The 144,179-nt window shown below is 47.0% G+C and overlaps 2 protein-coding genes across 5 annotated transcripts; both read left to right on the plus strand.

Moving 5' to 3' along the window:
- The first annotated feature begins 9,327 nt into the window (after positions 1-9,327).
- LOC122921021 (zinc finger protein ZFPM1-like) lies at positions 9,328-94,692 on the plus strand. 4 transcript variants are annotated; one of them, XM_044270896.1, is made up of 11 exons: positions 9,328-9,953; positions 58,529-58,669; positions 58,975-59,085; positions 61,519-61,620; positions 77,902-78,041; positions 84,599-84,698; positions 84,776-84,985; positions 85,319-85,543; positions 88,240-88,335; positions 89,161-89,310; positions 91,099-94,692. In XM_044270896.1, the coding sequence occupies exons 1-11, from the start codon at positions 9,914-9,916 to the stop codon at positions 93,339-93,341; spliced, it is 3,558 nt and encodes a 1,185-aa protein (XP_044126831.1). In that variant the 5' UTR covers positions 9,328-9,913; the 3' UTR covers positions 93,342-94,692. The 4 variants fall into 4 exon arrangements, with proteins under 4 accessions (XP_044126831.1, XP_044126830.1, XP_044126832.1 ...); XM_044270895.1 differs by having other exon boundaries at positions 91,096-94,691; XM_044270897.1 differs by lacking the exon at positions 9,328-9,953 and adding an exon at positions 21,228-21,271 and having other exon boundaries at positions 91,096-94,692.
- A 6,155-nt stretch (positions 94,693-100,847) lies between these two features.
- On the plus strand, positions 100,848-106,313 carry LOC122920622. The gene is made up of 2 exons (XM_044270271.1): positions 100,848-102,853; positions 105,982-106,313. Exons 1-2 carry the CDS (start codon positions 101,479-101,481, stop codon positions 105,984-105,986), a joined length of 1,380 nt encoding a protein of 459 aa, XP_044126206.1. The 5' UTR covers positions 100,848-101,478; the 3' UTR covers positions 105,987-106,313.
- The last annotated feature ends 37,866 nt before the right edge of the window (positions 106,314-144,179 follow it).

Below are 144,179 nucleotides of genomic sequence, written 5' to 3' on the forward strand. Positions count from 1 at the left end.
CAGCTCTTCGTTATGCTCAAATTTACTTTTTCCAGCCTCTTATTGCTACTTGTCCCAACTTTTTGGGGATTTGTTGACACCGTGAAAATTTGAATCAACGTATTTTTCCTTTAAAATGATACATTTACTCGGATTAAACGTTTGATCCGTCATCTACGTTCTATTACAGATAAAATATTGACATTTGCCATCTCCACATCATTGCATTCAGTTTTTATTCACAATTTGTTTAGTGTCCCAACTTTTTTGGAATCCGGTTTGTATTTTGCCGATATTCCGATAACTTATTGGGAACACAGATCGTGCTGCTGACAGCGCTCTCCGTGTTCCCTCAGCAGCACAGGGGAGAAGGAAGCAGTGTCTCCCTCCTCCCCCCTCCCCGTGCTGCTGCTGCCGCTGCCGCCAATGAGAGGAGGGAGTACAAGAGAAGGGGAGGGGCTGTGGCCACTGCGCCACCAATGAAGAGAAATCTCTCATTCATTCAAATTGAACAGGAGGCGGGAGCTGCAGAATCACATAGCCGGCTCCCGACCTCTATGAGCAATAGCTGCGATCCGCGGTAGTTAACCCCTCAGGTGCCGCGGATCGAAGCTACCGCTCATACATGTCGGGAGCCGGCTATGTTATTCTGTAGCCAGCTCCCGCCTCCTGTATATGAATAAATGAGAAATTTATGTTCATTGGTGGCGCAGTGCGCCCCCCCAAGCCCCCCACATTAAAAACATTGGTGGCGCAGTGCGCCCCCCACATTAAAAACATTGGTGGCGCAGTGCGCCCCCCCACCCAAGCCCCGCCCCAGTATTAATCATTGGTGGCAGTGGCCACATGATCCCTGCTCCTCCGATCGGAGCCCCAGCAGTGTAATCCTGGAGCTCCGATCGGTTACCATGGCAGCCAGGATGCTATTGAAGCCCTGGCTGCCATGGTAAGCACCATGCTGCTGTGTGCACAGAGCACAGAGCAGCAGGGACAGTGTGAGCTCCTATTCACCCTGATAGAGATCTATCAGGGTGAATAGGACAAGGGTTCTAGTCCCTAAGGGGGCTAAAAGTTAGTAAAACAAAAAAAAGTTAAAAAAATAAAACATCAAAATATAAAGTATAAAAGAAAAGGAAATATTTACAAAAAAAACTACACATTAACAATAAACATAAATTTTTAGCAGATTTGTGTAGGAATTTACCAGTTATTTTTTTCAACAATGAAAATTCCCAGAATATCGGTATAAATTATCGGCTATCAGCCTGAAAGTTCACAAATTATCGGTATCGGCCCTTAAAAATCAATATCGGTCGATCCCTAAAGGGTAGGGCCTTATTATAGTTTTTGGGACCCTTTCCTGTATATTCTTCTCTGGGCAGCAGGTATGTATGGTGGTGGTAGGTGCCAACTGGGGCGTTCAGCTTTTCGCACAGGTTTGCACTGCAGTTAAATGAACCTTTATCCTTGTCGATGTCTCCTCCACTAATGTGAAATTAATGTATTTTTATTATGCTTCTTTCCGTCTATGCCATAGAAAGCTGAAGTCATTTTCAGCTCGACAACCAACAATAAAACTAATCTTTCTAGTTATTTCTTCATCATATCTGAAGCGTTCAGTGCGTGGCGCTCGTGATTGGCGGACACTTCCCTTTGATGTGGAATTATAATACTTGCACAGAAAAGTCAAATAGTGCCCTGTGCAATTTAGAAACTCGTGTATTGCCAGAGGGAAAGAAGAAAAATTCCAGTGCTTTTTATCCGTTGGTTGTAAAAGTCCATAAAAGCATTAATGCTGCTGAGGGCTGGCAGGAGCGACGCTGGCTTGTGGACCATTGGTATGTAAAATCGGGGACAAAGCTGCTCATCTGTGCCCTGAATGGGAGACAGTACGAGTCTATGGCATCCGTTTTCTTTTTAATCTTACTTTTGAAAGCATTTGTAAAAAACCGTCAGAGGATAAAAAAATCTGGTATTAGCATATAGCATAGCACTATGTATATACACTGAACAGCCATAACATTAAAACTACCTGATATTGCCAAACCCCCTGTAACTCCCCAAGACCTCAGAGGTGTCCTGTGGGATCTGGTACAAGACATTAGCAGTGGATCCTTTGCGGTGCCTCCATGGATCAGACTTAGGACTCACGCACACAAACATATTTTTTTGGTCTGCATCCGATCTGCAAAATGCAGAACGCACATGGCCTGTAACCGTGTTTTTCACACTGCAAAACAGGCTATGATCAAGTGCATGCGCCCTTAGGGGACATTCACACGACCGTATACATTTTGCAGTCCGCAAACTGCAGATCCGCAAAATATGGATGTGGTCCATGAACTGTACATCCCGCACTTTTTACGGGCACCATTGAAAAAATGCCTATTCTTGTCAGCAAAACAGGCAAGAATGTGCTATAATTTGCAGATGTGGAAAGCACACAGATGACATCCATGTACTGTCCACATTTTTTGCGGCCCCGTAGAAATGAATGGGTCTGCGTGCTATCTGCAAAAATTGCGGACCAAATATATAGATGTGTAAAAGCTTTTCTAGCAGATTGAGATCCAAAAGATCAACTTCAAGAGCTGACCATTCACTTGCATCCTAATATACCTAACCCTTGGAAAGGTGCCTTTGCCGCAAGATCATCAGCAGACTTGGACTGGGGCCACGGGGTACAGGTAAATCCCCCAGTGGGCCCCTGAGCAAGGTGGGGCCCTTGTCTCCCCCCTGCACAAGTGGCACATAACACAGTACTGCTCTCTATAGTGTACTGCGCCTCGACCAGCCTATGTTCATATAAAACACCTGATTATTACAGAACCTCCCCGGAGTATTACCCTAGACACGTTCATGTGGCTGAGACGAGGACAGCCAGTGTCGCCCTTTCCCAGAGACCCCATAATCGGTCATCTTGTAGCATCTTGCCAGTATTGAGCGAAGCGAGCTGAAGTTGTTTTGTTCAAAACTTTGGATTATTACTGTACAGAGATTCGTCTCCATACAGTATTAGAATGTATGGGCTCCGATGAGCTGAAGTAAGTTATTCACAGTGTATAATGTGCTACCCCGGGGCCTGTTGCAGACCATTTCTGGTCCAGTTGACCATTGGGAGACACAAAGTCCAGTCAGCTATGGAGGTTTTGTAACCAACTGTTGTAAAAACATCCCCCCCCCCATAAATGAACTGTCAGTGTCGGTGATGTGCGGCGGGCAGGCCGAACCTTTCCTCTCTGCGCCTGTTACGTTCCACTGGTTTCCGGCAGCTCTTCTCTGCCCTACCGAGCTGACTGCATGTTATTTCTGGATGCCGCCATATTCTCTGTTTTATATTTATGTCCCTTTACACAAAATATACTGGAAGGTCCTGCTGTGTGCATTGTGGGTGTTGTAGGGATTTCCATATGCTCTATGAAATGTGCCATTTGCGTCATTACAGTGTGTGTGGACTGTAATGGACTATGTTGGGATTGTGTGGTCAATACTGATTTTTCTAGTATTTCATTGCAGTACTGTTCTTTGAGCTGCTGGTGTCGCTGTTGCTCTTGATGTCTGTAGGGAGTTTGCGTTGTGAATGCCATTTTATATTGTAGGGCATCTGGGCATGTGTAGCTTTTTAAGTAACTTCCATTGATTGTTACAGTGACTGTGCTGTCTGACTTGAAGGGTCATCTGAGATTAGTTTTTAAAAAGTCTGTTTTTCCCCGCTCCAGGGGCTGTGTCTGGTATTGCTGCTCAGCCCCATTTGAGTGAATACCAGAACCAGCCTAAGGCCATATGCACTCGACCGTGGTGTGTTTTGCGGTCTACAAATCGCGGATCCGCAAAACACGGATGGCGTCCGTGCGCATTCTGCAATTTGTGGAATGGCACGGACAGCCTTTTAATATAAATGCCTAATCTTGTCCGCAAAGCGAGGACAAGAATAGGACATGTTATATTTTTTTAGCAGGGCCAAGGAACAGAGCAACGGATGCAGAAAGCACACGGACTGCTGTCCGCATCTTTTGCGGCCCCATTGAAGTGAATGGGTCCGCATCCGAGCGGCAAAAACTGCCGCTCGGATGCAGACCAATACAACGGTCGTGTGCATGAGGCCTATGGACGAGAGTGTTTCTGGGGGGAAAAAGCAGGTCCTTTCTTCTAATAAAGGGATGCTCAACCTGCAGCTTTCCAGCTGTTGCAAAACTACAACTCCCAGCATGCCCTAATAGCTGTAGGCTGTCCATGAGTTGTAGTTTTGTAACAGCTAGAGGGCTGCAGGTTGGGCATGCCTGTGTCTTATGCAATGTCATGTCTACAGTATGGGGAATATACATTGGTGTAAAAAGCTGTGCTGGAACACCATTAAAAAACGCCGAGACATACCTCATTCACACGTCTGTGATGAAATCCATGATAAGATGATCAGTGATGCATCCGTAAAGATGTCCATGAAGGTTCTGTGTTTGGTCCGTGTATCCGTTTTTTTTCTCTCTGTCATCTGTGTTTCACGAACACTGTACTGCTGAAAATTAATTTTCATTGCATCTCCTCCTAATGGTCCGAGAAACACTGATGAAACTCGGATGGCATCCCTGTTGTATCTGTATTTTTCACAGACCCATAGACTATGAAGGGCTCTATTGACAAACACAGACAAAATAGAGCATGCTTCTGTGCTAAAACCACGAACCGTGCGAAAACATGGATGTGTGAATACAGAGTACACGTCCGTGAAACGCTGATAAGTAAGGCAACGCATTACACATGCAAGTTTTTTTTTTAAGCCCCCTCACCCTAAAAAAAAAAAAACTATGGAGATCTGTGGGAGAAAATGCCACACAGTAAGGCAATGCACCAGACCCAGAGCAATGTCCTAGAAATGGTCCGTGAAAAGCACTGACAGAACACGGATGCTGTCTGCATTGTGTCAGTGGTTTTCACATCCCCATAGACTTCATTCGGTGTGTTTGGTGCATATTAAGGACCAAACTAGTGCATGTCTTTTAGTTTTTTCCACTGATCCACAGTACGTGTCTGTGGAGAACACATAGGGCACACATCTGTGATTCACTGACATGTGAAATGGAGCTGATAGAAAGAGCAACTCTAAGGCCCCTTTCACACGGGCGAGTATTGCACGCGGGTGCGATGCGTGAGTTGAATGCATCGCACCCGCACTGAATCTGGACCCATTCATTTCTATGGGGCTGTTCACATGAGCGGTGATTTTCACACATCACTTATGCATTGCGTAAAAATCGCAGCATGTTCTATATTCTGCGTTTTTCACGTAACGCAGGTCACATAGAACTGAATGGGGTTGCGTGAAAATCGCAAGCATCTGCAAGCAAGTGCGGATGCGGTGCGATTTTCACGCATGGTTTCTAGGTGACAGTCTATTCACTGTATTATTTTCCCTTATAAGGCCTCTTTCACACTACAGTTTTTTGCGTTCCGTATACGGTCCGTTTTTTGCTTTCCGTATACGGTCCGTATACGGAACCATTCATTTCAATGGTTCCGCAAAAAAACGGAATGTGTTCCGTATGCATTCCGTTTCCGTATTTCCGTTTTTCCGTTCCGTTGAAAAGATAGAACATGTCCTATATTTGGCCGAGAATCACAGTCCGTGGCTCCATTCAAGTCAATGGGGCCGCAAAAAAAACGGAACACATACGGAAATGCATCCGTATGTCTTCCGTATCCGTTCCGTTTTTTGCGGAACCATCAATTGAAAATGTTATGCCCAGCCCAATTTTTAATATGAAATTACTGTATACTGTATTTGCCATACGGAAAAACGGAACGGAACAACGGAACGGAAACGGAACCACAACGGAAGCAAAAAACGGAACAACGGATCCGTGAAAAACGGAACGCAAAACACTGAATGCAACATACTGTAGTGTGAGAGAGGCCTAACATGGTTATAAGGGAAAATAATAGCATTCTAAATACAGAATGCAAAGTATAATAGTGCTGGAGGGGTTAAAAAATAAAATAAAAATTAACTCGCCTTCTCCTCTTGATCGCGTAGTTCCCGGTCTCTTCTTTACTTCTTTAATGATGAGCTGTGGGCTAAAGGACCTGTGGTGACGTCAGATCACATGCTCCATCACCACGGTGATGGACCATGTAATTGGAGCATGTGATCTGACGTCACCACAGGTCCTTTAGCCCACAGCTCATCATTAAAGAAGAGATCGGGAACTACGCGATCAAGAGGAGAAGGTGAGTTAATTTTCTTATATTTTTTTTAACCCCTCCAGCACTATTGTACTATGCAGTCTGTATTCAGAATGCTATTATTTTCCCTTATAACCATGTTATAAGGGAAAATAATAAAATCTTCAGAACATCAATCCCAAACCCGAACTTCTGTGAAGAATTTCGGGTTTGGGTACCAAACATGCGCGATTTTTCTCACGCGAGTGCAAAACGCATTACAATGTTTTGCACTCGCGCGTGTTCCCGCAACGCACCCGGGCCAAAAATATGACGCCCGTGTGAAAGAGGCCTAAGGGCTCATGCACACAAATGTATTTTCTTTCCATGTCCATTACGGTTTTTTTGCGGACCGTATACGGAACCATTCATTTCAATGAGTCTGAAAAAAAAGTTCCTCCATGTGCATTCCGTTTCTGTATGTCCATATTTCCGTTCCGCAAAAAAACTGTCCTATTATTGTCTGCATTACGGACAAAGATAGTACTGTTCTATTAGGGGCCAGCTGTTCCGTTCTGCAAAATACAGTATGCACACGGACGTCATCCGTATTTTTTGTGGACCACAAAATAAATATGGTCGTGTGCATGAGGCCTAACATTGGAGGATTTGGTGAGACCATTGATAGCATGGTCACCGTATAATACATTTGCCCTGCAGTAATTGTATGGGAAATGTATGACCGTCTGTAGCTTCCCCTGATGATTGCTTGGGTTTGAACTGCCAAACCAGATGGATGCTTGCTCTCATGAGACACCCTCTTAAGGCGCATTCACACAGTCAGTATTCGATCAGTGATTTCCATGTGTGATTGTGATAAAAAACAGTAGTTGAGGCTCCACAGAGATCAGGCATAATGGAAAGATCTGCACCGCTTCTGTGTTTTTGACCTGCACCTGGTTTTGGCTCACAGTAAGGGCTCTTGCACACGACAGTGTTTTTTCACTGTCAGTGATTTGGCTTCAGTGGTCCGTGGCCGATTTTGCTTCAGTTGTGTTTCCTTGTGTCTTCCTTTTTTTTTTTCTGACAGGGGACAAAAAGGAAGGTTAATGAAAAGTGTAATTTTATTGCACCAAGGTCTTGTAGAAAAAAACGGACGCGGACACGGATGACATACCAGTTGTGCATCCGTTTTTTTTTACGGTCCCATTGACTTGAACAGGTCCGTCCTCAGTTTTCCACTGACAAGAATAGGACAGGTTATATTTTTTTGACAGACTGGAATCACGGACTCGGAGAAAAAACGGAGGACTAACAGTTTATTTTCACAGCTCCATAGAAATGAATGGGACCTCCGCTAAACTGTGAAAAATGACGGAACGGACACTGATGCACACAACGGTCATGTGCATGAGGCCTAAGGGCTCTTGCACACGACCGTATGCCCTCCGAGACATATGGTCCATATGTCCCGGAGCGACATACATCGTGCGGGAGCGTACAGCATCATAGGTTACTATGATGCTGTGCGCATTCGGCCGCCCACGGACTATTGTCCCGCACTCATGATCTTATGACTGCAGGACAATAGCCCCGCGGGCGGCCTGATGCGCACGATGTATACCGCTCCGGGACATATGGCCTGCTCACGGACCGTTTGTCTAGGAGGGCATACAGTCGTGTGCATGAGCCCTTTTTCAGTATTTTGTGGGCCGTTTCTTCCGGATCCGTTTTTCATTTTTTTTTTCAGTAGTGTTTCGGGTTCTATTCCGTTTTTCCGTATGGCATATACAGTATACAGTAATTACATAGAAAAAAATTGGGCTGGGCATAAAATTTTCAATAGATGGTTCTGTAAAAACAGAACAGATACGGAACGCAGAAAACGGCCCGTAAACGGAAGAAAAAAAAACTGTCGTGTGCATGAGGCCTAAGGCTACTTTCACACCAGTATTTTTGCTGGATCCGTCATGGATCAGCAAAAACGCATCCATCACGATAATACAACCTTCTGCATCCATTATGAACGGATCCGTTTGTATTATCTTAAATATAGCCAAGATGGATCCGATTGTGTCAGAGAAAACGGATCCGTCCCCGTTGACTTACATTGTGGGTCATGCCGAATCCATCTTGCTCCACACTACATCGCAGACAGAAAAACGCTGCTTGCTGCCGTATGCGGACGCAACCAAATTGAACGGAATGCATTCTGGTGACTCCTTCCAGTTCCGTTTTGTCCCCATTGACAATGAATGGGGACAAAACGGAAGCGTTTTCCCCGCTATTGATCATATGACGGATCTCAATAGTGGAAAGGGTAAGCGCAAGTGTGAAAATAGCCTTAGACGCTTGTTCACCAACAGACAGTATCACATGAGGCCGACATGATAGGCTTAGATACAGTATAGAATATAGGATTAGATACAGCGTCAGCCATCAAACTGAATTGTGTGTCAGTGCAACCCCAAAATCGCTCAACGAAGCCGTTTTGGATTTTTCTGGGGTTGCACTGCAATCCAATGGTGCAGTCATAATAGCCTTGTATCCCTACTCCGTGGGCAGTATCATACATAAGATTAGATACAGTGGCAATAGGCTTGGATACACCTGCTTAGCAGACTATAGGCTTTAATACCAAGGCTCATGGTAAGACACATGCAGAATGATAGTTTTTAGTTTTTCCAATAGCCTGTAATGGGTGTGTGCAGCAGATAGGATCTCTGCTGCTGTATTCATCTGATCTCAGAGACTAATGAATCAGCCCCATACCAGATCACACACCAGTGCAGCAGTGCTCTGTGACTTGTGCAGGTCTAGGACAGGGCCTGACCTCAGAGCCTGATCTTACTTTTATGTTTATTTAGTCTATTTCTATTTGTTTTTATTCTGCCCCTTTTTGTAACGTTTTTAATCAATGTCCCTAATTAACAGCCGGAGTGTGAACATCCAGCCTGACAACACCAGCTTCGTTACTCTCCCAACACTCCTGTCCAAACTGTAAGGAGCGCTCGTGTAGGAGGATTGTCCACAGCACGCCTCCATAGCTCGTTTAGGCTAATATGAAAGTCCTCTATACTACTGCATTGTGCGTGCGTCATGACGTCGCAGGTTGGGCGGTGACATCTGGTGTGTGTACCAGTGGGAGGGTTTGCCTGCACCGCCTTCCTGACTGTGGCCACGCCCCGTTCAGAATGTTGCGGCCGCTTTGATACATTTTAGCGTTCCATTGAGAAAAAGTAGTGATCCCGGCGCGTCTTCTCCGGGGGAGGCTGAGAGCGGATCCGCCTGCTGCTGCCGCAGCGGTATCCTTCCGGCACCTGTTCTACAGCACCAGAACCCTGCCGATCGCTTGTCACTCTCCGTGCATAGCCCAGGACTGGACTTCTCTATATGACACCCGAATTGGGTCCAGGAGAGCCACCGCAGATTACACACCTGCAGGCGTTCCGCATGACACACAGGAGACGGGAGAGTTTGTGAGCTGGTGAGGGCACCTTGTTCTATGGACCCATGCCACAGGCTGGAGACGGTGAAATAACCCTGGTGAATGGGATCCCCTGGGCACTGACATGAGAGGCGGCACTGCCTGCTGACCATACCTTAATTCCTGGCAAATGCTCCTGCAATAAACTGTAGGAGGGGAACTTAGGGCACCTACCACCCCTGGCAGAAGAGCCCAGAACCCTTCCCCTAGCCTGAAGCTCCGTCTGCTGCCCAAGCAAAGGACTGAAGTGGGCATGAGGACTGTCTGACCCTCCCTGCCCATCCCAGAGAGATGTCCAGGCGAAAACAGAGTAATCCCAGGCAGATCAAACGTGAGTACAGTGCTGCTGACAGAAGCCTCAGGCTCTCCATTTCCTTGTATTGGTACCACCTACATGTGCCTATAAGTGGAAGCTTGTCCTGTGTATTAGCATCGCCCAGACTGACCGTGGGGAACTGGGCTCCCATAGAAGGCAGCTTGGTGCGTATAGACTTCACATCCCAGAGCATACAGGTTTGAGATCATACACATAAAGCAGTAGGGGCTTCTCCTTGCACTTGTGACTTGGGGGTGTCTTATAAAGTCAGGTAAGGACCCAACCTTGTGGGTGTTAGGTACTTGCTATCGATGAATTCTGATTGCCTGCCGTTTATCACATTGCAGGTATCTTGATTTTACGGTCTAGTTCTGATTGAGGGACTACAGCTCCCAGCTGGCCTGAAGGCTGCCATTGGCGTGTTTTACCTCTGCCAAGATTTGCCCCCTCCTCGGCAGATGCTTTTCAGTGGCTCAGTCTTCATGTTGTCCAGTAGTCTTGTCGCTGTAGCAGAAGGCGATGATGACCCCTGATTTACTGAGCGCTCAGTAAGTTGTCCACAGTACAGTGTGTCTACAAAGCACAACATGCGGTGGGCCACAGACTGCACATCACTTGCTTTTAGCGTCCCAGCTGCCTCTTATCCTTCTCTTTGGCCGGCTATTTATAACGTTTTCTCTCTGTTGGGCACAGTACACACTGCCTGACACGCTGATAAATATACTCTGATTATCACTTGTCAACACCAAGCGCCAATAAAAGGTGAGCCGTTTATAGCAGAGGTCTGCGAGTGTAATTTGTATTTGTGCAGTCTGTGTACCTAAGGTAAGCTGGCAGTGAGGCCTTCACACAATGGCACAAAGTTTATTTGGTGCCTGTTTAAACTATTGGTGGCTGTAGTGTATAGAGGCCGCCCAGATTTGTGCCCAGAGGGCAGTCTGTGAACCCTCCAGAGCCGTCTGTGGGAGATTTTGTAGTCTGTCATCTGCTTATAGTCATGTGTGCAGCTTCGTCATGTGGGCCATTAATAAGGCCATTTCATCACCCTGGGAATTCAGGCAGCTTGGAAATGTGGTGAGTCTCCTAAAGCTGTGCAGTGGCACGGTGCCCGCAGTCCAGTAACCTGATGTCATTCCTTATTATTAAATATTCAAAGGGCCCATATTCTTATTCATTATTAGTAACATTGAGATTGGAAAAGCTGCAGGATCCTATTGCTTCTCTATAGTGCCAGCATATTCCACAGTGCAGTGGACATCTGCTCATCACATCAGCCCCTGTTCCCCAGAGCTGACACTCTACTTCTCCTTTCGTTCCATGCTCTGTGACCTGAAGTTACAGATTTCCTCAGTGTGATAAAATCCCAGGTATCTGTGACTTCAGAGGATCTTTTGCCTGAATTTGACCTTTTCTCAACCATCATTATGTGCTTGTCACTAAAATGTCTGCTTTTGGTTAGGGTTTTGCTTTAAATTTTGTTGGTCTGCGACTGAATACAAGTCAAGTATTGTACAATAACATGCATATCCACCAGTCTCCATAGTGCTATGTGCTGGGGGGAACAATTTCCAAGTGAAAAGTCATTGCCATCCTTTCGGGCATCAGCCAGTGCATGCCCATGTAATAGGCAGATAGGGGTATTCCCATGAAGGATTGTTATGGCCTATGGCTTGGGTTGACCTCTGGGAAACACATTGGCTGTATTGCTGAATCATGGCTGTACTGTGAAAGAGCTGCAGCATCTGATTCCCACTTAGTGATGCCATATCCCAGCAATGTGCCATCCTTTACTATATTGGGAAAAGCTCATTTAATATTCTTTCTCTATGCTTGCATATAGTAATTGTCACCAGAGTAGGCTGCATCTAGTGCTATTGTGCTGTAGTGTCCTGTCTATAAGACCACACAACCCAGGAAAGTTTGGCACCAATTAAAAATATCTACCTGACGCCTGGAATGTCTGCGGGTTCAGGTACACATTAAATTGCATATCAGGAAGTTATGGACCTGATGGGACAACCCCCTGTAATATTGCCGCTCCGCCGGCGGTCCAGCTATGGGTGCTACATGTCCCCTGCAGAAAAATGAGCGTAGAAATAATTTGATGCTTATTCCTACACCTGCATTGGGTAAGAGAAGAGGCTCTTCCCTCCAGGGTGGCTGGCCTAATGTGACGACCCCTTCTTGACTCCACAGTTGGCAGGTACGTTGTGTAGATGGCTGCCTAGTGAACATGGCTTTCCATTTCTCAGTTGGCACAAGCTTGTGATTGTCCATTCAAAAACACGTTAGACAGATTTGCTAATCCTGTGTAATACTTAGACAGTGTAAACTTAAAGGGGCTGTCCAGCTTCTACCACAGTTTGTAAACTTCCATTCAAGGTCAGTTCCACCGCAGCAGCCAATCATTAGCCTCGGTGACGTGTCCCCAAGAGACACATCACTGTTAGGTCCCCTGCAGCTTGGGGACTGAGGCCAATGATTGGTTTACACACTGGGAATTCGAAAGAACAGGGCGGTGGAGAGCAGGTAAGTGACATTTGTATGTTCTGTGTTTTCTGGGACGTGGATAAAATTAAAGTAAAAGCTGGACACCCCTTTAAACCTAGTCTAAGGACTCTTGCACATGAACGTGTGCACCCTCTGGCCGTGCTGCGGGCCGCAATGCACGAACACCCACCGTGGGGCAGCTGCCGCGATCCAGCTGTTTCGCAAAAAGATAGGACATGTTCTATCTTTTTGCGGGACGATACCCCCACGGAAGCACTCTGTAGGGTTCCGTTCCGGATTTGCGCACCCATTTAAAGTGAATGGGTCCGCATCCATTATGCGGAATGCACACGGAACAGTGCCCGTGTATTGCGGTCCGAAATATGGCCACGGAGCGCACACGTTCGTGTGCAATAAGCCTAAAGATGCGTTAAAGGGAACCTGTCACCTCTACTATGCTACCCTCTCTGAGCGTTTCTAAATGTTCATTGTGTTACCCTAAACATATAAATTGCACTTTTAATTTAATTTGCAGACAAATTCAATATTATTATGCATTTTTGTACTTCCCGCCTTTTATGCAAATTAACAAGTCATATCTTGTGTGACCAGAGAAGTCATATTTTCAAGCTCTGACTCATCTCAGGTTAATTTGCATATGTATCAAATCAATATTTTTTATTTATTTTTTTACACAATAAAAGCACACAGAGCTATGGGGACTGGGTATTGCGGATGTGCTAGTGGCCATCCAGCAGCCCATGTCCTCTTCTCTATACCCTAAATCCCGGTGACAGGTTCCCTTTAAATGTATCAGTGTCTCGTGCTGTATGATGAACTTGTAGCGTCCTGCTAGATGTTAAGACATTTTGTGTAAATTTACACCCCCTATTAGTTGGCTTACTTGCTGCCCAAATGTTTTCACTCTTCAGGCCGTGCCCCTGCCCCTCCCCACTAAATCAAATTTTTGAGTTATTTAAACCCTCTGAATATGGCCTTTGTGTTTCATTTTCCACTGTGGCAAATTTGCTGCATCTCCCAAGCAAGGCCACAGAAAAGATTGGAGGAGGGCTTCACCATGACCCACTAATTAGGCTGGGAGATATTGGCAAAAATAAAATAATTTCAATTATTTTCCATTTAAGGGCCCCCCTTGTGTTTTTTTGTTTTGTTTTTTTCTTTCTACGTACTGTATACTAATGCTATGAGGGTACGGCCACCAACCTGTTTGTGTGCAATAGGTGGAGGGTATTGGTACAGTGGAGAGGAGGGGAAAGGCCCTTCTAGGGCCAGGACATTCTCATGCAGACCTTCATTCATGATTCAAGTCGCTGGAATCGAAGACGATTCCCTTTCTGCCACCACTCTCCCATACCACAAGTGCCAACATGAGTTAGCAGGACTGGAGCTGGGATCTGCCAGCTGTTGCAGCAGATCCTGGAATTAGGCCCTTCTTTTTCTCATGGAGGATGTGCTTTCCAAAGTCTGGCGCCATCTACAGAGAAGGAGAACATTGGCAGCTATCCTTTCATTCGCCGTACTCGTCCCCTGTGACCCCAGTGAGCAGCCAGAGGGAAAAAATTATATGACAATATTTAAAAAATAAAAACATTGTTGGGGACTAAAAGGGTTAATTTTGATTAATTGCCCAGCCCTAGCTGTAATCCAGTGGGGCTTTGGTTGAGTGTCCCACACATGGGGCTGAGATTAGTCATTTAATCGGTATGGGATAAATAATACAGTCCTGGGTTTTGGGTGATGTATCAGATCAAGTGAAGATCAGTCCCACTGGATTATTTAAATTTATTTTATTACATTTTTTAACACCTGCAAACATTTTAGTGATAATTCATGGTTTATGTATATTAGTTTATTGCTTGTTTTATATTTTCTAAAGAAACTTAGTGAAATAAATAATCCAGTGGCGCATGATCTCCACTTGGTCCCATAGATCTAAGCTGTAGAATACTACACTAGTAATGTGGTCTGGTTGCACACCAGGAGACAGCACCACATGGCTGATGCACACAATGTCACCACTGTTAGTGACACGATCGACCACTGAAGTGATTGTTGGTCCATGGGAGTAGCGATAAGTGCGACCTGCACGATCTCGGGTACCGTATTACAAAATGGTAGTCTTACTGATAATCATTTTTGGAATGCTCAGGTTTGAGTTCAGAATAAGATAATAATCGTTTGTGACCATATAGCCAAGGCAGATTTATGTACAAGTCTTGAATAAGGCTGCGTCTGTGATGAAATGTGTAATAGGATGGCCAGTGATTCATCCATGACGATTTCCGCGAAGGTCCGTGTATGGTCCCTGTGTCCATTTTTGCTCTCCATGTGTCATCCATGTTACAATTACATTGTCCAGCTTAAAATAAAATTTCAGAGCATCTCCTATGACTGGTCCGTGAAACATAGATGGTGTCCATCTTGGGTCCATGTTTTTCATGGACCAATAAGCTATAATGGGTGTGATGGATCCATAAACACAGATGAAAGAGAGCATGCTTCTGTGCTAAAACCACTGACTGTGCTAAACACTAATGTGGGGGGGAAAACACAATAAAATGAATATGTGGAGAAGACGGACAGCACACGCCCGTGGATCGGTGACGTGTGGATAAGGGCTTGTTCACACAACCATGATTGGAACAGCCAGGGAGAGGGAGACGCCCATTGGGAAACCCTCATCTCCTCCTCCCTGTACTGATTAGCATACTGAGCTGGAAAAATACAGGGGGCACAGTGTAGGAGCGATATTTTTAAAAATCTGGTTAGGGTGGCAGCATCAGGTATTTATCTCGATTAATAAAAAAACATGAACGGTCCTCTTTAAACTGAATAGATTGTCTTTGCAAAGAATATAGGCTACACTGATATTAATTTTACAAGATCACGCTGAACGCAAACACTGCGATAAGATGCCCAGGTTATACCAGCATGGTCCATATCACTATATACAAGATGATGTATGACTTATACCAGCTGTACATATATTATTATATACAGGAGATGCCCAGGTTATACCAGCTGTACATATATCATTATATACAGAAGATACCCAGGTTATACCAGCATGGTCCAAACCACTATATACAAGAAGATGTATAACCTATACGAGCTGTACATATATAATAATATACAGGAGATACCCAGGTTATACCAGCATGCTCCATATCACTATATACAAAAGATATATAACCTATACGAGCTAGACATATATAATTATATACAGGAGATACCCAGGTTATACCGGCATGCTCCATATCACTATATACAAGAAGATGTAATACTTCTACTAGCTGTACATAAACGCAACACTTTTGGTTTTCCTCCCATTTTGCCTGAGCTGAACTCAAAGATCAGAAACATTTTCTACAGACACAGAAGACCCGTTACTCTCAAATATTGTTCACAAATCTGTCTGGATCTGTGTCAGTGAGCACTTCTCCTTTGCCCAGATAATCCATCCCACCTCACAGGTGTGGCATATCAAGGTGCTGATTAGACAGCATGAATATTGCACAGGTGTGCCTTAGACTGCCCACAATGAAAGACCACTCTGAAATGTGCAGTTTGATCACACAGCACAATGCCACAGATGTCACAACGTTTGAGGGAGCGTGCCATTGGCATGCTGACTGCGGGTATATATACCAGAGCTGTTGCCCGTGCAATAAAAGTTCATTTATCTATCATAAGACGTCTCCAAAGGAGTTTCAGAGAATTTGGCAGAACATCCAACCGGCCTCACAACCGCCGATCAGGTGTAACCACACCAGCCCAGGACCTCCACATCCAGCATGGTCACCTCCATGATCGTCTGAGACCAGCCACCCGGACAGCTGCAGCAACAATCGGTCTGCATAACCAAAGGAACCGTCTCAGGGAAGCTCCTCTGCATGCTGGTCGTCCTCATCGGGGTCTGGACCTGACTGCAGTTCGTCGTCGTCACCGACTTGAGTGGACGAATGCTCACATTCGATGGTGTCTGGCACGTTGGAGAGGCGTTCTGTTCACGGATGAGTCCCGGTTTTCACTGTACATGACAGACGGCAGACAGCGTGTGTGGCGTCGTGTGGGTGAGCGGTTTGCTGATGTCAACATGGTGGATCGAGTGGCCCATGGTGGCTATGGGGTTATGGTATGGGCAGGCGTATGTTATGGACAACGAACACAGGTGCATTTTATTGATGGCATTTTGAATGCACAGAGATAACGTGACGAGATCCTGAGGCCCATTGTTGTGCCATTCATCCACGACCATCGCCTTATGTTGCAGCAGGATAATGCACGGCCCCATATTGCAAGGATCTGTACACAATTCCTGGAAGCTGAAAACATCCCAGTTCTTGCATGGCAGCATCCTCACCGGACAGGTCACACATTGAGCATGTGTGGGATGCTCTGGATCGGCGTAAAACTGTGCACATTTCAGAGTGGGCTTTTATTGTGGGCAGTCTAAGGCACACCTGTGCAATATTCATGCTGTCTAATCAGCACCTTGACATGCCACACCTGTGAGGTGGGATGGATTATCTCGGCAAAGGAGAAGTGCTCCCTAACACAGATTTCGACAGATTTGTGAACAATATTTGAGAGTAATGGGTCTTCTGTGTCTGTAGAAACCGTTTCTGATCTTTGAGTTCAGCTCATGCAAAATGGGAGGAAAACCGGAAGTGTTGCGTTTATTTTTGTTCAGTGTATATATAGGAGATACCCGGGTTATATCAGCATGGTCCATATCACTATATACAAGAAGATGTATAACTTATTAGGCTACATGCACGCAACTTCGTCATGTTTTGCGCTCCGCAATAAACTGATGTCAGGTGTGTGTGTGTGCCGCCCATTATAGAAAAGCCTATTCATGTCCGCAAACCAGACAAGAATAGGACATGTTCTATTATATATTTGTTGTACTTTGCTGGGCCATGGATGCTGACAGCACTTTGAGTGCTGTCCGCTTCTTTTGCGGGCCCGTTGAAATGAAACGGTTGTGTGCATGAGGCCTTCTCCGCAGTAAATTGGCGATGAAACAACCTCAGGCTTTTCCCGTTTACATTAGCTTTTTTTTTTTGGACTCTCCTCCAAGAGGATGAAGCGGGCGGCGGGAATATTGCATATACATACGGTCACATGTAACCTTATCTCCCCAGTCCAGATACATGGCGTTGATGGAGGCGGCCTGGACGCGGGGAGCTCATTACTCTGCTTGCCTTTATGCAGATTCTAGTGATGGGGGGAAGGGCTGATGTGAAAGGTGAGAAGCTACTTGTGCATCTTCTGAGGCCCCAGCTCCCACCCTGATGCTGGGCAGGATAAGAGCCAGGGCTGCGATCGGCAGGCAGATAAGCTTGAAATATCCTATTATGCAGTCACATCCTGATAGAATCAGTGTGTCGGGACAGGCCTGACTGCGAGATCTTATCTCCTGTGACTCTCACATTCATTGTATTAAAGGGATCACGTGTGTTTCAAAGTATTTCTTCAGAGATCTCGCAGCTGCTGCGATCTTATCTCCCTCTCAGCAGATATTACTTTGCAGCCAGCAGACATATAGGGCTTTCTTTTCCTGATGATGATTCTGAACATAGATAACGAGAAAATGCAAGATGAACTGGACTCTCGTTGTGGGAGCAGATGGTGGATTGGAAGTAGATTGCGGGCTGCAATAATAATTTTATGCTGCTAATCTTTTTGTGATAAGGGGGGTGGTGTCAGCCGTGTGATGTGTGTAGATGGCTGGGTGGTGGGGGTGACCTGCTTCTCCCAGAACTTTCTGACAGCCTTCCATGGGCATCTGTACCTTGTTTGCTCTGCAGAGATCCAGGCTGCAGATAAGGAGCTGATTTGAGGATGACAGAAATAACTGCCTGATAAAACTGCTTTATCTGACGGGGGAAGTAATTGCAAGCCTGAAGTTCTATCTACCTGTCTGGGTTTTTCCAGAAGCGATTATTAAATTGATAATAAATCTGAGTCTCTCCCTCTCTTTCCTCCCATTTTTCTCTCCCTTTCACTTCCCCAATCTCTTATCCCATTTCCCACTTCTACTTCCTCTGCACCTTTATTTTTTCTTCACACTCCTCCATTCATTTTCTCCCGAGCAGACTACTACTAGTGGTCGACAACATGTAAATAATCCATGTTGACCTAACCACTAGTTGTCAAGGAACTTTTTATGCAAGCGGGGAGAGGGTTAATGCGCCTCCCACGCGTTTTGTCTCACCAGATCTGCCAGGGAGGCGAGCAGCCACGCCGTCTGCCATTTCTGCTTCTCAAAGACTCAGCTGCTGAAATACAATACTGATCTTCAACTTGATAACCGTACGGTTCTTATGATGAGATACAAAGCAGGTACGGTGCAGCCAGGCTGGAGTCCCTCGGCAGGTACCATCTGCCGGATAAGGACTAGTCATGTACCCAGGTGGTATCAGGACTTGACCCCCCCGTAATGTAGAAAGCCATAATGCAGTTTTCAATGACTTTATTTTTCAGCCTGTTCGTCTTGATGTCCTTGGCATCCTAATCCGCTGTGTTTGCTCATAAAACACCCTCCTATGAGGTCTACTAATGTCCGATGGGAAACATGGCCATCACAGGGGTTCACATGGACGGTCCATCATTCTGGTCATGATGCCTTTGTCATTGGTTCTGATCTAACTGATGGAATCAGGGGGCACCTGTACTTCACAATGATGTATGATGAAGTTCTTACATCTGATTAACGTCTCACACCGGGACTTCTCTTTTGAAACTCAGAATTTAGAAGAATTTTATCAACTGGTTAAAGAAGACCTCTCCCCGCTCCTGACACGCCTGTTTTAATAGCTCCATGCATTCCCCAAGTAATACCATCTCTGGAACATCCATATGACTGTATGTTCTGCCATTTCTTTAATATTTCTATTAGAAGTTATGAATGAATTGCTAGCTGTCTGCAGTAAGGGTCCAGAGGGGTGTTACCAGTTGGGGGTATGTCACTGCACAGTCTGATAATGGCAACACTGATTGGGTAGAGTCAGTCTGTGCAGGTACACCCCCAACTGGTTACCGGCCAAAATGTGAGACAACTCAGGTTTGCGTAAAAGGATTTGAGCAAGTTGAAATCCAGCATGTCTGAGCTTTCTCTCCACGGAAATTAGCCCATACTCATTAGATGGTTGGTTGATCCTAGATCAATGGGTGCATTGGACCAACATGCATGTGATGTGTAGGATCTAGGGATGATCAAATCGATGTCTCATTATCTAAGAGTTCTTGACCTGTGAGGAGTTGTCCCTGCATGCTCCCATCTGCCTCTTGATGAGTGAGCGCAGAGGCTCCACTTTGGGAACAGCTACTGCTCATGGAAATGTACTTGCGCATGTGCAGTCACTGTGTCCCTCCAGTAGCAGAAGAACAATTAGTTCTGCACTTGTGAGGAGATGTACAGGCAAGTGAGCGCTTCTTGACCTGCCTGTGCATCTCCTCACAAGTGCAGAACTAACGAGAACAATCCGTTTCTTCACCCCTTTCACAAAGATGTGACGAGGACAAGTCTCCTTTCTTGTGAGCCTATGAGGAACCAACTCGCTATCTGCATCAGTATCTACACCCTGTCCTGAATAGTTGGGGATTGTGAGCATTGATGGACCTGACAGAAATCAGAAGGGAATAGATTGTTCTCCGTACTGCAGCCTAAGGTCATCCTTCAGCAGTCACTATAATTCAGCCTCGTGTCGGTCCTTGTACGTTCTCTTGAGAATCTTGTATCGTCTAGCTCTATGTGTGAAGAGTTTTCTGTGTCTGGGTAGGTGAACGCTGTGATGTCACTTCCTATGAACGCACAGTGGCATGGTCCTCATCCTGTGGTGCCACCACTCTTGTCTGTGGGGGCCGGTTTTGGCCGCTGTCCGCCCGGCACAGGAGGTAGCGGGGCTCCGTTTCCATGTCCTTTGTTCTTATTGTTGTCAGTTAGATGCAGCAGATAAGAGCTGGGAACTGATCAGACCGGAGATTGCAGCCCAGGACCTTTTCTGTACTAAGAATGGGTTTGTGCTTTTTAATGTTATCCCTTTCAGAGCAGGACTCTGTGTAAATGGATTACAGTTGTGAGGAAGCCAGAGGTCAAGCTGCACTTGACTATATCTGATATGCTCAGACCTATGTGGATATGTAGTTCCTGTAGGTTGGACTTGAGCTGATGACCCGACGCTGCAGGGCAGCTATAGTAGTCACTAGACCTTAATGGAAAGCACCCATAGAGAGAATGTGTACAGGTGCTTAGTGGCTCTAGGAGAGCGGGCCCCAGAGAAATCTCCCTTCCTCGCATGGAGAGGCGTGATGTCACTGTGGCTGTCGCATGGAGAGGCGTGATGTCACTGTGGCTGTCGCATGGAGAGGCGTGATGTCACTGTGGCTGTCACATGGAGAGGCGTGATGTCACTGTGGCTGTCACATGGAGAGGGGTTATGTTGCCTCCTGTATATGAGAACACTCCTAATATTCTATACATGTGAATACCAGGCTATGGAGGCTCCTACATGCTCCATAGTAATGTGGGCCCTGCACCATCGGAGCTTGCAGTCTAACGACTGAAACAATGCTGCGTGTGGATATCTGATCAGGGTTTTATATCTTCCTGCTTCCTTTCTTCTCATTGTGCAGCGTGTGTACAGATCTTGGCGGCTGATAGTGATATACGTGTCCCTGCACCTGCATGCTCCTGCCCTCATGTACAAGCCAGGGGTTAGGGCAGTCTTGATCCATGAACTCGTTTAGCTGCTGCCCAGCGGCCACATAGGACCCTCCGATACCTTGAAATTGGCGCACTGAAAAAATGTCAGGTATGACTATCCTACAGGTACGAGTGTGTCTGTATGAGCTTTCCTGTCACGTCTGTTCTGAAGAGTTGCCGTTCATTGCATATGTCTTGTTCACACAGACACGTTCCCGTAGGTTGGACCGTTAGCGCCGAGCCCGAGGGTGTACATACCAGGACTCAGTGTGTAGGAGCCAGTTAGACCAATCTAGGGGCCAACATGATGTTTTCATAGACTACAACTCGGTGGGGATCACTTACTACAATCGTCTCGGCTGTTATTTCCTTAAAAACATTTTCTCTCGGGTCCTTTTTGCGACTAGTACGGGTGTTTTTAGAGTTCCCTCACCACATGGGAGTGGCAGGCCGACACATTTACAGATTTTTACTACTCCAGGTGCACATACTGCCGGAGGAGTGCTTTACTTATGATCGTCAGAAATTGGGTGAATCCTCCGACAGAGGGAAATCAAAGACCACCACCCAAAGCTGAGCTTTTTTAGATGCACGAGAGGCGCTCTTTGTCCAGCCATGCCATAGGGGCAGCATATGCAGCTCTTAGGATTTCCATCTCCTCGTGGATTGTGCATACTGTGGGCTCTATACTACAATAAGGCTTCTTTCAAATGTCTGTGACAAGGCGGTTCATTCCTGATGAATACGTTGTTTGGGCCATGTGTCCGCTTTTTGCCTTCCTTATGTCACTGCTAGGCTGAAAATTGTTTTTTATAGCATCTCCTAGCAATTGCAATGCATCCATGTTGTAGGCTTGGTTTTCATGACTAGACTGTGTGTGTGAAAGATCTGTACTCGTGGGCCATAATAGGGCATTCTTCCATAGTATCACCAACGACCCACCGTCCATGGAAAACCACTGATGTCTGAACGCACATGTTAGGCTTCTTTCACACTGGCGTTTTGGCTTTCCGTTTTGTGAGGTCCGTTCAGGGCTCAGCGGCCCAAAACGGATCAGTTTTGCCCTAATGCATTCTGATTGGAAAAGGATCCGCTCAAAATGCATCAGTTTACCTCCGATCCGTCTCCATTCTGCTCTGGAGGCTGCTTGCACCATTTATGTGTCCGTCTGACGAAACTGAGCCAAACGGATCCGTTCTGACACACAATGTAAGTCAATGGGGACGGATCCGTTTTCTATGACACAATCTGGTACAATAGAAAACGGATCCGTCCCCCATTGACTTCAATGGTGTTCAAGACTGATCCGTCTTGGCTGTGTTAAAGATAATACAAACGGATCCGTTCTGAACGGATGCAGACGGTTGTAATATCTGGATGCGAGTGTGACAGTAGCTGGTGAGTAGGTGTGTGCTGTCTGTGGAGGCCATGATTCACTGAAGTGAGGAGGAGACCGCGCAGAGGGTCCTCGTGAGGGTCCTTTCTCTCCATTGAGGACATAGGCTGATGTAAATTCACACAAGGACTATTGACTCCCGTTACTTGATGTCAGAACTGTCGCCCCTTGGTTGATATTGGGGTTACTCCTCCATAAAGCCCACTCCTGTATAGAACCTGTTCTTCCCTCGTGTTACACAGGCTGTGATGGACCAGAACCCCTGGATCCCTGGGGGCTCCTGAGATGAACTGTGGCTTTCATGTTCCTTTTACTGTGACCCCGCCAGTTGGTTTTGTAAAGTTCAAGTTAACCCTAAAAAGCCGAAGTTTAAACAAAGGAGAAGAGGAAGCTGAAGTCGGGTCTGCCCGGGGGCCGCTCGGCCTGTTTTTCCTCTCTGCTCAGGCTCTTGACTAGATGTGAATTTCAGATAAGTTCCATGGTCTGATCTGCTCCCTGATAAAGATCTCCCCGGCAGATAAAGGCCCTTATCTCCAGCAAGCAGACTGGAGAGGGATTCAGCAATAATAACAATCAGTGAATAGAAGCAAAGACACCAGGGCTCCGCTCTGCCGGTCACTGCCTGGCCATGATTAATGCCATCCTCTGGCTTATCAGCGGGGGAGGTGATTGATGGGGGTGGGGGCTGTGCCCTACTTTGCATACATGTGTATATGTGCATCATATGTCTTTGTAGCTTCCTTATCCCATTACTCTGGTGGAGGGGAGACAATGGTACCTACCTAGATTCCTCATACAGATAGCTGCTCGGCTTCTTGGTTGGGCCCTTGCCTTGGTGTAGAGCAGGAGTGGTGGTCCCTAGAGCTGAATTTTGGCTTTTCCTGCTTTTGACCACTATGAACGTCGTTTCGTGGTTGTTTTTAAAGTGCACTAAACAAATGTGAAAGAAATTGCCCAAATCTCTGTCTAGTGGTGAGTGATGAACATGTGTATGGATCTTAACATGCAGACGGGTAGATCGTGTGCTAACGTATGAAAAAAGAGTAAGTGCGGCTTCCGAAAAATGTGCCAGCCTTTATTATTTAGTGCAAATTAAAACCCATGAATAAGGGTCATCACTGCTAGACCTGAAATGCGTAGACATTGTGTTCATACTGGATTTTAATTTGCACTAAATAATAAAGGCTATCCCATTTTTCGGAAGCTGGACTTACTCTTTTTTCGTTTTGGATTCGTGTGCTCTGTTCCCAGCACCGTCCGTGCTTCGGTTTGTGACTTAATATAGGTGAGCTTAGCTGCTATTTCTCTTTTGCATGTGCTATTATTTGTTTGAGGAGAAAATATGTCCTTGATGTGCCAAGGTATTTTGCATAGTGATGGTCGGATCCCTCGTAAGTTATTGTGAATGTGTACAGGCCGTTTTGGGCCTTGTTCACGTTTTTCATGTTTTACATCTGCAAAGGTCCAAGTTCAGGATGTGTTCTCAGTGTTTGATCCATGAAATATTATATATACACTCACCTAAATAATTATTAGGAACACCATACTAATACGGTGTTGGACCCCCTTTTCCCCTCAGAACTGCCTTTTATTCTACGTGGCATTGATTCCACAAGGTGCTGATAGCATCTTTAGAAATGTTGGCCCATATTGATAGGATAGCATCTTGCAGTTGATGGAGATTTGAGGGATGCACATCCAGGGCACGAAGCTCCCGTTCCACCACATCCCAAAGATGCTCTATTGGGTTGAGATCTGGTGACTATGGGGCCATTTTAGTCCAGTGAACTCATTGTCATGTTCAAGAAACCAATTTGAAATGATTGGAGCTTTGTGACATGGTGCATTATCCTGCTGGAAGTAGCCATCAGAGGATGGGTACATGGTGGTCATGAAGGGATGGACATGGTCAGAAACAATGCTCAGGTAGCCCGTGGCATTTAAACGATGGCCAATTGGCACTAAGGGGCCTAAAGTGTGCCCAGAAAACATCCCCCACACCATTACACCACCACCACCACCAGCCTGCACAGTGGTAACAAGGCATGATGGATACATGTTCTCATTCTGTTTACGCCAAATTCGGACTCTACCATTTGAATGTCTCAACAGAAATCGAGACTCATCAGACCAGGCAACATTTTTCCAGTCTTCAACAGTCCAATTTTGATGAGCTTGTGCAAATTGTAGCCTCTTTTTCCTATTTGTAGTGGAGATGAGTGGTACCCGGTGGGGTCTTCTGCTGTTGTAGCCCATCCGCCTCAAGGTTGTGCGTGTTGTGGCTTCACAAATGCTTTGCTGCAGACCTCGGTTGTAACGAGTGGTTATTTCAGCCAACGTTGCTCTTCTATCAGCTTGAATCAGTCGGCCCATTCTCCTCTGACCTCCGGCATCCACAAGGCATCTTCGCCCACAGGACGGCCGCATACTGGAGGTTCTTCCCTTTTCACACCATTCTTTGAAAACCCTAGAAATGGTTGTGCGTGAAAATCCCAGTAACTGAGCAGATTGTGAAATACTCAGACCGGCCCGTCTGGCACCAACAACCATGCCACGCTCAAAATTGCTTAAATCGCCTTTCTTTCCCATTCTGACATTCAGTTTGGAGTTCAGGAGATTGTCTTGACCAGGACCACAACCCGACATGCATCGAAGCAACTGCCATGTGATTGGTTGACTAGAGAATCGCATTAAATGAGAAATAGAACGGGTGTTCCTAATAATTCTTTAGGTGAGTGTATATTACACACCAATGTTTTCTCAGTTGTCTATTCAATGGCCCAGTAAATCACGGCTGTGCTTAGTGCAGCTGCTCAGCCCCATTCAATTGAATAGGACTGATGGGGCAGCACGTAGGCCACATGACCAATGTACAGGGACATCGCCGGCCTAGGAAGAGGCCCAAGCGCTCTTGAGGTGATCAGCAGAGGTCCTGGGAGTCGAATCCCCACCATCTTTTATATTTATGACTTATGCTGAAGATCGGTCACCAGTATCATATTCATATTCCCTTTTAATGTGTCCGTATTCAGTCCAGGTGCCTTTGATTGTATAAAATGGACAGAACCCAGAATTTGCTGTCTGGGTCTGTTGTGCTGACCAGCCGGTCCATATTACGGCACCTCTGTATGCTGCTGATAGTGACGTGTGTTTTACAGACTCGGCCTCCCCTAGAAGCATTTCCAGAGCAAAATGCAGAGCCCTAGGGAGACCCTTTATGGCGGCACCATTCAGACGCCATCCACATCACCTTTCTGTTCACGTAAGGCTGTCGCCGCCATCGCCTGTACCTTTAGGGAGAGAATCTCTTCATCCTCACTGGATCCTGGTAGCTTTGCCATGTAATCTGTACACAGCCACTTCCTCAGTCTTGGGACCGGGTTTGGCTTAAGATGCACAAGGGACTGGAAGCAAAGCTAGCTCGGCGTTCTCAGATTATCACCAATGTGAAGCACACTTCCTGCCAGAGACGTTTGGGATCAGAATTGGGAGCAGTTAGATGACATTAGCAGACGTCCTGAGCTCTCTGGCCCAGGTACATGGGGATGTCTGTTAATGCGTTTACTGTTCAGCTGCAAAGAGGGAAATATTCTGAGAAGCTTGTGTTCCCGACCCCGCGCAGAGCACCAGATGGAAGCACAACCCTGCCGTTCTCTCCTGTCCAGTCAAACCTACTGAATTATTCATCATTCCAGCAGTTGTTCAGAAGAGCAATGCATGTAAAATGCATAAAATGGGCAAAATTGCAACCTTGTATTCCTTCTTATAGGAAGTGATCAGCTACTTGTGAACTGTTGGGGCCATTTATCAAACTGGTGTAAAGTAGAACTGGCTTAGTTGCCCATCAGATTCCTCCTTTCATTTTTGACAGCTCCTTTGGAAAATGAAAGGTGGAATCTGATTGGTTGCTTTTGGTAACTAAGCAAGTTCTACTTTACACCAGTTTGATAAATGACCCCCAAGTGTTTAATTTCAAGCAGACTAAACGTATCGCACATTTAGGCCTCTTGCACACGAATGTGTGCTGCAGTCCGCAAATTGTGCTTCGCATGCACGGGCACCAACCATGCGGATCACAACCTCGCGATCTGTCCGTTCCACAAAAAGATAGGACAAGTTCTATTGTTTTGTGGAACGGAAGCACAGAATGGAACCCCACGAAAGCATGGAACGGTGGTTCCGTTCTGCACCGCATCTCCAGATTTGCGGAACCATTCAAGTGAATGGGTCTGCATCCATGATGCGGAATGCACATGGCCGGTGTCCCGTGTATTGCAGGCCGTAATATGGCCACAGGGGACACACACTCGCACTATGCCTGTAGTCTCTTGACAAGTCTCCCTGGGCATTTAGGTTACACAGGTGGCGACTTCTCTTGTGGTTGTCGGTGACTTGAGACTTTGGTCCGCAGTCGTTTATCTGCTCAATTTGCTTGACTGAATGCAAGTGTCACTGGAGCACCCCAAAGTCATATCAATAGCGAACCGTTCACCGAGGAAATTGGCATGTTTAGCGTGTGTCTGCACTACATGACTATAGCGCGATACTGCAGAATATGTCAGCTACGCCAGATATATACTATACTGTGTGGTGGTGATTTCTAATGTCGTCATTGCATATTTACAGTACTGTGTGGCATTATGCTGGTGTCACGTGCGTATACACACTGCTATGGAATATGTTGGCGCCATATATGCAGTACTGTTGAATATGTCGTCACCAGATATATACTATACAAAACTGTGATCGCCATATAAATGTGACGTGAATTCTGATATCATGTAATCTGCTGTCGCCCTATGTCACCTTCAGAGCTGTAAGTAATTTCCTGATCTGGCCATACAAAGGCAATGCTGCAGAACATGTTGGTGCTATATACATATTTAGTGCGAGCGCGTTGTGGAATACGGAGATATTTACTAAGTTAAATCTGCCAAAATACTGCTGCACGCACCTTGTACCAAACGTTTTTTTGCACATCACTAGACGGTTTTCACAAATATCTAATAAATGAGGAGCCTTAAAATGTGTCAAAATTCACTAAGATTTTGGTGCAAATATTGGTCTAATGTAAGCCAACCCGGAGGCGTCACAAGAAGATGTCTAACTTATGCGCCTGTCCCGTGGTTATGGACGCGGCACATCTTCTGCCTGGTCTAGTTAGAAGCTAGATCGAAATTTAAGTAATAATACGCCCCCCTTGTTGCCGATAATCTATATCGCCCTCCGCTGTGAAACTCTTTTGCCCCAGCGGCTTCCCGCTGGCAGCGTGTAGGGTTAACGTGCTGTATCAACGCAAATGGCAATAAGTAATCTCCTTGATTTTCTAAATACACTGGATGCTTATTCACTCTCGCGGTCGTCTCGCAGCCTTGTGTCCCTCTGGCTCGAATCAGTCTCCCTGATAAAGCAGAAAGTTGAACCGGCCCCATTACTGAGCTGTGATGGTTGCATCGATAAGGCCTTGATAATGGCGGAGATAGGCAGGCCTCGGCAGCCAATCTCTCTGCTGTTCCTCCTATTAACATTCCCCACCAGCGCTCGGCCTGGGAGCTGCCTATCTGCTCCGTTTCCACTCCTCCACCAGATAAGGCTGGAAACACTGACTTCATAGCTCACTGATTAAAGTGTCTGGCTTTCTTGATAATACACAGATAAATTATGTTTTTCAAAGAGAGGTAAGGAAAGGGAGTGAAATAAAATAAAAAGGACATTTTTTTTCCATTTTGCCTGATATAGTGTAAGAATCCGCCCTCCCCTCCCCCACTATAACCCCCTGCACTGAAAATGCTGATTCTAATACGCTGAATGCACCATTGATAGACCCCCCCCCCCCCCCAGCTCATTATTTATATGGCACCAGGATTTTTGCCGTATAGAGAAAATATTTGCTCCTTTTGGCCCCTGCACCAAAAGAGCTTACACTCTAATCAGCTGAGTAAATGGAAGTGCTGAATGATGTAATCGTCCCTCCGCTTTCCAGGAGCTGATTTGTCCCCTTTTTCTGGAAAGCTGGGTGGCAATATGGCCCCCAGTACAAGTTGTGGACCAATGCTGATCAGAAAGTACAAGACAGAAGGGGAAGAATCGTAAATGTTTGGGCACAATTTCTGCATGTCTCATCTGATGATAGATGGGTGATACTCTTATTAGGATTCTGCCAGGAAACCGTAATCGCCAGCTGTGCCTCAGCCCTTGTCATGATGGATGGCTGACTCCTCTCCGTGTTTCTTGCTTTCCCTCCATCTTCATTTGCCTTGCGAGCCATGTCAGCTGAGCAAGCCCTTTCGATTTTTAACTCCTTTCTTTTAAACCATTTGCATAATGTCGCACCTCCACATAACGCTGCACTGGGCACCGACTCCCCATGAAGACGGTCGTAGACGTCAAGATTAGAATTGGTGATCTGAAGTTCTACGTTAAGGGATTTTCCAGGCTTCTGATATTGATAGGTCATTAATATCCGATCAGTGGACGCCCAACACCCCGCACCCCCAATGATCAGTTGTTCCCTGGAGGCCCTGGCACTGGAGCTAGCACATTGAATGAATCGGTAGCACAGCGCTGCTCAAACTGCAGTGGCCATGCCGGGTTACTGCAGCTGAAGCTAAAGTGAATGGCAGCTGTGCTTCCTTTTCCATTCAAATTGCTAGGTCCAGCGCTGGAAGCTGCAGGAAATAGATGATTGTGGGGGTACCAGATGTGCAGAGGACAGGGGTTTTCCAAGACCTAAATACTGATGACCTATCCCAGGAATCGGCAACCTTTGTCACCCCAGCTGCTGTAAAACTACAACTCCCAGCATGCACACTTACTCTGCTGTTCTTTTAACTCCCATAGAAGTATAAGAAGTATTCTGGGAGTTGTAGTTTCAGAACAGCTGGAGTGCCAGAGGTTGCTGATCCCTGCACTATCCTCTGGTTAGGTCATCAGTATCTGATCGGTAGGTGTCTGACACCCGGGTAGCACTGGGAGAAGGCCACGCTGCTCACAGTAGTGCCACTGCCTTCTCAATCAGCCGAGTGGGGGTCCCAGGTGTCAGACCCCCACCAATCAGATACTGATCACTAGTGTTGAGTGAAGCGAGCTTCAGATGCTTCATCCGAAGTCACTTCATTCAAAACTTCGGAATAATACTGTACAGAGATGCATCTCCATACAGTATTAGAATGTACGGGCTCCGACGAGCCAAAGTCGTGCATGACTTCGTTGAATAACTTTGGTAGTTGATTTTAAAGCTGAAAACCACTTTAAAACGTAAAACTGAACTCTGCTTAAGTTCCGACTGGTACCTCAGAACCGAAGCCAAGTTCGGTTTCAAGTTTTAAAGTGTTTTTCCACCTTAAAAATCAACTACCGAAGTTATTCAACGAAGTCATGCACGACTTCAGCTCGTCGGAGCCCATACATTCTAATACTGTACGGAGACTAATCTCTGAACAGTATTTTTCCGACTTCAGATGAAGCAACCAAAGCTCACTTCGCTCAACACTAGTGATGACCTATCCAGAAGACCGGTCATGATTATTTGAGTTCTGACCAGTGGGAATGACTGTTTTACATCCTTTGAGAGCTCATTCATGAAGTGCTGGCCATTGCACAACCTGTAGGTGTTTTCACCCAGCCATAGGGCGTCCGAGATTGCAGGCAGAATGTTTTAATTTTTTTTCTCAGTGTTGTCCGCTGCAGGAGCCAATGCGGATGGCTCGCCCTCTGCAGGAGCCAATGCGGATGGCTCGCCCTCTGCAGGAGCCAATGCGGATGGCTCGCCCTCTGCAGGAGCCAATGCGGATGGCTCGCCCTCTGCAGGAGCCAATGCGGATGGCTCGCCCTCTGCAGGAGCCAATGCGGATGGCTCGCCCTCTGCAGGAGCCAATGCGGATGGCTCGCCCTCTGCAGGAGCCAATGCGGATGGCTCGCCCTCTGCAGGAGCCAATGCGGATGCTCACCTTGGCTGTGACAACCTTTGCTGTGCAGCGGGCAAGGTTCAGCAGTGTCGTGGTGTTCTATGGCCACGGCAACTTGTGAGTCATACTGCAACCCCATTCATTCAATGCCACATGTCAATCATTGGTCACGTGATGGATGTCACAGCCAAAACCTCTGTGTTGTCCTATACATCTTCAATAGCTTGATCAGCCCACCACTATCCCTCCTGCACTCGGTCAATATTGTTGGTGTTGGCCGAGCTCCTCCAGCCACGGCTTATGTCCTGGACGACACAAGGACTGGGCGTTGAAATTCACTGCTTCCGATGCTTTTCTGTCCCAACATCATCCCCTACACAATGGTTTAATGTGTGGGACCTCTAGGGTCAAACGTCGTGAACATTATATGCCATGGACCAACCCGATCAGATTCCCGAGAGGGAGATGATGTAATGGGGTTTTACACCAGAATTGTAGAGAAAATCTGACTTTATTCCATTTCAATTGAATAAACTGCTGACCTCATTACTTTACATAGATAACAAAATGTTGATTTTCTTGAGGGTCACGTAAAGCGATGTGCCTTATCTTGGGATAACTCGGAATAGCGGACAGATAGCTCTGGGGCCAGGGTGCTGACACTTCACACTGAATCACCAGAATAACTTGTGACGTCTCCTAGCCCAGATTTAAAAACCTTCTTGTTTACCAGAAATAATGCTCTGCTCAGTCACGCTACCCCTCATGTGGGAAAGCCACGTTTTTCTAAGCTCAGTTGATAATCCGTGGAAAACTGCATTGCAGAGATAAATGTCACTAGATTTACATATATCAGGAGTGGATTTAGTCGGCTATTTGATGACCAGATGGGGATGGTTGCTCCTGTGTGATCTAATCTGGCCATAGGTGTGAAGGCAGCACTGCGGGTGCAGTAGTAGTGCCGGACATGCCGCCGGAAGCATCCAGTAGCCGCTGCGTCTCTCTGTTCACATCACAAGGCTCAGACTATAGCTAAACAGGGTCATACGTCACCCGTGGGCCACAGTATAAAAAAAATATGCTGCACGGTGACCTACTCTGTAAGAATACACACTCTGCTGCACTTTCCTATACAGTTAATCAAAAGCCATGTCAACATAGTGACCCAATGAAGGTGAAAAGGGCCTTCTTGGAACAGGGGCCTATGGGTGTGTTTGGCCCAGAGCTTTTCAAACATTGAATGCGTTCACGAGACATGATATGACCATCTGGGGGCTACTCCGACATGAGGTAGGTCATTAGGAGCCACCCCTGGTTTTGGCTCAGTCACTGACTATAGGAGGGGCAGTTCTTGGTGTAAATAAAGACACAAGCCCCCTTATTGTTACTTTGTGACACCTGTAAAACACCGTTTTCGCGCTTCCTTTGGGGCTGTCACAGACCGGTGTAGAAAGCTGGTCTTGGATAAATGAGCCCCACGGACAAAGACTTTGTGTTCTCTATCCCTTCAGGTCCTTTTAATGAGCCCGTTCATGGGCTGTGGAATCGGGCAATGCGCGGTCTTCTCACCCAGTCCCGACAAACTCTTGCCGATTAAACCTCAGGGTAGATGACGTCGTCTTTCCCGTCTCTCCTTTTTCTGTGTCATGTCTTATGGTTTCCCGGGGAACTGCGACCCCCACAGTGTGGCAGAACTTGCTGGGTCTTGTAGTCTCCAAGCTCCTGAAGATGTAGATCTCTCTGAGCCCGGCTGCAGATGACTGATATTCTATCATGTAAGACAGGCTAAACGCAGATGCAGATTGGCTGCGCTCTCAGGACTCTCGCTGCTCGATAAATCCTGTTCCACGCAATTCCGCCGTGTGGCGTGATAATATCTCTCAGGAGCTAATGTTACCCTCTCCATGAATATAATTCATTGTGCCGTATCTGTGCCTTGCCTAACCTCAGCACCAGGGCCAAACGGTCTCCATGTAAATAATACATGTAAATCTGTACACGTGGATGTTTATGTGAGAGACGGGGGGACCTTTTAGCCAGGAAGCCATCTTTACTCTGACCTGAGCCAAGTGCACGCAGTTCAGCGCCTGACCTTGTTTCCAGAATAACCGCCTGTAATGGAGATAGCGCGACATAGGTTTAATAGCTTGTTTTTAACCTTATCCCTGCCGATCTGAAATGGGGGGGAAACAGTGAAAGTGCTTAAAACAAGATCACTGACCACTAAGCATCATCGTCCTGTTGTTGTACTAGACTCGCTGAACACTATACCCCTAACTAAACCACTACATGCTGTAGAACACTACAACCCCCAGCGTGGCCCAACCATTGCACCTAATCGAGATACTACAGCCCCCAACAGAGGACAACCACTGTACATGATCATAAAGCAATTCTATTGTACCCGGATATGGTAACGGACACGACCATTGTACACTATCATAATACAATTTTTTTGCACTTGGTCATAGATCACTACTCCCCCCAACATGATCGTAATGCAGTTTATACTCTTCATGTAGAATGCTATGCCTCTATAAAGGCTTTCGGAAAGTTTCCAGAGTTCCCCCTTAAAGCAAATGCCCCCCTTGATGAAGCTTTATTTCATTGGATCAGCCAATTCTTTGCTAATTCTGATGTGACTAATGGGGGGCACTCATACATGAATTTATACTCTATGCGTAGAAAGGCCCCCCTCCATATTGAGCCGACCACTGTCCATGATGCAGTACTCTGTAACGCTCAATATGGCCTTCATGGTGCTGAATTGGCTAGTAGGGGCAGCCAATTCTATTCTGTATAGGGTCCCATAGACTTTGAATGGAGCAATAAAGCGCATGGTCGACTGCCGCTCAGACGCCCCCTGCTGCAGTCTGTGGAGCCCCCGTATAAATAGTAACGGACCGGCACTCGCTCCTGGTCTCTTTTGAAATGCTTGTTTGTTGCCACATATTTGTGACACGTTTCGGCACAATCTGTGCCTCCTGTCTGACAGCCGGTTCAGACCTGAGTGTTTTACAGCGCGTCCCTACGCGCTGTAAAACACTCAACAGGCAAGAACCAATGCTTCCCTATGGGAATGGTTCTCACCTGAGCGTTTTACAGCGCGTACAATCGCGCTGTAAAACGCCCGACGCCCCAAGAAGTACAGGAGCTTCTTTGGGGCGTCTTGTCGCGCGTTCCCGTACATAGACTTCAGCGGGAACACGCGACAATGGGCGTTCGCTTGTCTCTGTATGCGCGATTGCAAACGCCCGTACAATCGTGCATACAGAGCGTATGCTCAGGTCTGAACCCAGCCTGAAGAAACCAGGAGTGAGTGGCGGTCCATCACTGTTCCCAGCCGTGGACAGGTGATGTATGTGCGTTGTGGGACAGTCCCTTTACATGGACAAGAAGAGGTGATGCCTAGAACGCATTACCCATCTCTTCTGTTTACTGTATGACTAAGGCCTCATGCACACAAACGTATTTTGTTTCCGTGTCCGTTCCATTTTTTTTTTTTGCGGATAGGATTCATTTAAATGGGTCCACAAAAAATGTGGACAGCATTCGTATGTCCGTTCCGTAGCCCGCAAAAAAAATATAACTTGTCCTATTCTTGTCCGTTTTAGGTCTCTTTCACACGACCATATGGCTTTTTTCAGTGTTTTGCGGTCCCTTTTTCACGGATCCATTGTTGCGTTTCCGTTTCTGTTCCATTTTTCTTTTCCGTATGGCATATACAGTAATTACATTGGTCTGGGCATTACGTTTTCAATAGATGGTTCTGCGAAAATGGAACTGATACGGAAGACATACGGATGCATTTCTGTATGTGTTCAGTTTTTTTTGGGACCCATCAACTTGAATGGAGCCATGGAACATGATTTGCGGACAATAATTGAACATGTTCTATTCTTCAATAAAATTTGTTACAGACTTTTTTTTTTTTTTTACAGAACCATTGGAATAAGGCAAAAAACGGCCCGTAAACAGAAAAAAAACCTGCCGTGTGAAAGAGGCCTTAGGCATTGGTACAATGGCTCTTCAAAAAAACAAAACATGGATGTCATCCATGTTTTTTTTTTTTGCGGATCCGCAATTTGTGTACCGCAAAACACATACGGTCGTGTGCATGTAGCCTAACCCCTATCGTCTTCCATCAGCAGAGCAGCCTGGGAGATGCAGCTGGTGATGTGGCACTTTATTAACCCCGTCCATGCTAAAGTCTTCCAGAGTCACAGGACACAATCAGGGGAAGTGTGGTAACTTGTTATTATCTCGCAGCATTACAATTAATCTTCCACTTATCACAGGGCGATCATTCCATGTTATTTGCACCTCGGTATCAGAAGCAGAGTAAAGTTCAGCTGTAAGGCTTTGGTCCAGTCCTGATGGGGCTCCTCGCGAGGGGAGGGGGGATCGAAGGGGAAGGGAAGATAAAAAGCCGAGATAAGCACGGGGGCTGTTTGGTGTAGGAGTTCTATCAATGTTATCTATCTGCCTGTTCTCACTCTTCCAGTACTGCTGTTGTTTTTACCTTATCTCGCTCCACCAAAATGCCAGGAACAGAGAATAGCCACTCTGATAATTCATGGAGCCCATGATAAAATGTTAACAATAAATTAAGAAATATGCAGCTGCTTTCTCTCCCCGCTCTTTGTTCTCCTCAGCTCGTGTGCGTTAATAATTGCCACATAAAAATCCTCCATACATCCTGCCTTCCATTTCTACCTATTTAGCTTGTGCTACAATCTCGCGTCTGCAGTGGGGTCATTTTATAGGTTTTAATTTAAAGGTTCCTGCGGAGGGAGGATTGGCTGTAAGGCTAGGACCTGCCCAGCGCCAGGACGCGCCACTCTGATCCGGTGCCATTTGAGTTACGTGGCTCCTTGTTTTTTGGAGTCTCATTTTGGTGGCAGTAGGAAAAGACAAGCAGCTGTCCTGGTCCCTGTTCACTTGCGGTGTGACGGTCATCCGTGACGCCAAAGGTCTGTCGCTGTGGGGCAGCTAATACTGTCCTAAGGTTTAGATTATGCAGTCAAAAAATGTGCCAAATGTATCATGCTGGATGATGAATCTGAGCACCATGGCTGTCTAGTCCATTTAGTAGGCGGCTTACTTTTTGCCAGAATGTTGTCAGTCCTCTCACCTCAGCAAACAGCATTTATCATGGTAGAGGAAGTTACTAATGGATTGTGATGCTCCATATTGCTTCCTTTGCTGGCTTGGTTCATTTTTCTATATCATTATACACTGCTTGTTTCCATGGTTACGACCACCCTACAATCCAGCAGCAATGGTCGTCCTTCTACACTATAGGAAAAGGCACCAGCCTATGTGCGCTCCCACAGTATTGGCCGCTAGAGGCGCTATTTCCTATAGTGTGCAGGCACGACCAACGCTGATGGATTTCAGGGTCGTAACCATGGAAACGCGCAGTGTATAATGTGATGGAAAAATTAATCCAGCCAGCGAAGGAGCCAATATGGACAATCACAATACATTAGTAAGTGGTTGTAATAACACGGTCAACATGAAAAATTACTCTTACTAAAGTGAGAGGACCCCTTTAAACCAGGTCTCCTTTCCGCTAAGATACACCCTCTTGTCAGGCAAGGCAAAGAAAGTGTTTCAGGCGCTTCATAAAAGTGTTGTACAGCCGGCGCGCCAGAACTCTGGGGCATTGATGGTAGTAAATCTGCCCCATTGTGTAAATATGCTGAAGGCCAATTGTGTGCCCCTTGGGGTCTTTCATTAGTGCAAACCCTATCTGCACCCCAATAGGAACAGCATGTGGGGAGCTGGTGAATATGAATCTTTCATTAGGTTCAACACTATGGGGCGTAATCCTGGAAACCCCCTTTAAAGAGGTTAACTCATCTCAGACGTTGATGATATAGCACTAGGATATGCCATCAGTGTCCGATAGTTGTAGGTCCCACCTTTTGGGGCACACTCCTGTCTCCAGAACTGTGCCCGCAAAGTGAACGCAGAGCAGGCATGAAGCCAACCTCTGTTCAACTGCTACAGGAGTTCCCAAAATGACGCTTATTGTCAGAACTACTATAGCAATGAACGGAGTACGCGCTGCAATCACTCGCCCTTGTACCGTTCCGCTGTTTGTCGGCAGCACATTCCACTTTACACAAGGAGATGTGTTGCCGACAATTGAGGATTGTTGGAGCAGCAGAAAGATCTAATCGCCTGAAAAACGAGCATCAGCAGCAGCTTTACATGGGCCAATTATCAGGAGGGAGTCTCTAACAAATGTTCCTTCCCTATAATTGCCCCATGTAAAAGGGCCCTAAGGCTGACCATGCACACAGGATCTGATCTGACAGCTGTCCGCATCCGTCTCCCTCGTACACCTGCACACCAGGCGCAGCCCAATGTGTTGTGAAAGGAGAGAGAGCTGCTGCCCGACTCCTCTTCCCGACAACAGAAGGATTGGGCTGTTCATGAGGTCCCTCCACATCTGCCATCGGGAGAGCGTGGCACATTAGATGGTCGGCTGACCAAGCACAAGGGAAAGTACTGCAGCAAAAACTGCAGTTGTAACTCCAGTCTGTCCCACATCTGAGGGTTTGTTACAATTTTATCCTGTCGAGGCAATCCCTTTGTCAACCAAATAGACTGGTCTGTAGGCTAATACGTTATTCCCGCTCCCCCATTACACTGATTTTCATAGGAACACTCATTCCAGATAACGGACCTGTATAATTGCACCAGCGATCAGCCGATTAAGAAGTAAATGCTGTTTGTTGACTGATGCAAGATGCTCGATTAAATCATTCAATAATTATGAACAATTGAACTGAATGGTGGAGGAATGATCGCTGCAACAATTGTTACTTCCCCATATATTTTGCATCAGCAGTCTATAGGCTGATGCAAACAAGCGCTAGTCAACGGGTTTCTTGTTGATCAGCACTCATCCCGTCTGAAGATTGGCTTAAGGTCACTGCTAGATATGGCAGACAATTGTCGGAAGGGAAGCGTTCCTTCCTGAGAATCGCCTGCTCGTCGGTGGAGGAGACACATTTACAAGCAGTGATCTCCTCCACAGTATAGGGAGCAATGATCACTAATGCCATTGTGTGTCCTCATACAGAAGTGGTCCTTCCTGACAATCGCCTGCTCGTCGGTGGAGGAGACACATTTACATGCAGCGATCTCCTCCACAGTATGGGGAGCAGTGATCACTCACTAATGCCATCACTCGTCCCCATACTGGAGCATTATTTGCTGGCAGTAGGATTGTTTTGAACTTTCGATACCAAATCGATACTTTTATGCCAGTATCGATTCAGTATCAGGATGTTCATTTTTTTCGATACTAACTAGACCCTCCTCTCATGGCGCTCGGTGCGTGCGCAGATAGTTGAGAAGGAGGGAGGGAGTCCCTCCTATGACGCGGCCACGCTGAGCCCAATGAAGTAAGTGGGCTCTGAAGCTGCCCGCACCACTGCCAATGAATGTGCAGCTATTAATTAAAGCAGGAGGAGGGAATGGGGAGGGAATACACTGCTGCACCGTCTGAGCAAGTGAGCTCAGCGAACGGCAACCTCCTCCTGAGTGTCCTCCCCAGAGTCAAGCAGCCGGCATAGCAGGTGCCTGGCCACTGTGCCACCAATGATAATTAAGGAGGCGGGTGCCGGCGTATCAGTATCGAAACCAAATCAAAATGTTGGTATCGAAACAACCCTAGCTGGCAGCAGGGGCTGTTTAGATGGCTGTTTCACTCATTCATTGGGTAATATGTGGCCCCTTCAATTCACTTCAGTGGGGCTGTGCACATGAGCGGTGATTTTCACGCATCACTTGTGCCTTGCGTGAAAATCACAGCATGCTCTATATTGTGTTTTCATGCAACGCAGGCCCCATAGAAATGAATAGGAATGCATGAAAATTGCAAGCAAGTGCGGATGCAATGCGATTTTCACGCATGGTTGCTAAGGAGACGATGTTAGTAAATTGATTAAAGTCAATTTACTGTATTTTCTCTAATAACATGGTTATAAAGGAAAATAATAGCATTCTTAATACAGAATGCTTACTAGAATATGGCATGAGGGGTTAAAAAACAAAACAAAAAAAACTCCCCTCATCCAGTTGTTTGCGCAGCCGGCATCGTCTTCTTTCTTCTTCTTTCAAGATCTGACGTAATCGCGGTCACCACGTGATCCTTCTATCTTCATTCAGCAGGACCTGCGCTGACGTCACCACGTGGTGAGCGCGATTACGTCATCAAAGGTCCTTTGGCAGGTCCTGGAAGAAGAAGATGCCGGCTGCGCAAACAAGTGGATGGGGTGAGTTAATTTTTTAATTTTTAACCCCTCATGTCACATTTTACTAAGAATTCTGTATTAAGAATGCTATTATTTTCCCTTTTTATAACAATTTTATAAGGGAAAATAATAAAATCTACAGAATATAGAACCCAAACCCGGACTTTAGTGAAGAAGTTCGGGTCTGGGTACCATAATCGGTTTTTTCTCACGCGCGTGCAAAACGCATTGCAAAAAACTGAGCTGCGCAATCGCAGTCAAAACTGACTGAAATTGCGTACGCACTCGCATGATTTTCCCTGATTGCAGACGCAATGCATCCGGACCTAATCTGGATACGCTCGTCTGCAAGGGGCCTAAGGGCGCCTTCACACGCGGCAGATTTAGTGACAGATAAATTCTGCTACTGAAAATCCGTCCTATTCACCTTAACGAGGCTTGCAGAAATCCTTGTGCCTGCCGCCTCGTTCAAATGACTGGAACTGATTTTCAGTCGCAGAATTTTCTGATGCAAAATCTGACGCGTGTGAAGGCGTCCTAAAGGGACCTTTTAGTTTTATACAGGTTTTCAGGCTCTGGAAGCAAACAATATATCAATTCAAATATAGCAAGCAAAGATCTTGAAAATAAGCAACTGAAACCTAAAGTCTATTAGATGGTCGCTGTACAATCCACTTTATTTTAAGGATGGCCACGTTTTCTATAAAATCTTGGTAATATTGTGGGCGACACCTGTTTTTCAAGCAGTAGCTAATGTTTTATCAAGGTAATTTTAATTCCTGTTTTGCGCTTTATCTTCGCCACCTCTGCCCCATAAATCTGTCAGTGCTGTGCGAGGAGCGGCTGGAGGTTCTTCTTTTCCCTGCTCTCGCTCGTCTCTTCCTCACCCCCCAGCCTTGCCCTGGAGGACGTGGGCTCACTATTAGTATTAGTAATTGTGTGCCGTGAAGTGTAACAATCTGCTGTAATCTATCAGACTTTTATCTGCTTTATCAGAGAGCTGAGAATGGCCGGGCCTGGAGATGGCGCCATGCTGCGGAGCTGATAAAGTTTCAGAGTTCAGGCAGTGATGAATGTTGAGTGAGTCCACGCCAGTTACATGGGATAGAGACTTGGCAAGGAGAGCATTTTCGTCTGAAACCAATCTCCCAGATATCATTGGAGCTGTTTTTTCTCAGGCTCCCTCTCTCTGCGTCCTACCTCTGTCTCTCTATCTTCCCCCCTCGGTGTCTCCCTCCTTTTTCTTTATCTTTCCCCCCCCCCCCCCCCACATTATCTTCCTGCTCCGTCAGCGTGTCTCTTTTCTTATTGTTTTGCGCTGTCTCTTCTCTGTCTTGCAGTGAATGCTCCTCTCTTTTTTTCTCTTTACTGTCCATTCATGGGTTTGGTATTTGGGGAGATGGGGACGAGTGGTGGTGGATTCAGGTCATTAAATTAAATCATATAAAACTTCTCTAGGATGCCAGTTGGGTGGCGTGTGCGCAGGATTTACCAGTCCCAGCAAGGGTACAGTAACAGAGCTTTGGAGGAGGTTTTCAGGCAGATTTGCCCGCAGGATTTTCTGCCAGAAGTGGATCCACCTGGAAAAAGAAATCTAAATCCTTCCTTTTATATTTCAAATTCCTTTTTTTAATCAAGTTCTGACTTTGGCAAAAATGCTGCAGGCAGATCTGCCTCCAAAAACCTCGGTGTGACCGTACCCTTAGTGTTCCATATTGGCAGAGGCCATGGTCGGCCATATGGTGTAGTAGCCTTTAGGGTGATGATGCCATTTGAAGTTGAAAGACCTTGGCCTTTGTCAGCTCATCTAGCCTGGTAACCTGAGGCTCTCCAGGTATTGTGCACCACAACTCCCAACATGCCCTGACAGCCAAAAACCAACTCTTCCACTTTCCAGGTTCGCAAGAAACGCTTTAACATGCTAGAAAATCATGCCAATATACTGAACCACATAACCTGTGAAAGTTCACAATATTTCTGGTAATTCAGCACCCTAAGGCCTAGTTCACACATCAGTTATTTCCATCGGTTAGTGGGAGCCTAAACCAGGTGCTGGTCAAAAACGCAGAACAGGAGCCGATCTTTCCATTACACCGGATCTCTGGGGGCTTCACTACTGGATATGGCTCGCAATAAGGACGGGTTCGCATTAGCGTTAGAAATTCCCTTATACTGTTCCGTTATAACGGAATTTTAGGACGGAATGCACAATGGAAGCCTTTAAGAGTCATTCCGTTTTGCTCGGTGCTAATGCATTTCTGTGGGCACAAATACCGTTTCCGTTTTGTACCGTCACATGCCGTATGTCCAGCTTCTCTAACCCCTGTAAGTGGCTCCCATTCTGGTGCACCCTAACAGCTCTCCGGTCAATAATGATGGGGGTTATCCTCCAGTAGATAACAATAATACAAGTATGACGATGTGTGCGGCAGGGCTACGGCCCTTGAAGACTCGCCCGGCTGCCCGATACTTTTTCATTGAATCCATCATGGGATTATTTTTGACTGTAATTCTTAATCTCTTACGTAGATTTAAAATACACTTTCTGACCCGTTGCACACGTCTGTCCCCTCCACACGTGTGAACGCCACCACCTGCCTCGGCTGGGACATCCATCTCTCCATCACGTGTCCTTCTGAAGCAGAAAGGTGCGTCGTTACACAACCCCCCCCCCCCCCCCCCCCCCCCCCCATTTTCTTTTTTTTCCCCATCTGCCATTTACTATTTTAATCTCTAAAATTATTAATGACAAGAGGGCAGCGGAGTCTCCATAGCAACTGATAGAAAAGGTCAGCAGGAGTTTATCTTATCTGGGTAGAAAAGGGTTACTAATTAGAGGCAGTGCTCAGCGTAGGACAAGGCCAGCCATGCTATCAGCCGTGCAGCAGATGCACAATGCAATCCATCTCAAGGGGCTGCCTGGACTCCTCCAAAGTGGGGGGTACGAGCCGAGGCATTGGGGAGGCCATCCTGCTCCACTATATCAGATGGCATTGTACATTTCTCATTACTGCCAGCCATGGGCCGAGTGAAGCTGTAGATGCCTTGTAATAATTTCTACTAAACCTGACCTGTAAGAAAGTGCAAATAAAATGAGCCCCCAAAATAAAGTATGTTATGGTACCCTAAAATATGTACAGAAATGACTGCAGTACCTGATATCGGCGCTGATTATGGGGGTGTCGGACCCCGCCTCTGGCCCCCACAGGGTTGTTGCCCATTTCTTTCCTTGGGTGAGGAGTCTTAATTCTACAGTGACGCACCCTATTATTGCTGTATAAATAGACCTCTGTCCAGGGATCAGGTGGGTGACAACAGGTCGTGATGCCCCTTCAAGGCCCAGGAGATAAATGGCTGATATATTTTCTGATCAGTAGAGCGGTGAGCGCTTTTTATCAGGGATTTTGTCCCATTCCTTGGGAGTCTTTGGCCCTTGTAGAGCCGTTACCTCCCCGAGGTGTTGAAGAACTGAAGGTCTTTCTTCTTTGGGAACATCATTGACATCAGTTAATTACCGTCAGGTGTGCAGAGGATGGCGGAGATCGCCCGGAGGAGCTGAGATCATCGCCGCTAAGAGCTTCCCTTTTATAACTTTCTCTGAACGGATAACTTTTGAGAACAATACGTGTTTTATGCAGCGCGTCCCGATGCACCCCCCACCCTTTCCCAGCAGCTCATGGGCTTATAAACATTCACATGGTAGTATTATATATTGGTTGTCCAGCAGATCAGATGGCCACAGGTCCTACAAGGGGCGATGGTTCCAAGCACAGGTTTTATTTCTGCTTGCTTCAGTAAGTGCGACCTATGGGTTACATTTTTGGTAAGGTTTACTCATGTGAAGGGGAGTATGGTGACATTCGTGAGCTGGCCACCAGCATGTGTTTGGGGGCCTCCCGACTCTCCCTCAATGGAAGAGAAGGGTCCAACATGCCCAATCCTCTTGTGACTGGCAGTGGCTTTCTCCCCTGTTCCCTTCACACTTGCATGCCCTTCCTTCTGTATTTCACATTCCTTTTGAATCCTCTCCTGGTTTTGCTGCAGACTTGCGGTATGTCCACACACGGCAAGAACTTTGCAGATTTGCTTGCGGCAAATTTCCAGGGTTTTACAGTATGTACCAGCAATGTGGAGGACATTTAAAAAAATCTTGACATGCTGAAAAAAATAAAAAATAAAATAAATGAATTGGTTGTAAATCTGCAGCATGACATTTTATGATCCAGATTTCACCCTTTACAATGCAGAAAAATCTGCAGTGGAAATTCCACCCCCTGTGACTACTCCACAGAGGCCATACACTTTGTACGGATTCCCCGTTTTTGGTGGGGTGCACCAACTATGTATGGCAGATGTCTGAGGAAAGAAGGATCGTGCTGACCATTTGTCCTCGGGGAGTTACCTGGGAGCAGTTCATACCCCACATGCACAACAGACCTCCGTGTCCATGTGTATTGGGGGGTGGAAGGAGTTCAGAGAAATGGCTGCCAGACGAATCGGTGTATAGACGACCGCCATCTAAGCTATGTACCCTTATATGTACCAGATGATTTTAATGATCGGCAACATTTTCCAAGCAGTTGGTGACAAGTGACGTATATTTGCCCCAATCTGTCTAGGATAACTCTATTTTTCACTGTCCGTCTTAAAGGGCCATACCCTGAAATATACTACGACGTGGTAAATTGTTCCGACCCTTTCTTGGAAGATATCTCTGGAAATGCTGCAATCACAACTTCTCTAAAGGAATTATTCACTGCTGATAATACCATTTTTATTCTTCTCAGAATGGTGTCCCTATGGTCATCAGATTGCAGGGTTTCCTACTGCTGAGCCCTCCTGTGAAGACGTGTAAAATGTGGGGGATTCCGGCAGCAAGTCTTTAATTTCCCAGCAGCGCCATTGCATCGGATAATTCCTATCGGAGACTAGGGAGCAGTAGTGAAGAGGCGACCCATCGAGGAGATCTGTCCGTGTTCTTCGGGATCCGGTGCTTGCACACCATGGCATGAAGGCAGACGTAGAGCTAATGGTTATGGATCTGTACACATTGCTACAGGCTCGGATCAGGATAAGCCCGGCCATTGCTCTTGTAAGACCATTAATTCTGCAGCCGTGCAGAGGACATAAAAGAAAGTTGCAGCAGCCTGTTTGTTTTAAGTGGCGTTAAGGTGGAAGTGATCTTTTATAGCCGCAGTAATGCCATGTTTATTCTGCAGGAGAGGAAAGCCTCATAACTCACACCCTTGTGCCAGGCGGCCTGCGTGTCTGCTGGAGATTATGTCCCAGTCGTGGTCTCTCTGCAGATAACAACTAAACCTAGAGCTCTCACTTTATGAGCCAGTAACCAGATCTCTTGGGAGATAAGGCGAAGGAAGTCGGGGAGACGTGGCTATTACCAGGCTTGTGGCCCCGGCAAGGAAATAAATCTGAGGATATAGCTATAGGCAGCTCTTGTGGATGATTAACCCCCTTTCAGGGGGTTTGGAGTAATGTAAAAAGCTTAATCTGGTCAGAACAAAAAGTTCTGCAACTTTCTAATGTACTCCTGGTGAGATTTATCATGAGGGACCTTTTTGAAGTCATTTTGCAGGCATCTGCGTTTCTGTAATTGGCGCCAAATTCATCAAGTGTCACAATGTATGACAATTTTGGTCCATCTGTAGGTCTTTAACACTTTGGTCTTGAGATGTTGCTCCACCTTCTATACTACTCCTTTACTGGAGGAAGACAGTTTTGATAAATCCAGCTTAAAGTTATGACCACATGGCACGGTCATGTTGCGGCTGCGCTGCGGTTGAGTACCACACGGGCGTCCGAGATGCAGTGGGCCTTATACGGAAGAGGGCCTCCTTGTTTAGTCGGTCAGCATTTTTAATCTGCAGTCTATAGGGCTCTGTATCTTCTCAGCAGGCTGACCATGTCCACCTCTGAAAATGAGAGCGAGGGGTGCAAGAATGCTAAATGTTGTACACATTTTAAGCAAGTAAGGCTTTAACACTGGTGTTTCTGGGTCCGCCTGTGAGATCCGTTTCAGGGCTCTCACAAGCGGCCCAAAATGGATCAGTTTAGCCCCAATGCATTCTGAATGGATAAGGATCCGTTCAGAATACATCAGTTTGCCTCCGTTCAGCCTCCATTCCGCTCTGGATGCAGACACTAAAACGCTGCAAGCAGGTTTTTGATGTCCGCCTGACGATGCGGAGCCAAACGGATCTGTCCTGACTTACAATGTAAGTCAATGGGGACTGATCCGTTTTCACTGGCACAATATGGTGCAATTGAAAACGGATCTGCCTCCCATTGACTTTCAGTGTAAGTCAAAACTGATCCGTTTGCATTATCATGGTATCATGGTTTGTTCATGGTAATGCAAATGGATCCGTTCTGAACAGATACAAGCGTTTGCATTATAGGTGCGGATCCGTCTGTGCAGATACAAGACGGATCCGCACCTAACGCAGGTGTGAAAGTAGCCTTAGGCCTAGCTCACATGTCCGTTTATTTGATCAGTTATTTAGCCAAAACCAGGTGCGGGTCAAACCACCGAACAGGTACAAATCTTCCCATTATACCTGATCTCTGTGTTGGCTCAAAATAACTGATGAATAACTTGTGTGTGAACTGAGCCTAAGAGTCCCAGAGCCCTATTCAGAATTCTTGGTAAATTCCCTCCTTTGTGTTTCAATCTCTCAACTTGTTTGTTCAAGATCTCTGCATCATGTCATTGAATGAGAACGTATTTGTTTACATTTACAAACCCATCCTGACCTAATACTTCTCACAGCTGTACCCATAACGGGACAAGAGACGGTTGTGCAGCATGGTTTGTGTTACTGACAGTGGGACGGGAACGATCTAAAGTATTAATAAGACACTCATCCTTTTCTGTGTTGTGTACGTTCCATAATTACTTTGCTAAAAGTAGAAGGAGGTAAAAATCTGTCCTACCGCACATGACTGTATTTTTGGCCTGTGTCTGATCCATATATTTTTGCAGATTGCATACAGACACACAGCACACTGTACTCTCCGCATCCTTTGTAGCCGCAATGAAATGAATAGGTCCACATACGATCCGCAAAAAATGTGGAATAACTGGAGACCAAAACTATGGTCATGTGCGTGAAGCCTAAGGCCCCTTGCAGACGAGCGTGTCCGAATTAGGCCTGGATGCGTTGCGTCTGCGACCAGGTGAAATTGTGCGCGCAGGTACGCAATTGCAGTCAGTTTTGACTGCGATTGCGTTTCAATGTTGACTTTTTATTGCGTGGGTGCAATGCATTTTGCACGCGCGTGATAAAAAACTGACTGTGGTACCCAGACCCGAACCCGGACTTCTTCACTGAAGTTCGGGTTTGGGTTCAGTGTTGTGTAGATTTTATTATTTTCCCTTTATAACATGGTTATAAAGGAAAATAATAGCATTCTTAATAGAGAATGCTTACTAAAATGTGGCTTTAAGGGTTAAAAGAATAAAAAATATGTAACTCCCCTCATCCTGTTGTTCGCGCAGCCGACAGTCTTCTTTCAGGACCTGCCAAAGGACCTTTTGACATAATCGCGCTCACCGCGTGGTGACGTCACCGAAGGTCCTTTTCCAGCCAGGTCCTGCAAGAAGAAGAAGAAGAAGAAAGAAGACGAGCCCGGCTGCGCGATCAAGCGGATGAGGTAAGTTACATTTTTTTATTTATTTTTCAACCCCACAATGGACCTTTTACTCAGCATTCTGAATTAAAGAATGCTTTTAATTTCCATTATAGCCATGTTATAATGGAAAATAATAAAGTAAATGGGGTCCCGGGTAACTCATCCCTCGTCTCCTTGCATTGCATCCGCACTTGCTTGCTTCATTTCTATGGGGCCTGCATTGCGTGCAAAACGCAGAATATAGAACGTGCTGTGATTTTCACGCAATGCACAAGTGATGCCTGAAAATCATCGCTCATCTGAACAGCCCCATTGAAGTGAATAGGTCCAGATGGGCTGGGTTTGAAAACCCCATTCGTATGAGGTGGAAAAAGTCTACATGAAAACCAAACGTGCTGCAAACTTTCTAATCTGTCGCGGGCTCCTTCTGCAGATTTTCACTGTGGATTTTACCCTTTTAAAAGTATAAATCAGCTGCAGATCCACAGCAAACGGCTGATAGTTTACATTGGTTGCATGCAGATTCACTTTCAAAATTATTCCACACGTCTGAAGCTAGCGTTAGAGTATATTCACATAGACCAGATTTCTTGCAGATCCTGTTCAGATGAATACAGTCGCAACGATTTCTGAAGCAGATCTGCCATTTGTGAATATTCCCTGAAAGGAACAGTCCTGTCATACATTATGCTTGATGGAGGGCCTGACGTGGAGCTGCATGACACGGAGATTCAAAGAACACCAAGGCTCTGTCATATACCGTCCCTAAATAATGTGTCATAGAGAATATATGCACTCATTGTCAAAAAGTAACCCAGATGGAAATGTCCGCGTCATGGCAGGGCTTCCAACTGGCATTTTTCTGCAGGATAATGGACCCCCACATACAGGGTTTCCCAGGAACGTCTCCTCCAGATTACAACACTTTGTATCCGGGCTGGAGGCGGCATCCCGCCTTGTATCCGGGCTGGAGGCGGCATCCCGCCTTGTATCCGGGCTGGAGGCGGCATCCCGCCTTGTATCCGGGCTGGAGGCGGCATCCCGCCTTGTATCCGGGCTGGAGGCGGCATCCCGCCTTGTATCCGGGCTGGAGGCGGCATCCCGCCTTGTATCCGGGCTGGAGGCGGCATCCCGCCTTGTATCCGGGCTGGAGGCGGCATCCCGCCTTGTATCCGGGCTGGAGGCGGCATCCCGCCTTGTATCCGGGCTGGAGGCGGCATCCCGCCTTGTATCCGGGCTGGAGGCGGCATCCCGCCTTGTATCCGGGCTGGAGGCGGCATCCCGCCTTGTATCCGGGCTGGAGGCGGCATCGCGCCTTGTATCCGGGCTGGAGGCGGCATCGCGCCTTGTATCCGGGCTGGAGGCGGCATCGCGCCTTGTATCCGGGCTGGAGGCGGCATCGCGCCTTGTATCCGGGCTGGAGGCGGCATCGCGCCTTGTATCCGGGCTGGAGGCGGCATCGCGCCTTGTATCCGGGCTGGAGGCGGCATCGCGCCTTGTATCCGGGCTGGAGGCGGCATCGCGCCTTGTATCCGGGCTGGAGGCGGCATCGCGCCTTGTATCCGGGCTGGAGGCGGCATCGCGCCTTGTATCCGGGCTGGAGGCGGCATCGCGCCTTGTATCCGGGCTGGAGGTGCCCGTCAGGTTCCTAGAGCCTCCTTTTCCCCCATACACTTCTCCTTTCTACTAATATTGTAATCCCCTCCATTTATCATTCCAGCTTCTTCTCGTTTGTGTGGGATTTTTTGTTGTCTGAGTATATTTGGTGCACAGGTTAGGGATGCGGCCACTAGAGCTTACATTCTATAATGAAAATGTTTTTTTTTTTTTTTATTGTCTCACCAGGGAATTCTGGGCCAATTATCAGTAACTGCCTCTATAGTGACCGGATCATGTTTCCTAAGCAGTGGGGCCGACGAGTATTGGTTAGAAAGGATGGCATTACCATCGCTCAGCGTGTGTGCTGTGTACATGTACTATAGGGTGTGTGTATATACTGTGTATATGTACTATACAGTGTGTGTATTTATACAGTTGCAAGAAAAAGTATGTGAACCCTTTGGAATGATATGGATTTCTGCACAAATTGGTCATAAAATGTGATCTGATCTTCATCTAAGTCACAACAATAGACAATCACAGTCTGCTTAACCTAATAACACACAAAGAGTTAAATGTTATCATGTTTTTATTGAACACACCATGTAAGCATTCACAGTGCAGGTGGGAAGTATGTGAACCCCTGGACTAATGACATCTCCAAGAGCTAATTGGAGTGAGGTGTCGGCCAACTGCAGTCCAATCAATGAGATGAGATTGGAGGGGTTGGTTACAGCTGCCCTATAAGAAACACACACCAGTTCTGGGTTTGCTTTTCCCAAGAAGCATTGCCTGATGTGAATGATGCCTCGCACAAAAGAGCTCTCAGAAGACCTACGATTAAGAATTGTGGACTTGCATAAAGCTGGAAAGGGTTATAATAGTATCTCCAAAAGCCTTGCTGTTCATCAGTCCACGGTAAGACAAATTGTCAAACGAATCCGTCCTAACACAAAATGTAAGTCAATGGGGACGGATCCGTCTTGGCTATGTTACAGATAATACAAATGGATCCGTTCTGAACCAATGCAGACGGTTGTATTATCCGAACGGATCCAGCCATGACGGATCCGCACCAAACGCGAGTGTGAAAGTAGCCTAAATTGTAAAGTGATTGATAAGCATCAGGCCCTTGTTTTACAAGAAGTGGAGTTTTAAGCTCCCAGGGGTTTGATAGGAAGCATCTGCTGGATCCTGGCTCTCCTCAGTCTAATGTGAAGATGAATTCAGGGTCATGGCCTACGGAGGGCGAGGACCGGCCGTTATCTGCTCATATCCAGTCATTTTATTGGGGTGGGGGGGGGCGAGACTTGCTGCCCCTTCATTCCTAAGAGTTCACTAATCTACGGACTCCTCAGGGTCAGTCTTTGACGCAAATCTCTGAATAATGTATTTTTAGGGTTTAAATGTTCTTTACATCAGATGGGTCTTTTCTTGTCCTGCAAAAAAATTCTACGCTTTTCAAACCTGAAGCTGAAGACTGTTATGTTAGGGCACTTTCACACTTGCGTTAAACTTTTCCGGCGCTGAGTTCGGTCCTAGGGGCTCAATACTGGAAAGAACTGATCAGGCTTATCCCCATGGAATCTGAATGGAGAGCGATCCGATCAGAATGCATCAGGACGTCTTCAGTTCAGTCACTGTACAGTTTTTGGATGGAGAAAATACCGCAGCATGCGGGTCCGGCATTATTTTCTATTGAAATGAGTTAATGCCGGATCCGGCCCCAAGTGTTCTGGAAAAACTGATCCGGTTTTGCGGTCTGCGCATGCGCAGACCTTTAAAAATGTGAAAAAGATAAATACTGGATCAGTTTTTCCGGATGACAACCGGAGAGATGGATGCGGTATTGCAATGCATTTGCGAGATGGATCCGGATCCGTCTACAAATGGTATCCCTTTACATACAGACTGCTGGAATCGAACAACACAAGTGTGCCTTATTAAAATGTTATGTAGTCGCTGAAATATTCAATAAAATGTATAGCGCCACCTGCTGCTTGCTCTTTTCCTTATTCCATCTCAGTAGGTGAAGGTGGATGCACATTCTACATATCTACAGTTACCGGGAGCTGCAGCAGAAAGGACATGCCCCCTGTACTGTGGTAGGGCTATACATGCAGCAGTAAAGACACAATGCCTGAGCATTGAGAGAGAGCTCCAAAAGAGGACACACCCCCCTGAGCTGTGAAAAGGAAATGGCTGCAGCACAAAAGACCCCCCCCCCCCGCCTCTCCTGTGATAGGGAGAGAACTGCAATAGAAAGGACCCCCCCCCACCCTCTTGATAGGGAGGGAACTGCATAGAAAGGACACGCCCCCCTGAGCTGTGAGAGGGCTGCAGCAGAAAGGATGCACTCCCTGAGCTGTGAAGGGGAGGGAATTGCAATAGAAAGGACACGCCCCCTGAGCTGTGAGAGGGCTGCAGCAGAAAGGATGCACTCCCTGAGCTGTGAAGGGGAGGGAATTGCAATAGAAAGGACACACACCCTGAGCTGTGAGAGGGCTGCAGCACAAAGGACCCCCCCCCCCCCCCCCCCCTGTGATAGGGGGGGGAAACTGCAATGGAGAGGACACCCCCCCCCCCCCCCCCACCCTCGTGAGGGGGGAATGCTGCAGCAGAAAATCCCTAAACTGCCAGCTTGATATAAATCTAGCTGAGCAATGTGTGGGGAGATCTGGATCCATGTGAGGAGCAGGGCTGCTTCCAATTTTTTTAGAAATAATTTGTCATGTACTATTTTTATGGACAAAAAGTACTGTAGATCTGTGAACTGAACCCTGTGGCTCACTGGCTGCTTATAGACTACAACTCCCAGCTGCTTATAACAGTATGTGGTTTTCACTTCCTGCCGAGAGTTGTAGTGACAACAACTAAAGATCAAGTAGACTTTGGAAACATAAAAAAATGATGTATTTGGTGATAATTGGGAGTTTTTCCAGTGTAACTGGTTATCCCTTGTTGTAAGCGCCACCACTGGTTCTACGGCAGATTATCTCCGCTGTGCTAGATGGAGGGCAGGAAATGCTGAGTGCACTGGGAATATCTTCCTCCACTCTTCCTTCCTCATCTGATGCTGTACTATCTGTCTTTCTGATGAGCTCCAGATTTGGCCTTTTACATGTTGTCCTTTTGTCCTGGCTGTGACTCGTCAAGGTGATTGTTCGTTCACCTACAGTTTACGTCTGGTCGGCAGCACGCCCCGTGTACACGAGCAGATGTCCTACCGAGAAACCGCAGGCAAGCTCCTTCATTATGATAGGCGGACATGTTTACACGGGGCGATGATCAGGAACGAGCGTTTGTAAGAATGATTGGCCGATCCTCGTCTGCCCATGTTTAAGGACCTTTATTATATCATGCGTGCAAAACACATCAAAAGTCGAAGTCGGCCATTTTTGTCTTTATATTGAGGCCACAAACAATCATTTATCAACTGAGAGGGCGCTTTGTATCATTAGATTATAACGTTTTTTCTGCTGTTTCTGATATTACCTGCTGTATATATAAATGCAGACAGAATATTTTTTAAATTTTCTTTTTTTTTTTTTTTATAATTTCGGAAATGAACAACGAAAGAGAGACTGCGATCTATTCAACTGTGGTAAATTCATTAACTATCGCTGTGTTTCTTCTGCAACCTGGAGATTTGGAGATAAGAATAAAATGTTTGTTTCTCAGAAATTCACACATTCAGATTGTTTGCTATTGCTCCTCGTTTCCACGCTTCACATGGCAACCAATCAGAATTCAGCTTACATGTTCTAAACTACCTCAAGACAAATGAAAGGTGAAAACGTGGATGGGGGCAAAGGAGCAGGGCCTCCAGCAGCCAGACAGATTCACTATAGCTGCAAATGTATAACATACCCTACAAATGTGAGCTGTCATTTTACAAGGGACACGTCCATTTTGCCTAGGTGATTTTTTTTTTTGTTTTTGTTTGTTTTTGTTGTTGTCCCACAAGCCATGTTCTAAATTTTTTAAATCATCACCTGGATCGGAATTTTTTGGCATGTAATTAATTTATTCAATACAGTGTATCTGTGTGGCGCCACCTGTTGTCCGTTCTTTTCCATATCTCTCCATCCACTGCAGTAACATCCTCCAATCTTTAACCTATTTAGAGGCCTTTGGTTTAATGAGTCAGTGGCCTCCTCTGTGAGGAGTGGAATACCTGATGCACAGGTTGACCTCTTGCTGCATGGCCCACCAGCGCACGGTGGATAAGGCTTTGCAGATGGAGTCATTCAGGTCCATTGTCTGGAAAGTTATTTCTTGAAGATCCTAAGGTTGTCTTCCAGTAGCTGGTGTCATTTTGGAGACAAATAAGGAAGTGAGCTGGTTCTGCCTGGGAGGATATAACTGTGACGGCCCCACCCCTGAGCAAGAAGTGGCACAACTGTGGTTCCCTTTGTCACTCCACACAAGAGGAAGACGGATCTTGCATTTTAATGTGGTGCCTGCCCTAAAGCATCATGGTCCTGAATTTAGAATGTGATTGTGCAGCCAATTCTACGGCTCTTTCTAGTAGACCAGAATTGTAAGTGCAGCGTTGGTTAGTGACCTCCCTGTGCACTTACCTCCTGCAGGACTCCCAAGGGTTAAGTGGCAGTTGTATGTGTGCGGCACAGGAGGGCTCCAGTAGACCGCTGTGTGGAAGGTAGGGGACAGTGCTATCCTTCTCCCATGATCTCCAGGCTGGTGGGAAAGTTTGGATATGTTACTATTTTCTGTTATCGTTTTTCCTTATCGGCCTGCTCTTGTCTGCATGCCTGAGTTCTGATACGGCGTGGTCTTTCACTTGCCAGCCTGAAATTCTTTCTCTTTAAACCACTTTTTTTTTTTTTTTCTTTTTTTAATTTAGTGGATGAACGAGGAGCATTTCAGAAACGGTTTATTATTTCACTGTTGAAAGAAGCTAATGCGGCCTTTAATTTGAGTGACAATCACTTGGAATCCTTTTCTCCTTTGAACCGTAGCTTCCCCCCGATCCTTTGTTCCGATCGTCTCCACTACCCTGCCCTAACCTCCTACCACTCAGTCCCGATAAATAACAAAATCCCGCCAAGATTATCGGTTTTAACCCGTCAACAACCAACCCACTGGGTGACAATCATGGTGGCCTCCACCACTCTTGACGGGTCTGTTTTAGTAAATATTTGTATTCCATATTAAATAACCATGCTGGCGAATCTTTTGAATCTTTTCATATAGCTGTGGTATGCCATTCCTCTATTATTCCCATCTGAAGTTTATGAATGAATTGCCAACTGGATGTTACCAGTAAGGGGGTGTCGCTGCACAGTCTGAGGGCTCATGCACACAAGCGTGCCGTGTTTAGCACTACGCAAATTGCAGATCTGCAAAACACGGGTGCTGCATGATAGAAATGCATATTCTTGATCTTTTTTTGCAGTGCCACAGAACAGAGCAATGGATGCAGATTGAAGTGAATGCAGCGTGGATCTGGTCCCAAACAACATTAATGTGCATGAGCCCCGACTCTGGCCGCACTGATTGGATAGTGGCACATTGTGCAGGAAAACACCCCCTAACAAAAAGTTGTCAATTCATTCATAAACTTCTAGGAGGAATAATGGAGTAATGGCACAACAAAGAGTTATATATAATAGATGCTCCAGAATAGTCCTTGAATGTGGAAATCCATTATTTATTACAGGTCTTCTTTAAACAAAGGTCACCCACCCAACTTTCTAGGAGTCCTAGACACAAACATATCTGCCCCGCTGTCAATGCCAGGCGTTCATCCCAGTCAGGAGGTTAGGAAAGCTGGGCAATAAGATTTGCACCCACCAGCTACTGTGAAACTGCAGATACCAGAGCGTGCTGGGAATTACAGTTCACAGTAGCCGGTGAGATGCAGGGCGCTCACCATCGCTCCCCGGCCTGCAGTGCTGTCCGATGGCGATGGGATTTAGGGATAAATTGGATCTCAATCCAGTGAATGAGCAGCAGAAAGCTGAAAGTGCTTGGAATTACCAGCCTGACGAGAGGATCATTTGAGCTGATCAGATGACTGGTGTCAGTCTTAATGTGTCTATTGACTCAGTGTCCTGCCTATAATAATCCTTTAATCCAGCATCTGATAGTTCAGCTCTTCTGGTGCAATAGTCACACTGCAGGACTTTATTGCTTCTGCTGCATCCCAAAAAAAAAAAGAAATCATAACCTTCACGTGATTCCAGCCTCCTATGCTCCAGATGGGGCGTCACTATCTGATCAGTGGAGTCTGACACCCGCACCCCTCCAATCAGACTTCACAGCGCCATCCACAGTGCTATGGACAGAGCTGGTTACTGCAGCGCTGCTCCCATCAAAGCCTGGTATTGCAAAATGACATCCTGTGGTGCAACAAATGGAACAATTTATTGCTTACACTAGTTAGGAATTGTGTATTGGACATTAGCTACAACTGGAGACAATAATTCTGGCTCAGGATCATCATTCACAGTCCAGGATGACGCGAGGGGCGATGTGATTTTCTCCTTTCTCTTTATTTTACTTTATAGAAATTCAAGTTTTCTCAAATATTCCATGAGACTTTGATCCATAGTTCTATATTTTCCTGTTGAATGCATGAAAATATGGGTGTATTTTTGGACCTCATCCAATCCAGATACATTCTGTTCTGCAAAATGCGGTAGGCACGCGGTCAGTGTTTTGTGGATGCATAATTTTTGGCCCTCAAAAACGTGTATGAGCCGTATGGAAATAATTCCTGCACTATAATGTGAATATCAGGAGTTTACAGAGTTAATTGGGTTTTGTCAGTCAGTCATCATTCTGGGGATGCCATCACTACAGAAGCCTGTGGAGGGGGAACATATTTTCCCCTCCCTTAATATAATATAATAATAGCAGGGGGATTTTGTGTAATGGTTTGAGCCGCCCCCCCCCCCCCCCCTATATTTCAGTGGCCGGCCGAGTAATTCCATTTTTAAAGCATGAAAAAGGACGCTGATGAAATTCCACTATCAGCGACAAACCAATATGCAAAATATCTCTCAGCAAATCAAATGGCTATTATGTGCTCATTCCCTTCCCAGCGCATTTGCTTAATGAAGAATAGACAGATCAGTCTGTCGGAGGATGCCTGCGAGAGGTGATAAGTGCCAGATATCCCAGTGAAGTGAACATGCAGGCATTTCTCCCCCCAACCAATCCTAGCACTGGCAACTTGCTTCACATTGGCAGCCGTGATGGCTTTTAGCCCAGTTTTTGCATATTGAGAATGGGCACAAAGAGTGGCCGATGGCTCGGGCAACTACAACCTGATAATATCTAAGGGGGGGGGGGGGGGGGGCTTGTTTTCCTTTGTTTTACTTTAAAGGATTACAAAATAGAAGAGTTGGGCGCTATGATCCCAAATTAGGTCTTTGGGCATTTCCAGGGGCATGACTGCAGTAGGCACATTACCCCAATCTGTTTATGCTGTCATAGGGATACTGAATTGCTACGCAAAAGCTGCCAATAATCTCATTATAAGCAAATTCTCTGTCATTGGACCTAAAAATCTTTTTGAACATCACATATACCTCCTCCTGACCAAAATCCGGCATTAAACCATTGTGGTACTTGGACTACACCCATATGTGCTCCATCTTGGTCAGTGCATTCTCTAACAGGGTGCCCTAGGGCAGGGATGGTGAACCCTTTACAGACTGAGTGCCCAAACTGCAACCCAAAACCCACTTATTTGTCGCAAAGTCCCAACACGGCAATTTAACCTTTAGTACTACAGTCCAATATAGTCTATCTTCCATGTACTTTATCATTTAGCTATAATAGCCTGACTGCGTTCAATGCGCTGCCTGTGTCATATATATACTGCGCCCTGCGCTGATGAATGGCAGGAAAAGTCTAAAGCATCTTGGTGCACCATAGACTATCTGCGGGTGCCCACAGATAGGTCTCTGAGTGCCGCCTCTGGCACCAGTGCTATAGGTTCGCCACCACTGCCCTAGGGTGTTTAAAAGCTTGGTCAACTCCATGCCATGGTTAGGGAATGGCCAACAGGTGTCTGTGCGGGGGCAGCATTCGATCAGATAGTGAGCTCTTTGGGACATTGATAGTATTGCTCTTTGCTTGGTCTCACACTGGGCTGCAGTATTTTGTCTTAGAACATTAAGACAACAGCAGGCAGCATGAAAAGGGAACGGGATGAAATTTGGGTCAGATATCAACATTTTCCCTTTTAAATTATTATTATTTTTTTTCACGTCTGCCAGAGGACTAAATTCATTGCATTGATCTTGGGCCTGAACGGCAGGCGTTTGATCTCAGATCCTTATCGGGAGAGAATTTAAAGTTTGCTCAAAAGATCCTTTGTTCCCTAACCAGGGCTCTTCCATTAGCCTCTGAGGGCACTTTTCATGCACGCTGTCTCATGGGCAGGAATCTAGATTGGGTGCGAAAATATTGCTTTTATAAAATGTTAATTAACCCATCCTTGGCAGCATAAAGCCTTTCTTTTACATATAGCGTTAAGACTGGCCATGCATGCCGGATTGGGCGTCTTGTTGGACAGTATATGAACAGGTGATGACTGCATTTCGGTTGGAGGTTTTGTGATATCAAGATTTTAGAAAATGTTTGTGTAGCCAACCTTGTCCTTTCCTGCCATCACAGTGGCCTCTATGGCATAGCTGGAGAAACTCCTAAAGTGTAGAGCGGACCGTGTGGCCCATAGATTTGTAGAATAGTGGCAGGTTGCAGCTCTACCCCATGCTCCTAGTCATAAATTTACTTATTGTAATCCTCTCTTGTCAAAGGTCTGCGGTTCTAAAATGGCTGGTTCCGACCCATGGAAATCTGTTTAATTCTTCCAAATTATTAGTAAACCCATAGGCCTACATGTGCTTACCTGCCATACCTTATATACCGTATCTTGTGGTACTGTTGCTATAAGTATCCATCATTGAACGCTGGTATATGATCCCTTGGTCTTAGTACTGGGATGCGCAGAGTTAATATCGCGCCGTAAAGAATTCCTCTTAATTCATGGCCTCTGCCGCTCGCAGTTCCATTCTATCCTCTCCACCAAAGACCGATGCCTCCTCACTGCCTGGCAAGAAAAGGCAGGCCACGTGACCAGGCAGCCAGGGGTTAATTTTATCAGACACCCAGGAGCCGTGCAGCCGTGAACGAAGAAATTAGCTTAACGACGTTACATTTACAAGAGGAGAAAAGCGATTTGTTAGCTGCTGATTGTTTCTCAGCATTATCAGTGCAGACTTTAATTGTGCTGGAACTGAAATTAGCAGAATTAGAAAAATTGCCTGTGCAGGGTCTGGCAGTGGCTTTCTCCACGCTCATTGTTGTGCGCTATGTATAGATTATGGAGCCTTTGTTCTCTCTGCGTAAATATACATGCCTGCAGTCAGGGAGCCTCTGAGAGCGGCTTCAACTTCCAATCGCCATGTGCGGCTCTCTCCAAGGAGAATCTGGGTCATAATTTAGGCTTTGACATTACTGAAGGCCAGGAGATCATTGTCGTGGAATGGAGATTGTTCCTTGTGGAACCGACAGCCCATAGAATACAAAAGATTAAGCAAATGCTAAATGTGACACTTGATCCATGTTTCACAATGACGTGCATAATGAAAAGTAATTTACAAGCAGGGCAAATCAGTCTGCTTATGTCCAGGCCTTGAAGCCTGCCTGCTGTTTGCTTTCAGAGTAGTTTCATTATTTCATATCATATTACCAATGTCTTGTATGAAGAAATCCTCATAACCAGTGTGTCTTGTGTCATAGGCTCCTCATTGTATGTGTCTCTTGTTCCGTAACATCCTCATAGCTGGTGCCTGGTACCGTGGCATCTTCATAGCGGGTGTCTGGTACCGTGGCATCTTCATAGCTGCTGCCTGGTACCGTGGCATCTTCATAGCTGCTGCCTGGTACCGTGGCATCTTCATAGCTGCTGCCTGGTACCGTGGCATCTTCATAGCTGGTGTCTGGTACCGTGGCATCCTCATAGCTGGTGTCTGGTACCGTGGCATCTTCATAGCTGCTGCCTGGTACCGTGGCATCTTCATAGCTGCTGCCTGGTACCGTGGCATCCTCATAGCTGGTGCCTGGTACCGTGGCATCTTCATAGCTGCTGCCTGGTACCGTGGCTTCTTCATAGCTGCTGCCTGGTACCGTGGCATCCTCATAGCTGGTGCCTGGCATCCTCATGGTGCCTGGTACCCTGGCATCCTCATAGCTGGTGCCTGGTACCCTGGCATCCTCATAGCTGGTACCCTGGCATCCTCATAGCTGGTGCCTGGTACCCTGGCATCCTCATAGCTGGTGCCTGGCATCCTCATAGCTGGTGCCTGGCATCCTCATAGCTGGTGCCTGGTACCCTGGCATCCTCATAGCTGGTGCCTGGTACCCTGGCATCCTCATAGCTGGTGTCATGACAGGTTATTTTGTACAAGTGTGACTTGTCTGGTTTCCAGCTATAGGGATATAACCTGGCTTTATTAATATGCTGTGCAAACTGATCATGCTTAATTATATTTTTTTTAAAGGTTCTCTTGGCGACATGGAAGAGACAGATGAAAACTTACCAGCAGAGTTTGCCCTTTCTGAAAAAAATGGAACCAATTCAGACCCAGAAGAATCAGCGGACTGCAGTTCTTCCAGTGCATCGAACAGCGACTGCGCAGAAGGTGAGTCCCAGTATGTTGTATGTGCACCTGTTTCACTGTTATGTTATTTCCCTAATATTCCCAGTCTTGTAATGTATATTTTATGTATTATATTTTGCTTATCAATTTATCATAGTTATTAACATGTTGCACCACTTCCCCCTTAATGAAGGGCCATGGCTCTGTAGCTGACACCCTATCATATCTTTTGCCATATTTGTGGTTGACTCTACAGAGAACCTTAGTAAAGACTATATTACAATTGCCAATCTAGAAGCCCCTTGTTTCCTTTGCCCCCGTCATGACCTATTTATCTTTACTACTAGGAGAGCAATGCAGCCCGGTGCCGCAGTCATTGGACCAAGAGCTGGAAGAACCAGACCCAGTGCCGAACGTGTGTGAGCTGGCTGAGGAATCTTCCCCCTCAGGTGTCCCAGGTAACTTAAGTAGCTTGCACGCTGGAGATTTTCCATTTGTGTACAGAATTTTTGCACAAGCCATATTTGCCCAGACCGGGGCTGTATTGACACATAACTAGTCTCTTAATGATGAGATACCTTGACTGTGACCTGCTGAAATGTGTCATCCTCTATGGATGGCTCCTTTCTGTTTGCCTTACACAGGCACATGTGGTTAATAGAAGGACCCCCTCTATTAGGGCACAAACCCACTACAAGCAGAGCCTCTCCCATTGAATCAGTAGGCACTGCGTGGTGCTTGAGTCGCATCGGCTCCTGTAATGTAATGCCAGGGTGATCCAGCAATCGGCTCATCAGCTAGGGGTCTCGCAATCCAGACACTCCTCCGACTAGAGCAGTAGATTATTGGGGTATGTCTGGGAAGGTCCTCATTCATCCAGGTCATGGTGTATTCTTGTAGACGTTTCACTGGTCATCCCACTGGCTTTCTCAGAATTCTCCAGTCCAGTTGTTCTGACTGATTACTACTGATTGATTATTTTAGGTTGTCACTATGGAGAATAGAGGGGATTCAGGGAGGGAAACATTTGCCTGTTCCTATCCCGGGAAAATATCTCTGATCTCCTCCTGTGTAACCCGGAGTCGCAGTGAGTTCACCTGACAGTATCACTGATTTCGATGGATAAGGGACGCACCCAGGTAGCTCCACATCACACAGGCTCTGTCCAATTCAGTGAAACTCTCACAGTGACTTGGCAGGTGCTGATAACCAGATAATGGACCATAACCCTTTCCTCTGCTACTGAGCATTGCACTGACTTGCATATTGAGGACACTACAGATACAGCATTGCTGTTCATTGATGATCAGTGAAGAATGACACTCCGTCTAATGATTGAGCTTTATTTGCCCTTCAGGGACAAGCTGATTGGCTTAGGCCAAAGAACAGCAACCTCCGGCACTCAGCTGTCGTTAAACTACAATTCCCACTTGCTCACCTGTTTCCCAGAACCACCATAGAAGTTAATAGAGCATGCTAGGAGTTGTAGTTCCAGGATCAGCTGGAGTCTGTCATTGCTGACCCCTTCCTAGGCAGTGTAATGGCTGCCCTTAGTAGTTGTCACCATGGTCGGCTCACACTGTAACTTCATGGACATTCTGGTGGTAAACTGGAACACCCAGCATCCAGCTGGCCACTATCTGATGGGAGTCTAGTAAAAACGTAACCCCCATAATGAGCATTTTGTAACATCCAGTAAAAATGCAGCCCTATTTCCTTCAATGCAGCACATCCTGATATAATAACAGGAATTTTAGATGATAGGGCACCGGACTAACAGCACGTCGCCTGAGGTCCCATGGAACGGATCATGGCTGACATACCTGCCGTCTATGAGTGCACTGCAAAGAGTGAGAAATGATCTCCATCAGCGGAAAAAGCCGCTGCTTCCCGTGTTGGGGTGCGGTCTTAATGCCCATCGATCTGATGGTAATCGTGCTCCCGGGCAGCTATTAATAATTCTGACGTCAGCTTTTATGGGCATTATCGATCTCAACTGTTGTGGTTATCATTGCAGGACAATATGCAAACATGCACTTTGTGCAGTAATCAGCAGGACTGTCATATGCAGATAGGCTTATCACGCCATCTTTAACTGCTGTTAATGGGGAGAAATATTATCAGCACAGTTGCTAGGAATAGGGCGAGTGAAAAGCCCAGGCCTTGCTTCCTGTTAACCTCCGAGCTGCCATGGAGCTTGATGGGAAGGTTGGAAGCCGATGAGCAGATTGTGATGGTGATGCCTAGGGTTGCGTTCACATTGGTGGTTTTTTGTGGTCTCCATTTAAGCAGGGAAAAGCTTCTGCCAAAAACATTAAATAAAAGCTGGGTTGGATGCCCGACGGCGATATCGGCCTCCAGTACGCTATAATGGCATCAAATTTGTCCTGAAAAGCTATTGATCAGCTCATGCCGGATACTTTTAAGGCCTCATGCACAAGACCGTATGTATTTTGCGGTCTGCAAAAAACGGATCCCCACAAAATACAGATGACAGTCCGTGTACATTCCGTATTTTGCGGAACAGAACAGCTGACAGATGGCCCCTAAAAGTCCATTACTATCCTTGTCCGTAATACAGACAATAATAGGACATGTTCTATTATTTTTTATTTTTTGCGGAACGGAAATACAGAATGCACACAAAGTAACTTCAGGTTTTTTTTTGTGGACCTATTGAAATGAATGGTTCTGTATACGGTCCGAAAAAGAAGGGACATGGAAAGAAAATGTAATCTGTGGTCCACTCCAGTTGTTGGTCAGAACCCTATATAGAGTTTTAGTCCTTGAAAAGGACTATATATTATATATATAATTATAATGGTAACCTTAACCTGGCAAGGATGGATCTGTCCATGCTTCAGTTTTTGTTTTTTCTTTTCTGGGTGCAGTGGTCCAGTCTCCAGCGTGTGAAGACAGCCCGACTTACAAAGCCCCGGAGTCCCCATCCAGTATGGAAAACATGGAGGAGCCCCTGAGGTGGAACGGTCCAGGTATGTGTCACCGTGGTTCCTGTTAATAAAGGATCTGGTCATGGTACACTGTTGCGAAAATTCAGCAGTTAAATGGTGAAGAATTTAAATACAAAGTCTATTAGTAATTCACTCTCCAGTAACTAAGGATTACAGAGATGGAGTTCCCCTTTAACTACTCTGTGGTCAAGATCACTCCGCCAAGACATATGGCCTCACTCACCCTTTTTTGAGATGCATGCACTGAAGTGACCGTGCGGGGATTCTGGTAGCGGAACTGTCCGTGGAGTGACGGAGCTGCCCTGGAATGCTCTGGAATTCTGCAAGATAACATAAACAGGAAGTGGAGTGTCAGATAGGAAATAGGTGGCACGTACGCAGGCAGATGAAGCCCTGAGACTCGGACCATAGGTGCGACTGGATGGGATTGTAAGGTTCTCAGCTGCCATGTATCATGGTGTTTCTGGGTGAGGGCATCTTCACAGACGTTTCTACAACTCAAAGTCAGTTCTGCTCATTTGAATGAGGCCTTGCAGAAATCCATGTGCTCTCTGCCAAAAAAAAACTAAACATTCAGATGAACGGAGCCGATTGTTCTTTTTTTTAATTTTTTATTTTTTTTTTTCAGATAATTTTTATTAATGATTTTCCATTTATACAAAATAAACCTGGAATATCAGCAGCGGATACAATGGGTACAAGTAATCTATTTGGACCTGTAGAAATGTATCTAGACATTTTCCAGAAGTAATAGTACAAGTTACATGTCAAGGCCCATTCATCCATATTTTATTATTAGCAGTAACTACCCCACCCTTAAACCATCCCCCCACCCCGGCGATGAAACGGGCACAGCAACCACAATAAAGGTATATTGTATTGGAACACCAACGTCCATGTTACCGATCCACCTCCACGCCAGGTCTACACACCTATTCTCCATTTTACATGAGGAAGTCCTACATCTACACCGAACTCTACGGAGCTGATTTTCAGTCCCATTTCTGCAGTGTCCGTAAGTTGCACCAACCATTCTTACACCCCCACACTGATCGTATAATCTATTATTCGATATATTAGTTTCTGTATGACGACCTGTATCTCTCACAATTAGAACTCTTCTTTCCCAGGCTTCTGAATGGCAATGACATTGGTCAATGCGCTAACAGTACACCCCCTTTCAGGAGGCTGGGAGATGGCCCCCCATGGTTACTTTACAGACCATACTGATATTCCGAAATGAAGAATTCCTGTGGAACTCCAGAGGACTTTCTCTATTATAAGGGGAGGGGGGTCTCGGTGCATATAATATATGTACATTCAGTGGTTAGGGTTTGGATTGTTACCTGACGTGTCACACCACGCAGCACCCCTCTGCACCCAACCGATGACTAAACTGACGCATGCAAAGTTCACGAGATTAGCTAATCGCCTGCCTTGATTAATTGCTGATGAGAGATGCTGTGTGGTAGATTTCCACTGGCACTTTCGGTGTTAAAGCATCCAGTTCAGATACTGGAACATATCACAGGACTACACACCCAGGTAAACACATCTTGTGATAGTTACCTGCAGGAAGGAGCATTCATTACGAATCAGGACCCCACATTATTGATGCCCGGCTCACCTGCTGTGATTGGCCCCGGAGAGTCACGCACTGAAATCATTCAAAGCGAGGGCCCCATCATTTGCAGTGCACAGGGTGAAATCCACAGCAGATCTTTCCTCTGCAGTTTCCACCTCTTGCCAACAGACCTATAGTTGGTATCCCACTCCGGACCATGGCAAGTTAGGGTTAATCTTCACAGGTCAAATACCATTCTAAAACACGGATTGTGTTTGTGTGATGAGGCCGATGTGCAGCTTCTGGCTCTGCTTTGGTTACGGGCAGTCTGTGGGCATGAGCTGTGCCAGGTAGCAGCCAAGAAATTCTTAGTTAAATGTCTGTTGAAAAACCGTAGCATAGAAACAGTGCGCTGATCGGAGCCTGGGCCATAGAGGACATTATATATTTCTGATGTACACTGGGGCGCATGATGGGAGTGCCAGTTCAGGTTTACTTTTGTAATCTACAGCTTGAATGGAAACCATCTTTGAGCACAGGGTTACTTCTTAAGGGGGCACCAAATCTGCAGCATACTGTTCTCTTGTATCTGCCATTTCTAGCTGTATGACAGGCGGATACGGTCTGCTGTTCTCCCCATCATTTCCCGCTGTGGAGAGGATGACTGGAGGGGCTGTGAATATGACCCATGAACGCAATCTATTGTTCTCTGGTATCAGCCATTTGGGCAGTGGAAATGCGGCCTGTATGCGAAGAAGTCCATACAGAACCCATTATTTTCCAGTCACTCTGTATATACTGGGGCTCCTCCCAATGTGGTGCCCCCTAGCCCTCCTGTGCCATCTGCATTCCTCCGCTGCCCGTTAAACCTGTTTATTTTTTCCCCATTTTAATGTATTTGTTCCATGTAAGCGATCTTTCGCTATCGTGTGCCTTCCGGTAATTGGAGTGTTATTAATTTCTGTGTGGTTGGGAGTAGATGCAGCGCCTGCGATGAAATGGTGATAGGGGACTTCGCTCACACATACCCGACTGATAGGCTTTCTATCTGCTCCTGTGCAGACTGAGCACTTATCAGGGACAGCACTGGTGAACAGACCAGAGAAGGAAATGGAGGAGACGCACTGTAATTCTTTATTATATCGCCCACATCCACTGCACATCTACAGAGGAGCAGAATTACATTCAGTGCCAAAACCACGGAACATGGTCCTCCCATTTCTGCCCTCCGCACCGTGTGGTGCCACAACACTTTATTTCCATGGAAGTCGTATTCTGTAGGTACCATTGTGAATGGAATGTCTTTGTGGTGACCAGGACCCAGAGTGTTGCTGCTCCTCCATCTACCGAGGTTCTGGGTCATAGACGCTGCAGTAATAAAGCGAATATGGTCGATAAAGAAAAGACCGTACTGTGCATGCACAAGTGATGTTCTGGTTATTTAACACTACTCCCTTAGTTCATGGCTATGATCAGTGACTCCGTAGGTCAGCATACCATACTGCAAACGGCTTCTGATTCATGAGCCTTGATTTCTGCACCCACATGCTTTACAATGCAGTTGTGCTCTATTAATGCACAGCTAGGATTAGTAACTCCAGTTTTGCTAAATTATCTTTGTATGACAGGTAGTCTGAGAGCCGCCTCCTGTTTCATCCGATGCGGAGGCCACTGCGTTCCCTCTTCACAGTATGGGTCCTTTTCGTGTTCACACAGTGCGATTTATTATTTGGACATGCACGGTACTCCTGTTTGGTTCACCCCCCCCCCCTGTTGCTGAGGTCCTGCACCCCCTCCCTCCCCAGATGCTATAGGCCAGTGATGGCAGTCAGTGCAGATTAGTTTACAGAAAGCCCCTTTGCAGCTCTGTTAGCCGCCTGCCCCCTCCTTTGTCTGCCCGGCGTTTCTGCTTCGCATTGAGGCTCTGGTGAATAATTTAGGCTCAGATTGCTATCTCGGTCCCATAGTATTCTCCATCTCTGGAGCAGCCATGGGATCCCTGCTGTTTGCATTGCACAGCTTGTAAAACATGACCGGGAGCTCACACGACGTCTACTTAGGTGACATTTGTGGAGAGGAAGCCATTCGATACCAGCGTCCATTCCAAAAACAGCTCTGAGGCACTTCATGTTAATGGTTGATGGATACAGGAGCTGCTACACCTCGCAGTAAATACCTCTTACATACATTATAGGAACCTGAAACTGTATAGCTATGGACAACCCAACTCGTCCAGGCTCCAGAATGGCAAATCTAACACATGGCAGCTATGCTTTCCTTCCGCTGTGTTCAGGAGTCAGCTGACAACGTCTATAGGAGCAGTAACGTGGCCGTAATGGTTGTCTCACTTTTCACGGTAACAGATAAAGGGCAAGCAGTCTGGGCTAGGCTTTCCACCACTCTTTGGTTTGCTGCCCTAGTGCTGCATCTGCTTGACCCAGGTCCAAATGTGCTTGTTGTCACCTAGCATTGGGGACACTTCCCAGCTTGGAGCCTAAATGGTTGAAGAGATGACTTTTGTTTCCAGTCAGCAATGGTAGACGTCCACCCAGTTCCCTTTGCGCTTGTTACCATTAAGCCTCTGTTTCTATCAGCGATCTGACAGACATGACTAATACAGCCCAGAACAGGCTGGCAGTGCCAATGTCTTAACCAGCTCCAAGAATGAAGATGTTGTTCCCCAGTCCGTCTTTGGGAGGAAATAAAACATACAGGGGCGTAGGTGTGCGCCATCAGCCAAAACTAACCCTGGCCCCTGAGCCTGACTGCTCCCTTGTTACTGGGCACTGGCATCGGGGCATTCAGTCAGCGGGTGAACAGGGGGCATGTGTTCATATTTAGTTGGCTTGGTGCAGGGAGCGGAGGACGTCATAGACTGGATCTAGTAAGGATGGAGTGCTCTCCACGCCACCCAAATACATGACCTTAATCAGAGGAGAGGATTGTGACCTCGGTATAAAAAGCTCCTGTGTATTACACCATAGGCATTTGTAGGAGCTGCTGTGTAATACGTTCAAACACCAGGAGCATGACCCCCTGCACTTGACCTCAGTACATGGCAGATGGATAGAGCAGCATAGGGAATCCATTGGTCTAATACAGGGACCTGCAAAATGGCAGCATGCCCAGAAAGACATGTATTGCAGACCACTGGAATAATACAGAATGGGGATGAGTCCAGTAGAGGCCCATGTACACAGGTCAGTGATCAGCATTATCTGGCTGAGGGGTACAGTCATTGTGGGTAGCAGTTCTGTCCATGTGAAGCTCTATGGGTATGGCCACGTGTGGCATAAATCAAGTGGGTTTTCTGCATTGGAATTGTGTCTGGAAAATCTGCAGCATTTACAGTGGAGATTTCAGAAATCTCATCCGCACGCTGCAGATTGACTTGCACTGCAGGTTTTTAATGTCAATTTATACTCCAGGCTTTACCCGCAGCTTTCATCCTTGGAAATACAAAGGTGGGAAGCAGCAGACCCACTGCCATTCCTGCATCAGCGACACTGCAAAAGCCAAACCATTTCAGACAGTGGGAGATTTGGTCCAGATCTACACCCTATAGGCGCAGTCAGCCACATTAATGATCATTTAGTGATTCCTCCCTATAAGTGGAGCTGAACAGGTGCTGATGGACATATTGTTATGGCAGCGAATCTGCCTTTGTAAATGGGCCCTTGTGATACTGTGCTGATATCAGCAATATATCATTGGGAATTGTCTGCTGTAGGCGCTTTGCTCTGGACCAGTAATGCCCTCGCTCTGTCTTCCACTTCTCCCTGCAATATTATTAGGACCCCAGCAATAGAAACACAGTAACTGCACAGAGAATTATTGCAAAACTACAACTCCCAGCATGCCCTGGCCCCCTTTTTTGCAATGGCTAGAGAACTTCAGGTTAGAGACCCCAGTTCTCCTCTTCTTGGAGCATTTAGTCTTCTCATTTATTGAGTAGATAAAAAACATAAAGTGCATGTAGTTTTTTTTACATTTGGTTTAATTTAAATTTTTTAATAATGTTGAAAAGAACGGTTATAAATGGGGGGGGGGGACTCTGAAAAAGGATGTGTTGTCAGTGAGCGGGGGGCACGAGGACTCCTTTCTGATCTGCCCCCACAATGTCTGTGAAGGTGTTCTCTGCTCTGATGAAGGCCTTGATCTACCAGCACCTCCAGGGTTAATTTTATAATGTCACTTTCAGCAAGACAAGTTGAGGCTGGGAATTAAAAAAGAAATTTAAAAAAAACGTAACTGAATTTTTATCTTCAGAATGACCTTGTTTGCTGGAGGGGTTTGACTGCTTAAAATTCTGATATGCAAATAACTGATAGCTATAATCTATAATCCTCAACTAGTTCACATTTACAGACGGAGGGCTGGTTAATTTGCTTTTACAAATTGATGAGTAAACGGTTCCCTGAAAACTCCAACCCTTAACCCCGGAGCCGCAGACACAGGCGCGCTCATGGGGATTCACAGCGCAGGCTCCACGCCGTGTACGTCACTGCTTGCCACACAGCCCCTAAATCTCTGATCCCTCCTTGCCTGTAAAGTCTGTCAGCTTTTATCGGAGTCTAAGAAAGCTGAGTGACAACCAATATGAACACAATCACACCCAGCTTTCCCAGTATGGATAAAGGTAAGCGGCATAACTAGGGAGATTAGACACGTAGGGTCCCGCTGCAATCCACTTCCTGCTCCCGTTCTCAACATGGCGGGAGAGGGCGGGGAATACCACTCAGCCAATCACTGCTGGAGGCAATCGGGTTTCTTGTAGGAATAACAGAGGAACAGCACAGTGCAGAATTCGGAGAAAAGATGCTCCAGGATATTAAAAAATTGATTGAAACAAATGTCAGGAGAGGTGAGGGCTCCTTTAGGCCATTATTACGTATTGAGATGGACCGGTTTGGATGGTGCCCCCATTGTTTCCATATAGATATGCTTTCCTCATATCAGTTCTTCTTCCTCCGCTGTGGATACATTTCCTCTTTCCCTGCATTTAATGAGGACTTCCACTTTTCAATGTTGCTTTAATTAAATCCATTTTAACACCGTGTCTTGTCCCTTTTTATGGGATTTACGTTATTTTGCTTGGAAGCATAAAAATTAAAACTTCATTACTGCACACGGGGCAGAGATGTTATCAGGACCGGTCTCCATTGGCAAGGAAGGACGAATTGCAGAAGATTACTCGGCCATGTTTGTGCTCTCGGTATGTGATGCCAGAGCGCCAGGATTAGCGCTTTACCTCTTAGGCTTCCATTAAATTTATTGAATCGTTTTACTCATAGTTCATAGAGTTTATCCTTGAGCATTCCAAGTTTCCTGATGACTTGTAGTTAACCGTTCCCTGCAGCAACCCATTAGTCTCCTGCAGGTTGGACCACACCCTAGATTTTAATGTCGGAGCGGTCTGGTTCTGTTGGCCGTCACCCTGAGGAGGCGGACGTAGTTATATTACGCCTGATAAAGTAACTGCAGATTCAGAAAACAGGACAGTTTCCGTTATTTTCTTCTTAAAGGGCTGTTTCAAATGTTTCATCCTAAGGTGAGCATACACCTTCCGCTGCTGTCGGCTGAGCGTGTAGGTGTTCAGAGAAGAGGCCGGAGACACCTTTGGCAGTGGCTTCTCTCCAGTTGGTTACTTGATAATCTCTTTCTCGTTCTGTTCCTTGTAGTTTATAATCCTCCTTACTTTGCTGTTTTTGCCTGTCACCATGCTTCACACTGCAGCTCTTCTTGTCACTTTTACATCAGTGTGATCCTCTTCTTAGGCTGGGTTCACACCTGAGCGTTTTACAGCGCGTTCCATTGCGCTGTAAAACGCTCAACAGGCAAAAACCAATGTTTCTCTATGGGCATGGTTCTCACCTGAGCGTTTTACAGCACGTACGAACACTCTGTAAAACGCCCTACGCCCAAGAAGTACAGGAGCTTCTTTGGGGCGTATTGTCGTGCGTTCCCGCCCATAGACTTCAGCAGGAACGCGCCTAAATGGGCGTTTGCTTGTTTCCGCCCATTAAAAACGCCTGTAAAAAGCGCTTATCGAATACGCTCAGGTGTGAACCCAGCCTCAGCTTCGAGGTGCATTTCGGAGTTTCTCGGGCTCCAATAGACAATGCAGCTGGGCTGCAGCCAATGATCATCCCCTTTAAGGTGTTATTTTCAGATATACTGATGCCTAGTTACCAATTAGATTATATAGTATATAGTGGGCACTCAATACCTGCAGCTACATATAGGGTACAACACATTTATTCAATAACATTATACAATATTCATATATAACTCAATAAAATTATAGAAAGATGGCAATTAATATACTCCATAAAAGTTCATATCCTGTGTTGAATGTTCATGAATCAAAAATCCATATGCTGTGTTAAAAATTTGCCACATCAATTGGCAATATAAAACAGTATTAAATTATTATGCAGTTCATTTAATCTCAATATTCAATGTGCTGTATACCAAACTGTTGGTACGGATATACGGGGTAGTATTAATAGTTCAAGGGATGATAGAATGCAGTGTGTTGATGGTACTTACTGCTGTTGGTCCAACACAGGATATGAACTTTTATGAGTATATTAATTGCCATCTTTCTATAATTTTATTGAGTTATATATGAATATTGTATAATGTTATTGAATAAATGTGTTGTACCCTATATGTAGCTGCAGGTATTGAGTGCCCACTATATACTATATAATCATTTTATCTCTCTTGTGTGGTTGGGGTGAACCGCATTTAGTGTGAGCACCTGTTCATGATATCAGGAGGGGTAAGCTACTATATACAGTGGGGGAAATAATTATTTGACCCCTCACTGATTTTGTAAGTTTGTCCAATGACAAAGAAATGAAAAGTCTCAGAACAGTATCATTTCAATGGTAGGTTTATTGTAACAGTGGCAGATAGCACATCAAAAGGAAAATCGAAAAAATAACTTTAAATAAAAGATAGCAACTGATTTGCATTTCATTGAGTGAAATAAGTATTTGAACCCCTACCAACCATTAAGAGTTCTGGCTCCCACAGAGTGGTTAGACACTTCTACTCAATTAGTCACCCTCATTAAGGACACCTGTCTTAACTAGTCACCTGTATAAAAGACACCTGTCCACAGAATCAATCAAGCAGACTCCAAACTCTCCAACATGGGAAAGACCAAAGAGCTGTCCAAGGATGTCAGAGACAAAATTGTAGACCTGCACAAGGCTGGAATGGGCTACAAAACCATTAGCAAGAAGCTGGGAGAGAAGGTGACAACTGTTGGTGCGATTGTTCGAAAATGGAAGGAGCACAAAATGACCATCAATCGACCTCGCTCTGGGGCTCCACGCAAGATCTCACCTCGTGGGGTGTCAATGGTTCTGAGAAAGGTGAAAAAGCATCCTAGAACTACACGGGAGGAGTTAGTTAATGACCTCAAATTAGCAGGGACCACAGTCACCAAGAAAACCATTGGAAACACATTACACCGCAATGGATTAAAATCCTGCAGGGCTCGCAATGTCCCCCTGCTCAGGAAGGCACATGTGCAGGCCCGTCTGAAGTTTGCCAATGAACACCTGAATGATTCAGAGAGTGACTGGGAGAAGGTGCTGTGGTCTGATGAGACCAAAATAGAGCTCTTTGGCATTAACTCAACTCGCTGTGTTTGGAGGAAGAAAAATGCTGCCTATGACCCCCAAAACACCATCCCCACCGTCAAGCATGGGGGTGGAAACATTTTGCTTTGGGGGTGTTTTTCTGCTAAGGGCACAGGACAACTTATTCGCATAAACGGGAAAATGGACGGAGCCATGTATCGTGAAATCCTGAGCGACAACCTCCTTCCCTCTGCCAGGAAACTGAAAATGGGTCGTGGATGGGTGTTCCAGCACGACAATGACCCAAAACATACAGCAAAGGCAACAAAGGAGTGGCTCAAGAAGAAGCACATTAAGGTCATGGAGTGGCCTAGTCAGTCTCCGGACCTTAATCCAATCGAAAACCTATGGAGGGAGCTCAAGCTCAGAGTTGCACAGAGACAGCCTCGAAACCTTAGGGATTTAGAGATGATCTGCAAAGAGGAGTGGACCAACATTCCTCCTAAAATGTGCGCAAACTTGGTCATCAATTACAAGAAACGTTTGACCTCTGTGCTTGCAAACAAGGGTTTTTCCACCAAGTATTAAGTCTTTTTTTGTTAGAGGGTTCAAATACTTATTTCACTCAATGAAATGCAAATCAGTTGCTATCTTTTATTTAAAGTTATTTTTTCGATTTTCCTTTTGATGTGCTATCTGCCACTGTTACAATAAACCTACCATTGAAATGATACTGTTCTGAGACTTTTCATTTCTTTGTCATTGGACAAACTTACAAAATCAGTGAGGGGTCAAATAATTATTTCCCCCACTGTATATACGATTTTAGTTACCAATTTGGGCTGTTGGGGGCGGCCATGCTGCTCTTGTTAAGACCTCCTGTTGGTCCGTTCATCAGCCTGTGGATGTACATTCAATGCGAGCACGTAAAGCTGGGCAGCGCTACTCTACAGGGACATGGAATCACCTTCTTTGTTTTGTCTGAGGCCTTGAGCTAGGTCATCGTGTCCCCCCAAACCTGTGCAGATTAAAGATCCCCCCCCCCCATCTCAGTTACATCATGATCCTCTGAAGAATCCTTCCCTCTCTCCTCGGAACGCACAGCCTCCTTCTGTCATGTGCGAAAAGTCCTTTGTGTTTTACTTTAATTTCAAAGCATTTTCATTAAAATGTGATGAAAACCGGTTTCAGTTAATTTTATCTCCCCCAGTGCTCCTGCCTCCCTAATCTCCAAACGCCTGGAGTTTGGGTAAAAACCTCAAGGTCTCGCTATCTGTGGGACCAGAACTCCACACCACGGAGGCACAGTATGTTCTGATGGACATGGGAGGGAAGAGATGCCGCTGATAAAGTCACTTTTTTGGTATGTGTGGGTGGGGAGAATAATTTAAGTTATTTGCTCTTTATCGGACAGAGCTTGCTTTGACGGCAGATAGAAGTATTTGTTTTAGATTAACACTCCATACCCCAAAAAAGAGACAGGAATACGCTTCTAGGGAGATGATTGTCTGGGGGCTCTATTAAAATAAGTAACTGGGTTCTCCAAGACCTTGAGGCTGCCAGCATATTCTCTTCAGCTATGTTAGTTCTGTCTCTGGGAAAGCTGGGTGCAGACCAGTATGGCCGCCATTCCTGTTCCCACAAACTCCTGAGTGACATAGTTATGCAAGGATACCTGCATCAGTGCATATGAGTCGCCATTTAAAAGTCCCTTAGTGGAGCAGAAATGACATCTATGTGGATCCTATAGAATAGAGAGCTGGAAATTAGCACAGAAATGAATTTGACCCGTATGTCAGATTATTGAGTCATGCTGCGGACTAGCACTGGACATAGCTGGGCACAAGTCATGGCGTGACTGAGAATCCGTAAGGGAGGGTATGGATGGACCCCAGACACATTCAGTTATATTTGTGCATTACTGAAGGATCATCCACCATTGGTCGCTGTAGTGTGTCGGGCATTGTGACAGCTTGTGTCTTCTGTATTCGCAGCTTCCCAGCAAAATATTTAATAGCCTTTTAATTGCAGCTGCAGGGACCTCCAGAGGTCCCAAGAAGATGCGTGCCTCAGCTGCCTTGGACCTGCGGCAGCCTCTGTGACTCTCTAGTATTCCTCCTATATGTTACTTTATAGCTTTAGTAGGTCTTTTAGATGGTAACATGGATACATTGTATCCATTTGCTTTGTTTGATTCCCGGGAGTGCTGCATACTCTCCTGAATATGACCAAGTCCCCTGTTGTAGCTGATGTCTCCCCTACAGGCACTTGACCAAGGGCAATATGCCCAGCACCTCTGCAGACAGCCGCCTCTGACAATCTGAAGTCCCATTTTTCACAGTCATCCTCTGGCTATCAGCAGCTGGGGTGACATCAGAGATGTGGTTCCCCCTTTCCGGCACAGGATATCAGGACTGCTCATCATATCTGGCACGGAGCTAATCGCTCTGCACTTGCTTCCTTCTCCCGCCACGGTTTCCTGGGAATAGAGGCTCTGCTATCCTTAGAAGGCCGGGGCCCCCCAACCATGTACTCTGCCTCCTGCACCAACAAGCAGGGGCAGGAGGTGTTCTGCCATAGCAGTGGAGGTGTGCATGAAGGAGCCTAAAAGGAGAAAAATAACACTTTAAATGATGGGACAGCGATTGCCAATGGCAATTTAAAGGAGAAGCATTTTATGGAAAGTTTCCAGTATGTTTGATAAAGATCCTAGAAGGAGAAGAATCGCCAGAAGACATCCTATTAGCCTGTAACTAGAGATGAGCGAACTTGTGTTTTAAGTTCGGCGTCTAAAGTTCGGGGTCAGGTTAGCGGAGAATCCCGATATGGTTCCGGATATGGATTCCGACTTCCGTTGTGGTCCGTGGTAGCGGAATCAATAATCGGCCATTATTGATTCCGCTCCCACGGACCACAACGGAAGTCGGAATCAATATCCGGATCCATATCGGGATTCTCCGCTAACCTGACCCTGAACTTTAGACGCCGAACTTAAAACACAAGTTCGCTCATCTCTACCTGTAACCAATGCATACAGAGGCACAGAGTGTTTCAGGAGCACTCGTGAGATCCTTAATGGTATGCTGACCTCATCCTGTTATAACAACTAAACCTCACATTACTTTCTGCATGTTCTGCCTGCTCTTTGTCCCTCCCCCCACGTAATCCGGTTGTCCTATCTGTGCCGCGTTTCTCGTGGTGCGGAGATCTCTGAGCTATTAGTGGAGGTCACAGTTCAGCGCTGATAAACTTTTCAGTTTGTGCTGTGTCAAAAAAAAAATCAATAAATGTGAATTGTGATTCCCAAGCTTTGTGATCACAGCTGAAGGGGGGATGACGCCAAACACAAGACCCTCCAGGGGGCTCATTGTGATGCCTCCAAGCTCTTGGCCTAAGTGATCTCATCGTCGCCACCCTGGGGCAGAGATCATGGAGGAGAATCTCATGAACTGATCTGGTCACAAAAGCGATACCCCTAACATGAAGGTTTCTGCATCTGTGAGCTTTGACATAGTAGGGCCACATTCACACATTTTGGACCTGACATTCACAAGGGTTTCCAGCCTGTAATGTCCGCTTGCCATGTATCCCACCCACCCACAGCAGATCATCTATTAAGAGCTGGACTGAAGACGTGTGGGGACAGCAGTCATTCTTCTTTACCCCATAGTGAGAGGTTTTCTTGTGGATCTAGCCAATCCCATTCATTGCTTGTGCCGTATTACACAAGGTGCTATCCTTCCTTACGATCTATAGAGGGGCAACTACTGGGACACCAGTCCATGTGCCCCCCCACTAGCACATCCATTGTGAAGAAGAGCTTGTGCACTGTGGCTCTATACGGCTATCTACATACCATCCAGAAAGCTGTATTGGGGTACAACCCATCCACTTAGTGGCCGGGGACTGGGGGTCCGAGTGGTGATAAATACTAATAGAGACACGTCCAGGAATCGGGGGGGGGGGGGGGTAGCCTTTCCAGCCGCTGAGATCCTGCTCCTTTACCTGGCGCCGCCCCAGCTCAGCAACCCCTTCTTCCTTCATGCTCCATCTGTCTCTCGGGAAGTGTAATTGGGCTGCTAGCCCTCTGCCTGCCTCCATTGTCCCCCTCTACCTGGCAGTTAATTACCTGATAGGGAACACCATCATAACTACTCCAGAGCGAGCGCCACCGAATACAACCCTCCTGGGAATCTCCTGCGCCTTTACCTCTTGGGAATTAACCATTAATCTGCTGGACTCAAAAGCAGGTTCAATCTGTCCCTCTCTAGGATTCATTCAGATATCCGACTTTACAAAAAGTGCTGCAGAAAAGACGCAATGTGGCGGTCAGCACTGCATAATAGGTTATATCTGTTTAAAATGTCGGCAAAAGGATCCTGTAGCAAAGTCCACTGTAGTGCTCATTCACATTAGTGATATTCGCAAGTAGAACGGACAGCATCCGGACTCCACACTGACTGGTTATAGTCGACGGGCCGATTCACATGTGAGATTTTTAGAGAAAATGGCCTGTGCATGGACGCTGTCCGTGTGTGGTCTCATCCGGAACATGGACGAGCTTAACATCATTCTTCTGAATCCAGCCTTAAAGGGGGTTCTCCACCTTTATCATGTTTTTTTTACAGAATCCCCCCACTTCTTCAGGTGTTGGGTCTCCCTGTGTCGGTATACATTTTGACATGGGTCACCTGACCTGCAGCAGCTAATCACGGGGTCCTGTGCCACAGTCGCCGCAGAGGACAGTGATTGGCTGCAGCAGTCACATGGCCAGTGTCAAAACGGATGTCAACACTGGGAGACGTGGAACCTGAAGAGCTGAGGGGGCAGCAATGTCGCTGGAACCCAGTGGTGGAGACCAGGTAGGTATGATCACCACCGTGGGTTTGGCCATGACGTGAGATCTATAAAACACGTAGGGGGTGATTTATCAAACTAGTGTAAAGTAGAACCGGCTTAGTTGCCCATAGCAACCAATCAGATTCCACCTTTCATTTTCCAAAGGAGCTGTAAAACATGAAAGGTGGAATCTGGTTGCTGCAGAATTCTGCTACACAATGGGCATGCCGCAGATCTGAAAAGTGCACATCCTTCAACTTGGTTGGGAAAACGTTACCTCTAATTACAGCATTACCATTAGTAATGATAAAGTATATGCCATAGAGTCCATTCTACCTACCTACGGTGTGCTTCAGGGGCTGTCATACACCTTTAACAAGTACCCCCTCTACTGGCAGGAGTGAACGCTGCAGCCTGCTTGTTACTTGGTTTCATGTCAATACTGACATCCATGTCTTACACGTTAATCCCATTGTCTTATTAATGCAGGACGCGATCGGTGCGCCTCAGCCTCCTAATCGATCGGCGCGTCTTGTAGCCTTCAGTCTCCAGCGCTAAGCACAGTGTCAGCATTACATAAAGTGACCTTCCGCCTCTCCCAGGAAACCCGCTAATAGTGTGACTCTCTTATTATTTCATTTCAGTGACTTATCAGTAACAAACAGCCCCAGTTACCTGCAACATTTACCTAATGATCCCAGTGATAGGAAATAGTCTGATAATACGCAGACCAGCTGGCTGGCGCTGGCCAATCAGATGCTCGACTGCGATGGGAGATTAGATTACGGGGGACTGTATTTGTCGTGGTTCGGAGTCACCGAGAACCAACACTATTGATACAGAGATAGGATTCAGAGTGGACTTTGCCTCCTGTGATAATCGGGGGAAAAAAGATTATTTTTAACCACTAGCTCACTGAGCGCTCTTAATATTAATGACTGCAAGAGCGGCGTTTATCTTTCCAAGCTCAAAGCAAAATAGCCGCGAAGAGAGAGGAGGTGCGGGGGTCGCCTGCGGGAGCACGGGGCGACCTGGAGTCTCAAGGTAGTTGTCCAGCTGGGACATTGTCACGGAAATCTCTGTTACAGCATATTTTGCACTGATGCCGTGACCGAGCGCCGCCTTAATGGGAGACGATGCGGACAGGTGACGTACGCTGTTCTAGCTGCTATATGGAGACCACATATCTGCCTTAGGATATTGCACTAAAACATTTAGCTTTAATCTGTTTCCAGGAAAGCTGTGTCACCACCGATATGGCCACGTTAATGTCTCCCACAGGTCTTCAGTCTGGGAAAGCTGAGCGACGGCCTCTGGGTGCGATGCTGATTGTCACCCAGCTTTCCCACAGACAGGTTATTAAGGCACGGGGGCTCAGTGGTTAGCCTCTTGGAGTTTTAAGTTCTCTCTGGGGTTGCTTGGGCTTCCTGAGGTCTCTTCCCACGCCCCAAAAACCTACAGCTAAGTTAATCTGGAATTTAGATTGGGGTCAAGGAGGTCCCGAAAATGTAAGTGCTATATAGATGAATAAAATATAAAATTGTTAGATTTTTTTTTTTATATTTTTTATCTTCTTTTGGTTCACCTGGTCACTTGTTTGGATTTTTCCAGTGATTGCGGCATAATCTAATACTACAGTGTTATTTCTGTGGCCTCCTATAGGTGGAGCTGTTTTTACTACCAGGTGGTTTCAAATATGCCGCCTTGTTTTCTCTACAGAGCCGCAGTTTTCTACAGAAGAGCTGACAATCCAGCCTGAGGTTTCTGCACCTGGGATGCCTGGGAACCCAACTGCTGCGGTTGCTACTGTGCCGCGGCCCTGTTTGTTAGCGTGTCCTCCAGCTTGCTCGGCCGCCTTATCAGCGGCTCTGTGTATTTTCCTTGGTGGGGTTTGATATAGAGAAGATAGATGGATGTTTTGACATGGAAAGTGTCAGGCCAGGAACCTTATCAGTTGGACATGAGCCCCCGACCTCGTTGCTCTCATGTTAACCTTATGTTAACAAAGGATTCACATTACTATTGCAATGGAACATATAACAATCACCCCCACCCAATCTGGTTGTTAAAGGGGCACACACTGTTCCTGGTCATTACTGTGCATGTATTTCCTTGTATTATATTTGTATGATATTGGTATGGAGCAGTTGTCCCTTCAGCACTGTGCTAGCATACAGGTGACTGCTACAGCCAGGGCCCAGGACTTCCAGAAGAAGTTTATATGGGTATGACCGATCCTAGGATGTAGTACAGGATTGTGTCTGGTACCAGCCCAGTCACCTGTGTCTCGTCTCTCCACAGAGGAGTTGGTTTTGGAGATCCCATCACCTGACGGAGTCAGTCTGGTTCGAGCAGAGAGCAATATCCTTAAGGGCTTTTCTTGGGGGCCGTACAGAGGAAGCTTCAGCGGTGCCGCATCTTCTCCAGACCGGACAGACATGGTAAGACATGGCGAGGTGAGACAGGAGTGGGTAACGGGGAGCGCACACTGGTCAGAGAGCGAGGAATCTATGAGAATGGGAGATGTGTCTGATTGGCAGAACCCATGTCTCCCCATGCACATCCGCCACTCAATTCAACTCTATTGGAATGCCAGAGGTAGCAGAGTACAGGCGCTTTGCTATCTCTGCCAGTCCCATACTGTTTAATGGAGCGCCGGGCATACGTGTGTGTGTGCTGATCCATTCAGAGGAACACAGGCCCCTGTTCTAGTGTTTGGTGGGTGCCCAACCGCTCAGACCTCGTCATCAGATACTTATCCCCTATCTTGTGGATGGGGGCGATAGGTTGTTGTCATGGGACAACCCCTTTAAAAAAGGACCTTTCACTAGTCCTGACATTACAGAATTAGTACCTGGCCGTGTAGGGCATGACCAACAGATGTCCCTACAGTCATTTTTCATTTTTTTTCAGATCGGCTGCTCCGTTGGGGCACTGTGCCCCTCGTTCTTTTTTTCTGCCCTGTATGCTAATTAATAGCATCAGTACAGGGAGGAGGAGACGGCCGTGTTCCTGAAGAGGCGTCTCCCTGGCTGTGAGCTGCCCGATCGCAGTGGAGAGCGTCGCAGCCGGGAAGAAGAAGACGCCCCTTCAGAAACACGGCCGTCACCTCCTCCCTGTACTGATGCTGTTAATTAGCGTACAGGGAGGCAAAAGAGAACGAGGGGCACAGCGCCCCAACGGAGCAGCCGATCTGAAAAAAAAATTGCGCAGGGACATCTGTTGGTCATGCCCTACACGGCCAGGTACTAATTCTGTAATGTCAGGACTAGTGAAAGGTCCTCTTTAAGGCCTGTCACCTTCTGTCTGGGGGGATACATTACTTATTTGGGACCTTGCTTCTCACTGGGAACCTCAACTACCGTAGTTGTACAGCTCCAGTATTACCGCAATGGCCGTAGGTGGCTGATTCCTCCAGACCCCCTCTTTACAGATGAGGGTAAATGTGCTGCCAGTGGGGAGAAGGAATAAACCCCATCCAAACACCTCCGATGGCAACTTATCAACTAAGGACAGACATGTTGAAATCTAACATTCCCAATCCTTCTTTCCTCTGAAAGTCTGCTGTCGGGGGAGAGTCGGGACCCCCCATACACCTTGGTTGGTCAGCCACTCCCACCGAGACAGTCACCTTAAGAAGTGTAAGAAATCCGAGCAGTCTTTACGGCACATTTTATAGGCCCCGTCCTGTGCCTCTGTTTGGCAGTTTCTAGGGCACTTCATGGATTTGGTCCCATTAGTGTTGGCCGCCTGTTTAGCAATCTCCCTCCCTCACCCTCCGGTGTCATGTGGACATATGCAGCACCAGAGGGGACGCTGAATGTATCCAGCTGGCGCCAGAACATCCACAATGTCCCAATTAAGAACGAAATGTTTCTTTCAGTTGTCATGGGGCAGGATATCTCCAGATATAAATTATTAGAGGGGCAAAGAGGTTAAAACCTGAATCTCTGCTTATGGGGTGAAATAAGCGAAATAAAACACAAAATCTGAGCTTCGCTATCTTCCACAAAGAGGGGGGAGAAAGGGAGGGGGCGTTATCTCCTCCGCTTTAAGGTTAAAGCTCGAAATTTTAGACGAGAGCAAGCTGGGTTTGTGATAGCGATTGAGTCGTTATCTGCTGAGAATGAAATCCTTCATTAACCCCTTATCTCCCCTGTTCGGGGTGTTATGATCTTGTGGCGCCACCAGTCGAGACATAAGACAGCCAAGTGATTGATTCCTCCCAGATAATGTCCTGCTTTCCCGATGCTTCATTATTGTCTAAATATTTTCCCTGATGTTTTCGACGTTGGCCCCAGCCCTTATCGGGTGTCTTGATGGTTTGCAGCTCATCATTTTCCCCCCTAGTCCCTGGTATCAGTGCAGCCCTAGGAGAGGCAGGATGGAGAAGGTCCATCCTTAACACTTGAAGTATCTTTCAACTTCCTCCTCTGCTTCTCTCTCCTTCCTGGCAGAAAACCATTCTCTCTAATTGTCGCACATCCTCTGAGGAGATAGCCCTGCTCTGTAAGAAATTCACAGGTTGCCAGGCTGCACATTAACCCTCTCTGTACAGGAGCTTAGAGGGATGTCATTGTACAGAAAACCCACTTTAAATGTAGAGAAATACTAACTGCACGTTCTGCACACAAAACTTTCCTTTTCTTGGTCATTACAAGCACAGCCCCTCGCTGCTCGAGAAATCTGATTGATGAACAAATCGATTCGCTTATCTCTAATCCATATATAAAACCGGAGAAATGGCGGAATCTGCAGCTCAGGGGTTTCTCGGTACAGTATCCTCGGCTCCACCTATCTCCCTCTAGAAATCGTGTTTTTCCACAATATTCACTGTATTAATCTGCTTTAGAGCTCGAATCGGCAGATCTGCCACAGGGGCACGTTTCCATGTTGTGTGCCAGTCATGGAGCCCCAGAAATCACATGAGGCACTCGCTTCATATTTCTATAGCATGGAATTATTATTAGAAATAAATCAGAGTGGGCCCATAACAAAAAATCTAAATAGTGCTGATACAAGCGCCCCATCTTCCTGGGAGGGCCTGGCACTTGTTGCCCCCTCCGGCATTGCTGCAGTTTTGGAGAGCGGAGCATAAATTAACAAGCTGCAGATTTCATATCCGCGCTGGAGGTCAGTACAAAAAACGCAGCGTTAAAATCTCATCCACTTTGCTAATTTTGTACATAGTCATATAGATGTGCATCCCACCTCTGGGACCTGCTGCAGACAGCAGTCGCACACGCTTTGCCACTCTCCGTTTATTTCTATGGATGTTCCCCAAATAGCCGAGCTCGCACGCCCCCACATGCACGGTGTGCTCTCCTACACTTTCAGGGGCCTGTTTTAAGGAAAGGTGCGGATATCCAAGGTGGGACCTGCACTTATCTGGCTTTGATGGCAGATCCTAGCGATGACACAACCCCTCTAAGGCTACTTTCACACCTGCGTTCAGGTTTCCGCTCGTGAGCTCCGTTGGAAGGGGCTCACAAGCGTCCCTGAACGCAGCCGTCTGGCCCTAATGCATTCTCAGTGAAGGCGGATCCACTGAGAATGCATCCGCCTGCCAGCGCTCAGCCTCCGCTCCGCTCAGTGAGCGGACACCTGAACGCTGCAAGCAGCGTTCGGGTGTCCGCCTGGCCGTGCGGAGGCGTGCGGATCCGTGCGGATCCGTCCAGACTTATAATGGAAGTCAATGGGGACGGATCCGCTTGAAGATGACACCATATGGCTCAATCTTCAAGCGGATCCGTCCCCCAATGACTTTCAATGTAAAGTCTGAACGGATCCGCTGAGGCTACTTTCACACTTCATTTTTTTTTCTAAGTTCTAATGCAGACGGATCCGTTCTGAACGGAGCCACCGTCTGCATTAATATGAGCGGATGCATTCAGAACGGATCCGATCGAACGCTAGTGTGAAAGTAGCCTTAGCTGGACTGGCTGCAGTGGGGGATTTCAGCACACCAGCCTTTGACTGCACTAATCTAATGAGCTGTTGGATGGGGCTCACAGAGGTTATGAGCCTGCAGTGACTACAAGCTGCAGAACTTCACCTATTTAGTGTGTTGTTAATTATTCAGCCTAGTGTAAGTAAATAGGCTGCGTCCCCCTCCTCCAATTCACCCAGTGCAGCGTTCCTGGCAACGGTGCCAGACTTTAGAAGCCCCTTCCCTGGATAAGCCGTGCAGCGGATGCAGTCTAGATAGAGTTTCTGATGCTATCGGGCAGAGTTCAGAGCAGAGACACTGACCTCTTTGTTTCAGAAGAAAACAACACATCTTGTCACAGACATTTGGGAGGGGGGGGGTTAAAGATACAGCTTCCCCGTACTGTACTCCTGCATACCCTGCAAGTCTTTTTCCACCCCTTCAAGGTTCCTGTAACGATCGATTTGTGTAATGTGGACACGTGGTTTTGTGTTACAAAACATACTGCAAAAATCTGTCCATATTGTCACACAGGACATTAGAGGCCACGTGGCTTAGGCTGGGTATTTGAGGGCCAATGAGCACGTTCGGCACATGTGTCAGCAGCGTTCCCCATTATACTCCAAAAAGTGAAGTAAAAACACGATGTGAACAGAGCCTTGAAGGCCATCTGTCACCACGTGTCCAAATAAAACTGGCTCACCTTTGAGATGTGCGCTGGTCAGCCGAAGGCCACAGTCTTGGTCCCATCTTCCTTGGTGCCCACACTGCCAAGAAAGCTGCAGTTTTTTGTATATGCAAATGAGCCCCATAGGAGCAACAAGGGTGGTGCCGTTGCTCCCAGAGCCTCCCACTTACTGCCCTCCATTCAGCGTCCCCACCGCTAAGGCTGACAGGACAGGCACTTGGACCTGACTTCTCGTGGGAGCGCGTTCAGTACATGCCCTGTAACGGGTTGGAGAATGTCCATCTGCATCCCTTCACTGCCCATGTGCTGCACGCGCTCCTGCAAGACTTCAGGGCCAGGTGTGAATATGTTTTCACTACAGGCCTATCAGACTGAATGCAGTGGGGACGCTGCATGCGAGGCAGTGAGCGGGAGCCTCTGGGTGCAATGGCACCACCCTTGTTGCTCCTAGGGGCTCATTTGCATATTATAAAACTGCAGTTTTATTGGCAGTGAGAATGAGAAAGATGGGACCAAGACTGTGGCGTTCGGCTGACCAGCGCACATCTCAACGGTCAGCCAGTTTTATTTGGACGTATGTGGTGACAGATGCCTTTTAGTGGACCTTTCCATCATGTCCTATAAAAATGTGTCCCACATGTATCACGTGTGTATCTATGGTCACATTAAGTTACTCTGAGCTTTCCAGTGGCGGCCACAGTGTAAGACATAGTCGGCTGCACTGGTCCATGGCCATAGTGGCGCAGTAATGGTGGATACGTGTTCTCTGGTAGAATGAATGCTGTGGACAGATATGTGCAGATACAAGTCTCATCTCCCTGCGTTCTTTGCCCGTTCTTCCTAATTGCTTGTGTCATCGCGGGAGCTGTACTTTCTAATGCATTTTGAGCGGCACCAGGGGAAGGTGAAAGAGGCAGGCCGCTCGTGTTTGACAATGAGGGCTTTTCTGCATCATCAGCAGTGCCCGGCTCTTTATCGTTCTGGGAACACGCAGCCCATCACAGTGATAAGCCAGAGCTGACTAGCACCAGCGCTCTGTTCGAGGGTCTTAGAAATATTGGAAGGAATAATTAGATTTCATATCGTTACTGACGCAGCCATCTGAGGATCAGGCAGATTAATTTCTCTTTCTCTGCGCTCATTAATATTCATTAGAGACATGGAAGGACTCGGTCCTGAGCAGAGTGGAATCTACGGGAAGCCGCAGGGCTCACAGTATTGCCAGCTTCTGCAGTGCTGAAATGTTTAAGATCCAAATGGATTCATGGCGTTTATCCCTTAGGACTCTTACTACGTGAATCCTTATCCTAACCCTAAGGGCAATTATTACCTGCACTATTGATGGACCCCTATCTGCTCTGTGGCAGGTTTAGTATCATTATTTTCCTGGGAATTTGATTTGAAGTAGATTCTACATTGTCCCTTTCTTTGTAATTTTCCAGATGTTTGCAGCTGGTCACTGTAGTGCAGGGCATTAGGGCCCCTTTGAACACACTGATAATGGTGATCGTGGCAACATGGTGCAGAGCATGTGAAAAACATCTCGGAACCACTGAGCGCATTAAGTCCCTGCCAAAGTGAAGCGCGGTGACATTTCTCATAATAACACTCCAATCGTCAGATAAGTCAGAGCAAAGTATAGCACTCCAGACAGCTAGATCTGCAACCAAAGGCCGAGATCGCCACCTGCTTGTCGCTGGCTGCAATGGCATTTAAAGGGCTGTGGTTTCTGACTGCATCTTGGGATTCACAACCTGCAGCCCCCAACCATCCGGACACAGACATACTTGATGGCTGCTCACATGTTCTTATGTCAGAGCAGAAGTAAGGGTGTGTAAGTACCAGTGGTCCATTGGGTGGTTAGGCAGAGAATGGGGTCACTGGAGCCTTGTTTTGCACTCCAAAAAGGATCAGATGAGGTCGAAAGGCGACAGTCTATACATGTAGCTGTCTCCATTGCAGTTGTGAAGTTGTAGCTTCTGTATTACACATTGGAGAGAGCCGCATGCACGGCCTCTTCACTGGATTGCGGAGAAGGGGACCCCAATTCTCCTGCTAGATGGACACCACACCTATCGGGTATTAACCCCTTGAAGTTTTATCGCAGCCTTTTTTCGCAGCGGTTCAGTCCGATGGTGCGGTCCTGCTCTGTTTGGACCCGTTACCCTCCACAGATGTCCCAGCAGCACATGGCTTTGCAGACGAGACAATAGTAGATCTTTTTGGAGTAGTGATTTGTCCTCTCATGGACTCCCAGAAGCACAAAGTACGTCAGGACAGGAATTTAGGGGTCATTTCTGTATAAAACTGCTACCATTAACCCTTAATAATCTTTGTGTAATGTAGAATGTTGTAACAGCTTTTCTCATGTCTCTTTCTAGAATGGCTCCCTGTCTCTGGAAGTGGATAGTGACTGCTGGCTGAAGAATCTGACTCTCGTCACTTGTGAGCTGGAAGCCAACTCTGTTATATATCGGAAAGGTGAGAACCTGATGTAACAATGTGTTCGAGTCAAGCAGTAATGGAGGTGCTAACCTAAGGTCTGTCCCCGTGTCCAGGTGACCAGATCTGGTGCAAGACCTCACAAGACCTTCAACAAGGGGATATCCTTAAAGCCTTCCTTATGGCTGAACCCCAGGCCATCCCCAACTTCAAAATAAAAGAGGAGCCCTGCGAACCCTCCCAGGAGACCCCCATCCACACAGAATTTCCACTGCTCCCCCAACAAGCCGGCATGGCTTCAATACTGGCTACAGCAGTTGTGAACAGTAAGTGATGTGTTTGCCGCACAGCTGACAGAGTTCAGGAGCAAAATGTTTGCATTTCTGTATTCCTTTCATAATACACCGTATTTGTAGACATCACTGCAGGGCTGACCATGTACTTGGTTCTAAAGATTCAACAAACAGTCCCCTAATGGGCAGATTTACCAATGTTTTAATTGTTTTTGTGTAAAAGTTATGAATTGTCTGGCCTAGTCCAAAAAATCTTTAGGGCCACATGCTGGCATGTTGTTTGATCAGTGGCCTGCCTCTGTGCTTAGGCAAAAATACTTTGCCTTTAATGCGCCCCTCCTAACTTTTTCTGCCCTTCTATTCTAGAGGATGTATTTCCCTGCAAGGACTGTGGCATCTGGTATCGCAGCGAGCGGAACCTGCAGGCACACCTGATGTATTATTGTGCCAGCCGTCAGAGCTCAACCTCCCCGTCAGTTGAAGAAAAGCCCAAAGACTCCTACCCCAATGAGAGGATATGTCCCTTTCCCCAGTGCAAGAAAAGCTGCCCAAGCGCAAGCTCCCTGGAGATTCACATGAGGAGTCACAGCGGTGCGTAGAATCACAGAACTTTATAGTTTGAGTTTAAACACATCTAGGGATGAGCGGAACTTTAAAGCTTCTGTTACAGATTCCATTATAATGTAATATAATGGGATTCGTAGACAAGATGCAAATAGAAGCCTTTAAGAGGCATTCCGTTTTGATCTGTTACAATAGAAGTCTATGGCCAAGCATAGATTGTAAGCCCTCGCGGGCAGGGCTCCTTCTGTACAGTCTGTACCTCGTCTTGTTAATGCTTAGTGCAATTGTCTGTATTATGTATGTGCACCGCTTATCATATGTACAGCGCCAGGGAATTAATGGTGCTATAATAATAATAACAACGGATCCGTCTGGTTTCCGTTATGCAGGACTTTGTTTTTCGTCCAGACAGATCCGTTATGCTTGGCCATAGACTTCTATTATGACGGATCAAGATGGAATGCCTCAAAGGCTTCCGTTTTGCATTCCATCTACGAATTCCATTATATTCCGGTATAACAGAATTCCTACACCACCCAAACCTGTAAAGTTCAGGTTCGCTCATCCTTAAACACATCCTAAAAATACTATTTATTCATATGGCTCTCTGACTCCTTTACATTCCCATCCTAATAGTTTATAGAGTGGTAGGGGTCCCAAATCTCCATAGAGTTCAAACGGAGAGTGACACATGGAATATCTTCAAAATATTGCTCTAATTCTGCCCCACCCCATCACCTCTGAAATACAACCTCCTGATCTAGCCTGGAAATATTAATGTTTAAAGGGGTTTTCCTATCCGGTCATTAGTATCTGATTGGGGGGGGGGGGGGGGTTCCATCGCTTGAGATGGCAGCAGCGCTCACAGTAGCACCATACATAGGCCAGTGAGGTCACGTTCATCGGCGCTGTGCTTGATGATGAGCTGAGAGACGGCCACGGTGCCTTCTGAAACAGCTGATCAGTTTGAGAATCAGATACCGATGACTGATTCAGAGAATCCCTGTCAGTGTAGAGGCTAAAATCCTGACCACAGCTGAAATGTTTATGGTCGTGCCAGTCTAGACAATCCTCTGTGAGCTAAGCAGCCTGGACTCCAGACCGGTACATGGTAACAAACCATAAGGGCATGTGCGAGAGGTGTGATGTGGAGCATTGTCTAAACTAGTGCGTCCCACACTTATTATACTGGGGCCACACCACCCATGGTTGAAATCCGTAATCTAAAATATAGAAAAATATATAATTTGTTTCAGTATAACAATCAAATATACATAAATAGTAAATTAGCTGCTAAATCTAAGACTTTAGGAAAATAGGAAATACTGTGCAGCTTATAACCATTTCACTAACCACTAGAGCGCCTCACAGAGAAGCAGCGGTCAGGGCTGATACATTGTGATAAACCCTCAGCTATGCGAAGTATTGGGTCAGAACAGCTTTTCAGTCTCTGGATGTGAACAAAAATATTCCCATTCATTGACAGCAAACAGATCTTGAAAATCTTTTTGCTTACATTACTTCTTTAGCCTTAAAATCAGGCTCAGTATTGCATTATACGCCATTTTTGGGGTGGAATTACTGACATCCGTGGATCTCCATGCTTCTATTAGGCTGGGGCTACGAGCTGTTCACATGTCACATGACCAAACACCACTGTCCCATCCGTCTGCCTGGTGCCCAGAGCTGGGTTCTACATTGCCCTGAAAATTTAGGCCAAAAGCTCAGGAAAGTTACGACTCTTAGTGTAGGTGATAGAAGCCACCTTGTCGCTGGTAGATGGGTCTGACATATTCTTGATCAAAAATATGCAGAAAGAGCTTCTAATTTTCATGTAGTAAGTATAGCAGTGCTGCAGTTTCCATTTATTCTTGTTTTCCATGTTTGCCTGTTTCTTTGTGCATATAGCAGTCTGCTGCTACATGTAGTCCATGGTTGCGTGCACCTGCACTCTCTTTACATATCGTTTTGGAGGTGCAGGTTTAACTCTTTTGCAGCCATCACTGTAGCAGTGCAGTCATTTAACTGAATGAGGCCACGGTGAAATTGCAAGTTGCCACAACCCCAGACATTTCTGATCTGGGGTCGCTGCAACTTGCAAGTCTTGCTGCAGCCCTATTCAGCTGAATGGCTGCACTGCTACACAGCATTCGTCAGTCGTGCAACAGCAATAATTACCATGTAGTCCCAGCCTTAGACATAAGCAGTGTAAGAAAATCCTGCAACCGGAAGAGACTTGGAAAATAGCGAAATGTCTACATTTCAGTCCCGATGAGAAAAACCTTTAATCAGCAGCTCTGATTGGAGGAACTCAGGTGAATTAAGGATACCGCACTGTGGAGCTCATCTCTGATCACAGTAGTTCTAAATGTGGGAAGCCTGCTTAACCCTGAGTTGCCCTCACACCCGGCAACAGGAGTTTGGTAAGCAGAGGGTTAATCTAAAGCTTCTCATTGCAACCATGTGATCTGAGACATATTGTGCGCTGCGTAGAGGGAGATATTTAATCTGCCGCCTCCTCTGTTTTATAATAGGCTCCAATCCATTTGTTCAAAGTGTCCCCTTCAGATTAATAGCATCATAGGACATTATCTCGCCATCTTAATCAGAGTGCAGCGCACTCCTCTCTATTAGTACAAGTGGCTAGCATTGCTTTGTGATAACAAGGAGCCCAAGGTGGTGCAGCAAGAGGCTAAATAACTGAGACGCTTATCTTTTCGCAGGCGAGAGACCGTTCGTGTGCTTGATCTGTCTGTCCGCGTTCACGACCAAGGCAAACTGTGAGCGTCATCTGAAGGTTCACACAGACACCCTGAACGGTAAGTGATGTACAACTGGGGTTCTTAATATGAATCCAGTGCCACTTCTCAACCAATGACAACTTGTAAGGCTTCCCTAAGGTGCAGAGGTGATTTGCTCATGTGACTATTTCCTTTGGGCACTGTCCTAATTTAAAGGGTCAGGAACTCCAGGGATTTCCCTAGAAACCCACCGATAATACCTTATCCAGGAATGTCCGACCTGCGGCGCTCCAGCTGTTGAAAAACAGCTCCTACCATGCTTTGATAGCTGAAGGCTACAGGTGGGACCTCCCTGCTTATTATGTGAAACTGAAAGGAGTTGTCCAGGAATAGAAAAACATGGCTGCTTTCAAATAGTATCACCCCTGTCCACTGACTGCAGTGGAGCGGAGATGCAATAATACACACAACCCATAGACAGCGTAGTGCTGTTTTTGGAATAAGGCATATCCTCCATTTTCTAATCGAATTCTGGCAGCAGAGGTTCACCAGCCGCAACACCAGAACCTCCCCTCCCCCATACCAATGCATGCTCAGCCAAGCTTGCTTGTGCCATCAATAGGAAGAGGAGTAAGATACACCTGGTGGCAGGTTGCAATATGGGCACGGTCCCTTGGAGGAATTGGAAGGCCCCTATACACACATTAGACGGTTGGCTGGTCTCACAAACATTCATCTAATTTTGTGGCCACCTTAATTGAATGGAGAGAATCTGTTCCTATATGCACCAAACATCACTCACGTTATCAAGAGACGTACGCTTATTATTTATGGATAAGTACTCCGCACAGAAATCTTGAAGTAGAGCGCTTAATTTTCTAATTCTCATTCATTCTTTTCCAGGTATGTGCCATGGATGCGGCTTCATCTCCACCACCCGGGACATCCTCTATAGCCACCTAGTGACTAATCACATGATCTGCCAACCAGGATCCAAGGTTGATGCGTTTCCTCTTGTAAAAACACTACCTACAGTCAAGTCCGTTAACTCTGGTGCGTGTACAGTTTAGTGTCACTGTCTCTAAAAGGACACTTGCAAAAAATATTTTACCACAAATTTAAGATGTCCTGGAACCTCTCATGTCTGTTTAGAGACTACTTTCTGAAGCATCTATTTTTATAACTCTCCTTTCGGCCATTCTTTTATTATTCCTGCTAAAAGTTATGAATTAATTGCTAGCAGTTTGCAGTGAGGGTCCAGCTGGGTGTTATCAGTTGGGGGGTGTCCCTGCACGGTCTGACACTATCCAAGCAGTGCTGCCATTTTAAGACTATGCAGGGACAGCTGCACGCTCACTGCCAGCAATTCATTCATAACTTCTAGCAGGAATAATAAAAGGAACGGCGCAACATAGAGTCCTAAGAATAGATGCTCCAGAATTATTTCATGGGAAATGCGAGTAGGTTCTAAAGCAGACATGTCAGGAGGGGTGAGAGGTCACCTTTAACAACACATATGTGACTATTGTATATCATTTTTATTTAAAAAAAAAACTGGTGGATGGATTTTTGGCTCTAATTTTTGAATTCACTCCATATATTCTAACTTCCTTTCCTGGCTCAGTAACTTCCTCTTTGCTTGGGCTTTTAGCACAGCGGACAGTCTTGCTTAAGGGCCCTATCATGTTTGGAGGTACACGGCACATGACCAAAGATTGCTGTGTAGCAGTGCATCCATAGAAATTAATGGGGATGCAGCCCGACCCACAAGTTGCTGTGACATCGACCCTAGAATTGCAAAGAAACCCAAACCTGCTCTATTTATATTTTTTTCCTGGGGACGTGGTGACTTGTGAGTCGTGATGTGACCACTTTGGCCCTACTGATACACGGCAATCCTTGGTTGTGTGATGGATTTCGTGGCCAGGATCGCTGTGTAGCCCTAGGTCTTATTCACACTGCAGTGTTTTCAATCAGTGATCAGAAACAGAGAAAAGGAACAAGTCTTTTCATTATACCTGATCTCTGTGTAGTTTCCCCGACTGGTTTTGGCTCACAATATAAATCACTGACCAAACACTGACTGTGAATAAGGGCACATGAACGTGTGCGGACTGTGCCCATATTGCAACCTGCCAACGTTCACTTCACAAACCTTAGGATACGGCGCAGAAGCACTACGGAGCACTTCTGTAGGATTTCAGTTCGTGCCTCCGCACCGCAAAACAATTGAACTTGTTTTACTTTTTTTCCAGTGCGGACTGAATCTTGTAGATCACGGACCCATTCAAGTCAGTGGATCCACACCTGCAAATGGCGGCCACATGGCTGGTACCCGTACATTGCGGACTGCTATTTGCGGTCCCCAGCACGGTTATGGGGCGCACATGTTCATGAGCCCTAATGCCTTAGGCCAATTATCAGGAACAATCATTCGTTCCCAGCTGATACATGAGCAAGGCTTGTTTGTTGTCTGATTGACAGCTCTCATCAGGATGAAAGATGTACGATTATCAGGAGCACATCTCCCCTGTGTAATTAGGGATGTGCTGCCGATAATCAGTAGAAATGAATAAGGGACGAACAACCATTGTTCCTCCCACATTCACTTTACATTGGACCATATAAAAAAATATATAGTTTTCTATGACTATATAACATTCCAGCACTGTTTAGTTCTTGACTTTTAAGGTTAGTGCCCCTTTAAGAAGATACAATACTTCTGGCAGGAATTGTACATTATTTCCAGTTAAGAATAATATGCAATCCATGTGCACATATTGTTGAGATTACCAGAAGCTTCCTCCTTAGTAATGAGATTTTCTTTCATTTCCACAGCAGTAAATCAGGGCTCGTCCGCCACTCTTTTAAAGTGCAGCTTGTGTGGATTTTTGGCGGATGGACTGGCCAGTCTACAACAACACGCCCTAATGCACACTACATCTCCCATCCCCATCACTGCACAGTCCACCCAGTCCCCACTGGGTTCAGAAACGGAGCAGCCTCCTGAAGTCCTGAAAAATGGTGACAGTACATCTCCAGCCTCCTCTTTGTCAGGAAGTGAGGAACCTCCGCTCAAAGTCAAGATTAAAGAAGAGCCAGAACCATTGATGCCCATCACTGAATCTGGTGCTGCCAGCTCTGATACCACTGATGCAGCGGCACTGGTGCCATCTCCAGCTGTCAAAATAAAGACTGAAATCTCCAGCCCCACACCTGGGTCCAGTCCGGTCCCTAATGAATCTGGAGCAGCAGCCGGTGGTGGTACAGTCATCATGCCACACTATGTCTTTGGACACGAAGCAGCTCCTGCCATTGTACCACAAGCTTCCGAGATCCTGGCAAAGATGTCTGAGCTGGTCCACAGCCGGCTGAAACAAGGCCAAGCTGCAAGTCCGGCTGGCTTTTCAGGGAATGCACCACCCAAGGGTGCAACTTGTTTTGAGTGTGAAATTACCTTTAATAATATCAATAATTATTATGTGCACAAGAGACTTTACTGCTCGGGGAGGCACGTGGCAGAGGAGAACCCTGCCACTGCCCGCAAAATAAAAGTGACACCCATACGAGCCACAGTGGCCCCTGGCACTTCTACTTTACCAGCTGTAGATGACCAAGGGACAATCCCACCCCAGGAAGAAGCTGGAGGAGAAAGCAGCGCTCCTGTAGTATCCATTAAGGTTGAAGAGGGTGTTGGAACAGAGAGTGAACCCACAGGGAGTGGACATGTTAGTGAAGGTAGCCAGAGTCCTAGCTCCTTAGATGACACAGATGAAGACCCAACACGCACTGTGTGTGAAGCGTGCAACATCCGATTCAGCAGACATGACACCTACATGGTGCACAAACGTTACTACTGCGCCTCACGCCATGATCCTCCCCTTCGCCGGCCTGGTATGAACAAGCCAGGGCTGCCGTACACACCTCAGCCCACTCCACGAACACGCAAACGACGAAAGCTTTATGAAATTCATGGAATGCCCACAGCAGAGGTGACTCCTTCAGCATTGCTTTCACTAAACAGACTAGAGGTGCTGCCCATGATACAAGGCCTCATAACAGCTCCTGCCGTGCCCTCTCCAAGCTCCAGCCCCGATGATGCTGATGGACCGATAGATTTGAGCAAGAAACCTCGTCTTCTGGTTGACACTCCGGTGCCATCTCCAGCTGCAGCAGTGGTCCCATTGACAGACTACCATGAATGCACCGCCTGCCGCATCAGCTTCAATAGCCTTGAAAGCTACTTGGCACACAAGAAGTTCTCTTGCCCTGTGGCTCCTTTACAACAGAAGGCTCTGCAGCAACTTCAAAAAATGAAAACCGCTGTCAATACAGCTGCAAAGATCGGGGAAGACATAGTGAAGGTGAAAGTAGAGAGACGAAGTCCAGGATCAGTTAATGAGTCCACCCAGTCTATTGCCATGCCCTTCACCTCCATTCCAGACACTAAACCCATTCTGCAGTACCCGACTGCAGCAGAGGCATCTCCATCTTCTACAGCCTCCTGCCCCTACTGCCCTCCAAACGTGGTCATCCGAGGAGACTTGCTTGAACATTTGAGAGGTGTCCATGGTCTGCTCTTGGCAAAAGCCACCCCAGGTCACCGCCTACAAGGCACATTCACGGAAGTGGTCCTAGCTGCACGAGCGCAGCCAGGTACTGCATCAGAGGGCAGCTTGCCCAGTCCTCCTGTTTCATCTGCTTCTCCATTGCAAATGCCCAGAGACAATGCAAACAGCAAGGATGGTTCGTCATCGTCCTCTGCCAGTGGAAGTCCGGTTTCAAACTGCACTCCACGGCCAGTGTTAACCAGCACCCCCCGTCCTCTGTTGCCCAACTCTCCAGCCCTTCCTCTAAATTCTTTGGTGGAAACTCGAAGAGAAGATGGACTCAGGGCAACCACCCTCACTCTCCTGCCTGGGGATAAAGCAATGCAGTCTCCGAAGCTCGGCCTGGCCACTCCATTGCCAAATGGCAACCACAGATATTGTCGCCTCTGCAACATCAAATTCAGCAGCCTGTCCACATTCATCGCCCATAAAAAATACTACTGTTCATCGCACGCAGCGGAGCACGTGAAATAACCGGAAACAGGGACTTTGCTTGAATTTGTTTCAAAGCACTAGAATCGCCTAGCAATTGGGGGACATTGAGGGTCGTTGTGTCCAGGGGTCTGTGCTACTTCAATTGCAGCCACAGGATTAAAGAATTATTAATAAAAGGATCTGCTGTCATATTGACACTTAGAATGAATCTGTGGCACGGCCGGGAAGTATGGCCGCCGTTCTGCTTCACAAGACTGTAGAGAGCGCATATCCCAAGAGGAAAGGCATCAAGGTGCGCTGCCGCCTGTGCCCACAGAGGGGATACACAGGTTCACCCCCTCATCTGTTCAGTGACAGCAGGACGCGTTTCAGTCCGGGTGTCACCCACGCAGAATTGCACTGTCTGTCACTATGACACCGAAAACCTACAAGACTGTCGGTCCAGATTATGTCGTGAAAGAAGGCCTCCTGATTCTGAAGCACAATAACTGTTACAGAGAATGAAAACCATGCAGACAGGCACGTGTGTCTTTGTTACAGGGCAGGGGAAGGGAATACCTTTTTTAGTAAGTTATTTTTAAGATGTATTTAAAACTACAAAGAAAAAAAATTACAGTTTTCTTTCTTTTTATAGTGAAAAGTTCAGACATTTGGAAAAAAAAATTGAATGTTTCCAGGGGGAAAAAAATGTTTTATTAGGGGAGGTGGGGTGTAAGGTATTTCCTATGGGACACGTTTTTTAAGGTTTTGAACAGAACACACATCAGCCCAAGACTATGCCTATGAAAACTTCATGGGGGAGGGGGATATAAGGCAGAACATGAGGTGTGGGTGTATTGTCTGGGATGCATTGCTGCGCCGACCCCGACGCGTTCAGTGTTGTTTCACTTTGTGTCCCGATACTGTTTGTTGCATTCATTCCTTCTTTGCGACACTGGTTGTCAGGTACTGCAGCATGGCAGGTGCTGGAATGTCAAGGAAACTTTAACTTGAAGCCCCCCTATTGAGGGTAAATGGTGTATCCCCATAGAGAGGACAGAGGTAGGGCTGCGTTTTGGAATGTTTCGAGTTATGGCACTTAAAAGTTTACAAAGCGCATTGCATCCTATGATTGTGTCATCGTTACACCATCGGGAGGATGCCACAGTAATACAGAGGAGGGCAGCTCACAGGTAAAGGAACGGGCTGGTTTTGCCCCCAGCTTCTGATCCCTGCTCCGTTTTTTGTTTTTTTTTGTTTGTTTTTTTACATGGCATTATATACGTGACGAGAACTGGAAGACAAAAGTTGTGTTTAAAATAGTCCCGAAATATATTTATATATTAATATAGAGACGAGAGCACTGATTTACAAATAAAACACACGTTTCTGGTGACTAACGAGTGTGTATAATTGTGTACAGAAATAAAGCCTGTGTATATTAGCTGGCCTCATCCTTGTGTGCGTCCGATCCAGCTACAGCAGATACGGAGAAGCCGTGTGCAGGCCCCATAGTGGCAGTAAAGGCCCCTTTAGGCCTCATGCTCACAACCGTATTTTTGGTCTGCATCCAATGCACATTTTTTGTGGACCTATTCATTTTAAAGGGGCCTCAGAAAATGCTGACACAAACCTTGTGCTGTCCGCATCCATATGTCTGTTCCGTGGCAAGCGAAAAAGATAAAACATGTTATATTCTTCCCTGTTTTGCAGACAAGGATAGGCAAAAAATGATGGCGCAGCAAGCACACAGACTGCAAAATGGGTTGTGTGCCCGAGGACTAACACAAGTAGATAATCGTTAGAAAAAAATCATACAATTAAGCAGTTATTGAGTTATGTAAAAGCCCTGAACGATCAGCAATGATCTTCTAGTTTGTCGTTCTTGCGATCACTGATGCAGAAACCCGATTCACCATCCAGAGTTCCACAGGTGTGAACAGGTGTTGACACGAGTGGCTAACGATTCACACCCACCGTGGAATCATCTGTGCGGTAATGAGGCTCATTCCTTGAGCCAGAAATACATGCAGCACAGAAGAGTGGATTTGAAATCTGTTCTACTATCTTCCTCAAGCTCCATGTCTATAACATAATCCAGTATTTCCTTGGAAAGGCGACGTTTTACTCACAAGCTCATCTCGCAACGGTGGGGTCTGAGCTGAAGACAATGTGGAGATTGCACACAGCAGGGAAGGCGCTCTTGGATGTAAAGGGTCTTTACACACCTTTTTCCCCCCAAACACCCCCCACACCGAGAGTTATCTTATAGTCCGAATGGCTAACAATCTATTACATGGTCCTCTCGGCATCTAAAGGGTTCACTCAATATAATCAAGTATCTGCTTATGTAAATGTGCCTTATTGTGGATTTACACATGCAGATATTCGGACAGCTTGGCGGGGAAGACCATTCCGATGAACGGACGCAAATGATGCTTCTTATAAATGCTTCTCTTTTATTCTTTGTCCCATTACAAGTTTATGGCATATACACAAGCTATGTGAGAGCGGAGGGAATCTGGGGCAGGACTCGCGTATCAGGACACCTATGAAGCCCTGATTGCAGATTCATGGTCTCATGCACACAACCCTATCCTTTTTATAGTTTGTAAACTGCTGCCCCGTGTGCAACCCGCATTTTCCCTTCCACACGTCCTGCCCTATGTTAGAAATGCCTATTCTTGTCTGCAAAATGGACAAAGTGTAGCACATGTGGAATAGACATACAGATGTGGATGGCAGCACGCGGTGTGCATGGGGCCTACAGCGGAGCTCACACCTGTCTGTTTTAGTAACTACTTTCATTTTCCATTAAATAACAATACTGGAGCATCTATTCTTATGACTATGTTGTGCCATTCCTCTATTATTCCTGCTAGAAGTTATGAATTAACAGTTGTTTGCTATGAAGGTCCAGGCGGGTGTTACCACTTGTGGTTGTGTCCCTGCACAGTCCAACACTGATTGGATAGAGTCAGACTGTGCAGGTAACACTCATCTGGAACTTCATTGCAAACTGCTGGCAGTTCATTCAAAACTTTGACCCGTCTCCACACTGCTGTCTCCCATGCAATGAAGTGCAGCGTAAGACCAGGCTGAGCCAGCGATCGGAGGGAGGCAGCTGTCAAGCTTTGAATTGCTCTCCTTCATGGCCCTGATTGGCTGCAGTGCATGGGAGCAAGGTGCCGCTCGAGGAGCCAGAGGAAGGCGGCCTCCTTCCACCGATCTGCCGCACAACACAGGCTCTATGTACAGCAGAGATAATGCTGTGTGTGAACAGAGCTCAGCCCAGCCTGTCACCTCTTATTCAGGAAGGAGGCATCATTTGGGGGGAAACAAGTTAGCCCCATTCTATGTACAAAGAGAGGACAGGCTATGCTAAGGACTGAGGAAAAGTGGGGCCATGGTGAAGACTGGAGAGGAGTCTGAGAAGGGTACAGTGCTGACCTTTACACTAAACTGAAGTCTTAAACCTGCGGCTTCAGCTATTGTGCGACTAAAACTCCCATCATGTGCTAGAAGATTACTGCTTTATACGGTGGCTGCTGAGTTTACACATTGCACGTACAGAGCAGGACAATGCACTACACTGTGATCTGAGCATCTATGCTGTAAGACAAAGGACGGGGCCCCCCTCTGAACCCTGACTGGCCCCAGTCCTGCCATCTCACTGCTGTATACTGTGGCTGCTGAGTTTACACATTGCACGTACAGGACTAAGTACAGAGCAGGACAGCAATGGAGCAGCCGAGACCCACTCTGCAGGGGCCAGGATCAGGTATGACTCCAATCCCTGCCTTGGATGCCGCACTACACTGTGATCTGAGCATCTATGCTGTAAGACAAAGGACGGGGGGCCCCCCCTGAACCCTGACTGGCCCCAGTCCTGCCATCTTACTGCTGTATACTGTGGCTGCTGAGTTTACACATTGCACGTACAGGACTAAGTACAGAGCAGGACAGCAATGGAGCAGCCGAGACCCACTCTGCAGGGGCCAGGATCAGGTATGACGCCAATCTCTGCCTTGGATGCCGCACTACACTGTGATCTGAGCATCTATGCTGTAAGACAAAGGACGGGGGCCCCTCTGAACCCTGACTGGCCCCAGTCCTGCCATCTCACTGCTGTATACTGTGGCTGCTGAGTTTACACATTGCACGTACAGGACTAAGTACAGAGCAGGACAGCAATGGAGCAGCCGAGACCCACTCTGCAGGGGCCCGGATCAGGTATGACGCCAATCTCTGCCTTGGATGCCGCACTACACTGTGATCTGAGCATCTATGCTGTAAGACAAAGGACGGGGGCCCCTCTGAACCCTGACTGGCCCCAGTCCTGCCATCTTACTGCTCCTAATAAACACCCTGGATGCAGTGCAATACAGAAGTATTACAGTATTCTGTACAAGTGACTACAGGTTTGAATTCCCCAGAGGAACTAAAACAAAAAGCCTAAAGCTTCAACCGCCCTTTTACAATTTGTCATATAAAAAATTTACATAATTGGCATCACTGCACCCCAAAATTTTAAGAAATAATATATTTCCTATAACAAAATTGAGTTTTTTCAGTTACCTTGCTTCCCCCAAAAATTCTAAATGTTCAAAAAGTCATATGTACCCCAAACAAAACCCCAAAAAACTGCAGCTCACCCTGAGAAAAAAAAACTGCTCAGTTGACAGAAAAATATAAAACCTATAAGTGTCAGAATAAATTATTTTTAAGTCGTAAAATATAACAAAACCCATGTCAATTTCATTTACTTTCACTGTACTGACCCGTGAACGCTGAAAAACGAAACCAAAAAACAGGCATGCTCAACCTGCGGCCCTCCAGCTGCTGCAAAACTACAACTCCCAGCATGCCTAAACAGCCTACAGCAGGGCATTGTGGGAGTTGTAGTTTTGCAGCAGCTGGAGGGCCGCAGGTTGAGCATGCCTGCCACAAAACAGGCAGAATTGTTTTCTATTCCGCTCCACAAGTAAAGTTATTAGAGCGTCTCAAGATATGACACGAAGCATCCGATGTCGATGTTAAAGAGTACAGCTCCTCCTGCACTAGACGGCTACTCTACAGCTATGTCCACAAGAACATAAAGTTATTAGAGCGTCTCAAGATATGACACGAAGCATCCGATGTCGATGTTAAAGAGTACAGCTCCTCCTGCACTAGACGGCTACTCTACAGCTATGTCCACAAGAACATAAAGTTATTAGAGCGTCTCAAGATATGACACGAAGCATCCGATGTCGATGTTAAAGAGTACAGCTCCTCCTGCACTAGACGGCTACTCTACAGCTATGTCCACAAGAACATAAAGTTATTAGAGCGTCTCAAGATATGACACGAAGCATCCGATGTCGATGTTAAGAGTACAGCTCCTCCTGCACTAGACGGCTACTCTACAGCTATGTCCACAAGAACATAAAGTTATGGCTCTTTCAAGCATGACGGGAAAAAGGAAAACGTTGCCAAAAACTGGCTTGGCCCTTAAGAGGTTATAAGAGTTTTCCGAGATTTAAATCCTGAGGATAGGTCATCAGTAACTGTGGGGGTCTGACACCCAGGACCCCCCTAATAAGCTGTTTGAGAAGGCACCGACGCTCTAGCTTTTGATAGGCCAGTAATGACATGTTTATCGGTCATGTGGCCTAGGAGCAGCTCGCCGCATAGAAGTGAAGGGGGCTGAGTGACATACAATGTACGGCGCTGTGCTTGGTGAGCTGCAAGAAGGCCGCCGCCGCGCTCACAGGAGCACCAATTTCTCCTCAAACAGCTGATCGCTGAACTGAGGATAGGTCCTCAGAATAAAAATCTCGGAAAGGCCTTTTTTTTCTCCACGAGATCGACCTCCAGTGATCTTCTTTCGCGATCCTCACAAAGTGATTTCATTGTCTAAACTAGACTTTAACACTTCTTCATAGCACCACTAGGGGGCAGCAGAGACATACAATTGTACTGGCATATCTGGAATATAAAAGAAAGTAAAGACAACCAGTGCGGTACCAGGTTAGGCTACGTTCACAGGGTTCAGCAAAAACGCTTCCATTCTGATAAAACAACCATCTGCAGCCGTTAAGAACGGATCCGGTTGTATTATCTTTAACATAGCCAAGACGGCTATGAACTCCGTTGATCCGTCCCCATTGACTTGCATTGTGGGTCATGACTGATCCATTTTTCTCCGCATCCCAGGATGGAAAGCAAACCGCGGCATGCTGCGGTTTGCTTTCCGGTATGAGAACGGAACAGAATGCATTTTGGTGCGCTCCGTTCTGTTCAGTTACATTTTGTCCCCATTGACAATGAATGGGGACAAAACGGAAGCGTTTTTTTCTGGTATTTAGACCCTATGAAGGATCTAAATACTGGAAAAGTATAGAACAGACACATACTAAACACACGATAAAGTCAATGTTCCAATTCCCTTGTCTCTTTTTATTTTTTTCATGGACCATTAGTCTGCTTAGAGTATAAATGCCTCTTAATAAATCTGGCGCTTGGTTGGCCGGCCTTGCAAATTGTAGTACGTGTGGTCGACAGGGGGGCCTGCCACCTCCGCTTCTCGTCACCACTGGAGAGATGAATATAAAACTGCAAATCAATGCAAAAATGTGGCGTGCTCCATAATGTGCAACTTGTCAAAACCAGAAAGTTGGCTCATAATGATACATTTTACACCATTGCATGGTCCTGAGCTGTTTAGAAACTACAACTCCCAGCATTCCCTGACAACACATTGGGGATAGTAGAATTGCGATGGCTCCGTCTGATGAATGGAAGCCCATAGAAATGCTGATGTAGAGGCTGGGAACATATACATTAGGCACAGATACAATATTTGTACTTGATGGAAGACTACTAAAGGCAATAATGTATCTTCTGGTGTTCTTCCTATTGGCCACAAGGGGGCAGCGTCCCATCACTACAGCCAGCAGATTGCAGGAGTAGGCTCCTCTGACATCTACAGCAGGGGTGCAATAATAAGGTTTTAATGGACGTAGATTATTTTGTGAAGGATATTCATGTGTCTGTCCATCTGTGTATGACAGGGACCTGTCAGTGATGGCAGACGGGTCACTGTGTTTATGAGCTGCCTGACCACATGTTAAAAGGCGGATTACAACGCGGTCACCTGGGTTCAGGCACGCACACAGAATGCAGCCCGCTCACTCCTCTCCCAGCAGGAGCGTACATTCCTATATTGACATCCTGATAATACTACAATTATGTCCTATTAGAGCAGCTCAGTATTGTAATAATAATGACGGTATAATTGTATCTATTATTGCTGATTGCATTACGGCGGGGTGGGGGGGGGGTGCGGAGGCGGCATGATATTCCTCGCTCTATTCATTGTTAAGTGGCGCCTTTGTCTTCAGATGAATCTGATTTTATTACAAGACCCGGAGGCTCATATTGCTATTCTCCTTCTTTACTCTGACCAATAGCAGCAAAGAACAAATAAAAATATTGACACATGTCATCAGCCCCTCCCCATAGTCTCTCTATAACAGGCCACACCGCCTGCAAATCCTCCTCTTTCTTTGCTGCTGACCGCAGAGATAAGTATTCAAATTTTTAGTGCTCTGTCTTTTTGCACATATTAGATATCTTTGTGTGGATATATATTGTTTTTTCTTTATTCATCTTTGGTTCTTATCTGTTCCCCCCCTTCCCCCTTGGGGGGGCTCTTGATTTATATATATATATTTTGTGTCACCCCGTTTTGGGGAAGGTTTTTGCTCTCCCTCGTCTGTGGGGGTCATTGGGGGGTTAATTCGGCGCTTCCCCTCTTTTGCCTGTGGGACGTTTCTGTCCCCTGCTGCGCCTGTGCCTCTGTGAGGTTTTCTTTCCCTCCCCCCTTCTTTTCCGGCGCCTCGTTCCCGCGCTACTCACCTCAGAGCGGCTTGCTTCCGCTTCCTCTCATTCTTGCAGGAGCGCTCGAGATCTCGCGAGATCTCGGGCGCTTCCGGCTTCCGCAGTGTGACTTGCAGATCGGAGCTCCGGCAGCCTCAGTCGGTCTCTGGTGCTTTTTTCCTTACAGGTTCTCGGCGTTTTTTCCTCCTACTGGCCTGGGGCAAATCCCCTCACCAGTACACTAGCCCCAGCATAGTTGTGTAGGTTTTAATATTATATCAGCAGGCGTCACTGCTCGCAGTTATAGGATTATATATATAGTCGGAAATTAAACATGCCTAACACTGCACATAGCGGCCAGGGCCCTGCAGATGAGGCTGTTCCTCCAGTTGAATTAACCCCTTCGGGGGAGGATGGTCATGTTTTGACCCCTTGTGATGGAGCTTTTGATTTGCAGGCGTCACTGTCTAGCGCCATTGCTGCTGCCATGGGATCTATGACTTCGGTCATTTCCCAATCGATTGCCCAGGCCCTTACTGCCCATCCCGCTACCTCCCAAACCCCGCAGCCCGTCATGGTGTCCTCACCCACCGGGCCAGGGCCATCTGCCTCCAGAAAACGGAATAACGGTGATGATGTTTCCACCAATGTTGGCGCGCTTGGTCCGCGCAAGAGAGCCCGTACGCGTCGGGCAGAACGCACGCGCAACTGGAAAAGTGCTAGAGCACTGCAGGACATGGATACCGATTCTGAGATCGGATCTGAGGAGGAGGCTTTAGATGACGCCTTTGAGGAGGCAGAGGAGGACCCATCAGGGGTCATGGAAGATAACCCCTTGCCAGGGTGTAGCTCCATGGTTTCGGCAGCAGGTGTGTCCTTGACAGACCCATCAGGGGAACCGCTCTTTGACCCGGATTCCCTACACCACCCTCGGTCTGCGGAGTGGTTGCCGTTGGAGCACGTCTCCAAATATTTGGAGGCCCGTGTGCGTTGCCCCCTCTCCAAAGAGGCGCGCAACAAGCTTAGGGCAGAATGCCCCAGACCCATAATCCCGAACAGGGTTTGCGAGACTCCAGTGGTAGACCCCAAAATGACCCAATTCCTCGCCAAATCTGGGTGGAATCCGAGAAAGGGTCTGGAGTCAGCCCTGCGTGCGTGTCAGGACAAGCTCCTGGACATTTTTGGCCCACTGGCAAAGATTTTCGACTTGGCCGAGGTTGCCAAGGTCGAGGGTAAGCTGGTAGACCCTCTAGAGCTGCGCGAGTGGGTGCAGCGCGCGATTTGCGTAGCAGGAAACGTTAACACGTCCCTGGCTATTGAACGGCGCAAGGCCATACTTTTCAAGGTTGAGCCTAAACTCTCCAACTTGGCGCTTACCGAAGCCGGTAAGGAGGCTCAGGGCCTGCTGTTTGGCGAGTCCTTTATTAAAGACTTAGGACGGTTCGTCGGTGCGTTTACAGCACTCGATAAGGCCCAAAGTTCTATGAAGCGGGTGTTTCACGGTAGGGTCTCTACCAGGGCCGGCAGTTTCAGGAGCCGTCTGTCCGGCCGTGCCCACTTTCAGTCCCGTGCTACGGGCAGAGGCTCCTTCTCCCAGAGACCTGCGTTCCAGGAGCAGAGGCGAGAGTCCTCATCCTTTTTCCCCTCCCGGGGAGGATCCTGGAGGCCTAGAGGATACAGAGGAAACCCTGGTTCCAGACGACCTTACGGTAAGACCGATACCTCATTTCAATTCTTTGACTGTTTGTGTAGGGGGCAGACTCCGGCTCTTTTCTCGAGCTTGGTCGCGCATCACCTCGGACCAATGGATTCTCTCCACGGTCAGGGGTTTCCGCATAGAGCTGACATCTTCTCATCTGTCCATTCCACCTCCACACCCGGCAGTGCTGTCGGTAGAGAGCCGCATACTTGTGGACTCAGAGCTATCAGATCTCTTCCGCAAGGGGGCCATAGAGCCGGCTCCGGCATCCGCTGGCGCGGTAATCAGCAACGTTTTCTTGGTGGCGAAGAAAGGGGGCCAGTTACGGCCCGTCATCAATTTACGCGCTCTCAACGAGTTCGTCAGGTACCGCCATTTCAAGATGGAGGGCATCCATCTCCTTCGGGACCTACTTCAAGTGGGCGATTGGATGGTCAAGTTGGACCTGAAGGACGCTTATCTTACCGTCCCTGTCGAGGACGCGTCCAGGGACCTTCTATGTTTCCTTTGGAAGGACAGGGTTTGGCGATTTACGTGCCTCCCTTTCGGCCTTTCTTCAGCTCCGTGGTGCTTCACCAAGCTGATGCGCCCTGCTATGGCCTGGCTGCGCAGTCGGGGAGTTCGCCTCATCGTCTATTTGGACGACATCCTGATCATGGCACAGGATCATGCGGTGTTGCTGACTCATCTGCGCTGGACTATGGATCTCCTGTTGGAGCTGGGTTTCCTTCTCAATCAGGAGAAGTCCTGTCTCATCCCTGCTCGCGAGATGGAGTTCCTGGGGTTTCTGGTGGATTCCACGGCAGGGACTCTCAGCCTACCACCGTCCAAGGTTCGGTCCATTCGGAAGGAATTGTGCAGAGCCAAGTCGTCCTCCCAGATCCCGTTGCGTCAACTGGCCAGGATCATAGGGCTTCTAGCGTCGTCTATCCAGGCGGTCTTCCCAGCCCCACTACATTACCGGGCCCTCCAGCGTCTGAAGATTTCCCACCTCCGGAAAGGAGCTTCCTATGCGGATTGGATTTCCCTGGACGAGGAAACCAAGCAGGAGTTGTCCTGGTGGATCCACAATTTACAAGCTTGGAATGGCAAAGCCATTTTCGGTCATCGTCCGGACTTCGTGGTGGATTCGGATGCCAGCCTGTCGGGCTGGGGAGCTCACTGCGAGGGGATCTCGACCGGTGGCGGCTGGTCAGCGGACGAAGCGGGATTCCATATCAATGCGCTGGAACTGTTGGCAGGTTCGTTCGCAATCAGGAGTTTCACGAGAGACACGGCCAAGGCCTGCATTCAACTTCGCATGGACAACGTGTCGGCAGTGCGTTACATCAATGGCATGGGCGGTACACGTTCCACCATCCTATCTCGGTTGGCGAAGGATTTCTGGGACTACTGTCTGGACAAGGAGTTGATTGTCTTGGCGGAATATCTTCCGGGCGTCCAGAACATTCGGGCAGATTGGAGTTCTCGATATCTCTCCGACTCCAGCGATTGGCAGTTAGATCCGGCGGTGTTCCGGTCCTTAACGTCTCTTTGGGGGCGTTGCTGTATCGACCTGTTCGCCTCCCGCTTGAACGCGCAGCTGCCACGTTTCTACAGTTGGCGCCCGGACCCAGAGGCCGAAGCTGTGGACGCGTTCCTACAGGATTGGTCGCGGGGTCTGCTCTACGCATTTCCCCCCTTCCAACTGATTCCCAGGACCCTGATTCAAGTGCGCCGTCATTCAGCGGATCTGGTTCTGCTGGTCCCGTTTTGGACTTCCCAGTCGTGGTTTCCTCACCTTCTGGAGATGATGATAGAGACCCCGTACCTGCTCCCGACATCTCAGACTCTCCTCCGAGGTCCGAATCACCAGCTGCATCCTCTTCTCCTGGACGGGTCTCTGCGCCTGTTGGCGTGTCGAATTTCAGGGGACCCTGGGAGGTCCCGGGAGTTTCGGGAACAGCTAGAGTCCTTTTGGAGAACGCCTGGGCCCCAGGGACCAGAAGATCTTACAGATCTGCCTGGGGATCTTGGGATCGCTGGTGCGTGGCTAGGAACTTGGATCCCGTTTCGGCTCCTGTGACGGAGATCTTGCACTTCCTGTCTTCTCTTTTCGACCAGGGCAAGGCCTATCGCACGATCAGCCTTTTCAGGTCGGCCATTTCGGCGTCCCACCAGGGGTTTGATGGTACTCCTGCGGGCCAACATCCTTTGGTATGCCGTCTATTGCGCGGCTCTCGGATGTCCCGGCCTCCTAGACCCAGATTTTCGGCTACTTGGGACGTGTCTTGTGTCCTTTCCTTTTTGTCTTCTTGGCCTCAGAATTCAGACCTGTCCTTAAGGCAACTGTCGGCGAAGCTCGTCACTCTTTTCTGTCTAATTTCCTGCAAGCGGGTGTCCGACGTCCGGGCTTTGGATTATGATGCCCGCTCGTATACTCCGGAGGGGGTCTCCTTTGACATCTCTAGGAGGACCAAGTCTCACATACGCTCAGTCGCTTATCCGGCTTTCCCGGCCTCACCTTCTCTCTGTCCGGTGGAATGTCTCAAGGAGTATGAAGCTCGCACTTCCCTTCATCGTTCACGTGAGTTTCCTCATCTTTTCCTCTCTACCATTCGTCCTTTTGCCCCGGTGACCACTCCCACGCTGGCTAGGTGGATGAAATGGGTCATGGAATTGGCGGGCGTGGACACTTCCATTTTTTCGGCACATTCCGCTAGGGGGGCATCCGCTACCTCTTTGGCGGTGTCTGGCGCCAGGTTGGAGGACATTTTGAAATTGGCAGACTGGTCCAGAGTGTCCACATTCAGAGAATTTTACTTCCGTCCAGGTCCTCACGTTTTCTCATCCATCATTGAGAATTTGTCTTAACTTTGAACTCGCAATATGAGCCTCCGGGTCTTGTAATAAAATCAGGTGATTTTCCTATTTCATGACGTAAAGTCATGATTTTATTAAAGACACGGAGGCGAGTATTGCCCACCCTACGTTTCCCTCCCTATGTGAGTTTAATATTGGAATGATTTTGCTTGTATGTCATTTGCATATTGATATAACTCTGAGTTTTTTCCTGAGTAGGTTTGTCGCAACCATTTGTTTGTGCTTACCGTGCACCAATTTGCTTCTATCATGGTTCTGTTTTTCGCCTTTTTTCAGGTTGAGATCGGTCAGTTCCGTGATGTCCTTTGTTCTACGTCCTGGTTCGGAGGGTCGGCAGTTCGGTTCCAGCCGGTCATGTGACGTGGACAGCTTCAGGAGGTTTTTCTTCAAGGTTGTTCCTGGTGTTCCTGTTCGCTTCCGGATGGATGGCGCTTTTGTTCCCAGGCTGTTCCGGTTCCTGGTTGGCGGTTCGGTTGGACTGTTCGGTTTTACAAAGAAAGAGGAGGATTTGCAGGCGGTGTGGCCTGTTATAGAGAGACTATGGGGAGGGGCTGATGACATGTGTCAATATTTTTATTTGTTCTTTGCTGCTATTGGTCAGAGTAAAGAAGGAGAATAGCAATACTCGCCTCCGTGTCTTTAATAAAATCATGACTTTACGTCATGAAATAGGAAAATCACCTGATTATTGGCTTGCGAGCGCCCTTCTGGGAGGTTTATTACATCAAGGGCGTCATGCGTCACTGAAATCGTTCCCTTATCACGGTTGTTTATTGGCTTTGGCCTGCATCGGATACCAGCGTAGTAATCATGGCGGCCCTAGTATAGATCCTTTCACCAGAAAAACTGCTTTAAAAACTGTGCACTAATTTGAGAGAATCCGGGGCACGGCTTTAACAGATGATGCTGTAAGAACACGGCATAGTAATCTGCGTTCTAGGGGATCCGAATCGTCATTTATATCCCCCTATTTGATCCACTCGAATATTACAAAGATATATAAGGGAAACCCATTCCTGCAGTGCCGTAATAGTATTTTTTACTGCAGGTAGGGAGTTTGTGCTCTTTGCGCCATCACTTGGGGGTACCATCCGTATTATACAGCCAGCACCCTGCTCTCACTGACGAGATATAACTCAGATACCAGCAGTTTAACCCTCCAGATGCCACAGCCAGTAGTGAGTGAGGCATGTTAGCACTTAGACAGAGGGAGGGGCTCTGTCCTCCAATTGGCACCCCCATGACGCAATCACCGGGTGCCAAGTGGTTGTTATGGCAGCTGGAGGCCTGCCAATTAGTGCCTCTATCATGGCAGAAGTATTGCAGTTTATCTAGTACAAGCGATCAAACAATCACAAGAGGCTAAAAATGTTAGAATAAAGTTATTAAAATTAAGAATTTTCAAATTCAAAAAAAGCTTCAACCTATTTGATTTTGTCATGTCTGAAATAATAAGTTATCATGTTACTTATCGTGCACGCTGAGCTCCATTTTTGGAGGGTTTTTTGTCATCTCCCTCCAAAAAGCTGAATTAAAAATTATCAAAAGGCAGTATCCCAAAACGGTATTAATAAAAACTAAAGTTCAAAAATATTGCCACCATTTATGTGATTTGAGGTTCTATTCAATGCAAGCGGCTTCTATGGAGACAGTGGCAGGCAATGGCGCTAACTGTGCTGCTGCTTGGTAATAATTGTGCTCATTGTTAGAGCATCTCTCCAGCCTTACACCACAGCCCAAGAAATGCGCAAATGACCCCAAAATCATCTGAAATCCAACACTGCAGTCAGGGCTACAACCCCCTTCCGTTCCGTGCTTTGTGGCTGCACTTGGTACTTAGGGATGTTTGGTTCCCGTGTAGCCCCAGCCTAAGGGCTCATGCACACAACCGTGGTTTTTGTCCACATCCGACCCGCATCAGATGGAGACCCATTTACTGCTCCACAGCCCCGCAAAAAACAACATGTCCTTTACTTGTGCGTATTATGGAGGATAGGACAGCTCTATAGAGGGCCAGACATTCCCAAAATGCAGAACGCACACAGCCAGTATACGTGTTTTGCAGATCCTCAATTTGTGGACGGCAAAATGGCTACAGCAGTGTACATGAGCCCTAAAGGAGACACTCAGCTGCAGCCTATACAAAGGCCTTACCCATCAGCGACAGACAAACTACGGGGTGAGGAAACTACGCCTTTAAATCACAAATTTAGTTCTGCTACATCTGTGTGTAGAAAAGCACGTCGGCCCCTGCAGCATAGATTTACAGGAGGTGCTTATGAGATCGGGGAAAACAAATCTCTTCCCAATTCGGGAAATTGCATCAATCGCAGGAACAAATGTCACTGGATGAATCATGTTCTCGACTTCCCTCCACAGGCAGGCACTGCTCTGCTTTATCTGCAGCGCTCCTTCATCTCTCCTCCAGCCAGCATACATTGCATGGAGGCGAGACATGAAACATTTATGATTAAGGATAGGCAAGGACAGAAAATGGTCTGATCGGCCATGTTACACGAGCAGTCCAGCCACCAGAGAGGAGATCATTGGGTCGCAATCACAGCGCGGAATCACTTACAGATTTGTTTTGCAAATTTATGTGAATCAAAGACGAAGAAAATGATTGTATTCTATGGACTTGCTAGAATGTAACTTGGGGAATTGGGTGAAATGTTTGCAGGTAAATAAAGCTTTAAGGGGTTGTCCGGGACTTCAGATATTGATGACCTATCTATAGGATAAGTCATCAATATCGGATAGATAATCAGCTGTTTGAAGAGGTAGCGGTGCGCGTATAAGTGCCATCATCTCCTTTGTAGATGGGGCTCAGTAATTACAACTGCTCGGCCCATTGAAGTGATATATTCCATATGTATCCAGTCTGGACAATCCTCTGTGAGGTGACTACATCAGCAGCGCACTTCTCTCCGCTTTCCTGCTTGCTACAATGTGTCAGAGCTGGTAGAATGTAGCAAACTGGAGTCCAGGTTATTAATCTCAAAGAGACTGGATCAAAACATCCACTGTGAGGAAAATTAAAGGGGTTTTCTGGGAGTTAGAGATGGCTAAGGCTTCTTGTACATCTATGTCTTTGCTGTATCCGTCCATTTAATAATAGAACCGTCTACATCCCATCAGAACGGATCCAGTTGTATTATTTTCAAAATGAACAAGACTGATCCCATCAATAAAACCATTGTAAGTCAATGGGGGGCAGATTCGGTTTTTATTGTGTCTGAAAAATCAGTCTTGCTCAGTATCCCATGACGCACAAAAAGACGCTGCTTGCATCATTTTGTGTGCGCCATGGGAACACAACAGTATGGAATGGAGTGCATTCTGGTGCACTCCAAGTTCATTCCGTTTTGTACCGATTTAAAATGAATGGGGAGAAAACGGTAGCGTTTTGCGATCCTGTGACGGATCTAAATACAGGTTCAGCAAAGCATAGATGTGAAAGAAGCCCAACCTATCCTTGACGCCCCTCCCGTTTCTCGATGCGCGGTTTTGGGCAGCCTCTCCATTGTCCGGCGTACTGTTACTCAGCTCCCATTCACTTGAATGTTACCTGACATGACCACTACACAGTTCTATCCACTGTACAGTTTCCGGTACCAGCAGCTGCCCAAAACAGCTGATCAGCGGAGATGCCAGCAGTCAGACTCCCACCAATCTGATATTGATGACCTGAGGATAGGTAATCAATATCTAAGCCCAGAAAAGTGCATGGTAATCACCGAGGTAGGATGTGAAGAGGTGGACAAGCAGCATAAACTTCCACAAACCACTAAGGGCCATAAACATGGGTTCTGCATCAGTGATCGCTCCACAAAGCTGCTTACGGTTTCACAGCCTGACAAAATCCCCTTAAATACAGTGTTAGAAGAGCGGGAAGAACATGTTTACCGTGATTGTCATATGTGACCATTGGCGGATTTCAGGAGTTCTGCGGAAGATGCTGCACTATTACAAGCCTGAGCCGGTGACACATCCCAGATCAATCGCCGATGCTGGAATAACACCTCCCTCCTCCGCTACCTGGAGGGGAAAAAAGAACAAAAAAAAAAAAGGTTTGAAATGAGATTTCTGGAGGTTTGAGCTGCAGAAGATCAAAAATCCACCTCAACTGATGACCGGGGACTGAAATAAAACCAAAACATGATTCTATTTATACCAATGATCCTATCGTCTTATTATTGGCGCAATATAAAAATTCACAACTTTTTACCTGAACATGAGGAAAGTAAGGCCTCATGCACACGACAGTATTTTTTCACGGTCCGCAAAAACGGGGTCCGTAGGTCCGTGATCGTTTTTTCGTCCGTGGGTCTTCCTTGATTTTTGGAGGATCCACGGACATGAAAAAAAAGTCGTTTTGGTGTCCGCCTGGCCGTGCGGAGCCAAACGGATCCGTCCTGAATTACAATGCAAGTCAATGGGGACGGATCCGTTTGACGTTGACACAATATGGTGCCATTTCAAACGGATCCGTCCCCCATTGACTTTTAATGTAAAGTCTGGAGTCCCTTTTATACCATCTGAGTTTTCTCCAATCCGATGGTATATTTTAACTTGAAGCGTCCCCATCACCATGGGAACGCCTCTATGTTAGAATATACTGTCGGATATGAGCTACATCGTGAAACTCAGATCCGACAGTATATTCTAACACAGAGGCGTTCCCATGGTGATGGGGACACTTCAGGTTAGAATATACTAAAAAAAAAACTGTGTACATGACTGCCCCCCCCTGTTTTTAACTCATTGGTGGCCAGTGCGGCCGGCCCCCCCCCTCCCCCCTGTAGTCAACTCGTTGGTAGCCAGCCTCCCCTCCCTCCCCTGTAGTTAACTCGTTGGTGGCCAGCCCCCCCTCCCTCCCCTGTAGTTAACTCATTGGTGGCCAGTGGGCCCCCCCTCCCTCCCCTGTAGTTAACTCATTGGTGGCCAGTGGGCCCCCCCCCTCCCTCCCCTGTAGTTAACTCGTTGGTGGCCAGTGGGCCCTCTCCCCTCCCTCCCCCTCCTAATTAAAATCTCCCCCCCTATCATTGGTGGCAGTGGAGAGTACCGATCGGAGTCCCAGTTTAATCGCTGGGGCTCCGATCGGTAACCATGGCAACCAGGACGCTACTGCAGTCCCGATTGCCATGGTTACTTAGCAATTTGTAGGAGCATCATACATACCTGCTGGCTGCTGCGATGTCTGTGTCTGGCCGAGAGCTCCTCCTCCTGGTAAGTGACAGATCATTAGGCAATGCACCGCACAGACCTGTCACTTACCAGTAGGAGGAGCTCCTGGCCGGACAAAGATATCGCAGCTCGCAGGTAAGTATAATGCTTCTACAAATTGCTAAGTAACCATGGCAACCGGGACTGCAGTAGCGTCCTGGTTGCCATGGTTACCGATCGGAGCCCCAGCGATTAAACTCTGATCGGTACTCTCCGCTGCCACCAATGATAGGGGGGGAGATTTTAATTAGGAGGGGGAGGGAGGGGAGAGGGCCCACTGGCCACCAACGAGTTAACTACAGGGGAGGGAGGGGGGGCCCACTGGCTACCAACGAGTTAACTACAGGGGAGGGAGGGGGGGCCCACTGGCTACCAACTAGTTAACTACAGGGGAGGGAGGGGGGGCCCACTGGCTACCAACGAGTTAACTACAGGGGAGGGAGGGGGGCTGGCTACCAACGAGTTAACTACAGGGGAGGGAGGGGGGCCCACTGGCTACCAGCGAGTTAACTACAGGGAGGGAGGGGGGGGCCCACTGGCTACCAACGAGTTAACTACAGGGGAGGGAGGGGGGGGCCCACTGGCTACCAACGAGTTAACTACAGGGGAGAGAGGGGGGGCCCACTGGCTACCAACGAGTTAACTACGAGGGAGGGGGGGGGGCCACTGGCTACCAACGAGTTAACTACATGGGAGGGAGGGGGGCCCACTGGCTACCAGCGAGTTAACTACAGGGGAGGGAGGGGGGGGGCCCACTGGCTACCAACGAGTTAACTACAGGGGAGGGAGGGGGGGCCCACTGGCTACCAACGAGTTAACTACAGGGGAGGGAGGGGGGCTGGCTACCAACGAGTTAACTACAGGGGGGGGAGGGAGGGGGGGCCCACTGGCTATTAACGAGTTAACTACAGGGGAGGGAGGGGGGGCTGGCTACCAACGAGTTAACTACAGGGGAGGGAGGGGGGGCCCACTGGCTACCAATGAGTTAACTACAGGGGAGGGAGGGGGGGCTGGCCACCAACTGGCTACCAATGAGTTAACTACAGGGGAGGGAGGGGGGCTGGCTACCAACAAGTTACCTACAGGGGAGGGAGGGGGGGCCCACTGGCTACCAATGAGTTAACTACAGGGGAGGGAGGGGTCGGCCCACTGGCCACCAATGTGTTAACTACAGGGGGGGGAGGGGGGGGGTCATGTACACAGTTCTTTTAGTATATTCTAACCTGAAGCATCCCCATCACTATGGGAACGCCTCTGTGTTAGAATATACTGTCGGATATGAGTTTTCACGAAGTGAAAACTCAGCTCTGAAAAAGCTTTTATGCAGACGGATCTTCGGATCCGTCTGTATGAAAGTAACCTTCCGGCCACGGATCACGGACACGGATGCCAATCTTGTGTGCATCCGTGTTCTTTCACGGACCCATTGACTTGAATGGGTCCGTGAACCGTTGTCTGTCAAAAAAATAGGACAGGTCATATTTTTTGGACGGACAGGATACACGGATCACGGTCTCGGCTGCAAAACGGTGCATTTTCCGATTTTTCCACGGACCCATTGAAAGTCAATGGGTCCGCGAAAAAAAACGGAAAACGGCACAACGGCCACGGATGCACACAACGGTCGTGTGCATGAGGCCTAAATCTGAAGCTTTGCCCCGGGTGCAGGAAAGCCTAGTTACACCTCTGTTTGTGGCAATGTGCAGGGGCCACCTAGTCTTCCTGCTGCCTAAAGCAAAAACTGAAAAGGCGCCCCTCACCCATGCCAAATTCTCAACCTAAACCTCCCCTCCAGCCCTACTGTTAAAGACATACGTGTAAAACATTACACACAACGCTCCAGAACATACATGGTAATACAGCGCCTCCTACCTCTTACATCCAGTGAGGTCTCCTCTGATGTAGACTTTCTCTTTCCTCATCTTCTCTATTCAGACCAGACCACCATGATTATTTCTTTAAGCCATCTCTTATCTCTTCAGGGTTTTACAAAGACACCTTACTTTTCCATCATCCTCTCACCTCCTAAACACCCTGGAAACCCCAATACTGGGCCCGCTGTGCCCCCTAATACTATGCTGCAGAAACAGTCACCCTGAAAATACCAGAACCATGTAGATAGTGCCCCTTCAATAATAATTGGCACACAAAAAAATAGCTCCTCAGCAAATGGGGCCCCTGACATTAATAGTGTTAACATAATGCCCCACAAAAATTATTGTGCTAAGCTTATACTGTGCCAGCGTGTCCCAACAGTAATAGTGCTCCCCAAAGTCCCACCAGTAGAAATAATTGTTTCCCCAGAGCACATAGTATTAAAGGGCTTATCCCATGAATAATATAAAAAATGAAAATCAGACACCATATAGCACGTGATAATACTTTTCTTACAAAGTTAGAACCAGCCCTGTACCTCGAATGGATCCAGAAATCTCCCCATTCATTGCTAGATTTATATCATTCACACAGCTCAGGGGGCGTGTCTTCTCTGCTGTAGCTCAGGGGGTGTGTCTTCTGCTGCAGCTCAGGGGGCGTGTCTTCACTGCTGTAGCTCAGGGGGTGTGTCCATGCTCTCCCTATCACAGCTCAGGAGGCAGCTAAAAGACGGCCTACTCAATCAGCCGGTCAAAGAAATGAAGTGGCACAATACAGATACATTTTTTTCAATAACTCAGTAGCTATACAAAATTTTTAATTACATGCAATTGCAAAAGTATTCAGATCCAGGTGCTGGTTTGAAAACTGTAAAATATTTTTCGTGGGACAACCCCTTTAACAGTGCTAGTAATAATGTCCCCACTGTGCCCATACTAATAATCATAGTCCCCCAGTAGCAATAATTCTCCTTATGTTTGCCCGTATAAAAATTACCCCCTTACAAAGTGTGCCAATACAAAAAATACCCCCTTTTGTGTGTCAGTACAAAAATGTCCCCTTACATATCCACTTACCTTTCAGATTAGACCCCCACATCAGATCTCAAATCAGAACCCCATATCAGATCCTCAGATCAGACCCCAATCAGGCCTCCGTGTCAAGCTCCATATCAGGTCATCAGATCAGTTCCCCATATGAGACTTCAAACCAGAACCTAATATCAGACCCCCATATCAGATTCTCAAATAAGACCAGTTCAGTTCTGGGCACCCTGGAGATAGAAAAAGTATAGAGGAGAGCAAGTAAACTCATAAAGGGCCTGGAAGATCTTAGTAAGGAGCAAAGATTAAATTAACTGAATTTGTTTAGCCTTGAAAAAAAGACGTCTAAGGGGGGGGGGGGGGGGGGAACGACATAATTACCCTGTACAAATATATAAATGGACCATACAAAAAATATCAAGGGAAGCTGTTCTGTGTTAAACCCCCTCAAAAAACAAGGGGACACAAGCATTCTTTACAGCAAGGCCTCATACACACAACTGTTGTTTTTCTCGGTCCGCAAAATGGGGTTCCGTGATCCGTGTCTGTTTTTGTTTCCGTGCGTCTTCCTTTATTTTTGGAGGATCTCCAGACATGAAGGAAAGTAAAAAAAAATCTAAGTCAAGTTTGCCATGCAAATGATAGGAAAAAAAACGGACGCGCGGACGCGGATGACAATCTTCTGTGCCTCCACGTTTTTTCACGGTCCCATTGACTTGAATGGGTCCGCGAACCGTTTTCCGTGAACAAAATAGGACAGGCTATATTTTTTTGACAGACTGAAACCACGGACGCGGATGACAAACGGTGCATTAGCCGAGTTTTCAACGGGCTCATTGAAAGTCAATGGGTTCGCAGAAAATCACGAAAAATGGAACAACGGAGAAGGAATGAAACAACCGACGTGTGCATGACGCCTAAGGGTGGTGAATTTCTGGAATAGCCGCAGGAGCTGATCTCAGCAAATACAGTAGATGTTTCCAAAAAAGGTTTAGATGACTTTTTAATTCAAAATAACATTGAGGCTTTTGACAATGTATAGAAATCTTGTTCTGCACACCCTTTACCTTTGGTCCAACCCATTTCTAAAAGGAAGATGTACATTGATCCAGGGATCGGTCCGTGCAGGATTACAGGTTGGACTTGATGGAATTTTGTCTTTTTACAACCTTAACAACTATGTAACTATATCAGATCCTCAGATCAGACCCTCATATCAGATTCTCAGATCAGACCCTCATATCAGATTCTCAGATCAGACCCCATATCAGATTCTCAGATCAGACCCCATATCAGATCCTCAGATCAGACTCCCATATCAGATCCTCAGATCAGACTCCCATATCAGATCCTCAGATCAGACTCCCATATCAGATCCTCAGATCAGACTCCCATATCAGATCCTCAGATGAGACCCTCATAAGATCTCCATGTTAGACTCCCCCATATGAGACCTCCTTTAGACATGTGAAGCCCCATATCAGACCTCAGATCAGACCCCCTTTAGACCAACATGTCAAGCCCCATATCAAACATCAGATCCTCATATCAGACCTCAAATCAGACTCCCCATCAAACCTTAGATCAGACCCCAGATGAGACACCCTGTAGACCTCCATGTTAGAACCCCCCATATCAGACCCCCTTTAGACCTCTATGTCAAGGCCCATAACTTACCTCTCCTACTCCACCACTACTCGTTTGGCAGTCTCTCCTGCAGTCACTTTCCCTCGTCTTCTCTAGGTCCCCATTGCACTGTGACCTGACTGTGTACAATGTCGGGTCATAGTGTGCACACTACATCCTGACGCTGTACGGAGTGCAGTGCAAACCCAGAGAAAACCAAGGAGGAGGGGTGAGTAAAGATTGTGCTCACAGCACCTCACTCTCTGCACCTACTGCATACTAGTGGGCACTTGCATATTGGAAGTGCTTACTATTATTCGCGAGCAATGTGACCCCTATACGCCACTGCAGGTGAGGGTAAAGGCAGCTCATCTGGCTGTGTGGGGGTAGCATGCTCATTACCATTGGTAGGCCTCCCTGAAGAGGAGGTTTTCAGATTACTTTTGAAGGTTTGAATGTTGGGGGAGAGTCTGATGTGTTGGGGTAGTGAGTTCCAGAGTACAGGGGATGCACGTGAGAAAGCTTGTAGTCGATTTTGTGAGAAACAGATGGGAGAAGGTCCTGAGAGGATCGGAGATTATGTGTGGGGAGGTATCGGGGAAGATATGTAAGGAAGGGACACATTGTCAGCGGTCTTATATGTAGTTGTTATATTTTAACTGAATTGTCTGTGCAATAGGGAGCCAGTAAAGGGATTGGCAGAGGGGGGAGGCAGAGGAAAAATGAGGGGAGAGGTGGATTAACCTGGCAACAGAGTTGAGAATAGATTGGAGGGCAGTAAGAGTGCTGGGTGGAAGACAGAGGAGGATGTTGCAGTAGTCCAGGTGGGAGGTGATGAGGGCATGCACAAGCATTTTAGTTGACTCAGGGGTGGTGAAGAAGCAAATACGAGAAATGTTCTTGCAGGTGGAGGTGAGGGTTTGGATGTGTGGCTTAAAGGACAGGCAGAGACTGGAGAAAGTGTTGTGCTATGAACTGTAATGGACAGGTCAGGTAGGGGGCTGAATGACATGGGAGAAAGACAATTAATTCTGTTTTCGCCATGTTGAGTTTTAGAAAGCAAACTGAGAAGAATGAAGATATTGCCTACAGACATGCAGGGATTCTGTATAGCAGGGAAGTGACATCTGGGCCAGAGAGGTAGATTTGAGTGTTGTCAGCATAGAGGTGGCATTGGAAGCCATGGGACTATATGAGTTATCCTAGGCCGAATGTATAAATTAAAAAAAGTAAGAGACCCAGTACAGAGCCTTGAGGAACACCAACAGATGTAATGAGGCGGTGGTCTATGAATGGGAAACTCTAAAGGTTCTGTTGGTGAGGTATGAAGAGGCCAGGGTTAGGGTCAGGAGAGGGCCAGGTCTGTGGTGCCGATGGAAGAGGGTTTGTAATAGGAGAGTGTGCTCACCAGTATCAAAGGACAAGGAAAGGTCAAGAAGGAGAACAAAGTAATAGTAGATGGCAGAGGACAGGCCTAGAAGAAGGAGAACAGAGTAATGTAGGAGGCAGAGGACAGGTATAGAAGGAGAAAAACAGAGTAATGTAGGAGGCAGAGGACAGGTATAGAAGGAGAAAAACAGAGTAATGTAGAAGACAGAGGACAAGTTAAGGAGGAGGGGCACAGAGTAATGTAGAAGACAGAGGACAGGTATAGAAGAAGGAGAACAGAGTAATGTAGGAGGCAGAGGACAGGTATAGAAGGAGAAAAACAGAGTAATGTAGAAGACAGAGGACAAGTTAAGGAGGAGGGGCACAGAGTAATGTAGAAGACAGAGGACAGGTATAGAAGAAGGAGAACAGAGTAATGTAGAAGACAGAGGACAAGTTAAGGAGGAGGGGCACAGAGTAATGTAGAAGACAGAGGACAGGTCTAGAAGAAGGAGAACAGAGTAATGTAGGAGGCAGAGGACAGGTATAGAAGGAGAAAAACAGAGTAATGTAGAAGACAGAGGACAAGTTAAGGAGGAGGGGCACAGAGTAATGTAGAAGACAGAGGACAGGTCTTAGAGGAAATGGAGCACAGAGTAAAGTAGAAGACAGAGGATAGGTCAAGGAGGAGCATAAAGTAATGTATAAGACAGAGGATAGGTCAAGGAGGAGGAGGAGGAGGACAGAGTAATGTAGATGGCCGTGTACAGGTCCAGGAGGAGGAGGTGAATACAGTAATGTAGATGGCCGTGTACAGGTCCAGGAGGAGGAGGTGAATACAGTAATGTAGATGGCCGTGTACAGGTCCAGGAGGAGGAGGACAGAGTAATTTAGATGGCCGTGTACAGGTCCAGGAGGAGGAGGACAGAGTAATGTAGATGGCCGTGTACAGGTCCAGGAGGAGGAGGACAGAGTAATGTAGATGGCCGTGTACAGGTCCAGGAGGAGGACAGAGTAATGTAGAAGGCCGTGTACAGGTCCAGGAGGAGGACAGAGTAATGTAGAAGGCCGTGTACAGGTCCAGGAGGAGGACAGAGTAATGTAGATGGCCGTGTACAGGTCCAGGAGGAGGAGGACAGAGTAATGTAGATGGCCGTGTACAGGTCCAGGAGGAGGAGGACAGAGTAATGTAGATGGCCGTGTACAGGTCCAGGAGGAGGAGGACAGAGTAATGTAGATGGCCGTGTACAGGTCCAGGAGGAGGAGGACAGAGTAATGTAGATGGCCGTGTACAGGTCCAGGAGGAGGAGGACAGAGTAATGTAGATGGCCGTGTACAGGTCCAGGAGGAGGACAGAGTAATGTAGAAGGCCGAGGACAGGTCAAGAAGGAGGAGAATAGAGTAATGATGCTTAGCTTTGGCAGCTAGCAGATCGTTAGCGACTTTGGTTAGGGCAGTTTGAGTGTAATGATTGTGCCTGATTGTAGCGGATCAAAGAGTGAGTGGGATGAGGGGTGGGAGGACAGTTCGAGATGGACATGTTGTTCTAGAAGTTTTGATGTGAATGGGAATAGTGAGATGGGGTGATAGCTGGATAAAGAGGATGGATCTGGTGATGGCTTCTTGAGTATAGGTGTGATGGTTGAAAATACTTTTCTTTTTACTAGTTTCTTTATTTTTTACATTGTTATACATTTGCCTTAGTTATGCAAGTAACCAGATCTTAATGCCATGACTTGATTATTATACAGGGTGCCCCATAAGTACATTTCTATTGATTTTCTGTTAAATGTTGGTTTCTTCTCATCAGTGCATAAGAAGTGGACAGTATGTAACACCATGAGGTCACCACCCCTTTAAACTTTCAATTAACCGGTCTGTACTGGGAGCAAAATCAAGTGGTGCCACTCTGTCTCCCATTCTCCATTCCCAGCATTTGTTTGACACCATGAATGGGTTAAAAGGTATTTGAGGGATATATATGAAATGATCTGTATTATGACCCTTACATGATATATTTTTTGGGGTCCCATGTATCAGGAAAATGTAACCTTCTATTCTTGACTCATTTGCCCATGCCCCTGAGAGTAGTACCACCTGTAGAACCCAGCTGGTGGCCCTAAGCATAGGGAAAAGGTATGTACCAAGGCACCAGAGCAAAAGATGCAAGGAACAGAGAGATGAAACCATACAATATCCATAGTGAACCAGTACCTAGTCACAGCCCTAGGTCTGGGGGGATGGGCCGCTCTATGTGGGGGGTCCCTTTATTTAGTCTTACACCCCAGTTACACCGTGTAATAGTAGAAAATCCATATTAACAACAATCACTGCTAATTATCCTTAATTAGATAGACAATCAGTTCTGTACTTTTGAAGTTGGACGCTTGTGTGGAGAAAAACGCAATCCGCCCCGATCGCAGTGGAGAAATATTATAACGTGACATTTTCTTCCTATGTGAAGCTTTCAGAAATAATCCTCGAGATTGCAGCAGATTTTGAATGAGCTCTGGAGCATTGTGTGGGCCTGGGTACCTTCGATAAGAGGGTCTCCCCGCTGCCTCCGGCTCTTGTACCTGGACTCAAGCTGTGGAAGGCGCGGACCAGAACCGTTCTGATTACTGTGCATTATGGAAACGTTGTAACAAAATCTAATGTAACAAAGGAAACAAAAAGAACATGATGTCCAGCACTTCTAATCAGCACTACAGAGGGATCCTGGGGGCCCAAGAATAGAACCCTTATGTAACTGAACACCTATGGACTGGCTGTTGCCAATCTGCTGAGAACATTCAACGAGGTACCGTAATAATGAGAAAACTAGAAGCTGGTGTCACCAAAGAGATGAAAATAATTCCTAATTCCTGACATCACAATTGTAGTCCATCAATGACTTTGCTTCCAAATACCCCCCGATAAGTGATGTTTTGGACACTGGCCCGTTTGGGTGTCACCACGCCCCCCGTGGTGCAGAAAATCCTCTCTGAGATGACGCTGGAGGCTGGGCAAGAAAGAATTAAGAGGCCGTGCTGTGCCAGTTCGGGCCACTGATCTAGGAATCCATAGGGTCAGGGAACTGGGTATAAGACAGAGACTGGCCCCAGTGTAGTTATAGCCTGAACCTTGAGCTGTTGGCTTGCTGACTGGCCTCAGCCGTGCGTGGCACATGGGAAAACTGCTCCTTCCCATTGAGGAGACTGAAATGGCTGCTGCGGCTTCTGCTGCTCAGAGCTGCGGGAGGCGTGCGACTCTGCAGGGGGCAGAAAGGGGCCTCCCTTTCACATATGCTGGCGGCAGGTGCCTGCTCGCGGCAAGCCACGTATACAGTGTTTCCTGCTAATAACGTAATTTGTCCTCTCTTTCTGGCAGAGGAAAACATTCCCCTATTTTGCCTTGGTAGCTAGTGTCTAAAAGCATGGCTATCCTAATCTGTATGCAATGAGCTAATTGTGGCTATATAAATCAGTATGTAATGAGCTCCCTCTAGTGGTGGTTGTGTAAAACTGTATGTAGTGAGCTCCCTCTAGTGGTGGCTGCTGTAAAATCTGTATGCAGTGAGCTCCCTCTAGCGGTGGCTGTATAATCTGTATGTAGTGAGCTCCCTCTAGTGGTGGCTGCTGTAAAATCTGTATGCAGTGAGCTCCCTCTAGCGGTGGCTGTATAATCTGTATGTAGTGAGCTCCCTCTAGTGGTGACTGTATAATCTGTATGTAGTGAGCTCCCTCTAGTGGTGGCTGTATAATCTGTGTGTAGTGAGCTCCCTCTAGTGGTGACTGTATAATCTGTATGTAGTGAGCTCCCTCTAGGGGTGGCTGTATAATCTGTGTGTAGTGAGCTCCCTCTAGTGGTGTCTGTATAATCTGTATGTAGTGAGCTCCCTCTAGTGGTGGCTGTATAATCTGTATGTAGTGAGCTCCCTCTAGTGGTGAATGTATAATCTGTATGTAGTGAGCTCCCTCTAGTGGTGGCTGTATAATCTGTATGTAGTGAGCTCCCTCTAGTGGTGGCTGCATAATCTGTATGTAGTGAGCTCCCTCTAGTGGTGGCTGTATAATCTGTATGTAGTGAGCTCCCTCTAGTGGTGGCTGTATAATCTGTATGTAGTGAGCTCCCTCTAGTGGTCACTGTATAATCTGTATGTAGTGAGCTCCCTCTAGTGGTGGCTGTATAATCTGTATGTAGTGAGCTCCCTCTAGTGGTGGCTGTATAATCTGTATGTAGTGAGCTCCCTCTAGTGGTGGCTGTATAATCTGTATGTAGTGAGCTCCCTCTAGTGGTGACTGTATAATCTGTATGTAGTGAGCTCCCTCTAATGGTGGCTGTATAATCTGTATGTAGTGAGCTCCCTCTAGTGGTGACTGTATAATCTGTATGTAGTGAGCTCCCTCTAGTGGTGGCTGTATAACCTGTATGTAGTGAGCTCCCTCTAGTGGTGGCTGTATAACCTGTATGTAGTGAGCTCCCTCTAGTGGTGGCTGTATAATCTGGTGACTCTATGATTTAAATTTGAGAAGATTACCAGGGGCCTGGTAATAAAATAACCCTGCACCAAGTGGAGATTTAGATATTATGAGGAGAGAAGAGTACGTTTTTGGGGGAATGTATCTGTAATGGGGAAAATTAAGAAGTGCAGGGAGATGATGCATTAACTGGGGTGGATTCTAATTAGGAGGATCTGGTCCAGGGCGGCCATTATACTCAGCTCCTCCAGATAGCACAGCCCAGAAGGCTCTTCACCTCTATAGCCTTATGACATTCTCTCCGCTCACAGAGCAGATAACATAAGGAAGCTCGGGTTTCCAAAAGGCAATTGCTTAAATAGGAATCCCATAATATACCAGTGTGACAACCCATATGGAAGTAATTCACTAACATATGCCGAATCAGAGCTTAAGGTAGAGTTACACCATAAGTACTCTTTGTTTGGGGTCAGGGTTAGAGTGGACTGGTTGGGATTTTGCATCCACGTACACCCATTAGTGCAGTCACTTCTCATCGAGAAGAAGTGGTTAACAGTAATAATATAATGGACCGCTTATAGATATGCACCAACAGATCCAGCAACCACCCACACTGCATATCCTCATGTAAAGTGCTGGGCCAGGCCCCTCCCCCTCACCGAGGCTCCTCCTCCTCCTTATACCTACTGATATTTCTATCTAAACAATTCCAACCTGCTAATTATATTTAGTGACTTTAAGCAAGCAGTGGTATGACCCTCCAAGACTGTCAGTGAATAGAAACATTCTAGTTTACATCCAGAGACTTAAAACCAGTCCTGTCATACTTCTTATATCTGAGGGTTTGTTCCAATCCTCTCCAGTCTAGACAATCCTCTGTGAGCTAAATCTCTCTCCCTGCCCTGATAGTTTGTTACAATGTATCAGTCCAGGTTGTTTAAATCGCAAAGCATTGTTTACACTGGATACAATTGTAATAAACCTTTAGCTTAAGGTCCTCTGGATGTGGACAAGAATGTCCCATTTCACTAACAGCAAGCAGGGATCTTGAGAAGAGTAAAGAAATGGAGCACAGATTCCATTAGACATCTACCCCTCCACAGCGGGCTCTGTTCAGCTCAGTCTGATGTAAGATTCCAGTTTTTGCTCCTTTGTTTCCCTTCAGCGCCTTTGCTGCTGCATTAATCCTATTGCTGAGCTGGTGCCAGTCTCTTGTATTATTTGTCTGTACCCGCTGTGCCAGTCTATTGTGTCAGGACAGAAGTGCATTATGCTAAGCTATAAACAGTAATGCTAATGCATTATGTCTTAGCAGCCGTGTGCCAGGATACACAATGCCCTCCCCTGTCTGGCTCTAGATATTGTGCCAGCATGCCCTATGATGTCCTGGAATGCAGCAGCCATCTGATAAAGCCAATGCCCGCCACCTAAATAGGCACCAGAATCTCTATTATCTGACACTATGGGCATCACCTCCCCACAGACAGTATACCACAGTGCAGTGCCATCTGGCCTCAGTAAAACATGCGATTTAGCCCTGACTCAGAGGGCAACCCTAAAGTTAAGCAGGAAAGCTTGGTATCAGCCATTATGGATCATTTTCACCCAGCTTTCCTACAATCCTGAAAGGCACATCAGACTAGCCATGCAGTGACACTTCCCCACCTCCAGACTACTGTATCACCAGACAGATTTACCATGAGTCATGTGGCTGATGGGAGTTGGAGTTGGTCAGTGCTGTTCATGCCCATCCCTGTGTTCCTGGCTGATCCTCTGCACACAGGATTAGCAGAAAGTGCATTTCATGGACATGTTCTGCTCTTGGCAAGAGACTGATGTGAAAACGCCAGGATCAGGACCTTCAAAGAGACCAAATTTCAAACCTTATGCTCTCCACAATGCGGCAGCTGGGGCGCCATCTGTGCCAACACTCGGCAAGTGCCACTGAGAGTCAGTTATAGATCCTGGCCGGAGAGATTTACATGAGTACAAAAGTAACACACAATTCAGAACGGATACATTGTGTTATGCGGGTGCTGGACCTGAGGGGGCGGAGCAGAGCACAAGGATTCCATTGTCAGTTTTCCTGGTGTCAAGCTCCGCCCTCTCGAGCCCTGCAATAGACATTACACAGTAAGGGCTTATACACACGACCGTTGTTGTTTTGCGGTCTGTTTTTCACGGATCAGTTTCGCCGTATCTGAGGGTTTTTTCTCTTAAGTCCTCTTCCGTTATTGTACAAAACATATCCATATGGTTTCTGTATTTGATCAGTTTTTTGCAGATCATATACAGATACAGTAACCTATTAATCACCAAACACATGAGCAATATGGGCTGGGCATAGCATTTCTACAGTACGGATCTGCCAAATACGGATGTGTTCCGTGTCCGTTCCGTATTTTTTGTGGACCCATTGACTTGAATGGGGCCTTGGACAGCGATTTGCAGGCAATTATAGGACATGCACTACTTTTTTGCGGAACGGCCATGTGGACAAACAGAAACAGAATGCACACGGAATAACTTCTGTATTTTCTACAGCCCCATTGAAGTGAATGGTTCCGCATACGGGCCACAAAAAAAAAACGGAACGGAAAGAAAATGCGTTTGTGTGCATGAGCCCTAAGTCAGTATTGTGCAGACTGATTCTTTAAGGGATTGTTTGGTTCAGAGATCTCATCCTGATCACAGGGGCCGACTGGAGTCCATTCCACAGCCTGTTTATTACAATGCCCTCCTACATAAGGACCGTCCCCAAGCATCTCTGACAGTATCAGACGGTGTAGAGACATCCTATCGGCGAGTGGAATGGTTCTAGGCTACACGAATAAATAAATAAAAATAGAAGAAATAAAAGGATTTCCTATAACAGACTCTGTAAATCCATGCTGAACAGGCGACGTCTTGTCTGCTTGTAAACACGCAATTTCTCTTTTTTCTCCATCTGACCCAGACCACCATGATGGCTACTCCTGCTGACTGCAAAGTTTGCTGCCAAGACATCTTTGGCCCCTTGCTCCTCCAGTGATCTCCATTTGATTCAACCATTCAGCGATTCACACCCCAGAATTACTAAGCACCCAGGAATGCAAACTCCTGTAATAAATATGCACTCCAGACTCCTATTACAGCCCCCTCCACCTAAAGAAATGCCACCTAAACCAGACCACATAAACTAGCACAGACCCCAGACCAGGCCCCACATACTGACTGTATGCGGCTCACACTCCCCTCCCACCTTGGCTTGAGGACCCGCAGAGGTCATGTGATTGTGTGCAGCTCCTTCTGCAGCTTTGTTGCTGTTGCAGTGATCACCTACAATGTACATCACCTTTCAGCACATTGGACAGACAAGGGCCCCCAGGAGCCTCAGGTGGCCACACAAAACACATGTTATTCCACTATTGGTTTCCCATTACTGGGGGCAGATTTTGCTTTAGTATATGGTAGCGGGTCATACCTTAGAAGGGCCGGGGCCCATGAAGCTGGTCTGAGGCCCCTTTAGAGCCCAGACCTGGTTGGCCCCATCCCATTTGCTATTGAGTGTTAAGAAGGACTCCCCTCAAAACAGGTTTTACCAGGTTAGGGTGAGGGGCAAACCAGCACAAGACCCTTGAGTCATGACGGGCAGCACCCAGCACCGTGAGGGCTTTCTGCCCCCTCCTATAAATCTGTATAAGGTGAATTTCATAAACCGCCAGTTCCCTCTACAGAGACATTATTAGATCTCGTCCTCTTTGGGGGAGGGGGTAAACCATTGTTATCCGACATTCATAACACAGGTGGTAACCCTCCCGCCCCATGTCATAAAGCCGCAGGTCCGGTTGTGCGCAGCGCCAGTGGTCAACGCCACCTGTACGAGTTTTGTTTTGTGTGGCGACTTCAGCCCTCATTAAAATCGATAGGTGCTATGGCAACCGCGATCGCATCAGGTGACCAGATGGGTATTAGCCGGAATGGGAAAAATAACCCGTTTGTTACTGAATAATCGCTATGAGATTAACCCCTGCCTTCCCGGTGCTAGTCGATCCTAATTATAGAGAAACTGCAGAGCGAAGGCTGCCTTTAGGACGCAACCTGCTGGAGTCTCTTATGTGGCTAGGACGCATGTTCATCTGACTTTAATGCTAGGAAAGCAGTGAAGACTGACACATGGAGAAGAATAGAGGGGGAGTAGGGACGTGTGATGCTCCAGGAGTACAACACCCAAAGGGACTGTCACCCAGAATCCAGGCGCTCCACGTTCCCATAGATAAGCAGACCCACCATGTGACCCTCTTTGCACTCTGCTACATACATGTTGTGCGCAGATGAAGCAGAGCTGTTGGGTTTCCTGCCTTGGTGACTGTAATAAGCTTCTCTGGGGTTTGTCGGCGGGGGCTCAGCTGTGTGACCGCCACAGGGTAATTGGGAATTAGTGGAAGGTCAGCAGTTCTCCAAATATCATTTCTTGGCCTGATGACTGGACTTTTCACCCCCTCCCCAGTCTATGGCTGCAGAGGACTTAACCCCTTGTTACAGGGACGCATTAATAACGCCTCATCCACTATACAGTCTGAAATTCCACATATATCATAATCTAATGAAACGAACTCCTACGAGGAAAACGTTTTGTAGGAAGCAGCATGACCGACGAGGTAGGAGGTACGAGGCACAGGCTGGCGTTAACGGGGTTGTACAATGAAAAGTTTGGCAACTTTCAAATATACTTAGTGTTTCAATAACATTCCATTTTTAAGATCTCTGCTTGCTTTCAGCGACTAGAATTGTTCTAATTCACATCCAAAGGCTGAAAACACTTTCTGATCAAATCACAGCTGAGCATTTGTTACAATTGTATCCAGTCTAAACAGTCCTCCAGACTGATACAATGTATCAGTGCAGGTAAAAGGTAACAAGCCATCAGGACAGGACCTCTGACTGTGGACGTGGCCTCCATTCCTGTAGTCACCTGTTCCTGGATATTACATTTAGTCCTCATGCACACGATTCTGTGCGTTTTGCGGTCCACAAACCACAGATCTGCAAAACACGGATACTGGCCGTGTGTATGCCGCCCTTATTTTCTCCCTTCTGCACTAATGTCCCATCCTTGTCCACAAAACAGAATAGTGCATGTTCCATCTTTTTTGTGGGTCGGTGGACATACGGATACGGACAGTACACGATTTGCTGTCTATATTTTTTGCGGCCCCATTGAAATGAAAGGTTCCGCATTCGATCCCCAAAAAATGCGGATCAGATGCAGAAAAAATACAGGGTTGTGTGCATGGGAGCTTGGTATCGGGACTCCTCAGTGGATGCGTCACAGTGTAACAGTCGCAGATTCCCTGTGGATGCTGGTGGCAGGGGCGCTGATTGATTCCACAGCTGGGGTCACCTTCCTGCAGCTTTGTTAGGTCTCACTTTACTAATACAGCCGATCAGCAGCCGCCCCGACGAGCGGCCCACGTCCCCACAGAGTTTCATTTCTGCCACGGCTGGGATAATCAGATAACGAGGCAACGGCCGAGACTCCGCACGCGGAATTAGAGACTAATTAACCATCCCCTGCCAGACACGAGGCCGTGATATACAGGACCAGACACAATGCCGGACCAGTAGACTATTAATACGGCTGCCAGCAGGAGAAGTTACCCAGCTCAGCATCCCAGTGTCCTGAAAGGTCATGCACAGGTATGGGATGTGGGCGGCAGCTCCAGGAAAACTAGTGGGACCCAGCTGCAATACCACACACAACCTTTGGGGAAGAGGGGCACTGTTTTTAGAAGAAAGTAGTCAGATATAACTATAGTGATGTGACAGATAGGAATATCTACAGGATGTGGAGTAGCGTCATGGCTCCGGCTCTTTTAGCAATGCATTCTGGAGATGTCAACTGTGCAACAAATTCTATTTGCCAGAAAGAGGATGGGTGAAAGGAGTGGGATGGGGGGTAGGTGCAAAATTTCCCACGACCCGTTCTCCACCAAAGTTTTTAACTCATGCACCTGCTCGGGCTTCATTTGGTCCATCCCGGGGATTATGGTTAGCGACGCGCCAAGTCATCTAACCTTCACCTCATTTCATCAGCAAAACCTTCTAGAGCATCGGAAACGATCTCTACAAGGTTCCCATAATCCTCATGGCGGCTCCTACCGGATCTTCTGCTATTCATTCTGTCTCAAATTAGAGAGCGTCTGTTGAATAGAGAGACCCGGTAGGGGACCAGGATTGTCCTGAACTGGGGCATGATGGACAGGAGGGCTGGGAGTGGCGGTCGGTTCCAGGTCCGCTTCAAGAGCTGGGTCAGGCGCCCGAGTGCTGCTGGCAGTTCTGTGGAGAGGAAAATAAAGGCCATAATTTACTGCGTCCAGGTTCGATGCTATGCCTACCTCTTACTGTAGGGCCTGCCAGAAACAGAGGGGCCAACCGCTCTCGTGTCTCAGACAGCCCCTGCACTCAGAGGGAAAGGAAAGCAAAAGCGTTTTCTATTTATTTTTTAAAAAAAAACTTCTTAGCGCCAGCGTCCGTCGTAGGCCTTGAGGTTGCTCCAGATCCACTCGGGGCCTGAACCTCCTTGCTGTAATCTCTCTTGAAGCGGTCCTGGATTGACCGCCACCAAATGACAACTTACTTTTGATTAGATAAGCTTCGGGCTTGACCACCACAGAAAATCTTTTATAATTTTTTTTTATTTTTTTGGGTTAGTGAAGATGCTAAAAAAATAATAATATTCCCATGATCTTGTTTTTTGATTCAGTGTCATTTTCCCCCATTCAGTGCCATAATCTGCCCACATGCTTTGAGCCCCCAACAGTGCCTCTTCCCCTCTGTGCCATCTGCCCCCATTCAGTGCCATCTGCCGCCCCTCCATCCCATCTGCCCCCATCATTACCATCTGCCAACCTCCCAGTTCCATCAACTCCCCCCCGTGCCATAATCTGCCCACATGCCAACGGCCCCCCTGTGCCATCTGCCCCCACCAGTACCATCTGCCCACATGCTTTGAGCCCCCAACAGTGCCTCTTCCCCTCTGTGCCATCAGCCACACCTCTGTGCCATCTGCCCCCATTCAGTGCCATCTGCCGCCCCTCCATCCCATCTGCCCCCATCAGTACCATCTGCCAACCTCCCAGTTCCATCAACTCCCCCGTGCCATAATCTGCCCACATGCCAACGGCCCCCCTGTGCCATCTGCCCCCACCAGTACCATCTGCCAACCTCCCAGTGCCATCAACTCCCCCCGTGCCATAATCTGCCCACATGCCTTGAGCCCCCAACAGTGCATCTTCCCCCCTGGGCCATCAGCCACACCTCTGTTCCATCTGCCCCCTCAGTGCAATATTCTGCCCCCCAACAGTGTCCCCCCCCCCTGCACCATCAGCCCCACCTCTGTGCCATCTGCCCCCCCCATCCCATGCCATCACCAACCCCCTTCCCCCACCCCAGGTCCATCAGCACCAGCCAGTGAGATAGATAGATGATAGAAAGAGATACAGATAGATAGATAGAACTTTCTATACATACCTTTCTATACATACCAAGATGGCCGATATGGCTGCTGGGGGAGGGGACATTTATAGAGCATGCTCAGTTGATCAAAACAAATTGAAACGGATCCGCCTCAGACAGAGCCATTACAGACAGATCCGTCCCCATTGACTTACATTGTGTGCCAGGACGGATCCGTTTGGCTCAGTTTTGTCAGACGGACACCACAACGCTGCAGGCGGCCTCCAGAGCGGAAAGGAGACGGAACGGAGGCAAACTGATGCATTCTGGACCGCTTGCGAGAGCCCTGAAGGAACCTCACAAACGGAAACCAAGACGCCAGTGTGAAAGCTTACAATCTTGCACAGATCTACAGTATTCCCCCTCCCATAACTGGTCCTGTCGCACGTGCCCGAGTATTCCTTCTGAGCAAAAACGCAGCCTGGCTTGAGATTGTGGGAAGTTCATCAGCTCTCCAGTGTGAAATGTCACTTTAAGTTATGGAGTCCTTGCAATGAACAGTAGTAACACTTGTGGCCTGACACAAATAGAGACCCTAACTGACTACAGGCCTGGTCTCAGTCTCTAGGCGCCAACACTGATGAGGTGCGTGCACGATCTTTTACCGACCCGGATCTGCTCTGCATCTGTTGGTGACTGTAAACAGAACAAAATGCCTCTCCAACAAGCACGCAGTCCCGCAGTGTATGTGGTTTTGCTCCTCATCCTTCATCAGCATTCCTGGAAGCAATCCTTGTTCCGGATCAGGGTCTTGGACACGATCAGCTTCACTTAGCTGCCTCTCTGGTCACTGAGGTATGCCCCCACACCTTGATGCCGTCGGATCCTCTGCTCTCACAGTTCCTCAGTCTCACCTCCCTCTAACATGGCCGCTTCCTTTCTCTTGCTCTCCAGGCTCTGTGTGTAACTCCACCTCTCACGAATATGGAAATATCTGCCATCTGTAGTTGTGTTTAGGAAACAGCGGCATCTTGTGGCTAAACAGCAGAATAACCCTTAAAGGGGTATTCCCATCTCAGACAATGGGGGCATATCGCTAGGATATGCCCCCAATGTCTGATAGGTGTGGGTCCCACCTCTGGGACCTGCACCTACAATGAGAACGGAGCGTGGAGAGCTGTGGCTGGAGGACCCAGTCCAACACCAAGCGCTGCCTTCATAGAAGTGAATGGGAGCGCACAGAGCACGCGGCTATTTTTATCAGCCCCATAGAAATGAAGGGAGGGCGGCTGCACATGCGCAGTGCACCCTCCATTCATTTCCCCGCTCCGCTCTCATTGTAGGTTCCAGTCCCAGAGGTGGGACCTGCACCTATTAGACAATGGGGCATATCCTAGCGATATGTCCCCATTGTCTGAGATGGGAATACCCCTTTAATTTAATATATACAAACAGTGTTTAGACAATGAGAGTTGTTTCCCCATCTCACATAGATTAATTATTACACAAGGATGGAAACTGCTCTACAGACCCTGGGCTCTGTCAGCCATCTTGCCCTTTCTCTGGTGCTGGACAGGAAGTGCCATTGGTGGCTGTGGAGCGTGTGACTACTACAGTACGGGTATCAGAACTAGTCGGCCATGACTCCTTTCATAGTGCGGCTGAAGCTCATCAAACTGTAGACTCCAGAATGGATAAGTGCGGAGCTTCCCTTTAACCTGCGGAGATTCCATTTGACCTGCAGAGCTTCCCTTTGACCTGCAGAGCTTCCCTTTGACCTGCAGAGCTTCCCTTTGACCTGCAGAGCTTCCCTTTGACCTGCAGAGCTTCCCTTTGACCTCCAGAGCTTCCCTTTGACCTGCAGAGCTTCCCTTTGACCTGCAGAGCTTCCATTTAACCTGCAGAGCTTCCCTTTGACCTGCAGAGCTTCCCTTTGACCTGTAGAGCTTCCATTTGACCTCCAGAGCTTCCCTTTGACCTCCAGAGCTTCCCTTTGACCTGCAGAGCTTCCCTTTGACCTGCAGAGCTTCCTTTTGACCTGCAGAGCTTCCCTTTGACCTGCAGAGCTTCCCTTTGACCTGCAGAGCTTCCCTTTGACCTGCAGAGCTTCCATTTGACCTGCAGAGCTTCCCTTTGACCTGCAGAGCTTCCCTTTGACCTGTAGAGCTTCCCTTTGACCTCCAGAGCTTCCCTTTGACCTCCAGAGCTTCCCTTTGACCTCCAGAGTTTCCCTTTGACCTGCAGAGCTTCCCTTTGACCTGCAGAGCTTCCCTTTGTCAAATTTCTTTTTATTGATAGCAGTAATAACCATCAAAACATTGTCAGAACAGTCCAACTCATAATTTGCCAGACAAATTAAAGTATTACATAGACAGTATACTTCGTTGCAGGTAATACACGCGTTCAGATACAAAATACAACAAGTTAAGTTGCTGGGAAATTTAACATAATCAGCACCATTTAGGCATGGTCATAAACATCTTAGATCCTGTGAAAACTCATGGTACGACTACATACATGTGTCCTACATATATAGGCGTTACACACCCCTGCGCAGGTTAGTTAACACTGAGGGACACTTCTAGCTCTTAAATTGATCCTATGTGTGCCCTTACAATTTTCATCGGCAAGGAGGAGGTAAAGTCCTAAACAAGAAAAGGGGGATAAAGAGGGGAGGGGGAGATGAACCGTGGTTCCTCCATGTGGAGTGGAGGGGAGTTTGGGTGATAAGATCTCCTTGGGGAGACCCTCCTGTACACACATACTTCAAATGCTTTCCATATGCACTCTACCTATGAACGCTATACAGACAGTACTGATTTTTAGTGGTCATGGCATGGAACTATGATATGAAGACTTTACAAATCGCAACTCTTTCTTCTTAGTGGGCCTGAGGGTCCATTCTCTGGTTCCTGTATGTCAACCATGGGGTCCATGTTTTTAAAAAAAAATTGTGCCGTCTGTTCTCCCAGCCAGCCAGCTCCTCCATTCTACATATCTGATCCACTTTTATCTCCCAATGTGGAAGTGTAGGTGGTTCCTCGCTGAGCCACTTCTGTGGTATTAGGAGCCTCGCAGCTTGTATTAGATCCGTAGGTAAGCTCGCTTTGGACGGAAACAAGGCTGGTGTGGGAAGCCAGAGGAGCACCAATTCTGGTGACAGCTGGATGTTTTTATTCATGACTTTATTTATTACCTCCGATACTCCCTCCCAATATCCTCGTATCTTTGGGCACGACCAAAATATATGAGTTTGCGATCCACTTGCCTCCTTACACCTCCAGCACAAGTCAGATGCGCAGAGACCTTTAATGAATAATTGTTTCGGGGTCTGATACCATTGAGTTAGTAACTTGTATGAGTGCTCTTGTACCCTCACACATCTGGAAAATCCATGTGAGTGGGCATGAATGCGCAAAATGTCCGTTTCCGAAAATTTTAAGTCTAATTCTGTGGCCCATGTTTTTATATAATTTGGGATCCCTACAGGGTTTTGGACGTTAAGTGCCAAGTATAGTTTAGATATTAGTTTATTGGGGGGGACTCTAATTGCATCAACTTTTCAAACCAAGTGGTTTCTGCTCTACTCTGTCTATCTTTTAATAGTGGTTTGCTGACCGAATTAAATTCAATGGAGTCCAAAAAATTGCAGGATGACAAGACGCTATTCATGGGGTGTTGGTCATGAAGAGCCTTTGATGCCCCATCTAGGAATTCCGTTATGGTGTAAGATTGCAATCTGTTCCATGCTGGCGCTATATTTTCTGCAGTGGGTCTAACTAGGAATGGAGCTAGGTCAGCTGGCATCAGTGAAGATGGAGCAGATAACAGGTATCTATCTTTGTTTAGTTGTCTCACCACCGCTGCCGTGCCTTTGAGCAGCACATGGGAGTGTAGTGAAGAGGAGTTCAGGCCCCATAAACCCGCCCTCTGCTTCCTGTCAAGTTGTGCAATCTCCAGTGCTCTACTCAGGGTGTTGGACCACGGGGCATGTATATATAGCCACCTCTTCAAGTGTATGGCTTTATAATACTGATGAGCATCTGGTAAAGCCATCCCTCCTTGAGCTTTCCTCAGTATTAACATGTGATGCGCCAGTCTCGCTCCCCTCCCCCTCCAAAGGAACGTGCTAAAGAGTCGATTTGCGTAAAGAAGGAGGAGGGAAGAAAGACAGGCAGCATCTGCATGGTATATAATAATCTAGGCATAATGAATGCTTTCAGCATGTTCTTCCGGCCCATCCACGATACATATGGAATACGCAGGGTGTGTAACTGTTGTTGTATTTCCTTTAGTAATGTAGCATAATTTAGTTGGAATAATTTATCCAGTTTACAGGGAATTTTGATACCCAGGTAGGACAGGTGAGACGTTTGCCATATAAAGGGAGTATTGGATTTAACCACTTCAGCCCCGCTAGGTGAAACCCCCTTCATGACCAGGCCATTCTTTACACTTCTGCACTGCACTACTTTCACCGTTTATCGCTCGGTCATGCAACTTACCACCCAAATGAATTTTACCTCCTTTTCTTCTCACTAATAGAGCTTTCATTTGGTGGTATTTTATTGCTGCTGACATTTTTACTTTTTTTGTTATTAATCAAAATGTAACGATTTTTTTGCAAAAAAATGACATTTTTCACTTTCAGCTGTAAAATTTTGCAAAAAAAACGACATCCATATATAAATTTTTCGCCAAATTTATTGTTCTACATGTCTTTGATAAAAAAAAAAATGTTTGGGCAAAAAAAAAAATGGTTTGGGTAAAAGTTATAGCATTTACAAACTATGGTACAAAAATGTGAATTTCCGCTTTTTGAAGCAGCTCTGACTTTCTGAGCACCTGTCATGATTCCTGAGGTTCTACAATGCCCAAACAGTAGAAAACCCCCACAAATGACCCCATTTCAGAAAGTAGACACCCTAAGGTATTCGCTGACGGGCATAGTGAGTTCATAGAACTTTTTATTTTTTGTCACAAGTTAGCGGAAAATGATGATGATTTTTTCTTTTTTTTTTTTTCTTACAAAGTCTCATATTCCACTAACTTGCGACAAAAAATAAAAAATTCTAGGAACTCACCATGCCCCTCACAGAATACCTTGGGGTGTCTTCTTTCCAAAATGGGGTCACTTGTGGGGTAGTTATACTGCCCTGGCAATTTAGGGGCCCAAATGTGTGAGAAGAACTTTGCAATCAAAATGTGTAAAAAATGACCGGTGAAATCCAAAAGGTGCACTTTGGAATATGCGCCCCTTTGCCCACCTTGGCAGCAAAAAAGTGTGACACATCTGGTATCGCCGTACTCAGGAGAAGTTGGGGAATGTGTTTTGGGGTGTCATTTTACATATACCCATGCTGGGTGAGAAAAATATCTTGGTCAAATGCCAACTTTGTATAAAAAAATGGGAAAAGTTGTCTTTTGCCAAGATATTTCTCTCACCCAGCATGGGTATATGTAAAATGATACCCCAAAACACATTCCCCAACTTCTCCTGAGTACGGCGATACCAGATGTGTGACACTTTTTTGCTGCCAAGGTGGGCAAAGGGGCACATATTCCAAAGTGCACCTTTCGGATTTCGCCGGCCATTTTTTACACATTTTGATTGCAAGGTACTTCTCACACATTTGGGCCCCTAAATTGCCAGGGCAGTATAACTACGCCACAAGTGACCCCATTTTGGAAAGAAGACACCCCAAGGTATTCCGTGAGGGGCATGGCGAGTTCCTCGAAATTTTTATTTTTTGTCACAAGTTAGCGGAAAATGATGATTTTTTTTTTTTCTCTTTTTTCCTTACAAAGTCTCATATTCCACTAACTTGCGACAAAAAATAAAAAATTCTAGGAACTCGCCGTGCCCCTCACGGAATACCTTGGGGTGTCTTCTTTCCAAAATGGGGTCACTTGTGGCGTAGTTATACTGCCCTGGCAATTTAGGGGCCCAAATGTGTAAGAAGTACCTTGCAATCAAAATGTGTAAAAAATGGCCTGCAAAATCTGAAAGGTGCACTTTGGAATATGTGCCCCTTTGCCCACCTTGGCAGCAAAAAAGTGTCACACATCTGGTATCGCCGTACTCAGGAGAAGTTGGGGAATGTGTTTTGGGGTGTCATTTTACATATACCCATGCTGGGTGAGAGAAATATCTTGGCAAAAGACAACTTTTCCCATTTTTTTATACAAAGTTGGCATTTGACCAAGATATTTCTCTCACCCAGCATGGGTATATGTAAAATGACACCCCAAAACACATTCCCCAACTTCTCCTGAGTACGGCGATACCACATGTGTGACACTTTTTTGCAGCCTAGATGCGCAAAGGTGCCCAAATTCCTTTTAGGAGGGCATTTTTAGACATTTGGATCCCAGACTTCTTCTCACACTTTCGGGCCCCTAAAAAGCCAGGGCAGTATAAATACCCCACATGTGACCCCACTTTGGAAAGAAGACACCCCAAGGTATTTAATGAGGGGCATGGCGAGTTCCTAGAAGTTTTTTTTTTTTTTGCATAAGTTAGCGGATATTGATTTTTTTTTGTTTTTTTCTCACAAAGTCTCACTTTCCGCTAACTTAGGACAAAAATTTCAATCTTTCATGGACTCAATATGCCCCTCACGGAATACCTTGGGGTGTCTTCTTTCCAAAATGGGGTCACATGTGGGGTATTTATACTGCCCTGGCTTTTTAGGGGCCCTAAAGCGTGAGAAGAAGTCTGGAATATAAATGTCTAAAAATGTTTACACATTTGGATTCCGTGAGGGGTATGGTGCGTTCATGTGAGATTTTATTTTTTGACACAAGTTAGTGGAATATGAGACTTTGTAAGAAAAAACAAAAACAAAAACAAACAAAAAATTTCCGCTAACTTGTGCCAAAAAAAATGTCTGAATGGAGCCTTACAGGGGGAGTGATCAATGACAGGGGGGTGATCAATGACAGGGGGGTGATCAATGACAGGGGGGTGATCACCCATATAGACTCCCTGATCACCCCCCTGTCACTGATCACCCCCCCTGTAAGGCTCCATTCAGACATCCGCATGATTTTTACGGATCCATGGATACATGGATCGGATCCACAAAACGCATGCGGACGTCTGAATGGAGCCTTACAGGGGGGTGATCAATGACAGGGGGGTGATCAGGGAGTTTATATGGGGTGATCATGGGTGATCAGGGGTTCATAAGGGGTTAATAAGTGACGGGGGGGGGGGGTGTAGTGTAGTGTGGTGTTTGGTGCGACTGTACTGAGCTACCTGAGTCCTCTGGTGGTCGATCCAAACAAAAGGGACCACCAGAGGACCAGGTAGGAGGTATATTAGACGCTGTTATGAAAACAGCGTCTAATATACCTGTTAGGGGTTAAAAAATTCGGATCTCCAGCCTGCCAGCGAGCGATCGCCGCTGGCAGGCTGGAGATCCACTCGCTTACCTTCCGTTCCTGTGAGCGCGCGCGCCTGTGTGCGCGCGTTCACAGGAAATCTCGGCTCTCGCGGGAGGACGCGTATATGAGTCCACCCAGAAGAGCAGGACCGCCGGCAGGACGCAATCCTGCGTACGGCGGTCCTGAGGTGGTTAAGTAGGCTGATCTGGCTAGTTGATGCCGACACATTCATAGCCTCTGATTTTGTGTGGTTTACTTTAAAGTTGGACACCTGTCCATACTGCTCGAACAGGGCTAACAGATGCGGGAAGGCCTCGACCGGGTTAGTCACCATAACCAAAAGGTCATCTGCATAGGCTGCATTAAGATGTTCAGTAGAACTATTCTCCAATTTAATGCCCTTGATACCGGGATGTTCCCGAATAGCTTGAAGCAATGTTTCCATTACTAATATATACAGAGCAGGCGATAACGGGCAACCCTGTCTCGTCCCATTCCGTATGGGGAAGGGAGGCGACAGAGTGCCATTTACTCTGATCCGGGCGCTTGGGTCACCATACAGTGACATGATAGCGTTCCGGAACTGTTGAGGAAACCCAAACTTTTGCAAGGTACTCATCATGTATGTCCAATTCACCCGGTCAAAGGCCTTCTCCGCATCTATACCCAGCAGGACCAGGGGAATTCTCTTTTTGACAGCTAGTTGCATGATGGACAAGATTCTGCACGAGTTGTGACTGCCTTCCCTGCCCGGTACAAAACCCGTTTGTTTAGGCTTTATAAGTTTAGGGAGAAGAGCACTTATCCTAGAAGCCAAAAGTTTCGCCCAGACCTTGACGTCGACGTTTAAGAGCGAGATTGGTCTGTAGCTGCCACATAATTTAGGGTCTTTCCCTGGCTTGGGTAGGATAGTGACTGTGGCCTCAAGGGACTGCTTGTGTAGCTGGGATCCGTTCAGAAGCTCATTGCACCAGGCAGCCAAGTAGGGAGTCAGTACATTAGAGAATTTTTTATAATAACCCACTGGGAAGCCGTCTGGTCCTGGGCTCTTCCCTAGTGGCATGGAACCCAGTAGCTTAGTAACTTCTTCCTCTGTTACAGGAGATAATAAAGCCTGACCTTCTACCTCGGTTAAAGTGGGCAGCTGCAAATGTTTTAGGAAGTTATCTATCAGGGAATCCCTTCCCTCAGCGGATCCTGCCACCCCATCTGGGAGTCCATAAAGATCGCTATAAAATTTTTGGAACTCAGTGGCTATATCTGACGTTTTATGCAGAGTAGTGCCATCTTTTGTGTCAATGCCTGCAATATACATAGAGTCCTTTTTTTGTTTAAGCAAAGCGGACATGAGTTTTGTGCCTTTATCTCCATGAGAATAAAAGCGAAATTGCGAGTACTGGTACGTCTTCGCATAGCCTACATTTAGGTAATCCATCAACTGTTTACGTAGGACGGATAACTTATCCCTGGCATCTATGGCTCTAGACCTCTTATGTAGTGATTCAATATCAGCTATTTGCCTAAGCAGGCTATTGATGTGCTCCTGTCTGACCTTTTTGACTCTGCTGCCCAGTGCAATGAGCTCCCCCCTCATGACTTGTTTGTGCGTCTCCCAGACGGTCGTGAGCGGCATGCCTTCCGTGCAATTCTCCCTAAAAAACAAGGTTAGTTTCTGAGTGAGAGTAGTGAGGTCCGATTGTTTGTCTAAGAGTGTTTCATTTAACCGCCATTGTCTAGCGTGGATCGGCAAAGTTGGGAATTGGAGTGAAGCCGTCACCGGGGCATGGTCAGAAACTGTGATGGGTTCAATGGTGGACTGCTCCAGCCTGTCCGCACAGCTGCCAGAGATCAGGACATAGTCCAGCCTCTTATAGGTGTTGTGTGGGGCTGAAAAGAATGAGAAATCTTTGTCAACAGGGTGAAGCAGTCTCCATGAATCCACCAAGTTGGCATCTGCAAGGTAATTATTAACCCTACCTATGACCATTTGAGTTAATTGTGAAATGCCGTCTGAAGTGTCTAGTAAGGGATTCAGCGTCATATTTAAGTCACCCCCTATTAGTCTTATCCCTTCTGCAAAGGAGGCAAACGTTTTCAGAGTACCAATAAGCCATTTTGCCTGACCTCTGTTAGGGCTATATAAGCTGGCAAGAGTCACTACCTGGGTACCAATTGAGCCCTTCACAAATACATAGCGCCCTTCCGGGTCTTCTTGTTTACAAATCAGTTGAAAAGGGACATTCTTAGATATGGCAATGCCCACACCCCTAGCTGCCTTACTATATTCACTAGTGAACCAATGCCGAAAATAAGTCCTGGGAAGGGTAGGCGCATGCGCCGACTTAAAGTGCAATTCCTGCAGGAAACAGATGTCAGTATGCAATTTCTTCATCAACCTTATAACTTGTGACCTCTTCTGCGGGGTGTTAAACCCTCTGACATTAAATGACGTACATTTAATTAATGCCATGATAGCGTCTGATTAGGTTCTTTAGAGCGAGCAATGGATCAGATGCATGTGTGTGACCAGGGAAACTCATTAACAGAAACAACACTACAAACAATTGAGAAGTGGAGCAAAACTCCAACATGTGTGTCGGGTGACTTGTGCCCAACGCGCAGCCCATCAGAAAAAGGCAAAGCGCGAATGGCCCAAGCCAGCCTGTACTAAGGCGCTTGCACCAGGACTGCGCCAGTGGATCCCTGGTGAGTGCCATCTGGAACTGAAGGCAGGTGGCAGTACGGGGGGAGAAGGCCAACCTGTCCCATGAGTCATAGCAAACTGACTCAAGTATGTTAAACAGCATAAAAACCTAGCCTGGCCGGCCCTAGGGCCACACTCTGTCTCCAACACACCATATCACAGTGCATATGTTATAGGGCGACTAATAAACCTTAACCCCAAGGCTCCAATATATGCAGTAAATATGTATATAAATGACTGCATTCCCGGATGAAAACCAGGAAAGGGGGTACCACAGCGTCTATATTCAACTAACTGTGTCAGCCCGCCATGGAGCGGCCCATCCGCAGCATCACAGCCAGGCCCCGTCCGGGACCCGACCACGAGGCGGCGGCTAGGCGTCTCATTAACGGCTATGAAAAAGGCAAACATAAATGGTTTTACAGTATACTTGCAGAACGGTGCATCAAAAATCAACGTCCACAGTGTGGCCCAGCCGGCCTTCCCGCTTCCAACAACCGCCATCTGTAAGCATAGGCAATGCTGAGAAACCATGCATGCCGCTTAAGGCCTGACGTTGGACTTCCTTTTATTCGTTGCTTTAATCCACCTCTGCTCCACCGGTAGTTCAGGCAGTGGAACTCCCGTGTCAGCCGACGGCAGCCAGGATGGTATGTCCAGTGGAGGTGTCTGAAGAAGGGACCATGCTGCTGGTAAGTCCGCTGGATTACGTATCGTGCATCTCTTGCCCTCTGAAGAGAAAGTTAGCCCAAATGGAAATAGCCACTTGTAGGGTAGTTTGATTGCCCGTAGATGGTCCGTCAGTGGCCTCAGGATTCTCCTCTTGCTTAGGGTCGAGGGTGCTAGATCTTGATATAGTAGGATCTTGGCTCCTTCATATGTCGGCTCCCTCTGCTCTCTGGCCGCTTTGAGTATAGCAGCTGTATCGATGTATCTTAGCAGACCACATACTACATCTCTAGGCGGGTCTGTGTCTTTTGGCCTCGGCCTCAGCGCTCTGTGGATTCGCTCCACACAGATCTCAGCAGCCCGCTCTGCTCCCAATAGGCCCGAAAAAATGGCGGCAGCCGCTTCTGGTAGTGCGTCATGAGGCACCAGCTCTGGGAGACCACGCAGCCTGATGTTTTTCCGGCGGCTACGATTTTCCTGGTCTTCTATTAGAGCAAAAGCAGTATCTAGCGAAGAGGCAATCGCTGCACTGTTGTCGCCCAAGGTATGAGCAAAAGTTAATATGGCTGCCTGATTGTGCTCCAACTTGTCCACCCGGTGCCCGATATGTTTCACATCGTTCTTAATCTCCGTGAGTTCCTGCATCACCGGCGCCAGTGCTGTGGTCAGAGCTTGTTGAATAAACTGGCGTGAAATGGGTGCCGATGCAATCGCACGGGTCTGGGTGTCTGTGTCAGGAGAGACGCCCTCCGCTCCTTCTGCGTCTTGTGGCCACTCATCTTGTTCAAGCGGCGCCATCTTAGCAGCACTTGCAGCCGGTGGTTTCTTGTGGAAGAATTTATCCATTTCTTGCGGATTTTTGTCCAACCTGTAGCGTTCTGGTGTCTCTCTGGGGATAAATCTGCCTACTTTGCCCATTCTTGTACGGCTAGATAGCAGAATTTACTGGTTTGCTGGCTCACATGGAGAGGAGCTCTCTCACATGCGTCTGTCCCGGTCGGCTGTCAGGCTCCGCCCCCTGTAGAGCTTCCCTTTGACCTGTAGAGCTTCCCTTTGACCTGTAGAGCTTCCCTTTGACCTGTAGAGCTTCCCTTTGACCCAAGGAGCTTCCCTTTGACCTGTAGAGCTTCCCTTTGACCTGTAGAGCTTCCCTTTGACCTGTAGAGCTTCCCTTTGACCTGCAGAGCTTCCCTTTGACCCAAGGAGCTTCCCTTTGACCCAAGGAGCTTCCCTTTGACCCAAGGAGCTTCCCTTTGACCCAAGGAGCTTCCCTTTGACCCAAGGAGCTTCCCTTTGACCTCCAGAGCCTCCCTTTGACCCATGGATCTTCCCTTTGACCCAAGGAGCTTCCCTTTGACCCAAGGAGCTTCCCTTTGACCCAAGGAGCTTCCCTTTGACCCAAGGAGCTTCCCTTTGACCCAAGGAGCTTCCCTTTGACCCGCGGACCTTCCCTTTAACCCGCGGACCTTCCCTTTAACCCGCGGACCTTCCCTTTAACCCGCGGACCTTCCCTTTAACCTGCGGACCTTCCCTTTAATCCGCGGACCCTTTCCTATTCATCACTGCAGGTTAATTGGTGATTTATCACCAGCCACTTAACCCCTTCACATCCTAATTAATGGCGACTGCAAACAGCTTCTGAGCAGCGGTGACGGCCCCAGATTTTAATAAAGCCCTTCATTGTTTCCTTGGCGACCGCCATTTATACGAGATTCGGCGGCGATATTGTTGATGTGTCTTTCACATTTCATTTTTTCCTCCACTGAAATGAGACAAGAATGAAGCTCTCACATTAATGGGCTCTTACCCATGACAGGGTGCGATCCATCACTCCCATCCTCCGCTCCCTGCTATGCTGAGCTTCTCTGCTCCCCTTCGTGGAAATAACTCTGGATCTGATAGACAATCCGGAACAGGGAATTCCAGGAAGCCAGACTCTGCATCACATATATTCTTCTGATAATCCAGAAAGTCTGATAATCCGCCACCTGGATCTCAATTCACCCCTCGTTTCTCTTCATCGGCACGACAGGCCCGAGCTTGTACCGAGTGTCCGCGCACAAGGCCTCTCCATACAACTCTATGGGTTACGGAGAGAGTCCGATAATTCAGAATATCTGATGATCTGGCATCTACTAAATCCTGGTAATCTGGTGGTCTTGTGGTTCCCGAGCTCTAGCGGACAACCAGATCGCCCTGGCATTAAATGCCGGAGGAGAGGCTGGCGTCGCGGGGTGAACGCCGCCCGGATCTCCGCTGCTGCAGAAGAAGTTCTATGAATTTTCACGTCTTATCAGCTGGGCACAGGGCACCTCCGGGCACATAGTCATGCCACCGAATCACAGCAGTAATCGCGTCTGTCAGGTGGCTGAGAAGACAGGACTACAACCCCCATCATTAGGCTTTTGGAACAAAACAAGTGCCCAGATTCTTAAAAGCCCAGAATCCAGTTTTACGTAAAAAATTTTTATTAATAAATAAATATGCATCTAATGAACAGTTCTACAATTTTCTAATTGACTGTGGTTCAATTCTCTCCAGTATCCAATCTCTGCTTGCTGTCAGTGAACGGAAAGTCACCTAGGATCTGTAATAGCAGCTGTTCAGGTGACCCAGCTTCCTCAGAGCTACCGTGACGTCATAGTTTAAGAAATAATCTGCAATTTCCTTTAAGTGGTTCTTGGAAGTGGAGCAAGGCAAGATGTCCATCTAAGGAAAAAAAGTCACCGGCCTCTATAATGAGGGGCCCCGGGGTCCTTTCTCATACATAATGACACAGGTCTTGAAGCGGTCTTAATTCCTGCATTTAGATGAAGTGTGTGGAGCCATTGTTCCTCCCGCGTCCATGTTGGTGTAGCTTTATAATAGCACTTCAGCCTTCTGCACCCTGTGAATGCCGCCTCATTAGCATCCATATTGCCGTTTTCTTGTCGGGAAGGCCACGTGGGCAGTTTCACTGGGACACGGTCTGTAGGGGCGCCTCCATCCCGCCTGCCCAGTGCCTTTATTAACGTACATACGGTGGCGCTGCTGGTCTCTTTCTACTGGATTCCATTAATGGCTCTCCTAAGGTTCACTGACTTATGATGGCGGTATATGCCCATGACAAGTAGCGGGGTGAACAACGGGGACTCAGTGGGGCCCCTTAATCTCATGTGGCCATCGCACGGCTTTCCTGCGGCTGTCATGCGGCAGTCCTGCGGCTTTCCTGCGGCTGTCATGCGGCTTTCCTGCGGCTGTCGCCTTCTCCATCTGAGCCAATCCAAGAAGACATCTTTATAGGTTACAGGTGATAGATAAAAGAGCGGGGGTGGGGTGCGGTAAGTGCCCACATATACCTGCATGCTGACCAACCCTTAGCCTGCCACATGCCTGACAATGCCAGCAATTTCCTGTCACTAATAGGAAGTGCTGCTCTAGAGCCACAAGGGAAATACTGAGCAATGTGATAGGACAGCAACATTTATGCTTCATTACTTAAGAACAAATGGTTGACATATAGAAATCCATGTAGAACTAAGCTCCTCCCCTGCTTAACTAGGCATCTCCCCTGAGGAGTAGTTATAAGTTAATAATGTGTCCTGACCCTCCTTAAATGGGGTGCAGATAATTTACCCAACTACTCAGAGCTTCTCACATCTTTCAAGCAAAAAATAAAATAAATCCTCCTCAATGATATCGGCTTGCATAAAGCTTGTATTTTATAAATGTCAGTAGTGATGTCATCACCACCAATTATAGAAAGCTCTTCACAGCAGTGACATGATCCGGTATACCCCAGCTCTGCACATCCATGCGACTTCTCTCTCATTAATTCTGATTGCAGGATCTAATTTTAGAATTTGCTGCGTCCCGCCCCCGGAGCAGCGCTCACTGAGTGAAATCAGAAAATACTGCCACAGCAGGATGAGAAGTAATGTATAAAAAGAGACTGGTGCGACTACAGCCATGGTGGTCTCCAGAGGTGGTCTGTTTGCTAAGCGGCTTCTTTCCAGGAAATAGCGCCACACCAGTGCATGGGTTATAACTGGTATTGCAGCTCAGCTCCAAAAAAGTGAACGAGACATAGCTACAATACCAAATACAAATTGTACAGAAATGTGGCCAAGTTTCCAGAAGGAAGCAGCCATGTTCTTCTAACCTCGATGAAGCCCTATAACCAGAGTATCCTCTTTACACACAGAGGCCCAGGATGCTGAGAGAGATGGAGCTATTTGCACGGTCCTCACACTATCCTCCCATTGAGTGGAGTTAGGCTCTGAGCATCCCAAACCCCCTGGCGCTGGTCCACATGGACTAATCCCAGTCCTGCACATTGAGACCCCACAGACCACCACACGGGGGAAATAACTACTGGTGCCTCTGCCTCACTCTGCTATTCTATGAGACAGCCGCACCAAGACCATAGAGGGATGAGGGTACAATGAGGAAACTACGAAATCACCTCAGCCTCCTGGGTCCTCCAGCAGCAGGAGCTATAGGCTTAGTAATGGGTGATATGGGGGGCTATAGGGTGGCTATCCTCCAGAGTAGATCAGGGCCATAACCTTAAAGGGGTATTCCCATCTGAACCGGGTATATTGATAGGATATGCAATAAATGCCTGATATGTGTGTATCCCACCTCTGGGGGGAAAAGGGTGCCCCGCTGTGAATAGACAGCGGGCGGGGGCTGCTA

Source organism: Bufo gargarizans, chromosome 10 (assembly GCF_014858855.1).
Source record: "Bufo gargarizans isolate SCDJY-AF-19 chromosome 10, ASM1485885v1, whole genome shotgun sequence".
In the NCBI taxonomy this organism is placed as follows: Eukaryota; Metazoa; Chordata; class Amphibia; order Anura; family Bufonidae; genus Bufo; species Bufo gargarizans.

Bases quoted from the DNA above. Each gene is read 5' to 3' on its own strand.
- LOC122921021 (XM_044270895.1), top strand. From the start codon at position 9,914: ATGTCCAGGCGAAAACAGAGTAATCCCAGGCAGATCAAAC. The intron at 58,670-58,974 runs GTGAGTCCCAGT...CTTTACTACTAG, and splicing joins GAACAGCGACTGCGCAGAAG to GAGAGCAATGCAGCCCGGTG. The intron at 61,621-77,901 runs GTATGTGTCACC...GTCTCTCCACAG, and splicing joins CCTGAGGTGGAACGGTCCAG to AGGAGTTGGTTTTGGAGATC.
- LOC122920622 (XM_044270271.1), top strand. From the start codon at position 101,479: ATGCCTAACACTGCACATAGCGGCCAGGGCCCTGCAGATGAGGCTGTT.